This window comes from Ceratotherium simum, chromosome 3, assembly GCF_057802395.1.
Source record: "Ceratotherium simum simum isolate JZ-2026a chromosome 3, ASM5780239v1, whole genome shotgun sequence".
Lineage (NCBI taxonomy): Eukaryota > Metazoa > Chordata > Mammalia > Perissodactyla > Rhinocerotidae > Ceratotherium > Ceratotherium simum.
The window spans coordinates 1,402,321-1,517,298 of record NC_141902.1 but is presented as its reverse complement, the minus strand read 5'-3'; the positions used below and the strand labels follow the sequence as shown (position 1 = coordinate 1,517,298).

General features: G+C 43.1%; 1 protein-coding gene across 10 annotated transcripts; it reads right to left on the bottom strand.

The window, feature by feature from the left end:
* Positions 1-14,351: 14,351 nt before the first annotated feature.
* On the bottom strand, positions 14,352-109,089 carry NIN (ninein). 10 transcript variants are annotated; one of them, XM_087421749.1, is made up of 31 exons: positions 109,031-109,089; positions 99,915-100,118; positions 89,650-89,731; positions 79,480-79,569; positions 77,789-77,958; positions 65,809-65,848; positions 64,316-64,506; positions 60,338-60,484; positions 59,678-59,845; positions 59,046-59,182; positions 58,593-58,733; positions 58,172-58,346; positions 55,524-55,634; positions 55,061-55,150; positions 52,946-53,084; positions 51,018-51,139; positions 49,148-49,653; positions 46,089-48,230; positions 44,664-44,789; positions 44,494-44,563; positions 42,247-42,462; positions 39,194-39,307; positions 36,040-36,162; positions 34,917-35,030; positions 34,014-34,160; positions 32,562-32,741; positions 30,900-31,049; positions 28,624-28,725; positions 24,445-24,633; positions 20,892-21,005; positions 14,352-18,458 (listed from the first exon to the last, which is right to left on the bottom strand). In XM_087421749.1, the coding sequence occupies exons 2-31, from the start codon at positions 100,095-100,097 to the stop codon at positions 18,249-18,251; spliced, it is 6,489 nt and encodes a 2,162-aa protein (XP_087277875.1). In that variant the 5' UTR covers positions 100,098-100,118; positions 109,031-109,089; the 3' UTR covers positions 14,352-18,248. The 10 variants fall into 10 exon arrangements, with proteins under 10 accessions (XP_087277875.1, XP_087277867.1, XP_087277882.1 ...); XM_087421741.1 differs by lacking the exon at positions 109,031-109,089 and adding an exon at positions 107,755-107,861; XM_087421756.1 differs by lacking the exon at positions 109,031-109,089 and adding an exon at positions 100,499-100,682.
* Positions 109,090-114,978: the final 5,889 nt, after the last annotated feature.

Sequence of the window (114,978 nt, the reverse complement as noted above, 5' to 3'; positions counted from 1 at the left end):
CTAGAAATAACAATGTAGACAAAGAGCAGATTCATGGGAGTGAGGAAATGGGAGGGCATGGACAGGAGGCTGTGGTCAGAGGGGAATTTCAGGAGTTGTAAATGATAAGTTCCCAGGTGTGACCACATCAGCCACTAGTTGGAGTAGAGGTAGAGGGGGAAGTGATGGAATTGAGAAAGTGAAGGAATGTGAAGGCAGCATGTCAGAAGACATGGAATATGGTAAAAAAATAAACCATGAGCCATTGGAAAAGGATGAAGGGAGTGTCCTGGAAATCAGTAGAAAAGGAAGAGGAAAGGATAGTACAAATAAAAGGCACAAAAATAACAGATTTCTTCCTTATGATTCATGTATTACTCAGAGGCCTCTGAATTCGTAGAACTTCTATTCCAAGTCACTTAGTAGTAACATTCAAATATTGTGTTTCTCTGATGTGCTTCACTGTTAAATTCACAATGCTACTGGGCCTCTAAACAAATTGATGTTCAGAAATTCTGTGATAGTCTTCTCTAAATTTAGAGCATGTATAGACTTGCATGCCAGGGCCTGATTATCTCATATATGATTAGTTAATAGAACTGAATGATCATATCTGGCAACCAAGACCACTTCCTTAATTATAGTATCATCGATCTTTCAAAGTGACAACTTTGATGACATTTCTGACTTGGGATTACAATGACTGAGAATGTAGGGGAAAAAAGGAATTTCAACCTACTTTCTTTACTGTCTTCATTTCTTTCACCCCATAAATACACATCATCCCTCACATAAAACCTGCTCCCATCTAAATCCCAAAATTCATTGGATTCTAATAGTAACATTAATAATTAATATATTACACTATTGAGTGTAATATGAGGATCCATGGCCAGAACAGTCCAGATAAAGGACAATCACTATAGCTTTTGTCGTGAATATGGAGAAAATCCTTCTTCCAGGATCAAGACAGTCATTGGTCCCTCATGTGAATATCCTTAGAGTTGAATCCCTGAGCATGTTTCCTTTGGATTAAACTCTTAGAAGCAGAATCTCTGAGTGTGGCAGGCTAAATAATGGCACCCCAACGATGTCCACATCCTAATCCCCAGAACCTGTGAATATGTTAACATGGTAAAAGCGACTTTGCAGATGTGATTAGGTTAAGGATCTTGAGATGGGGAGATTAGTGTGGATTTTCCAGGTGGGCCCAATGTAATCACCAGGGTCCTTATAAGAATGGAAGTAGGCAATGTGATGGTGGAAGCAAGAAATTGGGGTGATGTGAGGAAGGAGCCATGAGCTAAGCAATGCAGGAGCCTCCAGAAACTGAAATAGCCAGAAATTAATTCTCCCCTCAGAGCCTCCAGAAGGAACCATCCCTGCCGGCACCTGGACTTTAGCCCAATGAGACTGCTTTTGAACTTCTAACCTCCAGAACCATAAGTAATAAATTTGTGTTGTTTTATGCCACTAAATTTGCGGTAATTTCTTAAAGCAGCAGTTGGAAACTAATGCAGAGTTTGCAAATAGTTTCAAGGTTTTTTTTTTTTTTTTTGTGAGGAAGATCAGCCCTGAGCTAACATTTATGCCAATCCTCCTCTTTTTGCTGTGGAAGACTGGCCCTGGGCTAACATCTGTGCCAATCTTCCTCCACTTTATACGGGACACTGCCACAGCATGGCCTGACAAGCGGTGCGTTGATGTGTACCCAGGATCCGAACCCAGGCCCCCAGCAGTGCAGTGCGCGCACTTAACCGCTACGCCATGGTGCCGGCCCCCAGTTTCAAGGTTTTAATTGCCAAATTTCCCATCAGCAGTATATGAGAGTGTCTCTCTTGAATCTCTACTTTTTTATGTTCATGTCTCTTCTTATGTAAGTGGTCTGTACACTTTTCTAGGGTATAGAGTATGTCCTTTACCTCTTTTCATCTCGCACAAGTATCCTGAAGCTGAAAGATCCACACAAGTACATGTTAACGATGTTGATGAATTTCAGTAGAGTAAGAAGGCACTGAAGAAAAACTTAACCTGAATTTTTTTTTTTAAAAGAAATGCATACATTCTGCTTTGAGCCATCTGAGTTAGGCTGAGTATCATATCACGTATTTTGTAGTTAAAAAAAGAAAAGTATCAAGTAGTAGGTGTAAATATATCAGGAATCCCTTATATCTCATGCTCAAGCTTAGCAGACCCTCTATACTATTTTGTTATCAAAATGAGAGAAGCAATCGGAAAAAAATTATAGGAAAGAAATCATATCATACAGATTCATATGCAGACACCTGAATAGAGATCAGGATTAACACGCGTTCTTCATTCTTTTTCCACCTGCGTTTAACACAAGTTTCTATCAGCTTTCCCCTTTATTTTCTTTTTCTTAATGGCTTTATTGAGGTATAATTGACATACGGTAAAGTGCACGTGTTTAAAGTACACATTTTGATAAGTTTTGACATGTGTATACAACCTGAGAAACCATCTCCATGATCAAGATAACAAACATAGCCATCACTCCAAAAAGTTTCCTTGTCCCCTTTTATATTCCCCCTTTCTGCTCCTCCCCACAGCCTCCCATCTTGTCTGCTTTATGTCACTACAGATTAGTTTGCAAGTGCTTGAAATTTATATAAATGAAATTATACAGTATGTATGATTTTATTCTTTGGTTTCTTTTACTCAAAATAATTATTTTGAAGTTTATCCATGTAGTTGTGCGTACATAACTCATTCCTTTTCATTGGTATAGTAGTTCATTGTATGGACACACCACAATTTATTTATCTATTCATCTGTTGATGGACATTTGGCTTGTTTTCAGTGTTTGACCATTATAAAGAAAGCTGCTGTGAGCATTCATGTACATGCCTTGTATGAAGATGTGCTTTCATTTCTCTTGGTTAAATACCTAGGCAAGCAATGATTGTGTAATTTGGTAGGTATATTTTTAACTGTTTAAGAAATCGCTAAACTGTTTTCCAAAGCAGTTCTACCATTTTACAGTATCACCGTCAGTGTGTGTGAGTTCCAGTGACTCCACATCCTCACCCACACTTATTTTGTTCAGTCGATTTTTGTTAGACATTCTAATAGGTATATAGCGATACCTCATTGTGGTTTTAATTAGCCTTTCCCTAATAACTAACAATGTTGAGATATTTTTCATGTGCTTATCTGCCATTCTTACATCTTATTTGGTCTCTGTTCAAATCTGTCAATTTTTATTGGGTTTATTTATTGTTGAGTTTTGAGAGTTCATACTCGGTAAAAGTCCTTTAAAAGAGAATGTATTTTGTCTTATTTGAATTCTTTAAATGTTGAGACTTGTGTTATGGCCCAGAACATGGTCTTTTTTTGGTAAATGTTCCATGTGTACTTGAAGAGAATGTGTATTTTGCTGTTGTTGGGTGAAATATTCTATAAATGTCAGTTCAAGTTTGTTGACAGCGTTCAAGTCTTCTACATCTGTGGTAGGCAGATTTAGTCCCCAAACGATGTCCGTGTCCATGTCCTGATCCCCAGAGTTTGTGAATATGTTACTTTACATGGCAAATGGGGCTCTGCAGACATGATTAGGTTAAGGATATTGAGATGGGGGGGTGTATCCTGGATTGTTCAGGTGGGTCCAGTTTAACCACATGAGTCCTTAACAGCAGAGAACTTTTCCCAGCTATAATCAGAGGGAGATGTGACTATGGAAAAAGGGTCAGAGAAATTCAACATTGCTTGCTTTGAATGTGGAAGAAGAGGGCCATGCGCCAAAAAAATGTAGGTTGACCTATAGAAGCTGGAAAAGGTAAAGAAATGTATTCTCTCCTAGAGACTCCAGAAAGGAATGCAGCCCAACTGACATCTTGATTTTAGCCCACTGAGACCTGTTTTGGACTTCTGACTTACAGAACTGTAAGATCAATTTGTACTGTTTAAACCACTAAATTTGTAGTAATTTGTTACAGCAGCAAGAGAAAAATATACATTTCCCTGTATAGTTAGCATTTCCAGTGCTCTTCATTTTTTTGTTTGGATCCAGATTTCCACATGGTATCTTTTGCTATCTATGTAAAAAATTTCCTTTAACACCTCTTGTCATGCAGGTCTACAGGTGATAAAATATTTCAGCTTGTTTATGTCTGAAAAAGTCCTTATTTTCACTTTTTGTTAACAATTTGTTTTTGTTTTTTCATTGGGTAAAGAATTCTAGTTAGCAGTTTTATTTTCTTTCAATACTTTATCGAAGTTACTCCAATATCTTCTTGCTTACATTCTTTCTGATGAAAAATCTGTCATCCTTATTTTTGTGCCTGTCTATGTAATATGTTACTTTTCCTCTGGCTGCATAAAAATGAGTGGGATATAGATTTATAAACCATAGTTTATGATACCACAAAAATGTATTCTTTGGTGAAAAATGGACCAAATAACACCAGCTTACAACCTAAATGTCCATTGATGAATGAATGGATAAAGAAAAGGTGGTATATATATACGATGGAACATTATTCAGCCATAAAAAAGGAAAAAAATCTTACCATTTGCAACAACATGGATGGATTTTCACGGCATTATGCTAAGTGAAATGTCAGACAGAAAAAGATAAATACATATGATCTCACTTGTATGTAGAATCTAAAAACCAAAAAAATCCTGAGTTCGTGAATATAGAGAATAGATTGGTGTTTGCCTGAGGCGGGGAGTGGGAGGTGGGCGAAATGGGTGAAAGTCAAAAGGTACAAATTTCCAGTTATAAAATGACTAAGGCATGGGGATTTAATGTACAGCATGGTGACTATAGTTAATAATACTGTATTGCATATTTGAAAGTAGCTAGAAGAGTGGATCTTGAAAGTTCTCATCACAAGAAAAAAAATTTATAACTATAGTATATCTATGTATGGATGTTAACTGGACTTATTGTGGTGATCATTTTACAATATATGCAAATATCGAATCATTACACTGTGTACCTGAAACTAATATAATGTTATTTCAATTATACTTCAATTAAAAAAAAACACCAGGTTGGCAAAATTAGATATGTCTGTAGGCTAACAATATATAACATAGCAATTGTTCTAAAACCTTTTGTTTTCAGGACCACTTAGCAATCTTATGAATTATTGGGGACCTCAAAGATATTTCACTTATATGGATTATATCCATCAATATTAACTATGTTAGAATTTAAAACTGAGTAAAATTTTAAAGTAGTATTTTAAAAGAATAATAATAAGCCCATTATATGTTAACATCAATAACATATTTTTGTGAAAAATAACCATATTTTCCAACGCAAAAAATATTTGGTGAGAAGAGCTGTAAAGAAATCTCTTTAGTGTCTGGCTTAATAAAGAAGAGCTGAATTATCCCATCTACTTCTGCATTCAATCTATTATATGTATTGTTTTGGTTGAGGTATATGAAGAAAACTTGGCCTCACAGAAGTAGGTAGTTGGAAGAGGGAGAAATATTTTAATCTTTTTAAATAATTGTGAATTTTATTCATTGATACTAAACCAAATTCAACAAAAAGTGGTTTCTCAAAGGTAGGTTGTAATGTGGAATCTGAAACCATACCAATGAACTTTGTATACTGTCACATTAATATATTTTGGTCTGTCTTAGACTTTGGGTCTTTTATCTATGCATGATTTTATAACATGTGTTGGTCATTTGGAAAATATTGGTTACTGGGTTATGCAGATTTATCATTGCTGATATATATCATTATTCAATGTCTTTTTTTTTCCTATTGTGGTAACATAGGTTTATAACATTATATAAGTTTCAGGTGTACATCATTATACTTCTATTTCTGTATAGATTACATTATGTTCACCACCCAAAGACTAATTACCATCCATCACCACACACATGTGCCTAATCATCCCTTTCACCCTCCTCCCCCCTGTTTCCCCTCTGGTAACCACCAATCCAATCTCTGTCTCTATGTGATTGTTTGTTGTTGTTTTTATCTTCCACTTATGAGTAAGATCATACCGTATTTGACTTTCTCCCTCCGACTTATTTCGCTTAGCATAATACCCTCAAGGTCCATCCATGTTGTCACAAATGGCTGGATTTCATCATTTCTTATGGCTGAGTAGTATTCCATTGTGTATACATACCACATCTTCTTCATCCATTCGTCCCTTGGTGGGCACTTAGGTTGCTTCCAAATCTTGGCTATTGTGAATAATGCTGCAATGGACACAGGGGTGCATGTATCTACGCATTGGTGTTTTCATGTTCTTTGGATAAATACTCAGCAGTGGAATAGTTGGATCATATGGTAGTTCTATGCTTAATTTTTTGAGGAATCTCCATACTGCTTTCCATAGTGGCTGCACCAGTTTGCACTCCCACCGGCAGTGTATGAGAATTCCTTTCTCTCCACATCCTCTTCAACACTTGTTGTTTCCTGTCTTGTTAATTATAGCCATTCTGACGGTGTGAGGTGATATCTCATTGTAGTTTTGATTTGCATTTCCCTGATAGTTAATGATGTTGAACATCTTTTCATGTGCCTGTTGGCCATCTGTATATCTTCTTTGGAGAAATGTCTATTCAGGTCTTTTGTCCATTTTTAATTGGGTTGTTAGTTTTTTTGTTGTTGAGATGCATGAGTTCTTTATATATTTTGGAGATTAACCCCTTATCAGATGTACGGTTTGCAAATATCTTCTCCCAATTGTTAGATTGTCTTTTCATTTTGTTGATGGTTTCCTTTGCTGTGCAGAAGCTTTTTAGTTTGACATAGTCCCATTTGTTTATTTTCTCTATTGTTTCTCTTGCCCAGTCAGACATGGTGCTTGAAAATATGTTGCTAAGACTGATGTTGAAGAGCGTACTGCCTATGTTTTCTTCTAGAAGTTTCATAGTTTCAGGTCTTACATTCAAGTCTTTAATCCATTTGGAGTTAATTTTTGTATATGGTGTAAGATAATGGTCTACTTTCATTTTTTTGCATGTGGCTGTCCAGTTTTCTCAACACCATTTGTTGAAGAAACTTTCCTTTATCTATTGTAGGTTCTTGGCTCCTTTGTTGAAAATTAGCTGTCCATAGATGTGTGGGTTTATTTCTGGGCTTTTGATTCTATTCCATTGATCTGTGTGTCTGTTTTTGTGCCAGTACTATGCTGTTTTGGTTACTATAGCTTTGTAGTATATTTTGAAATCAGGGAGTGTGATACCTCCAGCTTTGTTCTTTTTTCTCAGGATTCCTTTGGCTATTAGGGGTCTTTTGTTGTTCCATATAAATTTTAGGATTCTTTGTGCATGGTTTAATTCCAGCATTCTTATGTTAAGGAGTAAGGGGAGAATGGTTAATTGGAGGCAACTATTTGTCCAGCCTTTCTCTCTCTACTCAGTACACAGACACTTACAATACAGCAAGAGACAGCCTTGCTCTTTGAGAAGTTGACCAAAGTTTGGTATGGCTGAATTGCCATGGGGCATGGGGGTGGTGAGCAGGGGTGGGAGGTTAGGTTCTGAGCATGAAGAGCCTGTAAACCATGTTAAAGAACAGAGATTGTGTGGGAGGATATGGGGAGCCACTGAAAGATTACAGGATAATCAAGATAAACAGGAGCATGACATGCAATTTTGTTTTAGAAGGATTGCTTTTGGAGGCTGCGTGGACTACAGGTTGGAGAGGGGCAGCTTTAAGAGGTTCATAGTGACCTTGGCAAGTACAGATCTGGTGAAATGATGGAGACAGGCATCTGACAGGAAAGCAGCCCCAAAACTTGGCCTTTCAGATCCTGATCTCCTCGTTTCTCCTGATCTTTTCCTCTACCCCCTTTATCACCATTATGAGGACTTTCTCAGAAATCCTTTTAAACATCCCACTCTTTGACCATCATTTTTCACTTTTCTAGCTCATCTACTTTAGCACCCTCCCTTCAAAGTCTTTACTCCCAAACACTGACTGTCTCACTTTTTAGTGTATATCAATCGCTTACCCATATCCAATTCCTGTCCTCACTGCCCTCTTTACCTGGCTTAGATTCTACGCTCCTTCCCTAAATGTCTACCCTGGACATCCCTCAATTTTCTTGCCCTTTCTCCCTTTTTCATGATCACTGTGTCTGTTATTCCCTCCTTTTCCACTGGCATCCTCTCACAGTATTTAAACTCAAGTGTCTTCTCTCTAGGCCATATCCCCTCTACCACATACCCTCTCTCCTCCCTTTCACAACCCAACTTCTCAAAAGAATTGTCAATATTTGCTGCCTAAACTCTAGACTCTTGTCATTTATGTGGAAATTGAAGTCACCAAGAATAATGACAGGAATAGTTGCTGAGAAGGTAATGATCCAGGTGCTAAACTATTCAATAAATGGAGGTAAAGAGAAGGGGTAGCCTAAAGGTCGGTAGACAGGACTCTTGTACAATCTTGAGGAGGAGGAGGACCATCCAGTAATGACCAATCACTGACACCCGTGTGAGGAGCTTAAAGCCAGATTTATATCAGTTTAGGAAAATAATGTAACAATTCTTACATAGGAGAATTGTGGAGCAAACCATATGTATAGTCTTGCACCATGTAATGACGTTTCGGTCAACAACAGACCATATATACGACAGTTGTCCCTTAAGATTAGTACCATAGAGACTAGGTGTGTAGTAGGCTGTACCATCTAGGTTTACGTAAGTACACAAAGTTTAGTATGATGTTCACACGACGACAAAATCGCGTAACGACACATTTCTTGGAACATATCCTGTTGTTAAGCAATGCGTGACTCTGTGTGTATATATGTACATACACATGTATGTGTATGCTATCATCTACATAAAATTGTTTATAAGTGTGAATGTGTCTGTGTGTGTGTGTGCATATGTAAGCATAAAATTAAGCCATTAACAGTGGCTGCCACTGGGTGGTAGGATTTGGGGTAATTTTTACATTCTTTATAGCGCTTTTTTTTAAAAATCTTGAATATTCTTTTAAAATATGTATCATCTTTGAATTTAGGAGGATGCAAAGCCATTTTTCATGTTGAGAGAAAACTTTAAAGATTCTTCTGAAGTGGCTGTGATCCTTGCCTACCTCCATTTTAAACTCCCTGTCTGATGAGCAGGAGGAGAGAAACGAAGAAGAGTGGATGGAGGAGACCTACTCTTCTCATATCGTGGGCTTGTCAGGTTCAAGGAGGTGGGTGACAGTTTATTTTAGGAAGACATTTAAATCACGTCCAGGCACAAACCTAGAGACAGAGGCTCACTCCACTTCATGTAATCAGAACATGAACTAGCTTTTAAGTGTTTGCTTCCACCACAAAAATGAGAATGCTGCAATTTATTGAATAGCAAAAATTAAACAATTGCAATGTCATGTGAAATAACTTAAGCCAAGCATCTCTACCAAAAACAAAAATCCACTAGAATTTTGTCCTTTTCTTTAGAAAAAAGTGATATTTAACTTGTTACACTGTCTTTATAAATCGTTTATCTGAGTAAATGTTATGAGCTTGTACTACTTGTCAGAGTTATTAGATTGTGATTTATGGGCCCAAAAAGGAAATATACTCTTTTAACGGTTGGAATACAGCACTTCATTTTTATCATGCTGAAAGATGATTTTTCCTTAAATTACTTGGAAAATTTTCCTCAATTCTTTGCTAATATATGTTTAAAACTTTGGTCCTTTAATAAAGAATAAAGAAGACTGAGAAGAATACCATTAAACCATACACATAAAACAATAGCATACATCTTCTCCTAAGAGTGGCATTATAGGGTGATGAACTCAAAATAGAAATGCACAGTCTTCCATCCATTTAATAAATATTAATCGAGCACCCATTCTGTTTCAGGCAATGAGCTGGGAACTAGGAATACATGGTGAATAAGACACCAGTTCTTGTCTTAAAAGATCTGAGTCTAACGGAGGTCAGACGAGTCAGTGGGCAATAGCGGAGTGGTACCTGCCTCACCTGAGAAGGCACAGGGTGCTCACGGGAGCACTCAGCAGGGGCTCTTGCACCAGTCTTCCAGAGCAAGGGAAGATATCTTGAAAAAGTTCAATAGAATTCTTTTATGTATGGTCTTAATACAAAATTTAAATCTTCTTTAATTATACTTTTTAAAAGACCCATAACTTTTGCCTTCCCTGGCAATATTTTAAATAAGTTGCTACAGGATTATGCTGCTTAAGTAGGATAAGGTGGGTGTCATTTATTGTACCCACTGTGACTTGGATGGACACCCTGATGAAGCTCTGTCTGTGTTATCTGGAGAATACATGGGAATCAGGACAAAGGAGTGGGGGCGGGGACAAGGACAAAAGATAGGAATGACAAGAGAAATAGTGGGCGACGGCCTTTGTCACTAGGCAGCATTTTAAAATGGTGCTTACCTGGGCCGGCCCCGTGGCTTAGCGGTTAAGTGCTCGCGCTCCGCTACTGGTGGCTCGGGTTCGGATCCCGGGCACACACTGACGCACCATGTCCGGCCATGCTGAGGCGGCATCCCACATACAGCAACTAGAAGGATGTGCAGCTATGACATACAACTATCTACTGGGGGGCTTTGGGGAGAAAAAGGGGAAAAAAAAAAAAAGGAGGAGGATCGGCATAGATGTTGTCTCAGGGCCAGTCTTCCTCAGCAAAAAAAGGGGAGGACTGGCATGGATGTTAGCTCAGGGCTGATCTTCCTCACAAAAAAACAAAACAAAATGGTGCTTACCTTTGAATAGGCAGTACACTTCCCTAACACTGTGAGTAAATGGGACTGTCTATCTTTGAAATCCTATCTTTAAAGCTGTTTTTATCCACTGTCTACACATTGTAGCCAAATTTCCTTCACTAACGGCTCTAACGCCTAGTCTGGAGAGTGTTCTGTCTCACGCGGTGGCCTCTGCTGCTCGTACCCCAGGCCCCTGACCCTTGCTGCCCATAGCTCATTGGATTATGGAAGGACCTTGCCTGGTCAATCAGATCCTTTGAGAAATTAGAATTGTGACTTGGAAGTAATTATTGGACTCTATTTGGCATTTGAACAGGAAAGTCATATAAAGTAGGAGAAACAAACAACCCCTCTCTCTCGACAAACAAGTGCAGAGAAAGAAGCAAAAACAAGAGACCGTGTGATGAGAGAGAAGTAGAGACAGAGAAGAGGGAGCACAGGGAGAGCCCAAAGGTCTTTGTTTTAATACCTCTGAAGTCTATATTTCCTACCTTTGGGTCCATGAAACAAACATGGTATTTTTTTTTTTTTTTTTGGTGAGGAAGGTTAGCCCTGAGCTAACATCTGTTGCCAATCCTCCACTTTTGCTGAGGAAGATTGGCCCTGGGCTAACATCCGTGCCCCTCTTCCTCTGCTTTATATGCGGGACGGCTGCCACAGCATGGTTTGATAAGCAGTGCGTCAGTCCGCACCCAGGATCCGAACCCGAGAACCCCAGGCTGCCTAAGCTCGAGAACTTAACCAGTACGCCACCGGGCTGGCCCCAACATGGTATTTTACTTAAACTAGCCAGAGCAGGTTTGTTTCTTTGAGTCAAATTCTTCGTAAGGCAGCCGGAGAGTAAAAGCATTTGTAGACATGGATAGTGTCTCTCACCTCAGGAAAAATAAATACTTGTGTGCTATCAAGTGTAGAGAGAGAGGAGGGTGCACTGTTTTTAGAAATGTCCCGAGCCCCTGATGGGCCTGTATGTGTTGCTTCATGACTGTCATTTGTGTGTGGGATTCATTTCCTTAACAGCTCCTCCCATACATTGTGGACCCCTGGTGCTTCCTTCTGGCTTTTACCTCCTCTGCCAACTGTCTGTCTCAGTCTCCCCCAGGTTTTCCCATTTTCCATATTCCCAGGAAAATAAGAAAAATGTCTGATTCTGTTGAACTTTTCATAATAGACCATAACATGGGCAAGCTGCCCCAGTGGTTTCTAGTCAGTTCCCTCTTCCCTCGCATGGGAGTGCATCCATTCTTCAGAGCAGCTGTAAGGCTGAGGAAGGCTCAAGTTAAGTGCCTAGTCTCACACTTAGTAAATTTCTATCTATAACATTTTAAATGTGTTATTTGGAAATAACTTCAAACTTAAGAAGGTTGCAAGAATAAGACAAATACTGCAAATAATACTTGCATACCCTTTACCTATTTTTAACACTTTGCTTCATTGCTTTGTTGTTCTCTCTGTAATTTTGCGTTTCTGAATCATTTAATAAGATGCATACATCATGGTTCTTTATCCCTAAATATTTCAGTATTTCCTTAGAATATGCTTTAACATAAACACAGTAGTTATCAACTTCAGTAAACTTAACATTGATACAATACTGTTTCCTATTCTACTGTCCATATTCCAGTTTTTCCAATAGACCCAATAATGTTCTCATAGCATAATTTATTCTCCAATATAGAATCTGGTCTAGGATTAGGTATCGCATTTTGTTGTCATGTCTATTTCGTCTTTAATTTAGAACATTTCCACAGGTTTTTTTTTGTGATCTCTTTATAACATGGACACTTTCAAGAAATAGTCTTTTTATTGTCCACAGCATTTTAATACTGGATAACATCTTAGCACCTGGCACGGGTTTAGGGCTTATTTATTGCTTGAGATCTTGAGACAAATCTCCAAACACGAAAGAAAAACTATTGGTAAACGCTCCTCTGGGCTGTAAGGACTGTTCAGAGTTGTCTACTTTGCCTTAAATAGTAAAGCATATCTCATGTAACTATTTCTCAGAATTAAATATTTTCACATGAGGGCATCCAGCTGTATTTTACATGGTTGCCTACTCATTAGTTTACAACATTTCACCGATTCAGTTTTATGGTTCCCCTTTGTGGAGTTTTAATTTAAAAAAATATATCCATTTGTCAAAATTAGCCATTTTTTGATTTGCAAATAAGGCAAAACCAAACAATGAATAAAAAGCACTTTTTGTGACTTATGACATTTTGTCTAGATTAAGTTTTTAACTTTTCAATCAACAGATTAGACATTTTGCATAATTTAGGTAAAAATTCTGGTCTTCTGGACAAAACCTTTATTATGGGAAAATGGACATCAGGTATATATTACAGAGAAAATGACTTTTTCAATGCAAAAAGACTAGAATACAAGACAAAGAGGTTACACTAATCTCAGTGAAGTGCAGAATTACATTTAATGCCAGGTTAAGAACTTCCCCATTTTCTACCTTAAAATACCTGAGGACACTAATCTTCCTTATCTTAGTGCCCATAGCACTGAATCCTTCAATAAAACTTGATTTTCTTCTGTATAGACATATACATTTTTTGTGCATAAATCTTACTACTATACCCCAATCAGATAGTAAACAGAAAACCAGCAATGTTTTATATTTTTCTTCCAGCGCAGTACATAGGGTAGGTGTTCAATCAACACTGATTAAATGTTGTTTGCCTGAAGTAGAAATTGATACAAGTGTTTCAACATATTAATACAGACAAACCCGGGCCTCGAGTCCTGAGTTCCCTACCTAACTGGCCAAGTGGCCTTGAGTAACTCACAACTTTGCTATGTTTCAGTTTTCTAATCTGTAAAATGGTGATAATAACAGTTCCTGCCTCATAAAGGCAGTGAGAAGTTTGTATAAAAGCTTTGAAAATAAATAAAACAAGGCTCGTAAGATGGGTCTAGTTTGGCCAACATTTACATTCTACATTTCAGTATTCAGCATATTAATGTGCTTTCAGGTTAACTTTTTGTGCCTATAATTTCATATATCTCATCACTCATAAGCAGCTCAACTAAGAAAGTCTGAGTCGGGGCTGACCCCGTGGCTTAGTGGTTACTGGCGGCCTGGGTTCAGATCCCGGGCACGCACCGATGCATCGCTTGTCTGGCCATGCTGAGGCAGCATCCCACATACAGCAACTAGAAGGATGTGCAACTATGACATACAACTATCTACTGGGGGACTTTGGGGAGAAAAAGGGGGAAAAAAAAAAAAAAGGAGAAGGATTGGCATGGATGTTAGCGCAGGGCTGATCTTCCTCACAAAAAAAAAAAAGTCTGAATCACCCAGAAAGATGGTGGAGTGAAATAAAGCCACCTTTGAAGCACCGAAAGTCCCAAGCAGGGCCTTGTCTGAGGGTAAGTCAGGATTCTGGAAGTAAATCATGAATCACAACAGGGAACAGGGACCCCAAACTGGCTGGCGTGCAAGTTATCCATTCTGTGACAGACGTGGAGTTCCAGTGCTCTAAATCACACACAGATCATTTGGGAATCTGTTTAAAGTGCAGAATCTGATTGATTAGGTCTGGAGTCGGGGTGGAGATTCTGCATTTGTAGAATGTTTAGTGCAATATTTTGATGCTTTCACTCTCAAGACCAGTGATAAACACACAAACTGTTTATAAAAGTTCATGGTGTATAGAAAACAAGAGCGATGTTTGCAAAATTATTTATTTACATTTTAAGCTCATATTAAAATCTTTCTAGAATAGAATGGCTAAGAAGAAATATACAAAGTCACTATAAACACATACACAGTAATCTTTATCTGAAAAGAATCCTAGAGATGGCTTTAGATGAACTCAGGTTTTCCTTCACAAAACCCATGTTCCCTTAAATCATGCTGTGATAATGTCTTCTCACAAGAATAAATTTAACTTAAATCATTCAAAAAAGCTGAGAAACAAAAAGCTAACTTGGATTTATTATTAAACAGCTATCTGTATGCCATAAAACCAAAACCGTTTTACAGTTCAAATAGGTCCAAACACGACATCATGAATAAGTTTTAAATATGGAATGCTTTGGTTATTAGGCTCTGACTTGGTTTTGGCATTACTTGTATAATTATATCATTCCAATGAGTCATTACAGGTAATCCATTCAAAACCAGACTTGCTTAATACTGTCACAAAGCACCTAGCCTGGGCTTGACTGGGAGTACCCTGAAGATGCTGACAATAGCAACACATTTCTCTTTTCCCTTCCTCAGACAAAAAGAAAGAAATCAGAAAAATAAAAAATTCATTCTCACATGTTAAAATCTGCCATAAAGCCTTATTCATTCTTCAAAAAAAAAGTTCCCCATAATAATACCTGCCCTGGGTACTGGTACATCATTGAAATGCTAGACCTGCAAGAGCTCCTCTTACACCTTGACAGCCTACGACTTTGTGATCTATTTATGTAAAATATGCTTCAGATCGAATGCATAAGCAATGCATTGGAAGCTTCTGGGAAGGACTGATGTTTAAAATAGTTTTTAAAATCTAGATTTATTAAGAGTTTTAGAAAAAATAAATAAAATACTGTGGTGGTTCTAGCCTTCCCCTTTCTCTCCCTTCACAAATCTGAGCTTGAGAGTTCAGGCTTCTAAAAAGCAGAAGAAAGCAAAACAGAGCAATGTAGGTTTTACCATCCACATTTTCCTTTTCTTAGTGCAACTATTATTATCACAAAGGCAAACTTGATTCTCTTTCCTTGAAATGAGGATCCCATCTTCTAAAACTAATTTAAATAACTGTTCTTAATAAATCAAAATAAAGTTTAACAACCAGTGCAAACAAGCAGCTAAATAACTATAAAATAATGCATAACTTGTGATTTTAAGGAGTACTATTATAAAGTCTGAAAGCAAAATCTTAAACATTTAATTTTTAACAGCTTAATCTCTTTAAAAGGTCTTTTAAAAGCTGTAACCTATATTATAAACTAGTTAGATTCCCAATCTAAACTAGTTTACAAAAATAAACTGCTGCACAAATGTATAAATTTAAGGTAACTTTATATTTCTCATGTTGATCTTTCTTCCAATCTTATAAGTGCAGTAAAGCAAGAAATGAAGCACCTAGATGTTGGTTAAATTAGCTTTCATTTGAGTGGCATTTTGATTTTGGATAAAGGGATTCTAAATGTAGTCTAAAACTTTCCAGGAAGTCATATTTACATTAATTGTACAGCATTTTATATACACATAAATACAGATTTACAACAAATTAACCTATACTTTTCATAATGTAAAAAATAAAATACAACACATGATCACATGCTAAGACAGCTATTTGAGAAACATACTTGGTGTTCAGTTCTGATGGCAATAACCTTGAGTACCTTGAAGCATATCACAAAAGTACGCCACAGACGTTAGTTTACTTACGACCTTAGTCTAGGCCTATCCACAGTTGTAAGTGAAAAAGATTGTCTGTTAAAGCCAATGCCATACAAGTAGTCGAGTTTCCTAGCAATGCTTGCACTGGAGAAGAAAGATTAGGGAAGGCATGACAGCAAATATCAGCTATTCTGAAGTGTAATCATAGGGGGAAGGATTAAAATTAATTCTTTTTCCAGGGGAAATTGGGACTTGCTGATAAGAGCTGTCCAAACATGAAAAGGGCCGCTTCCTGAGTGTGAACTCCCAGTCCACAGACGACCCTGCCCTGTCCCAGCTCTTGTAGCAAGGACTCCTGGGTCAGCCGTGGGACTGGTAACAAGCGGTTAGGCCCCAAGGAACAGCTCAAGTCCCTTGAGGCAAGTTATTTTGTTGAGATTGAGTTTCTGACGTGTGACTTAGGCAGCTCGCTCCATCTTTCGTCCTGCCCATAAAGCAGCCTTCGATTATGCTGCTATACCTCTTGTAAATCCATGGGTTTGGCCTCCCTGGAATACATCACAGTGAATTTGTCTTATCTGATTGCTCTCCCACGCAGACGAACAGGTGGCTGCGATGACCTTTGTTAGCGTCCTGCATCTAGTAAGTCCTCCACCAACTGCTGGCTGACGTGGGCTAGAAGCAGAGATTTTACTTGGGGGGGAAAAGTTATCCAATCTAAAATGTTTACTGTTCTATAAAGTTTTGATCTTGAGACTGAATGGAAAATCCTATTTGGTACTCCTTTCCCTCAGATGGCATGCCAATGCTTATCACAGTAAGAAATTCTTATGGTCAGATTTGAGATGTAGAGGAATAGGAAGTGTGGAAATTTTGACCTATATTAAACAAGCAAACAAATAATGATAACTCTTCCATAAGTTAGAAGAGGTTTTTAACTCTAAAATCAAGGCCTTGTTTCAGAAGATTAAATTCACTAAAAATGTAGAAATAAAAATCCCACTATTGCTCTAAATATAAGACAAATAAATAAGGTCACATGGTTTATACATTTTGAATTCTTAAAGAGGCCCTACAGTATTTCAGGAAGACAGCTTAAAGTATTGTTCCCTGAGTTCTTGAGGCAACCTCAAATGTGAGTTCATGAACTCCAAGACTTGAGAGCGAGAGAACTACAAACCACATAGTTCGCTTCTCTCTCTTCTAAGAGTAGCTGTTTACTCCAAAGTGGTTTGCTCACTGCTTTCTCTACAGCTCAAATGCTGTAAGAATGTGGCTTTATCCATTTCTTAGAGGACAAGCTCCCAAATGAAACCTCTAAGAAGGAAAAAAATGCTGCGTAAAGAAAAGTTTTAACATTAGTTAATACATCATGAGTGGCGATACTATCATACAGGTGTTAGAGGGTCGAGTTCCCACCTCAGTGGTTACTGAGCACGGCTTCTGTTACCAAACAGAATGTCTACCAGTTAATTCAGAGAACCACGACTATTAGAAACAGAATGACCTTTCCATATTTAAATGTGTCAGAGGCATACATTTGGTTTTAAAATAAAGATTAAAATAACCAACTAATCAGATCTCAGACTTGAATCATCTGAAATTTACACATAGATTTGTACATAATAATGATTTTTAAAAACTCATTTAGAACTGGGGTTTTAAGGTTCTTGAATTATCATATATCTACCTTCTTGGTGGCTATTAGAATATTTTTAAAAAATTCAAAACTTGGGAATAACTTGAACAGTGAATATTTGTTTGCAATTCTCATTACAGTCTATTTAGAAAAACAAATTACAATGAATGGAGACTCCAGCTCTGTTGCTGGCAGTTTTAGGTTAGGCTTCACTTTAAGCCATTAAAGGTGGTTTTCTTTCTTTAAAAAAAAAATGTTGGGGCTGGCCCGGTGGCACAAGCGGTTAAGTGCGTGCGCTCCGCTGTGGCGGCCCGGGGTTCACCGGTTTGGATCCTGGGCACGCACCGACTCAACGCTTGTTAAGCCATGCTGTGGCAGCAGCCCATATAAAGTAGAGGAAGATGGGCACGGATGTTAGCCCAGGGCCAGTCTTCCTCAGCAAAAAAGAGGAGGATTGGCATCAGATGTTAGCTGAGGGCTGGTCTTCTTCACAAAAAACAAAATAAATAAATGTTGAGAGAAGGTAGTGAAGTGTTCCATCCATTTCAGTACAGTGCACAAATAAGAGCGTATCCTTTGGCTTTGCTATGACCTCAAGGGAGGTGTAGAAGTCAATGGTGCTGGTGTCAGATTCCTGACTATATTACTGAGGCTGGCAATCTTCTCTTCTAGGAGGTAATTTTTCTTTTCTGCTGTCTTTTGTCGCTGTTCAGTCATCTCCAGAGCTTTCAGTAACTGGGCATTTTCAACATACAAATCTTTCACCATCGCATCTGCTTTCGTATTCTTGCAGAGCTAGAAACAGAACCAGAAACATCTTGATTCCATTTCTGTGATTCTTTTAAGTTTAAGGTCTGACAACAGGACAGTTGTTTATAAAGGCAAATGGCTTCTATCAATTATACTCTTTTATTTTACAATACAGCTTTTACATCAGACCCAGCATCAGGGATACAAGTGGAGCAAATCCACTTATTCCAAGCTGTTTCTTTGCATCACATGTTTGTAGAAGTCACTAATCACAAGAACAGATTGACATTTGAGGGCTCAGAAATGAAAGTTTTTTTCCACCTAAATAAATTAGGTATTATTCTTTTATTCATTTTCTAAAAATATCAAAATACTTTTTAACTTAAATTTCTGAGGTGTAGGGTGCGAGCTGTGTTCAACTCTGTTCTTAACAAAGAAACTTGAGCTTCCCGTTCGTAACTACAACCTACTGATATTTAGGATTTGGCTCCCAGATTATAACAAACAGACAAGACTTCAGCAGTTACCATTCCTTAACTCTTCCTCTTTTGCATAAAGCCTTGTCTAGAAGATATATTCTAATCTTTACGGTTAGAAGACAGAGCCAAAGTGAGGGTGGGGAAACTTGTCAGCAGCCTTGGGATAGTTGGATTATTGCTCCTGTTAATGCCTTCCAATCCCCTTCCCTCATTATACCTCTAACTCCTCATTTGACACCCAATTTCAATCAGGGCATCTATGAGTATAGGGGTTTAAGGGAATAAGGAACAACTCTAGAGTGGCTAATTAACTTATTAGCATATCAAAGGACAGTGATAAAGGCTGTTAACAGTGGAGCCCTGAACCTAGATGGCTGGCAAGCGGAACATACTGACTACTCTCTACCTAACTGTCCTAATATAGCTTTTCCTCCCTCCCTCCCTGCCTGCCTTCCATTAAAAAACACTTTAATGGCTCTTCATTACCCACAGAATGAAATTCAAACTCCATGGCTCAGCACAGAAGGCTCTCTATGCCCGCTCCTCCCTCTCTCTCTCATTTCTTCTGCTTCTCCCAGGACAGTATGAACTGTTAATGCCAAAGAGTTTGTAGATGTCCACACTCTATAAGTTGTTATAACTCCACGATGTTCCCACGGCCTAGAATGCCCTTCTCACATTTCTTCACCTGTTCAAATCTTACTCAACCCTCAATACTCGGTTTAAGAGGCCGTCAGGAAACTTTCTTTAAACTCCCCTGCCTTGGATCAAGTATTTCTTCTGTGTCCCCTCTACTGAAAAGAGTGGACCCCATTTTCTTTATTTTTGAAACAACTACCTGGCCAAATGCTCGGTACCTTGTAGGTGAACTACACTCCATATGGGCAGGGGTTTTGTTTTGTTCACCCCTGTATCTCTAGTGCTTAGAACAGGACCTGGGACATACTTACTATATGTTGAATAAATGAATGATTAAAGGATTGAATGAATACATGCTCATCATACAGGACGTTTTCTTTCCATTCTGTGTATTAAGATATAGGGCAAAGGAAAGTTCCTGTCTACCTCTGCATTAAGACCCTCTCTTGGGATTATTCTTCTTAGGTGTTATGTATCCAGAAAACCAGGTTGGGCAATTTCTGCCCTCCACCCCCACACCCCTCCCATGCCAATCTCAATCTCTGTTTCCAAAGAAGCTATAAAACTTTCCTAGAAAGTAGTCCTTTTTGCATATCTCTTCAGTGGATGCACAAAATATTACTAAACACTGAGGCCACAGCTGCCACCAGCAGGTGAAAAGGATCAGGCTGCTTAGTGGTCCTGGATTCAGGGTCTGGATTCTAATTCAAAGCACAGCATTTTGGGGTTTGGCTATAGCCATAAGGTACTTTTTGAGGTCGTCATAGCTATTGCAGACAGGAAAGCTCAAGTTCTATCTATTATCCCCCAATTTTTTACCAATATAAGATTTCTGTTTATTTAAATAGGAATATTTCCTGTCTTGGGGGAAAAAAAACCTATAAAAATTCAATTTGAGCTGAACCTCATTAGAAATGTTTTAGGTGTGTGTGAGTCACTGTTAGCAAATTTTTAAAACTGTGGACAAACATATGTCTTAAAAGAGCTTTGGAAAAAATAATGTAGGACACAGAATTCATTTTTTTTTTTTCTGAGGAAGATTCGCCCTGAGCTAACATCTGTGCCAATCTTCCTCTATTTTGTATGTGGGTCACCAGTCCGCGCCCGGGATCCGAACCCGCGAACCCGGGCAGCTGAAGCAGAGCATGCCGAACTTAACCACTACACCACGGGACTGGCCCCCAGAATTCATATTTTTGAATTCTGGTATGGGGGAGCATGAATCCTAAATTCTTCTATACGTTTATAGAACTGCCTTCATTAGACAACAAAAGCTAACGAGTTAATAGCTCTAAAGGAAGGAAAAGCTGGAGTTACAAGTGGAACGTGAGGTGGGTAGGTAGAGACGGCTTGAGCTCACTTGCTCTTTGAGCTGATTCACTTTCTCCTGAAGAAGCCTCTTCACCAGTTTCAATTTCTGTTCAACCTCCATCATTCGTTCCTCCATGACAGTTACCAGTTGTTCCTGGTTTCCCTGAAGGGAAGAAAATGTGAATTATCATTTCCAAATAATGCCACACTGAAAAGAAAGCACTAGTAGTTGACTTCCCCATAAAAGGCCTGGAGAAAGGACAGCAGACGTCTGCCTTTGTAATAGGAAGGGTGGATTCCTGATGAAGTGGGAGTTCTGAACACTGCAGGGGTTGCACGTTAGAACAATAACTCTATCAGAGAAAGAATCAAAGATTTTAAAAAAATCTTACCTGTGTTACCATCTTCCCCTGAGATAAAGCAAAATTCATAAAACCCATAACTTAATACCTGTGTGCACTTCTGGTAAAACAGGTATCCGGAGTAAGTGAAAAGGTGGGCACCCACCTTCCATCTGCAGTTTGGGTCCCTGCAATACTGCGGGCCTCTCAGTAACAAACCAAGGCCGAGTTTGTTCAGGATCGCCTGTCCATCAGCTTGCAACATGCGTGTCTGTCTTTCCTTTGATCACTGTGAGGGTATTAGTGTTTCTTTCTCCATAATAATCAGCCTCTTCCTGCCAGTGCTTCTAGTCAGCTGTTTCCCAACTTGACTTGTCAACGTGAAGCAAACATCTGGACTGGAGGATGGGTTTACCATCAAAACAGATCTAAAATTAAGAATCTTCTCCCCACAGACAACTCCCAGATAAAACAAGAGGGCAGAAAAAGAGCCCTGGCTTCTCCTGCTCTCCTCACACAACAGCAATGGATTAGGAAATGTGGGTTCTGGAGAGCACAGGGACCTAGAGAGAGAGGGTGCAGCTGAGTGCCCCGCTCCAGTCCACCAGTGTCCACGTACAGAACTTCAGATGTGAAAGGCTCTTCAGATGTTTAAGCAAAACTCAGGTGTTCATGGCTGATGCAAACCTGCCTTTATAAGTATTCTCCAGAAGGCATCCTTTAAAAAGCACGCAGAATGACCAAACGAGTTGCAAGCCAACATTTGTTTGGATAGTAAATAATAGCATTTATTTAAACATAAAAGAAACAACTAAACCATGTGACTAATTTGAAGACAAAAATCGTAGGCAAGAAAGTCCAATGCAGAAAGTAAATTTCAAGAAATCAGACCTTGAGAACATCTTTCTTTAAAAAAAATCCTATATTTTTAAAAGATATGGCTTTTTAAAGTTCAGACATAAATGGAAAATGCCTGACTTCTACTTGCCTTGAAAAAAAACAAAGCAAAACAAAATACCATAATAACAGAATTAATTTGAAGAACGTGGAGCATAGCAAGAGTGAGGAAAGAGAAAAAACAAAGGCATTTGTAGATTTAAAATTTATTTTATTGTTTCATCAAAATTTTCCCTTTTCGTCAAAAAAGTTTATACATCTTATACAAAACCGTATAAATAGCCCTGATTTTCTTCAAATTCCATATATAAAAGTAGTACCTTTTGTTAAAAATAGTTACAACATATGGAATGAGAAAATATATAGAATACATCCTTTAAGAATCTCAAATCCACACTCTTTAAACGGTATAAATAAAATGATTTGTAACAAGCTGAAATTTGTGAATTTGATTCACAAAAATCTGCCATTTCTACGTAAATAAACAAGAGACATAATACTGCAGAAGCATAATAATAATAATAATAATAATAATAAAATTTAAAAGAACACTTGAATCCCAAACACGTCTCAGCTTATGTCTGTGTGTGTGTGTGGTGTGTGTGGGTATGTGCCTTTGAGTATCTGCCATGTAAGAAATGCCATCAGTAGCAGCCTAGTATTCACAGGTGCCCAATCCTTCTGTAGGAGTCTGCGTGCACTGCTCGCTGCTCCGGTAGCAAGGCCTAGAGAAAGAAGGCAAGTGGTACACTTCACCCTGATGTCCTGATAACGTTTTCTGGGGGAGTCTAAATTCACACATTTATGATACAAACAACTCTTAAAAGCACACACATTAACACTACAAATGCAAGCAAAGCAACACAAAGGGAGAAGAGATCACATCACTCCACACACAGAGGCAACATGCAGATTCTAATAATATTCTGTATTCTTAGAATTAGTGTCAGCTCAGTTACCAGAAACAGGAGAGCTCGCAGTAGCATTCTATTGAGAGCCATGAGCAGTCCACCCTGCTATCTGACTGGAGGAATTTTTTTTTTAGTATAAAAGTCTTAACAGTTTTTGTCTATCTAATCCTGAAATAATTGGAGTAAAAGGACGTTTTTTATTTTTAAACATTGGTGGGTGGGTTGGGAAGATCATGCTTTGAAAACAGTGTGTAAGAGAGAGCAATGAGCAGAATCATTTGGTTTAAAATGTCCATTAAAAACTGAGGTCAAGGTTTTATAATTCAAGTCTGTAATGAAGAATTGAAGCATCTGTCCAACATCCCACCATCACAATTTTAATTCAAGAATATAATTTTAATATTTGGAAATTAAAGTGGAATACAGGAAGCTTCCAAAAACATGGATATTAAAGCACAAAAGACAAAAAATTTTAAGTTTTGTTAGAAAGAAGAGACGACAGAAGTAGGTCATGACAAAGCATAGATCTATACCAGGAGAGGAAAACAGAGCTGCTCCAATGTATAACTCTACTGCTAATGGGACTTTGCAAAGCCACTGTGAGGGGATTACAGAAAAAGAGTTTGGAAATTCCTTATCAAATGTCAACTTGAAAATGGAAGAAGAGCATCCAAACGAGAAAGAATTAATTTAGAATTCTACAAACTAAGGAGTATTTTTTATTTTATTCCTAATTCTGAATAAATGAAATGGGCAAGACCAAAGAGTTAAGACACTTCTGAAAAAGGATAATTATGAATGAAGCATTAAAGAGAACTACCGGAAAACCTAGGTAATATAAGATTGTGTCTGGTAGTGACCCGGGATAATGCTAATTTAAAAGGAAGGAGAAAAAGATCTTTATTTTCTTAAAAATAGAGTTTTTCAAGCTACATCACTTTAAAAAATTATGTTTAATGAGCTGTGTCAACTGAAAAAAGTCACTGCCTACACATTCTACTTGATTAGTTGTGGAAAGTCCTCACTTGTGAACTCTGTGGACCTCGGCAGGCTGAACCCTCTGGTGCAGGAGAACCCAGGATGCTCTGTTGGTGACGCGCATCCTAGAGCTGCACTTGAATGCTGTAATATTTTTGGCACCAGACAAGAACGTTAAGTCAATTGTGCACGTGCTCAAGTGACCCTGACACTTCATCAACTACGAATGTGCACAGGAGACCCAGAACGCTTAACTAACCAGCTCAGAAGCTGAGGGCTCAAGAGCAGCAAAATACAAAAGCAAAACAAAAACAGCACCGCACTTCTGTGGATTTGCAACACAGGTAAGATGTAACTCTCTGACCGAAGATTTCGGTTCTTGACCCCCACCCATGAACTGGTGTAGCTTTCAAATAAACAGTAACATTAAATTAGGCGGTTGAGTTTACTGTCACAGGAAAAAGGAGCCGTCTACCTGTGGTGTGCTGGTTTCGGAGGCCCTGTTCTCAAGCTCCTCCTGCAGGCGCTGGTTTGTCCGTTCTGCCTGCAGCAGCTGGCGCTGAAGCTGCAGAAACTGCTCCCGGGGCACCACCGGACAGGCTTGCTGCTGGTCCCGGGCGTGAGGGCGTGGGCTAAGCATCACAGGGGCCCGCAGGTGCTGCATCTGGGGGACAAGGGCAAAGCCCCGTCAACTGCAGGACCATCAGTCCCAGAGCTGCCCTTGAAACTGTCAAGCAGGAGTAACGAAGCCATGAATTCACTAAGGGCCTCTCAGACCCACTGACCGCTTGAGACCAGGACAGCACGTGAGCCCGAGCAAGACGGAACAGGGACAAGCCATTCTGCTTAGGAGATGATATTATTAATAAACAAGCAGGCCTTCTTAAAAGTTTTAGACTTAAATTGTACTTCCTCACTCTTGAGTGACTAAAAGGGCATGAGGTACATAATATGTCTGAATTCTACTTCATTTTTTTCTTACACTAGAACATTCAATTATCCCTCTTTAAACTACCACCACTGGGGTGGGAGCAGGCAAAGGGGAGAAAGTGGTCATGCTCTAGGGTTTGGGGGAGAAAGGGTTATACTTTAGGGTTTTGCCACTCTACTTACCATTCATAATGATTCTTAAAAGCAAATATTTAATGACTACATATTTTCCAAGTTAGCGATTTTTTTCAAAGAATCTCACCTTGCATCTAAAATTATTTTAACCTATCTTAGTTATCAATGTTATCCTCCTGAATAGCACAATAAGATAGGCAATTCTGCGGCATAAAGTGATACACCAGAACATCTGAGAATTGAAGTCCATGGAATAGAAGAATTTGTTCAAGACAATGAGGAAATGGTATGTGTATCACATGCCAATCAAAAGTGCGGAGAGGAAACAGGAGACGAGGAGGCCCTGCGTTGGCCGGGGAAGCATGCACTTCACATCTGCCGGCACATTCCACAGACACAGAGCTCAGTGGATGGCATGCAACAAACATGACCGAGTCCTGGACTCAAGAAGCACCTCCAGGCTTGTGAGAGGGAAAAAGGCCCTCTAAGACACAACTATAGTTAAGTGTTATCATGAAACTTCAGAGCCACTATCCATTTCCTTAAATCTAAATTGCTGAGGTGAGCCATTACCCATTCTGAAATATTCCTAGTTGTAGATTCAGAGAACTCAACACTATTTTCAGGAATAAAGAATATGGAGAATTATGATCCCATGACTTTATATCAGCGGGATGATTCTCTCCACATATGTCTCTAAACACTGAGGAAAATCCTGATATAAATGTAAACATACATGTTCCACAGTTAAAGCAAAATGAAAATGAATATTGGCTCTTACCATAAGTACTTGTTAACTGCTATGGTCAGTAGAAATGATTACACGAACAAGGAGTTTAATGAGATGTCTCCATGCTATGAAATTCATGGAAAGAGAATGTTCTACCTTCACACACTATCTCAGGCAGAGAACTGCACCCCTCTCTGCTAGTTCCAACCACAGAGTTCTAGGCACAGGTTAGCCACAGACAAAACAAAAACAAAAGAGAATTACAGGAGTTATAAAAAGAGGAAGAAAAGTGTGAGTTACAAAAAGAGGAAGAACAGTACAAATTGGGTACATCATCTACCTGAATATGCTGCTCTAGTCAGTGAGAACTTATAAAGGACCAACATTTATCTTTCTCCGTATATAGATTTCACAGATATTAAAATGTCTTAGAACTCTAAACTTGCAGCCCCTTCCTCACCTACCTCTGGTTGGTTTGTGAGCTTGCCACCTTTTCCCCCACTCATCCCAACATAATTATTTAGAAGATTCGAGGTCCAGTGTGGAATTCATCTGATGTTAAATCCCTTGCCATTTGGCGATGCAGAATATAAACTATAAAACAACTTTGTTGTTCAGGTGTCTGAACTGTTGGCTATCAGAGGCACACAGCAGACTTGAGAACTGCTGATTATAGTCTGTAACCTTTTTTGAGTGTTCAAAATGACTTCTTTATAGAACATTGCCTCATATGGTTGAAAAAACCCTGGAGTGGAAGTCAAGCGCTTCCATGTTCTAGTCTAGTGATCTGGGATCTTTAGCTACACTGGGGTCGGGGTACGTATTATATTAGATCAGTGACTTTTAAACTGGCATATAGGGATGAGGAGAGACTCCTTCCCCCAAGGGAGTGCATACATCAGATCAGAATCACCTAGAAAGCTTTTCTTAAATTCCTTGATTCCAAAGATTCTGATGTGGGAACAGCTTCCTGGTGCTCCCTGCCCCTCACTCAAACCCGACGATAACTGCTGCCAGAGTGAAAGGAGTTACCTATCCCTCAGGAGAGCTGGGCACAAAGAATAGTGTGAAAACCACTATACATCCCCCAAATTGGCCTAATCTATAGATATCATAACATAAATAAAAATCCAATTTGGAGGGCTGGTGGGAGGGGGATGGGAGTTATTGCTTAATGTTTGGGGTGAGGAAAAAGTTTTGGAAGTGGTGGTGATGGTTGTAGAACATTATAAATGTAATTAATGCCACTGAACTGTCCACTTAAAAATGGTTAAGATGGCAAATTTTGTTATGTATATATTTACCACAATTTAAAAAATTAATGTAATATACCAAAACCCATTGAATTGTACACTTTAAATGGGTGAACTGCACAGTGTGTGAATTATATTTCAATAAAGCTGCTAAAGAATCCCATTTGTATAGGTCTATTAAGAGTTAATAGCTTGGTCTTATTGCCCAAAGGAAGTTTCATTAGAATAGACAGTGTATGAGATGTTCTTTTCAGTGGTCCCATTGAAATTTCATGCTTTTTCTTTAGTTATTCAGCTCTAGTGCCAAGAAAACTCAATTTCTCTCATCCATTAGCAAATATTCACTACTAGATCAGGAAGAAAAATAACGAGGGGACATTGCTTATGACAGCTAATAACGTAAGTGGTGCTGGGAGAGAAGGGGCTCTCGAGGGCAGGTAGAGGGGAACTGGGCCGTTGGCAGCATGTCTGGAGAGGATCTAACAGTGATTAACACTTTTCAGTTTGGTCTAGACATGTTGGGCTGGCTTCAGAGATCTTATTCATTACAGTACGTAAGTATTTCATCAGAAAAGCACATCTACATCTAAACACAGCCCACAGCTCAAGGTTTTGAACACATTTATTATATGCTGTCAGAGAAAGAAAAAATGGTTGGGATTTCACTATTTATAGTTTCACTAATCTCTCTATTAGTGGATAATCACAGAACATAAAATTGACAGAAATCTTAGTGGTTATTTAAATGTCAATGTGATATGTTTGCCCATATTTCACACTTAAAATCCAAGCATCTATTTAAAGTTACCTTTGCATGTGTCCAGCTTCATAAAAGGAAATATTTAAATCTCTCTCTTCCTTCCTATAATTCTGGCTTAAAAATATTTGTACATATACTCCTCTCTACCTTAAATAAATTTTACAGTTCACTAAATGTTGGATTAATTAATATTTTCATCTACCCAAAGCAAAGTATCTCAATGAAATTTTTACTTATTAAGGAGGGTTTGCACATAAGTTGTTTTGTATCCTATAATTGTACTCAGTAGACTGGAAACTCAATGTCCAAGCCAACAAGTTTAACAAATCCATTTTCATATTTAGCAGATGTACCTCTCACAAAGCTGTGCTGAGTTACAATAGTAATGAACAACAGCAACACTTGAAAATTAAACTTTTAAATGCTAGTGCTCTAAAATTTCCCACATGGATTTCCTAGCTGAAGAGACTGTTAGAGGGCAATCAGATCTATAAAACACTACAACATGGAAGGTCTCAGCAAACTGTTACAACCACGGCCATGGCGAGAGCTCTGGGCCTCTCAGCCAGTATCCGAGTCCCTGCCACTTGAACTTGTGGAGGCACAGGTCCTTGCATTTTAGGATAATAAACAGTATTTCTTCCTCTGTGAAGCAGTATGAATTCCTATGACTGTAATTAAGCAAAAACATCTATCACACTTGGTAAGATAGAGCAAAGAATCAGCTTGGCAGCACGCTTAGATTTTCACAATAGGAATTCAACGCTATGCTAGTCTCTCCCAACAAATGGCTCATTCATGGATTAAAATATTCTTCATAGCTAAAACCATTCACTTAAAACTTACCTCCATTAGCTGCTCATCCAGTTTTACTTGTTTCTTTTTGAGGCCTTCATTTTCCAAATGAATTGTTTCTAATTCTTGTTCAAGGGAATTCATCTGACTGACCTGTTAAAAAACAAAAAATTCCCTTAAAAAAAAAAACCAACCCCCTGAGTTGCTGTGTTTTACATGGACAAATTTATGCTAGTAAAAGATATCTCAGCTCTTGGAAGAAAGCCAAGTTCATTCAGCGAGGGAAAACAACTTTGATTACATTTAAGTAGTCTAGTTTTAGTCACCACTCCTCACAGTGAACCGATTCCTTAAGGCACTGGCTTTAAACTGCAACGCCACTCACTGTAAGAAATACTTTTTATCTTGCAACCCAGTACATACAACCATACCCACCTGTACACATATATGCATAGTTATAAGTACATATCACTGAAAGAAGACTTTCACGAAATACTACTTATCCTGACCATGATCCATGTGCTTTGATATTTTCTAGTATATTTCATTAATAAAAGTGCTAGTGTTTCACTAAATCAGTTTCATGATCCTCTACTATGGATCTGTGGTGGGAAAAACACTGTCTTTATGTAAAGTTTAAAGGTTTAAAACTGAGACTACATAAAACCTGATTTATCTAACTCCTTTCTCAATTTTAAATTTGAAGATTTTATGAGTATCCATTTTTGGAATTCTCTTTATTACAGGAAGAATCTAATGAGCTAGTGGACACTGGGATTCAGAATATTGCCACATCGAAAACAAAGGACACTATTCTAGAAGAGCTGAGGAGAAGTGTAGCAAGAATTGTTAACCGGAAGTGTCATCTTCCCAGGCACATTTTACATTCATTGTTATTTTAAAACCTGTCTTTAGACTTTTCCCTCTGTGAACAGCTGGATGAAACCCACTGTCTTTCTGAAAAGTTTACTTGAATGTACCTCAAATTAAATAACATTTCAGCGTTTGAGCACAGCCAGTCTTCTTACTGCCCATGGTCACGATAACTTTCACAAACTTATAAATTTTTCATAAGAAATTTTTTTTAACAAAAGTAAATGATTGTTTATTATTCTTCCCAGATTTTTAAACAAACAGTAATTTTCAGAAGAGGAAGGTAACAGTGAAAACTCGGAGTTTTAGTTTAGAAAAAGAAAGAAAGGAAAACAAGCCTCAACGAGAACTCCCAGAGTATCACTGGTCTAGAACACTAACTTGATGGAACAAAGCACCATCATGCACCACATAATGACATCTCAGTCAATGACAGGAGGCACATATGTCGGTGGCCCCATAAGATTAGTACTGTATAGCCTAGGTGTGAAGTAGGCTGTACCATCTAAGTCTGTGTAAGCACATTCTGTGATGTTCACACAAGGATGAAATCGCCTAACGACGCATTTCTCAGAACGTGTCCCTGTTGTTATGCGTGACTATACAGAAAGCAAACTGAGCTGTGCTACAGAGGACTAAACATGCAGTAGCCAGCCTCCAAGATGGTGTCCAATGATCCCCACCTCCTGGTATCCATACCCTTGCACAGTCCCTCCCACAATGTACCAGGGTTAGTCTGTGTGACCAACAGAATTCAGCAGAAATGAGTGTGTCAGTTCTGGGATTAGCTTATAAAAGGTACTACAGCTTCTGTCATGGTCTCTTCCGATCTCTCTCTCGTATCACTTGCTGCCACGTCCTGAGAAAAGGCCCAGGTGATGAGGAGCTAAGGCCTCCGGCACTCAGCCAGCAAGGAAAAGAAGCCTCCTAACAGTTACATGAGTGAACTGGGAAGTGGATCCTCTAGTTCCAGTGAAGCCTTCCAATGAACATGAACGCAGCCCCGGCCAATACCTGGACTGCGCCCTCATGAGAGAGCCTGAGCCAGAACCACTCAGCTAAGGGGCTTCGAATTCCTGACCCTCAGAAACTGAGACAACAAACACTTGTTTTAATTTGTACACAGCAATAGACAAACTAATACAGACCATATCAAGATGTTCCTAATATTCAGGGTATATATGTTTTACTAATTTATAAAAGCTTATAATACTAATGAAGATGATTAACCATCTTCTTTATTGAAAGCTTAAAGTTAATTACTCCTTTTCAACCATCACTCAATCAAAAAGAACTATGATACTGTTTTGATAAGATTACAAAAGAATAGATATTAGGAAGAACCAAAATACGCCATTGTAATCATTTCCTTGGAAGCAGGCAGAGAAGAAACATACACTTAGGGGCACATCATAGTCAGAACATGGACACATGGTATCAACTCTCAAACTCACCTTCCTGCTAGTAGGAGATGGTTCCTTTTGAAACTGTTCACACTCTCTCTTTAAGCTCGACTTCTCCTGCTCGTTGGGCTTCACAGTACTTGATGAGTTCAGATGTTTTTGGTGCTTGGGGGGAAGAAGGTTGGATTCCAGTTGGCGGACCTAAGAAGAACAAATGTAAGAGGAAGAAATGCTAATATAATCATCCAGCCAGGAAAAACAAACGACAAAGATGTGGAAAGTTTTTATTCAGTGCTTGGGTTTTGTTGTATTAAAAACACTTTTTTTTCAGTCAGGTCTGCCAATTCCAGAAGCATATTTTTTTGGATTTCAAAAGATCCTTTCTAGGTAAATCTATTTTTTGATTGTTTGTTTGTTTATTTTGGTGAGGAAGATTTGCCCTAAGCTAATATCCTCCTCTTTTTGCTGAGGAACATTGGCCCTGGGCTAACATCTGTGCCCATCTTCCTCTACGTTACATGTGTGATGCCTGCCAAAGCATGGCTTGATATGCGGTGCATAGGTCCATGCCCAGGATCTGAACCCGTGAACCCTGGGCCACTGAAGCAGAGAGCACGAACTTAACCACTACGCCACCCAGCCGGCCCTTAGGTAAATCTATTTTTAGTCTGGTTGGGTCTAAAAATCCAACACTGTAAGGATCAGACAGGAGGGAGGGGACTTCTGACGCTACCACCCACAGGGAGTCAATAGTGTGATGCGGCTGCAGGAAAACACAGTCCTAGGCACTTCTGCTCTAACATGAGCATAACTTTCAGGAGTGGTTGGGGTGACAGTCCCATCTACTTTGTACTGGACTGTTCACACCCGAAACAACCCATTTACATCAACTAAGTTCCATGAGGACAGTGACCATCTGTCTTGTTCAACACTGAAACCTCAGTGATAGCCAAGTTTCTGGCACCAAGCAGGTATCCTAATGAGTATCTGTGGCTCTTACGAGTTCCCCCTCGAAAGAGATGTGTAAGAGTAGGTTAAACATAGTTGGTTGACTGCTTAGCAGAGGTAAAGAATTTGAACATCAGTTTAGTGGTTGGAAAAGATGATCTTTAAAGACAATTCTAGCCTTGAAATGCTGAGTCTTCCCCCCCCCTTTTTTCTCCCCAAAGCCCCAGTAGACAGTTGTAAGTCATAGTTGCACATCCTTCCAGTTGCTGCACGTGGGACGCCGCCCCAGCATGGCCCGACAAGCGGTGCCTCAGTGCGTGCCCAAATCCGAACCCGGGCCGCCAGCAGCAGAACGCGCACACTTAACTGCTAAGCCACTGAGCCGGCCCCAAAATGCTGAGTCTTTAAAAAGGAACATCTTTTCTCTCCCATGGAGTTAGACCAACAGGATTTGAGCCTAGTTTTGCCATTTTGTACCACCAGTCCTGGTGGCTGGCCTATTTGAATGAGAAATATGTGGTTAACGTAATTTCCAGGAGTCTATATTTTGGATATGAGGATTACAATCAGATTTTAATATAGAACTGCTTATACAAAATGAAAAATATTGTATAAAGATATCAGGATAAAAATATATGCAAGTAATTGATAAATTATACATTCTTAAAATAAGCAGAATACTCAAACCCATACCCTGGAATCATTTCAATCATATCAAACATTCATTTTCATACATATGCCACCATGTGCAACATTTCAAGCTACCTTATCCCGGGAGTGTGTGAGTTCTGCTTTAGTGTTCTGCACCACCGTTTGGAATCTCTCATTCTCTTGCCAAAGCAGCTGTTGTTCCTCATTCATCAGATGATCCAGCTTGTCCCAAGGCAGCCTTTGCTGCTCCTTATGGAATCCTGATGGATAGGCGGCTATTTCTGGGGCCCAGTTCTTAAGAGAGAATTGCAGAGTTAAGCCTTAAAAACAAGCTGATTTCTATGTTGAGTGTCATATTTACCTAATGACAACAATTCTTAGTAAGCACCTTTCAACCTTCACCTTTGTCTTCTAATGGAAGTGAGTGTATGTATATACAGATGTAAATAAAACAATATTCTTGGGTTTTGATTTAAAAAAAGGTTTGGAAATTATCTGTTTAAAATGGTCTTTGGCCACATAGCCCCGTGAAGTCTAACAGCAAAGATGATTGTAGGGCAAGTCCCAGTTCCATACAGGACCCAAGTACATAGAGATTAGTGGACTTAAAAATTGCCTCATTTTCATGAAGTTATGCTTTGAACCGGATAACTACTCTTTTGGTTAATAGACGACACACAGAGAGCTCTGACCCACGTTGCTAATCTGAAAGCGTTCACCAGCTCAACTCCACTTCCATTTCCACACGTGCCGTCATATCCTTTTTTAGAATCCAAAGCACATATTGTGCATGTAATTGAGGCCTGAACTCAGGAATACACTTTAAGCTACCAAAGTGATTTTTTGGATCCTAAAAAACGCTTTAAAAAATAAAAAAGGTAACACAATTAGACAAGCCTTTTGCCTTTTAAGCCATAACATTAAAAAGAGAAAAAGATACAATCTCATTTTGAGAAAAATGTCAGCCCAGAAGTAATTTTAAAAAATGGAAAGAACTATTAAAAAAAAATCACAGTTAAAAAAAAAGTATCACTAAGAGATAAAATGACTGAATTAGTGCCTACGCTCATGGTATGACAAAGTCTTCACATCTACCCCAAGGCTGACGTCTATAACCTTGTTCTTCATTTACTTGTGCACAGATCAAGTAGCAGAGTGATACATGAAAGTGACACACTTCCTACGACATCACAATGTTTCAGTTTTATTACTACAAAACAATTCAGCCGTGGTCTTGTGACTTGCACAATACAAAAAATTACCTTGTTACTATGGTTCCATGTATATAGAGTTCAGAAACAAGCATCCCTAACACCTATGGTGGCCGAGGGTGGATAAGCAGTTCCCTTGGGGTTATCAACTGGAGGGGACACACGAGATCCTGCTGGCTGCTGAACGTGTTCTAGATTTTGAACTAGGTGGTGGTTACACAAACACAAACATACACACAAACACGTAAAATATATTTATATGTACATACACATACATGTATAAAAATAAGTCATAGACTTAAAATTTGTGCCCTTTACTGTATAAAGTTATACTTCAATAAAAAAGAAAAATTACCTTGTCACCAGCATTCTGAAGTTGCTTATGTAAAGACATCACTTCCTGTTTTAAAGCCTCCTTTTCCTGCTGAGTCACTCGTAGGTCAGATTTAATCTGGGACATTTGCAGGTTTACCTTCTGCAGCGTGTCTTCTAAACTCTGAACCTGCATCACGAGAACAATCTTACGCTGTGACAGAAATCCTCCTGGTCTCACCTACAGCATGTCCAGGTAGGAAAGAGCTAGAACAAGAGAACTCCAGGACCCTTCTGATTTTGCTTACTATATCCAGCTCTTGTCAGCAGCTCAGTGGAAACCCAGCTATTATGCATTTTTACAGGATGTTAAATTATAGTTAGGCCAATGATGAACTATACCTGGAGCAAGGTATTGCTGATGGAGTCATCTGGTATATCACCAGGTGATATCTTACAGAACCAATGAGCACCAACTGGCATCACCAAGGGTGGTTTTACTGAATTTTGTAGAAATTATATTTTAGCCTGTGGTGTTGGTTTGTAAAGGACCTCTTAGTTAAAAATAAAAATACATACTTGTATATTTCAATTTAAAAAATTTTAAATTTGTAAAAGAAATGCTGATAGAGATCTTTAACTATAATAGGACATAAATCAGCCTTAGAAATCCTATTTCTAAATTAGGAACAAGCAGTCCTTGAGAATAGTGTTATTCTCAAGCTTTCACAAATAAGTAATCTCATAATTATAATAATGAACTTTGAGGGAAATATTGTTCAAATTATTTCACTATACTGTAAACATGTGTCAAATATTAGTCAAATTGAATCATTCTCAGTGCTCTGAGGCCACTTCCACCTGGAACCTTCTTTCCACTGGGAGTTCTGTTGGAAGATGTAGGAGAATACTAATTGTGTGGATGAAACAGGAACTGTCCACGTACCTTTTCCTGTGAAGCCATTAGCTGTGACTTTAAGCTTTCACTCTGGTGTTCCCAAGACCTCTGCTCTTGCTTCATGGTAGCAATTTTGTGCTCTAAGAGTTTGGATTTTGCCAGCTGTTTTAGGAGAAGAAAGGAGGTAATGGCACTTTTGCAAACACATCTAGCCTCAATGTACCTGCCTCCACTTCTGCTGAAAAAGATCACATACCATTTGTTTACATGGGGGAGCAGGGTCGGGGGAGAGAAAGACTCTCTTTCCTGACTCCCTTTCTACCTTTAATTTTGAGGAGTCTCTTCTCATTAGCGATTTCCACTTTTCTTTCTCATTGCCTCATATTTTGTGGGTGAGAGATGGTGGGCTGGAAGGCAATTAGAAATCTCAAGGGTGCACCATAATAGGAAACTACAGAATGCCTATTAAGGCAGGTGGGACCAAGCAGCGCTTTTGGATTTGCTAAGGAAAATACAATAGAAAAAAAGTGTCTATGTAATAGATCTCAGATTATTAAATACAACAATATTTAGGGGCTGGCCCAGGGGGCGTGGGGGTTAAGTTTGCGCGCTCTGCTTCGGCAGCCCAGGGTTCACCAGTTCGGATCCTGGGCGTGGAACTACTCACTGCTCTTCAAGCCATGCTGAGGCGGCATCCCACATAGAGCAACTAGAAGGATGTACAACTATGACATACAACTATCTACTGGGGGTAGATAGTTGGATGTCTAGTGGGGCTTTGAGGAGGAAAAAAAAGGAAAAAAGGAGGAAGATTGGCAACAGATGTTAGCTCAGGGCCAATCTTCCTCAAAAAAAAAAATAGAACAATATTTATATTATTTACAACATATAAATAGAATAGTCATACATTTAAATAATATACACTAAGTAGCATGGTTACATATTAAAATGAGACAAACTTTAATACTGTATTTAGTAATATCATTAGTAAACAACTAATGTAGACTCCTGTTAAACTTGTGGCTTCAGGAGCTCTGAGGTCACATAATCCCAGCTGAAATGCTGTCCAGGAGAGTTTGGAACAATTAGGCCAACACAGGAGGCCCACGTGCCACTGTGCAGAGACATGCTTGTGGTGGTATACACTGTAAAATGAAGGCAAAAACTCTACCTTATCAACACAGCTATTTAATTCTTCACTTAGAACTTCCTTTTCTTTCAGCAGTTTTTCATTGTAGCTCAGAACACTAGAAATTTTCTGCTGCAAGTCGGAGAGATCGGGACATCTGTGCAGCTGTAAGAGAGAAACAAAGGAACCCTCCCATCACATCTTGTGGCTGTATTTATAAAGAGGTATTTATAAACAGGGCATTTTCATGGCTGCTGCTATTTCAGAGGACATATAAACTCTAGCGGACTATAATTAACTTTAACAAAATGTTCCCTGCTAGCTTCTCTCCATTCTCCAATTGACTGCGGAAATGTCTGCTCAGACAGACTCAACCAGACAGATGTTGTTGAATAATGGTCCTGGCTTTCTGTTTCACCTTCAGGGTCAAGTAAAGAACATACTGCCATTCTGTCATCAATTTAATGTGTACATATAGCACAATACGTTTTCCTCATGCTTTTTTAACTAGAAAAAATCGTTTCAAAGATCTCAGTCAAGACTATAGAATTGGCATGAACCAAGTACGATATATCAAAACAGGGCAAGTTCAAAGATAAAAGTATCTGTTTTTGAGCTTGTTGCATATACGCTTTCCTTGGGAAGACGCCTAAATTGACTTGCTTGGTAAAATGTTGCTGGTGTGGACAGTCTGGCTCCCTCCTCTCCACTTGATGGGATCAGAACAAACCAGCCTCTTTCTGTTCCTTTTCAGCATCAATCTTAGTTAGCACTGTGAACAGTTTTGGGCCAGGTAACCTTTTGTTGTGGGGGGCTGCAATGTAGGATGGTTAGAGCATCTCTGGCTTTACTGTTAGATTCCAGTAGCACTCCCCCCACGCCCCCACCAGTTGTGAAAACCAGGAATGTCCCCAGACATTGCTAAATGTCCCAGGGTGGGGGGGGGGGGCTTCTCCCCCCAACCACTGCTTAAGGAGACTGATTCTTTCTTACACTTCTTATCCCTTCCACATAGATCACACGTTTTTAATTTCCCTCTGCTTCACCTGGCTTTCAAATTTTCAGTTCTTTATCATCATTATGATTTTATGGCCATCTTCCTACTTCCTACCTTAAGTTCTTTTACATTAGCTTTAGGAATAGTATGACAAAATAGACTTTAAGGGTTGAATCCTGTCTTTAACTAGCAGCAAATCCAGCTTACCTTGCAAATCTAAACAAGTCAGAAGGATGTAGGAAAATGCATCATAAAGCACCTGGGTGCTGGTTCACTAAAGGACCTCTGTTTCTTTCCTCACTACCTTGTCTCCCCACCCCCGGACCCTTGCAAAGCCAGGTACCATTCTGGGTGTCTACAGACTGGCCTGTGACTTCTGCTGATGCTATTCGTGTTTCTTTTCACCGCGACAGATAAATACGAGTAACAGTGTTTTGTGAACGAGGAATCATTTTGTCATACAGAGCAGCACATGCTTTCTAGGTCCAAGCTATAGAGCAGCAACAGTGGGCTGACACCATCCTACTCTGTGATCCAAGAGTCCAGGTGCCATGAAGCAACTTCCTACCAAAGGCAGACAGGGCTTGCTGTTTTTCCACCTCACTATTTATATCAACACCGCTGTAAAAAACATGCAATAAAAATGTGCCACATGATGTCCTCATCACGCCGTTTTACTCCCACTCTGCTCCTTTTCTTCTGATTTCTAGCTTAGCAAAGTCACAAAGCACACATTTCCTGTGCTCTGGACTTGGAACCTGTCATTATCCTCTTAAAGGCTGAACAACAGACAAACCTTCAAAAGGTAAAGGAGAAAAGAATGCCCAAGTAAATGAGGATGAACTTGGTAATAAGAGCTTTGCAATACTTATACACCACAGAAGGGCCCTATGAGTTGTAACTTCTGGATTGTTTACATAGACAGGCAGCTTCCGTTATGGCAGAACAGATATCCTTTGCAAGCAACATCTGACTTGAAAAGGTACTTATAAAGCATACCAGTGGTTAGAGCATCTCTAGGTGTTATGAGAGACACAAGTTCCCTGAGAGTCTTATAAGCCTATTAGGAAATCAAGACTTATAGGAGTCAGTCAGAGACTAACACAAACGTAACACTCGGTGGTACAGACTCAATATTTCAGCGTTCAGAGAAGGACACCTCTATGCTCAGAGGCTGAACAGTTACAAAAGAGAATTTTATAATCTAAAAATGTCATAATATTAAAGTAATCCTTTGGTGAAGCAAATAAATAAAACAGAATAACTAAATTCTCCTATTATAAATCAGGATTGCTCAAACTGCAAGATTCCTGTACTCTTTGAAAAATTCAAAAGAATAAAATAGGACAACATTCAGGATATAACTTTAAGGTGAATCCTCTTTTTTTTTTTGTCAGGAAGATTGGCTCTGAGCTAACATCCATTGCCAATCCTCCTCTTTTTTTTTTTTTTTTTGCTGAGGAAGATTATCCCTGAGCTAACTTCTGTGCTCGTCTTCTTCTACTTTGTAGATGGGACACCAACACACATGGCTTGATGAGTGGTGTGTAGGTCCAAGCCCAGGATCCAAACCTGTGAACCCCAGGCCGCCAAAGCGGAGCACGCAAACTTAACCACTACGCCACCAGGCTGGCCCCAGGGTGAACCCTCTTTTACACTTAAAATTAAGTCTTTGTTTGAAACTTTGAAATAGGCTTCTCAAAGCCAAATTCGTAAGTGAGACTGCATCCCTGATAATGCTCTAGAATTTTCTCTTGTGCCTAACATACATGCCTCATATTTGCTATAAGAAAAAGGGATAAGAGGGGCTAGCTTCCCCTGTGTCTCATAAATCTAGGTGAATAGTTATTAAAAGTTATGAGCAAGAAAGTCACCTTCTTTTTAGACAAACTTATATTACTTTATCACCTGGCCAGGAGAAAACAGAACAACAAATTTCTTAAACTGAAGTGGTGGGATTCATTTATAGTAATAGAATTTCAGTCTACAACATATATAAGTCACATAACTAGAAGAACATGTAGAGAATTAATGCTAGGAGCCCTTATAAATAGACTTGTTCTGCAAGCTCTCAACTTCACTAAGCAATAGGCCACTTGACAGGTCTCAGTAAAAAGGACGTTGGTGGCTAGAAAAGCCAGACCATCAGGTACATACAGTTCTGTGAGCTCCCCGTCCCCAAGCAGCACACAGTCTTACTTGTCTCAGTTTCTCCAATTCATCTTTGAGAAGGAGGTTTTCCTGTTCCACAATATGAGTCTGTATTTTAACTTCAGAAAGTTCTGCTTCCAGAGAAGACACTAAAGTGGAGGACTGAGAAAAAAATGTACAAGTCAAATAGACATACTCATCTAGCCTGAGGGAACTTGCTAGGTTCCCAAAAGGCAGCATTAGGGAGACACTGGTACAAATTCAATGACACTCTGTCCTATGACATTTACCCTTATACTCAACAGAACTAAACTATCTTTTAAAAGACTTGCCACTTAAATGGCAGGAACATGATTTCTAAGGTAGTTTTTGCAGTTTTCTCCACTGTAAAGTTCCCGTCTTTCTCTTGGGGGAGACACTTTGAGACTATGCAAACCATGTTTCTCCTTAAACTTCTGCTTATTAATTTTAGTGTCTATCAGTGGATTTTGTCTTAATACAGTATTTTAATACCTCATATAATAATTTTAATAAAAAATTATTACTCTACTGTTTGCCTAGTGATGACTTTCTATTTCCTTCTTTCTTTCTACATTTATTAATTGGAATTCTACTTATGTAAGGAAGAGCTGTTGTTTCTCCCCCCTTTATTTACTTATTCAATTTTTTTTATCAGTATGGACCCATCTTTATTTATTTTATACTACACTATGATTATTTGTTGTGTTGATCTCATTGTTCCAGCTTTGGCCATTAGGAGCTCCTTCGGGTTGGGCCCTGTATCCTTTCAACACGCCCCCATCTTCTTGTGAGCACTGTTTTCTTTCTGGCACCATGAGATGTTCCAGGCTCATCTTGCGTTTTCCCTGCCCCAGCCTTGGAGTCAATCATTTTTCCAAGGAGCCCTGGCTCCTTTTGTAGGAGAACAGTATTTAGAAACCAAGACCTGGACACCCATTTGTATCCACACATCTGCATCTCTGTATCTATCTCTCTGTATCTATATTAAGAAACGTGAGTTGACACTAACATCTTGAATCCCAGTCCAGCGTCACAGGGTTCGTCTCAGCCTTCCGTATTGCCCCACTTGCACCTCCGTCTCCAACAGAGAAACTCAGTTCTTATTGTCTACAGTATATGTACTCATTTGCTCAATCCTAGCACACACAGAGTAGCTTCAGAAGTACTAACCCACACCCCCCCGAGAAACACGTTTCCTGACTAGATCACTAGAGCAGTGGGTGCCCTTCATATTGTCTGTAGCCCTACAGGATACAGTCAAGATGCTAATTTCCCATTACATAAGTTAATTCTTCTCTTCCTGTTGTGGTTATGTTATCCATTCATAATACAGTCAGGTTCATTTGTTAGTGCTGTGTTCCATCTTGGTACCCCCACATCTGGACTGGTTTTAATCGTGTGTTTATTTGGGTGTATGTGAAGAGTGTGTGTTTTAAGAGTTAGAGCCATAGGAAAAGACATACTCAGTGTCATTCCCTCCCTCATCCCTCTCCCGCATTCTCATTGGCCCCCTGCCCCACCCCAGGTAACCATCTCTTCAGTTTCTGGCCCGTCCATCCTCTGTTTCCTTTGCCCAAATGAGCAGACACCTGTGGATCTTCTAGTGTCCCCTCTTCCTTATGTGGAGCATCTTCCAGATGCTCTTTGCACCTTTTTTTTTTCACTTAACAGTATGTCCTGGAAATCATTTCATAACAATAGAGATCTTTCTCATTCTTTTTTTCTGTTTTTTTTTTTTTTTTTTTTTTTAACAGCTGCAAAGCACTACTCCGTGGTGTGGCTGTCCCCCCCACATTCATCCAACCACTCTCCTCTGTATGAGCATCCAGGTTGTTTCCAATATTTTGCAATTACAAACAATGCTGCAATGAATAACCTTGTGCATATGAATGTTCATATTTTTGGAGGTGTATCTTTAAGGTAAATTCCTAGAAGTGGGACAAAAGGTAAGTACATATGTAATCTTGTTAGGTATTGCCAAATTTCCCTCCAGAGGATAATGTCAGTTTATATGTATGAAAGTGCCTGTTTCCCCAAAGCCTTGCCGAAAGAATCTGTGGTCATATTTTTAAACTGTTGCCAATCTCATAGGTGAGAAATGATACATCAATGTTGTTTTGATTTGCATTTCTCTAATTATGAGTGATTTTGAACATTTTTTCCACAGGTTTGAGGGCCATTTTTATCTCCTTTTTGTGAACTGTTTGTCCTGTGTTCTTCCCATGTTGCTGTCAGATTTGGGTCCTAAGGCCTTTGATTTTTAGGAGTTCTTCACATGGTAGGGGTATTAGCCCTGCTCTGTGGTATAGGATGTAAATATTTTCTCCCAATTTGTGAGTAGTCTTTTGACTTTGTTTATGCTCTTTTTTTGTCATGCAAAATTTTTTTAATTCAATAATTTTTTCTTTTTTTGCCTCTGGTTTATGAGTCATAGACAGACTTTCTCTACACCAAGGTTAAAGATGAACTAACTCATGTTTTTTTCTAGTACTTGTATAGTTTTATTTCTTATGTTTAGACTCCTAATCCAATCAGAGGTTATACTCATGTATGGTGTAAAATATGGATCTAACTGTATCTAGTTCCAAATGTTTACCCAATTGTCCAGGCTCCACTTATCAAAAAGTCCATCGTTAGCCCAGCACTTTGAGAAGCTGCGTTTGTTAAATGTTAAGTTTTCCATTTGTGTTTGGGCCTAATTCTTTTTTTCTTTTAAAGATTTTATTTATTTTATTTTTTCCCCCCAAAGCCCCAGTAGATAGTTGTATGTCATAGCTGCACATCCTTCTAGTTGCTGTATGTGGGACTCGGCCTCAGGATGGACGGAGAAGTGGTGCCTCGATGCGCACCCGGGATCCGAACCCGGGCCACCAGCATTGCAGCGCGCGCACTTAACCACCAAGCCACAGGGCCGGCCCATGTTTGGGCCTAATTCTAGACGTCCTATTCCACTTCCCTGTCTTTTCACGTGCTGGTACCACAGTTTCAATTACTAAGACTCTATGTATAAGAAATTTAACACAAGCCTTTCTTTGATTTCTTGGGATTTCCTCTGGAAAGGCTGCGGCCACAGGCCATACCTGCCCTTTACAGTGCTCCAGTTCCTCTCTCAGACGAGACTTTTCCTCTTCCCACTCCTCCAGTGTACTGTGTCCTGGCTCTTTATCCTTCTGCCGCAGCCTTGCTGCCAGACGGTGATTAAGGTCCTGCAATTCTTTCTGATTTTGAGAGTTCCTTTGGCTAAGTTCTGTATTTTCCAAATCCAGCTGTTGGTTTTTGGTTTTTAATTCTGAAATCTAATTAAAATTGAAATGTTTTAAAAACTAGTTACCCTACTTTCTGCTAAAAAACAGATTTATAGAATAATTTTTTTCCCTCTATATGTAGATAATGTTATATATATACACACACACACTCAACACAAATAATACATACTCATTATTACAAATTCACTCAATTCGATGTGTGTGAAGAAGTGATGGACACTCAGTCCAGCCCCACTCCACAGAGGGGGTCGCTGTTAACACCTGGACACGTATCCCTCCAGACTGTTTTCTATGCATATACAAAGCCCATATACACAGAGATATTTTTCTTCTTTATAACAAAATCATTATCATTGTATCAAAATCACTTCAGATGTTTGGACAGCCTGCTTTTTCCACTTAAAATGTCTTACACACTCTTATCTTTCCAAGTCAGTGCATTCAGAAACCTCCACATGCTATATTTTTTAGTGGCTGTAGGGTATTCCATAAGCCATAAGCCATTCCATAAGTGTGGGCATTTATCTATACCCACACTGACAGATGTATAGATTTATCATTCTTTCTTTTATTTATTTATTTTTGTGTGTGTGAGGAAGATCAGCCCTGAGCTAACATCCGTCACCACTATTCCTCTTTTTGGAATATCCGTGCCCATCTTCTTCCACTTTATATGGGACGCTGCCACAGCATGGCTTGACAAGTGGTGTATCAGTGCGCGCCTGGGATCTGAACCCCGGGCTGCTGCAATGGAGCACGAGCACTTACCCACTATGCCACCGGGCTGGCCCCCATTCTTTGTTTCAATTATGAAGAAACAAAACAATCTTTTAGAAAAGTCATTTACACATGGTAGCATTTTGTATTTTGCATCACTTTTTGAAGATATGCATTACTGTTTTGATAGAGATCCCCAAAATGTCTTCCTCACAGTGCTACCAACTTGTGGTCCCATCAACAATGTCTGGGTACATGCATTTCCTCACCCCTTCTCAGTACCAGATGATATCAATCTTTAACTGTTGCTAATCTGACAGGTCAAAAAAAGAAACTCCTTTAATTTGCACTTCCTAATCACTAATGAGGCTGACCATCTTTCATATATTGTATTCTCTTTTTCTGTGACTTGACCATTCATATCAGTTATCCATTTTTCAACTAGGTTTTGCCATTTGTTTGTAAGAATACAGAATATATTTTATATGTTAACACTTTGTCTATTTCAAGTACTGAAAATACTCTTTTCCCAGGATGTCCTTGTCTTTTGACTGTTTCAGACAGATTCTTAAATGGCCTTCCCCTACAAAATTGCATGGTGTGAGATTATAGAAATTGGGCATTGAATAGCACAGGCTATCTGAATAAATCATAGTTCTGTGAAAAGATATACCAATTAACTGGTATTCTAGATCTGTGAAATTCTGTCCTTAACTTTCTCCTTTCAATCATGGTAAGGAAAGAGGAAGGAGCTAAGATTAATCAAAACTACATGCGAGATAGCATTAGTATTTCATAGGTTTGGTTTTAGAGGTGTCACTCTCCACTCCCACTGATTATAAGCTTGTATTAAGCACTCAGAGCCTAGAGATAATATATACATTATTTTTTATTTATTTATTTTTTTGTGAGGAAGAACAGCTCTGAGCTAACATCCATGCCAATCCTCCTCTTTTTGCTGAGGAAGACTGGCCCTGGGCTAACATCTGTGCCTATCTTCCTCTACTTTTTCACATGGGACGCCGCCACAGCATGCTCTGACAAGCAGTGCATCGGTGGGTGCCCGGGATCCAAACCCAGGCCGCCAGCAGCAGAGCTCGAGCACTTAACCGCTACGCCACAGGGCTGGCCCCAATATATACATTACTGTATTCACAAAAAATAGAAACCTAGTTTAGAGGTAACAGGAGGTGAGTTTGCATTTTGAAACTCAGGATTTACAACCTTACTATCATTAGCTACTTGTTATTCTGGTAGCATAGCCTATAAATTTGTAAATTTCAAACAAAAAAAAAGAAAGTTTCAGAATCAAGAAGCATTGGGAAATATTAAGTATCTCCTTACCTGTTTCTTTAAATTTTCAACCATCTTCTGAACTGCAGCTTTTTCCTGTTCTACAGTTTCTATTTTTTGCCTAAAGGGACAATGAAAATATAACTTAAGTTAGGCTTTAACAGTTGAAGTAAAATAGTTTTAGTCCTTGCAAAAATGCCTTAAGAAAATTTATGTCTTACCACATTTCTTCCTGAGATCCATTTAATTTCCCTAATTTCAGGTTAGAAATGCTATCCTCTTCATTTAAAGTAGTAATTTCATTTCTCAAAATAGAATTTTCCTCTTGAAGCTTCTCAGATTCATATCTGAAGTACAGAGATTTGAAAAAAATAGTTACAACAAGGCAGGCATCTGGCATCTTTGGAAATACTTTCTAGAAACTTCCAATAACACAAGTACTCCATGCCAATTAAAAAGAGAAGTGTAAATTAGTAGTGTCTTAGTACTTGGAAATCAAGCTATGACATATTGACTCATTTCTTTTGAGATGTAAGATTTTCACTAAAAGACTAAGTTAGGGAAGTGTGGCTAAAACACTCAGCATGGAGACAGGAGGGGACGCAGTGCCCACACTGGCTGCTGCTTTCTCAGTGGCGAGCACACTGTTCTGAGCAGATAACCTCATTCATCTCAGTCTCTAGTCCCCCCCAGCTCTGAATAGACAAAAGCCATATTACTAAGCTGTGTGAGCTTTAGTTTTAGGCCCAGGGGACGTAGAGAAAGAAAATTCACACATAATTAAAAGGGCCACACAGAAATATGTACACTAATGTTTACGTTGTGATTTTTTCCATCTCATTATAGTATGATTTTTAGAACTAAAAGTGGTTTGAAGTAAGACGAGGAAAAACTACATCCAGAATTAAAGTATTTTGTTTCATATCATTAAGATATTTCAGACATGGTGTTAATATTTTACGAGTGTTTTTTGAAACCAAATTTGCTAGAAGACTATAGCAATCATATTTTATAAAGTCAAGTGGGCAGTGGTTCAAATTAGTTTCACTTTTGTCTTTATTCTTCAAACACATTTATTAGAATCTGGTAGCTCCTCAATGAAATCTTATGTCCTAAGATAAATTTCCATCGTTTGCAGAATAGCAGCGCATGCTATGTGATACAAGGGAAACACGGTCAGCCAAAAAACACCTCATTTTCCTATATTAGTACAGGAGGGGAGTTCTTATCTACCAGGTGAGTTATTAATACACGAAAGACATTCATCCTCATAGAGCATGTTTCATCAAAATGAGGAGGATAACTAACATTCAGGAAAAAAAAGAAAATCTATCCAACCCAACGAAGAGCTAGAAGAGAGTTAAGGACTTGACAGACATTGACGAGGCAGGTGGTTAAGGCAGACACGCTCCACTGTGGACTTTCACACCCAAAGGAACAACGACACTTAGTTCCTAGGAGGGAGGGAATGCCTCCGAGGCAGGGCTACTCTAGGTGTTAGAGGACACAGAAGCAGAAGGAAGCCTCAAGTTCTGCTCTCCTCTTGAAGACTAATGGATTAGTTTCTCTGGGCACAGCAGGCAGCAGGAATTAGATCTGGTGAGGTGCTGGCGGGATCCGTGCCATGTGGCAGGTGCATACATTACCTCAGGAGTTCCACCTTCTGCTGCATCTCACTGCACGTGATCTGCAGGTCGTGCATCATTGCCTTCAGCTCTTCCTCCTTTTCTCCTTGAGAAGGTGCACCTTTTTGCTTAACTAAAGTGGTGACCCTCTCCCTCAACTTTCTAGTCAGCTCCTGCAGCCTCTTTTTCTCCAGTTCTAACTCTGCTATGGTGGCCTGATGCTGAAAACGTTTGTCCTGAAGGCCGAGGAGAGCAGCGTTTCCCTCCAGTCTAACTTGGTTCTGTACTCTGGGCTTTTCTCGACGTGTCTGGACGGTTCTGTGTAGCCAGGCAATTTCACGTGCTTTTCCTCCTTCCAGGAGCTGAGTATGCTCCTGCCCAAGGTACTGGCCTTCTTGGTAATGTTCTTCTACGATGTGGTGTACGCTCACGCCCTGTGGCACACCCTCCAGGGCCTGACGTAGGTCGAGTGCGTCCTCACGAGGCTCCTCCGCCACGCTGTCTGCATGGGCCTCCTGCACAGAGCAGCAGTCGCGCTGCAGCACTGCTCTGTCTTGCAGCTTCTCAATCTTGCCTTGAAGTCGCAGAACCAGGACGTGCAGCTCCTCATTCTCTCTTCTGACCACATCATAACTCTCCTCCAGGCCGAGGAACGTTGCAGTCACTTCTTCCACTTTCTTCAGCTCGTCCTGTAACCTGAAAACCTCCGAAGCGAGCTCTTTGTTATTTTCTAGTGCTTGGTCATAGCGCGTCTCCATCACTCTCAGCTCTTCCTGAAGACAGTCGTTTTCTCTGCTAGCATCCTCATACAATAGTCTGTACTTGGGAGAAGACTCGGGGATTCTCTCAAGCACCTTCAGCTTCTTTCTTAGCACAGAAACATCAAAAAGTAGGTCCTGTTTCTTTTCAGAAGCTCGATTGCAGTCTGCACGTAAGATTATTAGTTGTTCCTGAAGCTGACAAACCTCATTCTTCAGGTCCCAGGTCTCAGTCCTGGTCTCCTCACTATTTTCAAGCTCAGAAAAACTCTCCACTGTTGCTTCCGACTCCTCGACTTTGACGTCCTGTCTCTGAACAGAGCTCATCCCCGTGCTCCCCAGGTCCTGGACCTCACGGTCCTGCAGCTCACTTAGGACGCGTTGCATGCTTACACCTTCTACTTGCTTCATTTGGTTTTGTAGTAAAAATGGCTCTGTCTGTTCCACAGAATTTCCAAAAAATCCAGTAGTTGGCTCCTCTAAACAGGAAGACATTACTGACCCTGGCTCTAATTTCTGCAGCCTCTGTTGCAATCTAGAAATTTCAGTGGCCATTTTCACATTTTCCTTAACTGCTCTTTCATGAGCTCTCTGCAGGCTTAAGAGGACACCTCCGTTCTCTTCCAGCAGCTGCTCTCCTTGCTGGAGCAGGGACATGGCTCTGCTCCCTTCTGCCTCTTCCCCTCCCATTGCCTGGCCACCACTCTGAAGCCTGGAGAGAGGAGATGCCACCTGCTGCATTTCCTTAATTTTGCTCTGAAGCCTGGAGATTTCTGTGCTCATCTCAGCCTTCTCTTGCTCTGCTTTCTCACAGGTCACTTTGTGGGTGCTCTCCATGGCCAGAAGCTTGGACATCATTTCCTGCCTCTCCTGGTCATGTTCCATTTGTAGCCTTTCAAGCCGCTGGGCAGCCAGCTGCTCCGAGGCACCTGCCTGGCACAGGACCTGCTCACAGTCCTTCAGCTCTCTTTCATGACTGCTCTTCAGCTCAAGTATCTGATCGGACAGCAGGCTTTGCTGACTTGCAGAGGCATTTCTTAGATCTTCCAGGTCTTTGAGTAGCTGTTCTCTCTCAACAGCCATGCTATTCAAATGTTCTTTGTATGTTTTCTCCAGCATCTCTCTCTCTTGGCTCAGGACCAGAGAAGTTGCTTTCTCCCTCTGGAGAGTCTCTTTAAGCTGCTCCTGGGCCTCTGCACACTCCTGGGTGAGTTCGTCCTTCTCAAACTCCCACTGGGATCTCTCCTCGTGCTGTTGTTCCAGGAGCTCCTTCAGCTCCTGGCGGTAGTGCCCCTCCAGGCTTCGCAGGGCATTCTCACATCTCTGTGTGACTTTCTGACAATCAGCCTGAAACTGGGCTTCTATTTGAGAGGTTCTTCTATTACACTCGGTTTCCACTTTTTCCCTAAATGTGGTCAACATACAGCATTACTGGAACTGCCATCAACTCCAGAAGCAAACAAAACACATTTCCTGTGCATAGAAGACACTGCCAAGCAAACAATTTAAGTACTTGCTCAAATGGTCTTCACTTACTGCTGTGTGATTCATTTGTACTGAGAGGGGATCTCGTTTCTCAGAGCTAGGACTGGCAGCCATAATTAATTTAAAAGACTGACTTACCTCTCCCTGAATTTAGAAGGAAACTTTAGAAACCAAATTCTTTGACATACTCCTGGATGTACTTGTTTACGAATTTTTAACCAAAAGCTTAAACTGATATTTTACACTAGATGATCAACTGCATACTAACCTAACCCCTAACTTGGGAAATACATAAAATTCTTTCATTTTAATTGAGTATACATTGGAGGATAGAAGTCATATAAACCACACATACTAACAAATTCATTATGTTTTTGCCTCTTATTTAATAAAGCAGCACTGGGTCAACCAGAATGTGAGGCACTGAAGCCCTCAGTGCACCTGCGATTTCGCGCGGGGAAGGTGGGCACAAAGGCGTATTTCCTAACTCTGTGAGGAAAAAAACCTTCGCCCAGAATCGAGTAGCAACAGCCTTTCTCAGAAAACAATAGGACTGAACGAGGAAGGAACCACACTTGGGATAATCTTACCCTCATCTGGAACCTTAAAAGATACGAGTCTTTTAAGATACAAGAAATATTTCCCTCTTTTTTAAAAAAACAGCTTCAATAACTGGCCTACGTCTCAACAATGGTAAACAGGTTGAAAAACTAAAAGCAATCTGGTCAATGAGCGGGCTATCATGCCTTCTGATTTTCCCGTCTCCTCAACTGACTGGGACTCCTGGTGTGCCCGAGGGGCAGCGCCACAGGCTGCTCGTTTCCCCCACTTCCTTACCTTCCCTCTTGAAGTTCTCTTTGGTGTTTCTCCAAGAGCTCTTTTCGCAACTCCTCTTTCTCAAGAGTGTGCTTCTCCACCAGGCTTTCCAGCTGCTCCTGGTGGAAGTGCTCTAGCTCCTGAGTCAAGTCTCTCACCTTCTCCTCTGTCCAGGCGCCGTCATGAGCGAGTCCTTCCCTCTCCCGGGTGAAGCTTTCCTCTGCCTGCTCCAGTCGAGCCTCGAGCTCCAGCTCGTGCTCCAGCCTCAGCCTCTCCTGCAGCTGAGTCTTCTCCTCATCCCACTTCACGTGCAGTTGTTTTTTCTCCTCCTCGTGTCTGCAGGTTATTGTATGTTGTGCCTCCTTGAGGGCCGCTGCCTGGCCTTGAAGTTCTGCGATTTCTTTTTTAAGGTCACTTCTTTGCTTTTCTAAGATGTGCAGCTCATTCTCATACTTCTGCCTCATGCTCTCTTGCTCCTTTTCACAGGCGACCTTGGTTTCATCCAGCTGCTTCTCATAATGGCGCACCTAAGGTCAGAAAGAAAAACTGCCACGTGATTCAACTCAAGGCCATGGAAAGGGATGGGGCAGTAAGCACTTTTCTCCTACAAGACATTCCTCAGTTTTCCCATATTGTTTTTTTTTTTTTTAAAGATTTTTTTTATTTATTCATGTTTTTTCCCCCAAAGCCCCAGTAGATAGTTGTATGTCGTAGGTTCACATCCTTCTAGTTGCTGTACGTGGGACTCGGCCTCGCGTTGGACGGAGAAGTGGTGCCTTGGGGCGCGCCCGGGATCCGAACCCGGGCCGCCAGCATCAGAGCGCACGCACCCAACTGCTAAGCCACGGAGCCGGCCCTTTCCCATATTGTTTTAAAGCAACTTAATTCAAAAACACATGAAATAAGACATATTTAAGTCAGGCATGGTTGGCTTTCCTTTTTAACTTGGTTGAATGTTGTTAGTTTCTGAACAACTCTATTAAAACTGACTAGACCTTCACAGAGATACCATTTGTCTTCCCAGGCATCCCTTCTAACTGTAAACTTACAGTCTTAAAATACTTAATTAAATTCAATATTTGCTGAACACCTATTAAGCACTTCGCAGGCCTTGTGGGGACACGAAGTTGGGTAAGACATAGTCCATGCCATCAAGGAGAAACCAGTCCAGACATGGTTATGATAAGTACAAAGAAGTATACTACAAGGCAGAACAAAAAATATAAAAGGTATAGAAAAAGGAGTTACAGTGTAACCCAGGGAATCAAAGCAGGGAAAAATCACATTTGGTTGGGGAATTCAGGAACGGGTTCATGCAAGAGGTAGTATTTGATATAAACTCTGACAGGTAAGCAGACCTTCAAAAGGTAGAAAGAAATTATAACATAGCATGTAATAGCATGAGCAAAAGAGGGCAGTTTGATGAAGAACAGCAAACTACCTGGTTTGGCTGGAGGATGAAATAACTCAAAGGAATTGTAAAAGAGAAGACTGGAAATATGAGTTGAAGTCACATGATGAAGGGTTTTGGAGGCCAGATTCAGAGCTTGTACCTGGTTTAGGAGGTAAGGCTATATCAAAGGGCTTTTTTGGTTTTATGAAGATTTTTTTTTTTTTTTTTTTTTTACAAGTTATAGGTAATGTAATGGCCTTCAAGTTCCATGCTTGCTAGGGCTGAAGATATTACATTTTGGAGAAACTCTCTCCCAGGAGGAAAAGGCCTCACCCTCAGCCTGTGCAACCATCCTAAGGAAGTGGGTTCCTGGCAGCCACCAGACACAATAAGACATGTATGCAAAGTGCTGCTCCATGATAAAAAGGAATCGAGAATGCCCTACATGCAGAAGCTTGTCAGAGCTCACAGAGAACGGGACTGATAAGACGGCCTTACTTTATCTTCAAGCTCCAGTCTTAGGCGAGACAAGTCCCTGTGATGCTGTTCTTTCATCTGTTCGATGACCAGCTCTGCCTCGATGCTCATATTCAGTGGATTGCACTCTTCAGAACCAAACCCTGAGAACACATGAGACCCATGAGCCTGCAGCAGGTTCTTTCAATAACATAACCAGCATCCTAGAAGGGACATCCAGTTTAACTAAGGAACCATTTTCAGCCTAAATTCCCACAGATGATATCTATTAGGAAACAACAGAAGCCAGAAGTCTCTTCTGTTTTCAAGCATTAGGGAAAACAAGAAAAAACGAAGGTGAATAGATTCTTTCATGTACAGGCAGTGCACCAAACCTTAATAGAACCCATCTGTTTGCACAGTAGGTGGGGGCAGGTATGGAAATTGTTGCTTAAAGTTGACCTCCTCCTAATGAAAATGCTGCAACATGAGGTTGTTTGGTCAAACCAACCAGTCTTCTCTCCATCCAGCAAATGCTGAGTGACAAACTAGCGGAGGGGCAATGTGGCAGGAGAAAGAAAGGCCAGCATACTTGCTGCTGTGCCTTGAGGAATTAACTTCATGGGTCGGGATATCCAACCCATCACTCAACGTTGCAGAAGACTGAATATTGTAACATTAATTTCTCGTAGTGTAGATGGAACCCATCTTAAATTATCAGCTAAAATTAGGAAAAAAAAATAGGGCATAGGTTAAGAACCTGGATATAGGCAGTTTGGGGAAAAAATTCTCAACTCATCCATATGAATTCACCTCTGCAGCCACCCATGATGATGACTGAGGAGAACAGGGAAAATGTGAAGTGTAAGTTGAAGGCTGAGCTAGTACATAAACAAAATGATTATGTCTCATACTATGTAGAAATTTCTTAAGGCAGGGGACTCCAAAAAGTTTTTCATGTTGGGGTACACAGGCAGATGGGAGAAAGGGCATAAGACTAGAGTCTGGGATTAACAGTCTCGCTTTGGGCTTTCTCTTCAAATGTCATGGCATAAACCCAACTGAGATGTGATAGCTGGGCTGTACCACCCCGTGATGGCACAGCTTCACATACCCACAAGGAGAACTCCCAACACTTGGTCATCTGTGGAAAAGCCCAGAAAAGCTGCTGAGATGTATCATATCATTAGCTGGGCTCCATTCTTATGCTACAGTAAGGCTACAGAATTAGAATCAGAGGAAATGTCTTAGGGCCTCTTCCTGTCTCCTCCCCAATCCTTTATTCATTCTAGAATAAATAGGTCAGGAGAAGGATAAACAACCCTTGTAAGAACCTGTTGTCCTGTTCCAAGTAGCAATGGGGAAAACTATTTATAACAGAAGAACTTCTTCTGAGCCCTTTCTGAAATTCAAACTCAGCACACTGGAGGAAAGAGGCAGGATACCAGGAGGGAGGAAAGAGCTGAGAGTGAACGCAGGAAACCAACACTTATTTATTTTATTTGTTGTTTTGCAGAGGCAATGCAGACATTTAGCACAGCCAGCATTAAGAAACCAAATTCTGTGTTTTCTCACTGGCCCACTCTCCAAAACCATCGTCATACCAGTTGGCACTCTTGTAGAAAGGCAGAACTCAGTGATAGCTCAGTGTCTGAATTCTAACACTCCCTGGGCCTGGACTCTCAGACTGTAGCCAGTTTTTTCTTTTTTTTTTTAAACAAAGCAAATACCCTGGTGGTTTGATTTTTCCATTGCTTTGTTGATGCATATCAAAATCAGATGGAAATAGTTTCATAAAGACTTCAAGGACAAATGAAAAACCAGACCACAAGTGAAATAGCTCAAGAAAATAGTATTGCCAGTCTTTTTTGTTGTTGTTGCCAAAGTTTTGCAATTTTACACTCAACCATGGTTCTAAAAACAAAAGTCAAAGGCAGAGACTCCATAAAGATGGTGTCTGAATGGCTTACCCCGGTCAGGCTCAATGCAACCACTGTTAACATCAAGTTCTTCTGACAGCGAGTTCTTCAAGGGAAGTCTGAACACTTTGCCTTGTGTACGATATTCTTCCAGCTCAGACTGGAGCTCATCCACTTGGTCTTGTAATACCTGGAGTTTAAAAACCAACACAAGTCTTAGACATGAAACCAAAAGCACAAGCAACAAAAGAAAAAATAGATAAATAGGACTTCATCAAAATTTAAAACTTTGTGCTTCAAAGGATATCATCAAGAAAGTAAAAAACCCACAGAACGGGAGAAAAGTTTTTGCAAACTATATATCTGATAAGGGACTTGTAACTAGAATATATAAAAAACTATTACAACTAAGTAATAAAAAGATAAATAACCCATTTCAATATTAGGCAAAGGATCTGAATAGACATTTCTCCAAAGAAGATATACCAATAAGCACATGAAAAGATACTCAACATCGCTAGCATCAGAGAAATGCAAATCAAAACTACAATGAGATACCACTCTGTACCTGCTAGGATGGCTAGAATCAAAAAGACAGACAGTAACAAGTGTTGGCAGGGATGTGGAGAAATTGGGACTCTCATACTGGTGGGAATGTAAAATGGTGCAAACCCTTCGGAAAAAGTTTGGCAGTTCCTCAAAAGGTTCAACATACAGTGATCATATGACCCAGAAATTCCACTCCTAGGTACATAGCCAAGAGAATACACAAAAACTTGACACATATGTTCACAGCAGCATTATTCATAATATTCAAAACAACCCAAATGTCCATCAACTAATGAATGGATAAATAAAATGTGGTATAGCCATATAATGGAATTTGATTCAGCAATGGAAAGAAATGAAGTACTGACGCATGCTACAACACGGATGAACCTTGAGAACATTATTCTAAATGAAGAAAGCCAGTCACAAAGGACCACATATTGTATAATTCCATTTATACGAAATGTAAAGAATAGGCAAAACTAGAGTGACAGAAAGTAGATTATTAGTCACCTAGGCTGGGGGTCATGGGAGAGATTACAGCTAAGTGGAGTGGGAGCTTTTTTTTGGGTGATGAAAATGTTCTAAAATTGATTACGGTAACGGTTGCACAATTCTGTGACTATACTAAAAGACAATTGAATTGTACACTTTAAATGGGTGAATTATATGGTTATGAAAAGCTAAAACAATAAAGAAGAGGATGATTTGGGGAATTTGGGGAAGTAGAGCCAATAGATTGTACTGATGAAATAATTAACTTTAAAGACATAAAGAAAACATCTCTACTTGATTAGAGCCAAGAGCCAAAACTTAATTGTAAAAGCAGCATAAATGTTTCATTTCTTTTCTCAGAGTATACACATATATTTCCTGAGAAGGCAGGCTATGGGCACTCTCATAAGGAGGTGGTTGTTTTTCTCATCTACACACAAGTACAATTTTCATCTAAAGCAGTTAGAACTCAGTTATGCTTACCTTGTTAAAATAAACAAGTGTTTGTGGTTTAAGAAAAAAAATCCCCAAATTCCTAAGCTTAGGAGAGTTACTTTTTTCAAAAAATCAAAGATTCCTATTATGCATAAGGATGTTTCTGTCTCTTCTAGTAGGAATTCGTCATGGTTTACTAGCTAAAGACTTGAGTGCTTTCTGTTTCATTTGCATTTTGTAAATAAAGTAAGGAACGTATTCAGAAAAAAACCCGTAGGACAAAGATGAGGTTTGCAGTGATGGATCAGGAAAGGCTAATTCTGGAATAAGCAGATCAACACGACCACTTATTCCTTCATTTGGAATAAAATTGTATTTTCCTCTAAGCACCAGCAATTTCTGACCTAGATAAGGCAGACGTAAACGCAGTTTGCATGATTCCCTAATATTTCAGAATACCAACTAATAATATTGACAGCTGACACTGTGTTACCTGCTCATTACGTCCCTGTGAAGAATCTTCACAACTACCCTGCTCGCTGGGCACTTGTGTGTGCACCATCTCGCAGAGGAGGACTGGAGGCCCCCCAGGTTAAGTGACTCGCTCAGGGTCCACAGCTAGTGAACGGTGAGTGGGACCGCATCCCAGGCACTCCCCTGCGTACCAGGTCCCCCGCAGTCACTCACCCTGCACTGCCGCTCATATTCATTTCTCATCTGCGTCAGCCTTTCTTCTTGCAGAAAGAATTCAGCACTGCTGGGGTCAAGGTCGCCAAACTAGAAAGGAGAAGGGCAAAGCTGTCACTTCCCAAGTGTCCTCCTTCGACCTATGACATACCACAGGCCTGTTCTTGTGCCCACCCCATCTCCTGAGCATGAAAGGAATGTGACACTTCAGCAGAGACACCACCAGCTGGATGATGTGGAGGACGTGCTGGAGGGATGTGTTCAACTAAGGCAGGGTCCTTTCTCAGAGCCATGCAAGGATTCCCTCATGTCCAGCCTGTTAGAGTCCATCCCTGCAGAAAGGATAACTTCTTTAGCCCCTAAAGAACTCCCTACCAGGAATGTTCTGGTGGCATTGCTCCTGCTCTTTTGAGTAAATACACTTTGAGGTGCATATCAGGAAATCGAATTCAAACAGACTTACCTTTTCTGCTAACACATTTTCCAAATTTCGCTGAAGTTTGTTTGTCAGAGTCTCATACTCTGCCAACTTCTCTGCATTTTCCAGAAGCTCATTTTCTAGACGACTGTTTTCCTGGAGAAATTAAACAGGCACAGATGAAAAAATAAGCAAACTGTGGCACCATTTTATATGATGCATAAATCTGTGCTCTAGATTGAGAGAATGTGTTCATCTTGAAAGTTTCAGCAGATTACACAAAAGTAAATATAAGAAATTGATATTTATCTTATCAAAGAGGAGTCTGCCTCCTCTTTTTTTGATCCTACGGAACTGTGTGTCCAATATGATACCCACTAGCAGTCACACGTGGATACTGAGCATCTGATGTATGTGCAGTACAAACTGAAATGTGCTGTTAAGTGTGAAATACTCACCAGATTTCAGAGTTAGTACAAAAATGGAAAAACAGTGCAATAATAATTTTTGTATATTGATTACATGTCAAAATGATAATGTTTTGGAGATATAGGATTAAATAAAGTGATTTAAAATTAATTTTACCTGTTTCTTTTTACCTTTTAATGTGGCTTTTGAAAACTTGGAAATACATATATGGCTTCATTGTATTTCTATCGGACAGCATTGCAGTAGAAAATTTAATGTCATGAAAAATTTCATATCAAATGAAAGAAAACTGGTTGCAGAATACCTTTTTCATGTGACAGAAAAAGAGAACTCAGAAAAACTATGAAAAGTAGAATAACTCTAAAATCAATTTTCATTTGGTGATGATATAGTTGGGTTTATATTTAATTTACAATTTTACTTTGGTTTAAAGATGTAAAAGCTACACATACATATTTTTCATAATTGATATATGTTTAAATTGTTATAATGAAATACATCAATGGAGGTCCACACAAGGTGGGGGTTTTTTTGTACATATAATAATTGTTAGAGATTTCCACCCACATTAGCTAAAAAAATAAGTAAAACCACACAGACATGCCATTTGACATTTTCTATTCCAATGTTAAAAGCTGATTGGAAGAACATTATTTTCAAAGTACATTTTGCCAAAAGAATATAGAGCCAGTATATTTTTAATACATTCTAGTTCACACCCTCACACAGCAATATGGAGTTAAAAAGAATGTTCTTGAAGCATTAGAAAAAACTACCTTCCCCCAAAATATCAATTCTTTAACTCTAATCTTTCCAAGTATGTCTAAATTTAAATGTTAGAACAATCAGGAGCAAGCTCGGTGTGTCAGGCCTGTGCTGGTGCTCTGGAGACAGGAACCAGATTCTGTTTCTGTCCATACAGTCTGGACAGAGGGGAGGGGGACAGATGAGGACACAGTTACCTATGATGTGATGGAAAATGCACTGTCTTCTGGCAAGAAAAAAGTAAGTGTAATGGGAACGAAAAAGTCACTTGGCCTGGGGTGTTGGAGAAGGCAGTGAAGGGGCATGAAGCCCACTGAGGAATGAGAGAGCTGACAGCAGGTGCAGAGGGGCTGCGGGCACGCGCTGGTGGCTGCAGGCAGGGCCTGAGGTTGGAAAGGGATGAGGATGAGCCCCGTGCAGGGGCCTTCAGTGCTACCATGTTGCTCTTGACAAAGGGTAATGGCATAGTGTAAGTGTTCTTTAGTGAAGTGACTCTGGTGGCCACATGGAGGTTGGATAGACAGAAGAAAAGATGCACATAAGCCAGCTGAGAAATCCTGATGAGTTCTGAGCCAATCAGAGGCTGTGGAAATGGAGAGGAAAGGGATAAATCTGAGAGGCATTTCAGAGCATCAACAGGACTTAGAGGCTGATGAGTGAGGGTGGCTGAGGATTTTAGCTTCTGTGACTTACAGCACATGGTGATGATGTAGATGAGGGAGAAAATTCAGGGGAGGAAGCAGTTTGCTGGTTAGGGAGTGAGAATTAACTCAGTTTTTGATGTGTGGAGTTTCAGGAACTTTCTTAACCTCAACAAGAGTGACTATTGCCTATGTACTCACGACCTTCCAGACACTGTATATGGAGCATCTCCTTTAATCCTCATGTCAATGCTATAGCGTAGCTCTTACCAGGGTGCCCATGTTGTACATTAGGAAACCGGTTTGTGGAACTCGATTAAGGGTTTCCAGTAAGTAGTGGTATCTGGATTGGAACCAGGCAGTCTGAGTCCAGAGCTCCCTGCTTTACCTCTAGACTACATTGTACTATATTATCTGGCGTCAGAGTCCAGTGAAGTGGAGGATCACTACCTCTGAGGCAGAGGAAAGGAGAGGATGTATGAGAAAAAGGCACGTTTGGAAGCAGAGAAACAAAACTGATGGCTTTTGTGTGGCAAGAGATGAGGCCATCAGCTAAGAACAAGGGGGAAGGCAGAAGGTATCAACCAGGTTCCAAACAGCCTGAGGACCCAGTGCAACTTCAGGGAGTGAGGAGAACAAGATACACTAATCAACACCATTGGCAGACCAGAGGCCTGGATACCTCTGAAATCTAGATCCCAGCAGGACTCTGCCATGTCTGGGTCATGACCCCGGTGGGCAAACTTGCGGGAATCCTTGGCCTGAGCCCTGTGCAGACCTGCCCTCTTACGGAGCCGCGGTTGTCCATGTGTTGTCCCCGGCAGGGACCACGGACTACAGGATTAATGGGACGATTACCTTTAAAGAGAGAGCAAGGCGGTCCCGGATGTAGTTCTCTTCTGTTTTTGCTTTTTCAATTTCCTGCTCAAGTTCCAGACGCTGCTTGCCCACCTGTTGCAGGATCTGCTCTCTCTCCTTTCGGAGTTCGCTCTTTAAGGCTGCAATACGCTCCTTGTACTCTTCGTCTAGTTTCCTGTGAGGAGGACAGACCAACAAGCTGCCATCAAATCCCTCAGAGGTCCCTATGCAGATCCACCAAAAATGGAAACAGAATCACAGAGATGGGAAGCTCCTTGAGAAAGTATCTGACGTGTCCTGCTTTCCTCTAGGCCTGGCCACACCTGAGTCACTCCAGCCAGCTGTGGCCAAGAAGCAGGCCGAGCCCCACTCCCTGGGCCTGGGTGGCAAGAAAGGAGGGGCCTGGCCCTACTGGTCGCACCTGAGGTTGTATTCATTCCTGCGCTCTATGGCCGCGTGGTGATCGTCCACCTCTGAGGCCATCAGAGACTTGAGCTTCTCAGCCTTGTCCAGATCCGACCGTAGCTTCTCTTTTTCTCTGACCACTTGATCAACTCGCTCCCTAGAATCAGAAATCAACAGAGTTAAAGGGAAGCTGTTTCTAAGCAACAAGTAGACCCAAAAAGGCTCTCATCTGGCTTGCTTCAATACAAAAACAAAACCAAGACAACCCAAACCCTCCAAAACAAAAAGACATTCCACAGCGCACTTCAAAGCCCACATGTGAATCTAAGGCTGCCTCATCCACAGCAGTGAGATGACGGGAGCTCAGCACATTTGCACACAGGGGGAAGGACATGCGTCTCAGCCTCTGAGTGACCTGCTGGACACAAAGGAAAGGGAATGGAGCAGGTGAACCTTCCACTCAACTCACAGCAAATGCCGGATCTCAGCCTTAAAGCTGGCCAGAGCCGCCTGGTGAATGCCGTTCTTGGTGATCAGAAGCTCATTTTCAAGAGCCAGCGTCAATTCTGTCAGGTTGACGTTTCCATCGAGGCTGAAATCCAAGGCCTAGAAATCAGAACAAGGTCAAGACAATCACTAGTCCTATCCTCTGAAAGCAGAAGATGTGAAAGCTACACAAACTCAGAAAACTGAATTTAATGTCTAGAAGCTGGATGACTGTATTTCTTTAGCGATTGCTGAGGAACAATCTTTAATCTAGAACATAACTAAGTTCTCTCTAAGGAAACTATAGCATGGTTATTTGCATGTTTAAAAAAATACTACCTGGCACTATAAATGAACACAGTAGTTTAATCTTTACTAACCAGGGATCAGTTAAGAGCATTCCTCTTGTCAATAATTTAGGGGTTAAAGATGTGAAAAGAAATTAGCAACAGACTCCTGGTTAAAGGGGGTAGGAAAAGTTACCTCTTATCTCTGAGATCTTGTGAACAGAAGAATCATTAAGGAGAAATCAAATCAAATCACCATTTCAAAAAACACCAGAATTTTTCAACCCTTCCCCAATTTGTCATTTTTCTCCCATTTTAGCTGCCACACCTTCAGGATCTCCTGGCTGTTCTCAATGCCCTCTTCCTGCCAGGTGTCGAGAATTTTCTCCACTGACGCATAGCCCATCCCATCATCCAGGCAGGAGAAGACTCTAAAGCCAATGGTACTCGTCATTGCCAATGAGGTTGTGGCACGTCGTCCATTCTCATCGAAAGACTGGAAGAAGAGAGAGACTTGAGCAAGCTCAGGCGCTTCAACTAGATGTTGGTCAAGATGGAGACTGGTCAGTCCTGACCACGACGAGCAGAAAACACGTTTCTCTAATTGACACTGCTGGAAAAAATGTCATGAAGCCCCTTTGATCTCCTTTCCCAAGTGAGGCAAGAAAGCAAAGCTTATCAAAAACAATTGATCTGGTAGAGAGTTCCTTGACATAGATGAGATGTGTCTCTACTTAACACCAGGTTTCTTCCAACCCGAAGCTGACATTAAGGGGCATAATTAGTGGTCTTCCCACTCTGTAATTTATGGTCATTTCTCAAACCCAACTTTTCCTTCCCAATAATTTAGTCTTTCTTTCTGACTCTTCCTTTGCTTCCCTCTTTCTCATCAGTATTTTTCTTCAGACAACAGATTAATTCATTAGAAATTATTCAAATGGGTTTTAACTTCTACTCACAAAGAAACCACTTCTTCTTTATTTCTTACCTGCATGGAGAGGTGTCTTTTCAATTGTCTATATGGAGTAGATGCTGATGGTGGAAGGGATTTTCCATTTTTGAACAAGCCATAGAAAAAATCTTCTACACTCATTGTGCCATCAGGATCAAGATTATGGAAGACTTCCTCAAGCATCTAGAAAAGGGTAACCACATGTTTAAATATTTCACTCAAAATAACCCAAGGCCCAAAATACCTTTCTGGCCAATAGAAATTGGCACCACTGTTGATCCCAGGACTCCAGAAATATAATATGCATCTATATTCTCATTTCATTGAATTTATTTTCCTTTCCGGTAATATGTCCTTCTCCCTCATACAAACTAAATAAAAGTCAATTTTCAACATCTTCATAATCTTATGCAACTTAGCAATTAACTGTTTTCTCTTTTACTCACACTCTTAGAACAGGTAATCTTTAATGTTGCTAAATGTTATCCTTACAAATTAAAAAATTACTTAAAAAATATAAAGATGTAGCCTCCCAGTGCTGTAACAAAAGCAATTAGTTGGACATTCATTAAGCCATTACACTATGGTGACTCCACATATTTTGCTTATGTTGAATTTTTGAAATTGCTCTGTTAGCACAGCAGAATTTGTTCTGGGGCAGATTGCAATGATCTAAGAGTTTGGTTCTGAAACCCACGACTTGGGATTTAGAACATTACTTGGAACAACACTGTATTTGGTGGTTTTTATTTGTTTTAGTGCTTTAGCACAGGAGAAACTAAGATTGGATAAGAAGGATTTGTGTGTACCATAGGAGGGTTCCAAGAGACACAAAGGAAGGGAATTCTGCCTGGCTCTTTTGCCCCCTCTGACAGTAATCAAGTAGTGCTCCTCATACACCAGGGAAGCGGAGGCTGAACTACAGCCTCTTCTCCAGGCTTGCCCAGGAGACGGCTTGCTCCCTCGCTCAACAGAGGAACGGAAAGTGGACTGAGACAGCGTGAGTCACTGATGCCACAAATCAGGGAGGGAAGGCAAAGACCTCCTTCCTACTGGCAGTCAGATTCCTCTCTATTTTGGGGGCTAAGATTTTTCTACAGGAACATGCCTCCAACGCACAAAACAGAAATCACCTGGAGATCCTGTTAAAATGCAGACCCTGATAGTAAGTCTAGGGGTCAGGCCAGAGATTCTGTACTTCTAACAAGCTCTCAGGGGATGCCCTTGTTGCTGAGTAGCAAGGAGACAGAATAAGCAACAAATTTACTCTTGTTCTATTAGAACCTACAATCGGGTCCATTGTAATAAAGGCCTAAATTCTCTGTAATGCATTCTCAAACTTTCAACATTTGTTTCATAAATCTGGACTATTGCTAGGATTCGCGTCATCCTTTAATTGTTGATCTTATTCTTCATGTAAGTGCTTGAGGCATTTCTTTTATCTCAAATGCTTTTTTCCAATTCACATCCAATAGGAAATATCTGTTTCTATTCTTGTTTTTATACACTTCCTCTGGAGAGGACTCTGAAACAAGAAAACCATTCTAAAGAGAGGAAATCTTTGGAATAAGCAACAGTTCGTAACAGAAAATTATGATGAAACCAACAGAAAGGTATTTTGGGCACAATTCTGAGGTTGCCACAACCCTTTAGCTTCTCTGTCTTGTTGTTATCAAACAAGAGAACGCTTTCTTAGAGCACAAGGCTTTCAGGGCCATCAAAGCTGAAGTCACAGTAAAATCCAGGTGCACTGACTGAAGTTAACAAGCACATTTTGGCTCTAACCTTAGCTCCACACTGCTTGGCCTTGTGACCTTGGCCAAATCAATGCACAGCTTCCAGACTGCCTAAACACCCATCACCTGAGCCATTCAGAGTGGTGGAGCAGGTCAGTCCCACTGTTCCTGTACATGAGGGAGGGGACGTGGTACATGAGAGGATGTGGATTCAGAAGCGGGTGGGCGGGCAGGGCTGGGCTGGAAATAATGGAAGTGAACGGACAAGTGGAGCGCCCTCTGCAGCCTGTGCAGGAGCTGCGTCCAGAACCCTGAGGACACTCTCACTCCCCACCATACACCGACCAGCTCTCTGGATGGCCAGTTTCCCAATGAGGAAGTTGGGAAATAATGCAGTAGAATCGGAATCACAAACCTAAATACCCAGAGCGGCCAGGAGGGTGATGTCAACGAGGGAGGCGGGACGGGGTTGAGACATCAGAAAGTAGTGCCACGTAAAGCAGCAAACAGAACACCTGGGAGGGCAGGCCCTGTCCAAAGGAGCCAGCTGCTTCTCCCTGCCAGCAGAATGGAACCAATCTTCTGATTTTCAGAAAAATGTCCTGATTTTCAAGAGGCTAACAAAGTTCAATTTTTAAAAGTATTGGGCAGACCAAATAGAATAGCCTTAGGCCACATTTGGCATCTAGGGTGACGCTTTGCCATCCCTGACCCATAGTCGTCCTTGCTTCTGGGAAGCAGAGGACTAGTTACAGCCACACGACAGTGAAAACAGCAACAAGCAGCGATGATCTCACTTCCTTTATCTATAAAATGAGGGGGACTAAACCCACAATGGCTTCCAGTCATAAAATTCTAGGGTCCAAGTTGCATGTTGATGAGATCATCTTGGACTTTTAGCTCCTCTGTGGTCAGAGCCAGTAATACAAAGTACGATAGTGTTTCATGGGTTTTTTTGGAGGAAAAACACTAAGTAAAAGCTATATTCAATAAGCAATCCCTTATTCACCCTCAGATCAGAGGACAATAACTAATGTGCTACTTCCTCTCCCAGGTTTTGGAAACTCCATACAGAAGAAAATGCAACTCCTCGCACATGGCTACAGTTTATTCCAAGAACTGTTCTTGGATAAATAATCCAAGTTTGTGCAATATTTCTTGGCAAAAACAACCCAAGGTTCTGCACATTGCACTGGTTCATAATTTAGGAGGATGAATTTAATTTTATGACTCAACAGCCACCATGGAAAAATCAATGACTACTGAGCCATTACAAGGGTAGTCACTGGGTATGTGACAGCCACGTACACAAGGGAGAAGGGAAAAAAGGCTTTCCTGCAGGCCAGGCTACTTGGAAGTTTTTGATGATAAATGTCTTTCTGGTTTAGGAAGACAATCTCACGTATCCCCTGAGTGAGCAGACAGCATGGTTTCAAATATCATTATAATCAAAGATTCATAAGGCTATGACTGGTGCCCTAACCTCTAAGTCCCTCTGATCCTATTTTCAGCTCTTTGAAAGGCATATCTTGGAATTATTTATATTCTTGTGTTTCATGGCTCTTCATGCACCCAGTCCTGCTAGTTCTCCTCTCAATGTTTCAGAGAATATAAAGCTCAGAGTTTTAACAAGCAAGAGTCTTTTGGGGGCGCCTTCAACATTCTTCTTTGTAACTTCAAAACCACCAATCTACCCTTTTACATTTCCTCCTGACCAGAATACCATACGGCTCCTGGCCAGTCTCCTAACCAAAGGCTCTCTTTACACCAATGTGCCCTGTAAAAGTAAGTTTTTCCCAGATATTACTCAATCTGCTGAAGAACCCAGGGATGATATTGAGAGCCTTCTCTCCAAAAACCTAAACTCATCAGCCTAGCTTTTAAAATATTCCCCAACTCAGATCTACTGAACTCCCTGCTTACTCCTCCCTCCACACCTCTCCCACACGTGGCTCTGTGGCAGCCACGTCTACAGACATATCTGACGTCACGGCCACGCTGAGCCGGTGTCTGATGACAATGTGGGGTAACGTGCTTAACACAGCGAGGGCACACAGTATGGGCTCAGTCAGTGTCAGCTACTGTCAAGTTTTCTTTTCTACAACACAATGTGAGCTCCTCAAAGACAGACTCTTCGTGGCTATTTCCTAGGAAAAAAAAAGAATGGAGTCTCTGGAACATGCTGCAGGAAGCCCAAATACAGCTGTTCCTAGCCTGCGGCCAGTGTAGCTTTCATCATGATTATTATTCCTGAATAAAAATATGATGTGAGGCTTACCTCTCCATCGACACTCTGCAAACCATACTGCTCACAGATGGAGACCAACTTCTTTCGGTTCAGGTGACCATCACGGGTGATCCCCAAATCTTCACAAACCTCCTGCAGTTTCTCTTCTATCCAGTTTTGGGGAGGGGAAGACCCACTTGGTGAGGCATTCAAATCATCTGGGTTCCAAAATCTCAACTGGCCTGAAATAGAGCATACATTGTGTCGTCCCCAAAGGAATTACAAAGAGAGCCTATTCTCAACGAAAAATGTGCTTTTTGAGAGTAATATAAGAAAAAGACTATAATGTTGATTCCATTCTGATTTGATCCTGAAGTTCAAATGAAACGGAACCACTGGTACTCAGGTTGCAACTAGAGCCACCAGGCACCTTTGCTGACTGGCAGTCACACCCACGTAAGAAATATCACATCCTGCGCGTTACGTTGAGGGTCTACAACTGAAGACGGGCGCAGGCTTTGGTGTGATGGTAAGAGAAGGGTGGCTGAGAGCCATTCCACAGAGCCTCACATGCCCTGCCTCAACTAGCTACCGGACTTTGTCTCTACTTTCTTTCCAGTCTAGGCACCAGAACTGCCTTTACTGAGAAGGAAATAATTTCATGATAAATATCATAAAATAATCATAAAAATCTCAACATCAGCCTGTCCCCAAATCTTTACACATATGAGCATTCTGACCTACAATCCCACTTCAAAGAATAAATGATTGCAAGCCGCAAGTTACTAATTATCTATATATTAAGGATAAGTTCTATTTGAAGACTTAAGGATCAAACTACTTACTTAAAAATCAAAAGCTATTTATCCTTCATTAAGTTCTCACTTGTAGCTAAATTTTCCACTTATATACTGGAGATTCTGTAAAGCCATTACTTAAACATGAGATAATTATTGGTACAATTTTGTGTGCCTGGAAGAACCTTGGAGGGTTGAGAAGAGCATTTAGTGCTACTCTACTATTTCTGGAAGAAATTAGCCCACTACGGCAGTGTCTTTGCGGGTTGGAGACCCAGAGAAGACACTGTAATTACACTTCAGAACAGGTAACCGGGAGAGGCTGTGGGCGGGCTGGGTTCTGTCAGCTGAACCACAGTGCCACCTACTGGCCAGAAGATCAATGCGTTTTGATGCTTCTTAAATACATCTGAAACTTGTCAAGGAAGGCATTTTTTAATAGGTCACTAGTTTAGAACCGCTGGCAGATTAATTTCAAAGTCCATATAAGAGTAATTATCCCATACATGAAATTCTACATCTTAGTTGCCATATCTTGCATGATGTTAAAGGCTAGGATTTTCAAATTATGAGCTATCAATTGGGAATGAATTTTTTGTTGCTGCGGTTGTTATGGTCACTTCTTAGCTGGCCGCCAGCATGCAAGGCTGTCAGGAAGCAGGGTAGGAGATGCAGGAAGCGGGTGGAGAGTGCTCTGGGACTGGCAGCCTTCCTTCCCAGGCAGGCCGGCACACACTCAGCTCCTACCTTCGGCTTCGTACTCCTCGCTGTGCTGCGTCTTCCAGTGCTGGGGAAGGCAAGAGAGGACGTTAGTGTACTTTAGAACCTATTCAGTTTCTCCAAGACCAGATCTCTCTGGCTCTGAAATCGTCATCTGAGTGAGTCGCATGACCCGCCAGAGCTTCCACCCAGGTGGGCTCTCCTCAGTCAACCAGCCAATCATGAGGAGACCCCTAAGAAACACCACCCGCCTTCTGCAGTATTTCACCACGGATTTGCCTTTCACATTTGGGAGGTCACTTATTCACCAGCAAAACCTATCACAACCAGTAAAACTAAGCCAAAGCCAATATTCAGAATCTGTCAACCAACAAGCACTTGTACGCATGCATTCATGAATTTGTTCTTCAATAAATGTTTACTGGCTGCCAGCAGCTGGAGACAGCCAAGTGAGGAGAAGGGAGCAGTTACTGTCTGTGGAAGCACGGAGGCAGGAAGGAGCCCAGCGTGTCTGTGGCACCGTGAGGAGACAGAGACACAACCCCAACAGGCAGGCTAGAAAGCTCAAGTGAAATAAAACACACATCACCGGTAAATTACACTGACAGCAGTGACATTTATCTGAGCTGGACCATTCTGCCCCCTTATCGGGCTATGTTACCCCTGGGTCTCCCAGGTCACAGCACACAGCTGTGGTTTGTGTGCACACACACCCTCCAAGGGCACCAGTCAGAACCAAAACCCCGCGGCTGTTCCACTAGCTGGCAGGGCACAGGGCAGCTTCAGGCCAGCAGCAACAAGTGGGTCCGCAGTTAGAGAGCTGCCTAATCACCCCTGTCGGGAGGTTCTACAGCCATCGCAGGAAACCCTGCTGAGAAAAGGCGAGTCCCGTTTCAAAACCCGGCTGCTGTCTCAGCAAAGACCCAACTTCACGAAGAAGGCTGCCTTTGATAACACATAACCAGCCCATTCTCTGCGAGGGCTGATGGTACAAGACGACCTGACTTAGAATCCCGACATCAGGAAAACAAGCCCAGTTAACTCCTGTCTTCAGAGCTTGGCTTCCTCGTGGCAGATGGTGTGCCGCCTGAAATTCTCAGATTAAACGTTGCATTTCAGTCGCTTGTTCAGTGATGTGAGCTGAAGTCCTTTCAAGCCCTAAGCCCATCTACTTGGTCCCTCTCCACGCTGCTCATGCTAGTCCTCTCCTCGTAACTGAAGGACACCGTCTAGTAGGATTCACAGTTCCAGCGTTACTTAGAAAGATACTGAAGAGAGCACCAGTTCAGAGAGCTCACCGCATTTTGTGACACTAAACTGAAACCCCAAACTGACGATGCTGAGATGGATTATTCTTGCCACACAGAAGACACCAAAAGGCCATAACTCAAAATATACAGGTTCCCTACAACTCATTCAGATTACAACTGAAAGTCACTAAGTCACATGGAGCCTGTGGAAACGGAATCGGGGCACCGTGTGATTCCTGCTTGTCTGTTTGTGATTACAACTTTACCAGCCCGCATTTCTAAATAAAGACACATTTCAAACCTGGTGGATGTAGGAGGCGTGGTGGGGGTGGGGAGGAAGCAGTAGAAGAAACAGTCCTCCACGGATTTTCTTACATTACTGTTTCTGGGCAGAATTCAACTATTTTTATATAAAAAATTTTAAATCAATAAAGCCCCACTAATAAAAGGATCCTGTCTCTGCACATTTGTTTCCTCATCCAACAGAGCAATGATTTAAATGCTCAGATTACCGTGGCATCCAACGTTCTGAAAATTCATTATTCAGCATATATGTTGGAAATACCCTGAAATTAAATCTATTAAATCCACCTAAAACAAATAAAATAGGTTCCTATGATCTAAGAACCACTGGTCACAATAAAACCTACCAGGTAACAAGTAGGGGATGATTTTTAACAGCACAAACTGGTGGGAGAGATGGCAGGGGCATATGCTGTGCCACTGGACCCGAGCAGGGAAGAAGGCCCCCACTGGGATCTACAGTAGGAAAAATGCACACACACACACCTTCAAAAACTCTTGGTAACAATTCCTAAAGCAACAGGTGTGTATCTTGCTACATAAAAGTTTATTTCTTACATTTGCTTACTTCTCAATTCATTTAAAATAGTGAGCAATTAGTTCAGAGGAGCAAGAGGCTCCAATATCCTGTTTCCAGTGACTCATGACCTCGTCCATGGGACTGAGTGCACATATCTGATTTGCTGCCCAGGACAGGACTTCCCTGCTGCCCTCTTTCCCGACTGTCACCCCTAACTAATACGAGGATCGAGTGTGGGGCTCACAGCGCAGACCTGGGAACCCAACGGCCTGTCTCTGCAGCCAGCTTACCTACCAGGTTGGGCTTGGACAAGTTTCTTAATAACCTCTTTTGCCTCAGTTTCCCCATCTATAAAATGAGAGTAAAACAGTACATAGATCACTGAGCTGGGTAAAACGCTTAGAATTGTGCCTGGTACATAATAAGCACTATAAAAATTTATTATTATTTTTATTGGACATGTGTTTATGTAACACATATTAAATTTATATTTACAGATTATTTTTCATTACCATGTTTAAGTTTAAAGAATTAATGTGGGTGAGTCTTGGGAGGTATCAGTTATTCCTATAAACTTGTAAGAAAAATGCCAAGTCTCTAGCAGATATTCAAAGAACACAAAAAGACAATTCACCTAAGAGGCAACACAATTAAACAAATATGGGGAAAGTTTCATGTTAACAGCAATCAAAGGAGAAATATACATTAAAACCAAGCAATCATTTTGTTCCCATTAAATTAGCAAAGCACTTAAAATATGACTTTTATTACCTCAAGGTTATGATTTAACATAAGCCTCTTTATATGGTACTGGTGATAATGTAAACGTATATGATCCTTTTAGTAAAGAAAATGGCTTTATGTATCAAAAGCCACAAAAACGTTCATATTCTTTGACTCAATAACCTCACATGGTTTCCGATGGCAATAAAACGAAAGAAAAAAGGTGTGCATAAATATGTACATTATGGCACTTTTTGTAAGAGTAAAGTATTGAAAACAATCTAAATATTCAACAAACGGGCATAAAGTATAATGATACATCATAATGTAGTCATTAAAAGTATGATTATAAAATCATATAAGAAAACGGAAAAACATCTTCTGAAATGTTAAGTGAAAAACCATAACAACAATGTTATCCACACTATGACTACTGCTGGCAAAATGTTTCTACAGTTAGACAAAGACTGGAAGGAAACAGATAATAAAAATAGATACATTTGGCTGAGGGCGTTATGGGAGACAATTTTATTTTCTTTCCTGTTATAAATGTTGCTTATGTAATATAAATAGGTACAACTTCACTGTTTCTTTTGCCCACCTGCCCTCAATTCTCACTGAAGGAGTTTCCTGCGGGTAGGGAGTGGGGAGAAACAAAAAGCCCCCTCCCTTTGGTGTGGACACTGCAACCCTGCAAGTCCTCCCTCCCTGCGACCCGTGAGGGTGGAGAAGGCTTGGTGGGGCCCAGGTGCTGTTCAGGAGGGTGCCTCCGAAGCTGAGCAGAGTGTGGAAAGATCAGGGACGCTCGTCTGAGACCTGCCTTGGGGACTATGACCATGAGCATCCAAAAGAGGCCTTCTTAGGACAGCCCAACCCAATAGCATCCGGGACGGGACAGCCTTCTAAACCCCAGGCAGCAGTGGCAGCTTAAATGATTTCACACAAACTCTTAGGGCAAGTGGTGATGGGGTCAGGGCTAACTGCTTTAAAATCTCTAGGGGTAACAATTTCCCAAGCATCTCTCCCACGGCCCTGTGTAAGCAGGACCAGCCTTGCTAGAAGGAGAAGCAAACTTCCGCTAATAGCCACATTTTCATTCCAAGACTGCTCAACTGAAGATGGGGTTGACTGCCCAGATGTATGCGCAATGCTTCCCTGTCTCCATCAAGGGTCTGTTGCTTTAATAAGAGGGAGGTAAGCACATGGTGGCTAAATGGTTGTTATTAAACTGCAATTTCAGGGGACGGGGAGAGAGAGGGAAATTCAATTCATTCACAGCTCATTTATTTTCATTCTCACTGCCTGGAGCCAGCAGTTGCAATGAAAAGCAGAGAGGGAGAGGGAGGGAAGGCAGGTTAGAAGGTTGGGGGGATTAGATCATTGGCTCCTGGAATACCACCAGTGACAGGAGGCATCGTTCTGGAAAGCGATCGGTGGTTTAATAGCTGACGTTTCCCCAGTGCAGCGAAAGCCTGGCCGATGGCCTCCAGGCACAGACCAGCCTGCGCTCTAGAAAGCAGATAATCACAAGAATCTCTGGAAAATCGGGGGAGGAGGGAGGGACGATTGCTGGAGTGTGTTCTCAATACTAAATCATGAAAAAGGATTTTTAATTTCTTCCCTTGAAATCACATGTAGCCTCGCACTGGATAAAAAATAAATATTCACAAATTTTAAAAAATCATTCTGCGGGACTTCAGCTGCTCCCAACTCTGGAGGCCAAATGGTAGTGCGCGTCACAGGGTTTGGCAGCGACACTGGATTGGGCCTGGCTCTGCCGCTTTGAGAGAGCCTCAGTGCCTTCATCTGCACCATGGGGACGACCCACTGATGGGGATGTGGTGGCACCTGCCTGGCATTTAGGAAATGTTAGCTATTGCTATTATTTCAGCCGGAACGACGATGAGGTGAAGGGTTTGGAAGCCAGAGGCTGACCCCCTGGGCTCCATCTCAGCTCCACCACTTCCTGGCTGTGCAACCTCGGGCAAGTCACTTAACGCCCAGCGTGCCTCGGCATCCTCCGAGGGGTGCTCATCTCTGGAAAGCACGTAAAGCAGTGTCTGCTATAAATCAAGCGCTAAGTGTCTAAGTAAATAAATACTACAATTATTATTGTTTCTACTACCTGGCTGTTCAAAACCAGGAGGAGGGCAGAGGAAAGAAACAGCTTTACGAACAAACCCAGAAGAGACTGTAGAAACTACAGCTTCGAGCACGTGGTTGTGATGAAGAATCAACTTTTGACTCAACTTAGGGGCAGGGCCTCCCCACTGTGGACAGTGTCCCCGGGTGGACACAGCTGGCAGGGGCTGCCTGCCCTTCCACACCACATGCCAGGCACGCTGGCCAACAGCCCCTTGAGAGCGCACTGAGGGGAGAGGGTCAGAGGTTGTCTGGCCCCAGAATGGCTGCTACAGAAGGAGCCCCCACCCCCTCAGGCAGACAAAGGGAGCCCCGCTTCCGTCCTGTGGGCTCTGTGTCTGTCAGGCTGGCCATTGCAGTCAGCTCTCGGGTGTCCTACAGCTGGACGGGGATGCCCTGTCCACGTGGGGGCATGGTTTTCAGGAATGCTTTCTTTGGAGGGACACCTGCTGGCTGGACGGTGGAGCAGATGGCCCGAGCCTCTCGGATCCCGGGCATCCAGCCCCGAGGCCGGGCCAGCATCTGCAGCCTGCGGGCCTGGCGGGCCCCTGCCCACAATAGCCCAGCCGCAGCCCCCACCGGCCATCTGCTCCAGCTCAGACCTCTGTGCCCCTGAGAGCGAACGGCTAATTAAAACGATTATGGGGGCACTCGTGGGCTATTCTCTCCCAGCAGAGGGTGCTGAGCTGATCAGCAGCCTTAAGCAGATTTTGTTTTTATTGAAAGGAAAAGGCCTTGCCAGCCCAGAGAGAGGAGGAAGGAAATTTACTAGAATAACCAAGCTCCCCAAACAACCGAGTTGTCGTCTCCATTTTACAAGAGCGGCACACTGAGCTGAGCACAGGCAGTCTCGGAAGAAAAACAGAAATCAGTTTCAGAGAAGGCGTATGATGGAAACTCGAGGACTTTTCAACACACAGCATCTGCGGCGTATTTAACTAACAGTCCTACATATTTATGCAGCTGCACTCTGAGCCGGGTGCTGGAAGCTAAGGGCCCTGGCTGTTTCTGCAGGAACACGCTTCCAGGGACTTCGCTCACTTCCTGCTCTCCCGCCTCTGACAGCAAAGTGCCGGCCCATCCCTCTGTTCTGAACCCAGGACGAGCTGCTCAGTGGCAGGGCTGTCATGACTAGCATGCAAATCAGGTCCTTTCTCTTTAAAAGCAACTAAAAGCTACCAGTAAGTGCTGAGGATAATGGGAACATATGATTTTTAAAGGCACACACATTTAGATGGGTCCTGCTAGATTGCCAAAAAGTGTCAGTACTGCCAGGGGAAAGAAATGCTGAATTAAAAGAGTTTGAGCCTTAAGCCTCTCCTCCTACCAAGGTTGGGGACTCCTTTTGGTTCACTGGATTTTAAAGTCCTTAAAGGAGAGGGATTTTTTAATACATCTGCTCACGGTATCCTGTTCAGAGTTGCTCGACAGACAGTGAATATTGCTTCTCTATTTGAAAAATACTTAATGGTATAGTTGGAAAATGTTGCTATTATCATTAAAATTAAGTCGTTAATTTCTGATGTGTTGTCTGGTTTATTTCTAGTCAGGAAATAAATGTTAGAAATTGTTGATCTGGAAGGAGGTGGGGGTGGGGCAGATCCGGGGGAATTCCCTCCCGGATCAGGTCAGGAAGCCTCAGCAGAACAACAAAGCCCAGAGCCTGAAAGCTGCGTCTGTCAGGAGAGACGAGAGCCGTCTTAGGATCTCTGAAGAGCCTTCTTTACATGACTTCCAAGTGATCTGCACTTGCATCTTGAATGTGTGTTTCATCTCTGGGAATAGCCAGATGATCTAAGACTTAAGAAATAGAAAGGGAAACACTGGAATTCCATTAATAAAAAACCTATCCTCATGATGTCCTATCACTTGATGGAAATAAACGGTATCAGTAATGAAACTGTCTACCTCGTCAAAGGGTAGAACAAAAAACGTTAACAGGGAATCACGGGGAAACAGATACATTTCAACGACGAAAGCTTTCAGCAGACCACCTCTCAGTTATTAAGAAGTTTGCTCCAGAAATAAATATTTCCTCTACACAATGTAAATGAATAATTCATGATGTTTAACGGCAAAGTTACCCATACATGAAAATGAACATAAGGAGAATGTAAGTCAGTTTAACACTTCTTGAAGAAGTTTGATTTTATGGAGGGTAGTAAATCAGTTGTGGGTGTTTTATTTCAGTTTTTCAACAACCCTCACCAGCCACCTTCCGGCCCCCACAGCCCCAGCTCAGACCTGACTTGCTGGTCCATTCTCGGGCGAATGCAAGGATCGGCTCTGACTGTTCTCTCAGGTTCTCACGAACACACGGTTTCGGCTTACACTGCTATTGTCCACAGTTGAAGAAACCATTGTTTAAAGCCTCCTGCTCTTGATAAGAATCTTACTAGACCCGGTTTACTCCCTGTGGAGGGAAACAGTTAACAAAGTGCCCCCTATTTTCAACCAGGGCAGAAAGTGGAGTGGCCCGGCCCATTGTGGTGACTGCCCACCCTTTCCCACCAGGTCTGAGGAAAACTGAGATTCGTTTTGTTTTTACCTCGTCCACCTCCCCTTAGAAGAGACGAGAGTATAAAATTCAAGGTCAGTAGTCATTGTGTGACGCATATACAACTACTCTTCCAAACCTCAGAACTCTTCTGTTTCTTAACAAAATGAAGCAAAAACAATGACAACCAAAACCCTCTCACAATCACACCTCAGGTTGGAGTTGAGAATGTGTCCTTTGTTAGTCTGGATTAATTCAGAATAGAACATCCAACTGGATTGCCTCGAGTGAAAACGATCCCTCGAGAAAAGAAAAATCACCCCTTTCCTTGCAATACCACCCGAGATGAGAGGTCGGACTCCCCAGGGGTCCGTTTGCCAGATAAACACACTGAACTGGAAGGTGGAGGCTCAATTCTGCTGAACTGGCACCTACCTGTCACTGTGAATTAACACATTCTGCTTCCGAGTTTCCAAATTAAATTCTGAAACACCCATTTCAGTGCTGAAAATTTAGCAAGATCACAGTGGTCTTTCCCTGTGGAATGGCTTTCTGGCCTTGTAACTGAACCTGGGAGGGAGGCATGCTTCACAGCTGGGTTACATATTTTCTGTTTCAGCAGGGAAGAATCGAATTGCCTGAATAAAGCTGGGGGGGGGGGTAGGATGGAGACGATTAAAATCTTTACAATTTATATGTTAGGGCTTTAACATGTGAAATGAAACAAAAGTCAAACACAACCAGAAACACCTCAGAACAAGGTTTATTCTCATGTATTCTATTCAGGTGGTAGAGCACTCATCACCCCACAAGGCACCACATCACGACGAGGCACCAAGACTGGTAGAGAGAGGATTTCCGGGTCACTGTAACCAATGCAGCCTGAAGCTTCACGTGGGACGTACACTAAAAATACATTTGGTTACTTGAAAGCAACCTCTGTAACAGCATCGCTCTCAGTGGCCTGCATTTCTGTTTTCTTGGGTGGGTGGGAGAGGGTGGGGTCACGGGTGGGCTGCAGAGAAGCAGGACCCCTGAGAATTACCTATGATTTTGGTTATATGCATGAGAGAAGGCCTCCTGAGGAGGGATGCAGGAAACATGCTGTGACTCGTCCCCCAGGAGCCGAGGAAGGAACTGTCAATTCGTACCAAGTCCCCTGCCATGGAACAACCCCAGAGGGAGGCGGACGACTGGTTACCCTTCAGACAACAGATGGCTCTCGTGTCCCTACAGGACGAGCCCCTCCAGGGAAGTGAGCCACCCCATGGACAGCTTTTCCAAGGGCGGTGACACCAGTCCACTCCACTGCCCACGGCTCCCGGAGTCCTCAGGTGAGTAAAATAATAAGGTGACTCATCCTAGAGCTCAACTTAGCCTCCTTTTGGGTGGCCACAGCCAGACTTCCCTCCATTTAACTTCCCACAACAGGTTCAGGCCCTTGGTCTTCATCGAAAACCTCTGAGGTCACTTGAGGAAAAGTCAGGCATGTCTGAGAGCAGGAGAAACTGCAGTCAAAGGAGGCTAGGAGTCCCGCCTGCCCTGAGCCTGGACCCCGGAGTAGAAGGAAACCCAGAGGGCCTGTCGCCAGACCCCCAGGACGGCTCCTCAAGGGGCGGGGGGGGGGGGTGAGGGGGGGACCCGGCCCCACTCCCTCCTTCAGTAATGCCCAGCAGCACTGAGATGAAGTCTGAGCTACTGATGACACACATGCTCAAGGAGTAAATTCTTCACACCAAGGGCCTCAGGCAACCAGAAGGGAGCAGAAAGAAGCCAAGAGCACAAGAAACGACTCCTGACAGAGCCTGAGCTCCTTAGAAGTAAAGAGGAAATAAACCCCACAGGTCATCGAGACCTCCCCATATCGCCCATTTGGGGGCCACTCTAGAACAGGGAAGATTGCCTGGCACTCCGAGGAGACCTGGACAGCTCTGAGAAAGGGGTGGAGGTATTTCCAGCACAAGCCCACGCTGCCCAGAGTACGAACTTCTGTTGGCCAACCAAGTGGCCCTAAATTGCTGAGGCTGCTATGGAAACCGGCCAGGAAACAAGAACGCTTTCCTGACACGACAGTGCACAGTAAGACGGACACACCGACGAAACCAGGCCGGCAGACTGTATCCGTGGGGGCAGCGCGGGTGACCTACGACCACGTTCCGGCACAAAGCTGGGTCTGGCCCTTCTTACTGCACACAGGAACATCAAACACGTCACATGGGAAGCTATTAATTTTTTAAAGTGATGAATCGATCTGAAAACTGACAGGCTCAATTCTGCTCACAAAACACTTCATTTTTAGGCAAGAAAGCAGCTGGATGAGCTTTGGTTTGAGTCCACATTCAGCAATCTAAGAAAGACAGGGTAAAACAAGAGATAACAAGACAACAATCTGGTCCTCCTGTGAGCTTTCTGGGGCGTGTGTAGACTCTTGCAGTCGAGTTAGGAGGAGTCCTCAGGGAGACAGACATCGAGAGAAACGACCCTCTCCGCCTCTGTTTGCTGTTCTATTGGCGGTGGATAGCTGGACACTAGAAGCTTCTACCTAGAGGTCAAAGGTCTCGGCTAAGAGGTTCTGGAGGAGTCAGGGAAGCCGGAGTCCATCGGGGTGAGATGGTTCCCCCAACACAGCCCTTTACTAAGATGTAGGCAGCAAGGTTTCGCCCAGATTCAGGCCTCGACTCTTATCTTTATACATGAAACCAGGGTCTCACTTTTTGAACAGTAAATCTCTCTGGAAGTTGGTATATGATAAAACAGGAATACAAGAAACATGCTGCCAGCACAGAGCCAGCGCTGCCTATGAGCTTTCTGGGTCCCCAGGTGGTAAGGAGAAACTGTCTTACCGAAAAATAAGTAATCACTGAATTTCTTAGCACCAAATAATACTGCCTCAGGTACTGAAAAGAGCTGGAGAAAGGAGACACTAGACATGAACGCATTTTCCCAATAATAGAAGCCCACCCCCAGAGCGCTGAGACATACTTCACCATTCTCGCATGGAGAAGTGTCTCCCGTACACTCCACACTGCTCAGGGTTAGGAAACAGACTCTGTCATAAAACGATGCCTTCCTGACAGCAGGACAAATACTGCGAACGCTCCAATAACTGAAGTCTGCAAAGTGCTTGCCTCCCTGCAATTGTGTATGTGACATTTTCGTGCATGTGAGTATATGTGTTTCACGGGGAAAAGGGCCCTGTCTGCATTCTCAAAGGGCCCAGGAAAGGGTCTGAAGCTGGCTGAACCAAGATGGGAAGCAGCCTCTGCCCCAGACTGGCTGCCCCGGTGCCATGATTCTAGGCAGCGTCCTCCTCCTTGTTCTCATGGCCTTTCCTGTCCCCAGCTGTCACCTCGCCCACACGGCTCTCACACCATTTGTGTGGTTTCTCTCTCTCCTCTTCTCCAGCGGAGTTTCTTCCCCTCTCCTCGCTCACATTTCTGCACTGCTCCTTCACTTCTATTGTGAGGACAGGTAACACCTGCATTAAAACAATTGTGCCAACTTCTGATCTGCAGACCAGTCGTGCGTCTTCCAAGTTATAGTACTTATGGCCAAGCTCATTTCTGCTCAATTCTTGGGCTCTTTCCAGTTACCTTTGGGGTGGTGGGTATTCTGGAAAGTTGAAGATGCTAGATGTCTGGTTGCTGGGGACATTACTGGAGCGAGCTTCCTGTAGATGTCAGTAAGCTGAATGTGGAACCATCAGACAGCAATGAACACACACACTCCAATCCACCAACAAGCCACAGACTATTTCGAGAAAGTTGAGCCACTTTGTCTCTTTTCCAGTTTATATTAGCATCTGAAATATTTGCATCCCCAGTCTGAGCTGGGATTTGCAAGAAATATTTAGAGCTCGCTCAGCATGGCATTTTCACTCATGTTCTATAAATGGGATGCTGGTAAACGAGCCATGAAGAAAAAACACAGAACATGTTACTGCTTCTTCTTTATTGGCAGATCATGGCGCCGTGTAGAATGAAAAGAAGGGAGATGCGATGAGGGAGGCAGAAGCTCTCTGACTGCCAGAGCGAGGCGTGCCTGGGCGCGGTGGCACCGGCAGGAAGAACCTGGCAACACGGAGCACCGCCACGAGAACGAGTTTGAAAGCTACTCTACTCCACAGGAGATAAGATGCCGCCTCTCAAAGGCCCACAACCACCCTCTCATTTCCTCCCTGTCCTGGACGCTGCGGTCGAGTCTACAGGGAGGGAGTTGGTTAGCTTTCTACAAAACTAAAAATGACAGTGCCAGGGACAGACGTGTTCCCAAGGAGGGCTAGAAGCGGCAGACCCCAGGTAACATGAAGATAATGGAATTCAAAAATGTATAAACACAAAGCACGCAGAGAAATGTCAGCTCTCCAAAAGTTGAAGCAGAGATGGAAACATCCAAACAATAGAAACAGTAGCTGTCCACATCCAAACGGAAAATAATAAGATCAGCAAGTAGCCGGTAACTGAGAAAAGCCGTAAACGCCCTCAGTTCTCCTGTCTCAGCACCACAGTAATGTGGGTATCTGTTGGTATCCACACCTGTGGTCCAGATGGATGTGCCCGCCCCATTTCTTACCTCATCGTGGTCACCAGCTGGGACGTGTGAAGGCCGAGCTTCTTCATCTAGTGGCTCAATCACTGTCACCTCTGCAAACTCCTCCACGGATTCTTGGAACTCAGGTAAGGACCTTCGTCCATAACGCTTACCACCTCTAACGTATTTGGGCTGAGCTTCTAGTGAGCAGTCTGGGGAAGGAGATAAGAGTTGAGGCCACATTACATGACAATCGCAGCCCATGGCTGACACTCACAGCCTTCGGACACAGCCTCTTATACCAGCCCCAAAATAAACCACCACTGTTCACCAGCTGGGGTGGATGTGGGTGTAGACGAGCCACCAGGTCAGATGCAGAGCACAGCTTCTAATTCCGAATGATTAATAGCACCGAGCACATCCCTGCATGTGATGAGAGGGATGCAAGGCCAGCAGAGGGATTTGACTTAAAAGTACAGAATTCAGATCAGGACAAAGCAAGGGGTCATATTTGTTCTTCTGTTTATTAAGCTGGTGTTTTGCAGAAACAGGGAAAGGGAGAGATCATACTAACAAAGGAGGAAGTCTTGGAAGATGATGATAGAAAGGGCCCCATATCAGTGCTGTAAAGTCAGTCTTCACAACAATCAGTCTGAAACACACCCCTCTTGTACCTCAGTGAGCCTCTGTTAACCATCCCACTTTCTGATGCATCAGACAAGCGGGATGACAGAACAAAGAAACTGACACGTGGATCCTAATCAATGACAGCTCGTCGCTTACACGAAACCTGGCGTCAAGATCTCATTATAAAACTAAAAGCTGTGGAATAAAATAGCAAATGTGAAACTGCATTAAGAAAAATGGTACATTATGTTTTGTTCTCTTCATGAGCTTCAGTGTTGTACAAAATAAAAAGGAATGTGCATAATGGGAGAGTCATCTCTTGACTTAAAGAAGGACTTCAGCATTCTGACAACATGTCTCAGGTTCAACATCAGCCACCTTCACCATCACCACCACCTTCCTTCACCATCACCATGACCACCACCATTGTTTCAGCCACCACCACCACTAGCCCTTCTCTACAATGGAGAGCTTTAAAGCAATAAAATAAATACTTCACTCTATGCAAAGTCAGCTTAGATATAGATTTTTTTTTAGCACCTTGCACAGAATTAGAATAAAATATTCCATTAAAATACAAAAGATTGGCAATGCTTTGATTTCAGTTCTTCTCGCCCACACAGACATACCGTCTCCGTGGAGAACATAACGCGTGTTCTGTTTGAACATGATGGTCTTAACAAGATACGTCTGAACTCAGACATGTAGATATTAGATGAGGTGTGTACACACATCATCTAAATGAGGGTGGCTGATTAGATAAGAACTGAAGGGACAAAACCCTTCCTTTGTCACCACCGACAGCATGTCAGGAGCTTTCCCTGGAGGACTGGAGACCTCATTGACTAACTCTGCCCTCCACGCCCTCCCATGCCCTTCCTCCGGTATAAGCTCAGATTTCACAAGTGTGGTCAGAAGCATTCTGAAAATGCTCAGCAAAGCTCAGAGTGAAGTATTTATGCTTGCTCCAGGATTTCTAGCGATATTTATATCCAGCTTTTTAAAAGTCCCAGTCAAGTCACTTTATCAGGTCAAGCGATTCTCTTACAGGGAACGTTCAAGCATACACAATTTATATTGAAAATCGCATGCTCATTTGAAGGTACCTTTTATCAGGAGAGAGTGTGTCAGCTTGTGAGTATTCAGGAGCGGCCTGGACACCCGAGCTCCTTGTTGGCAGCTGACACCCACAGATGCTAGTCAGATAAGAGGCAATGCAGAACCATCCTTAATTTATACATACACTTACATTTTAGTGGCAGACACAAGATACACCATTAGTGACAATGGGGGCTTAGGAAAGTTTAAAAGGAAAACTTAGAAGGCCAGAAAATGGAACACAGGGTTTTCTCAGTGTGAGAACACAGTCATGGTCTGGGTGTGGAAGTGGCAAACCAGCTCTGAACGCACGCTGCGCTTTTTCAGAGGAAAAAAAGTCGTCAGACAAAGCAACCGTCTTAGAAAACCCACTGTGATTTGACCCAAAACCCACCTGTGGGTGAAGTGGTTCCCCAGTTAGTTTCCACTAAATACCCCATGTAGGGTGTGGTGGTGGGTCTGAAGCAGCTCTTTTTCTAAGCAAGGAAGATTGCAGATTGTGAACCATTAGGGGTTTGGGTTTATTTACTGACTTACTTATTTCTGCGTTGCCAAGAAGTTTTAAAATTTTTTATTTATGTTATCTTTTATTACTATAACTAATTTTGAACAAACTTTAATATCTTTCACAGAATGTACATACATCACCAAGTCAGTTTCTAGAGAAATCTGTTAAACTGTACAATCTTTTTGGAATAAAGTTATTAGCACACACAAAGGAAAATGGGGTACTTGGCTTCCCCATACTGAATTTCTCAAACCATCCACGTGACCCATAAAGAATTAGACTAATCACACCAGTTAAAAAATTACTTCTTAGACTTACACACTCACACATCCCTCTCCTGTTGGAGTATCACTTACTTACATGACAAGAGGGGAAGAGAGACAGCACCAGCGAGGAGTCCAGAGAGAACATTTCGGGTCCACAGCCATCCTTGGGTTAAGCATTTGAAACTCTGATTCTCCTGATCAATCCCAACCAGGCCTTTGGAAGTGCAGAGCCACAGCCCAAGGAGCAGAAGGCTCGCTAGGGACTTGAGGAGACTCTCTCACACACACCGAAATTAAAGAACGCCTCACCCCCTCCTCACCAGGCCCAACAAAGACATGCAAAACCGCAGCCCTGCGGTCAAGTTTATTGACTTTATAATAAGTGCATCCAGATGCAACTTACATATTTCAGGGTTTCGTCCTGGAACAATTTTATCTATGCCAGATAATATGGGGTTATTTGACTTATTAAGAAATGAAATTATTAACAGCATACAGCTTCCTTTAACGTAAGTGTTAGTAACCCTACAATCATGAGCTCTGAGGACAGATGCGAAATAGCAGTGAAACAACAAAACAGAGAGGACGGCCGTGCCTCAGGGTGTCTTGTCCTCAAACGTACACTGAGATTCCACCTGGACTCAGAGTCATTTCCCTTCTTTCCCACTTTCCATTTCCCCTATTTAGTGTCACCAGGTAAAAGTAAAAATGGGTTTTGAAGGAAAGCAGACAAGCCCAGCCTAGAGGAGTCTTGGACCCCTGGAGAGCCTGCTACAAGATGCACCAATCCCAGAAGCTGGTTTTGAGGCATCCTACCTGACCAGGTTAGATGATCTAGGTTTCATTCCATAAACCAAACACATGGTTATGAGTGGGGACAACCCCTTCAAGACTGCTGGAGAAATATAAAAGCAACTAACAGTCTCTACAGAGCAAGTGGGCAAGAAAATCTAATCAGGGTGTTCAAAAGATAAAAAAATACCGTTCCTTCCAGCCTTAGAAATTAAACACAATCTGGATGCTCAGACACCATATTCTTTACTCCATATCTCATCTGTCCCAAGAGTCACTCCAGAGCTGTGACAGTGTTCACCTTCCAGAATCAGGATGAACCACATGCACATGCATGACTTGTGCTCAGAGGTCTTGCACTTATAACAAAAGCAACACTGAGTTACCACGTGAGTGAGAATGGCTGCTCCGAGGGCACGAGCCGGCTGCAGGCAGGAAACCCACCAACAGGCACCCCTCATCCCTCTCTCATCTCCCTTCCCTCCCCAACTCTAACTGAGGGTAGAGGGCCCACTCTTCACTCTCTCCTAGGACCGACGCAGCCCCTGTGCGACACATACTGCCCTGCTGATGGCCAAAGGCACAGCAATGGGGACCAAGAGGAAGCTGCAAGTCACCCAAAAGCCTATATTCAGTCAATACTTTGCAGAAACACAAGCTTAGGGCCCGGAACGAAGCAGCATCCACTGCACATATATGGGACGTTACAGTTAAACGTGAGTCCCAGAGACGCACCCCCGTACCAGGCAGATTCACTTAGCTTGCATTTATGGAGCACCTGCCACGGGCAGAGCACTATGTTGTACCTGTTGAGGGATAAGATGGATATGTTATTTTTTGATTCAAACTTCCTTGTTCCTAAAAATGACCTGAGGATATTTCCAGAAGAAAGAATCTGAAAAAGAAAGCCCTGCCTTTGTGGTGCTGGAATTCTTATTGTGGAATTGCTCCTGCAGACTCTGGCTTTCTATTTCCCCACCCGCCTCACTCGGTCAGCCTGGGAAATCATTCCCGAGACCCCACCCCCTCCACAGGCCCTCGGCACAGGCACGGTCTGAGGCCCTCCATACCACATCCTGCTGAGCTCACAGGATTCCTGAAATCCATCTGAAAATAAGAAGCGGTCACAGAGGAAGCATGTGCAACCCTCAGGACAAGCACCAAGACACTTCCCTGGGAAAAGGCAGACATGCAGCAAATGAGCACCACCCAGCCCCAGCACACATCCCCATCTGCTCCATACTCGGACCACGCCACCACACAGGGATTACACAGTCAGAGTGAAAACCCTCACCCGATTCTAGATCAGAGAGAAGGGAATCAGAGGGCAGACTGAGACTGAGAGAGACTGACAGAGATGGAGGGAGACAGAGAGGGAGGGAGAGACAGAGACGGAGGGAGACAGAGATGGAGACAGAGAGGAAGAGAGACTGAGACAGAGAGAGAGAGAGAAAGGGAGGGAGAGAGACAGAGAGAGACACCTAGAGAGGGAGGGAGGGAGGGAAGAGGACAGAAGATGGGCAGAGACCAAGAGGCCCATAGAGGAAGGGAGAGGGGGAGCAGAAGGAACAGAGTGGGGAAAGGACCCAGAGGTGGGGCCCCAGGAGGAGAGGAGAGGAGGGTAGAGGTGAGCTGGAGTGGTGGAAAGGAGAAATGGGTGAGGAGCGGACATCCCAAGGAGGGGAGGGGAGAAGAGAAGCCCAGAGAGAATGAACCACACACAAAAGACCTCAGGAAAGCCTTCCGGCGTTATTTGTCCTTCCTTCTGCCTCCAGGGCAGGTCATCAGCAAGCAGGAGGTCACCCCATGCTCCTGTGTGCACACAGCCCTTTCCCAGGCAGCCGCTTCCTGGCCACTAGCCTGGCCTCCCCAACCACCCCTCTCCAGATACAGATGTTCAGCTGGAGCCTTGCGTCCTCCCTAGATGCAATGACAGACTTTTAGGAGCAGTCTCCACATTGGTTCTTAGCAACCTGAGTGATATTTCTTGCTGGAACACAGGGGCTTCTGGACACAAAGGTGATGGGGGTGGCACTGATTAGCTTGCCTGGGAGGGAGGCTTCAAGGGGAAGGTTAGCCCCCCACAGGGGTGCCAGGAAGGGGGATGCTATGGCTTGGTAACCCCCAGGGTTGATTGGTCTGACAAGATGGTCTGTCCAAACCCTGAGGCAGCTGAAGATCAGTCAGGAGGAAAAACTCGGGGTTGAGACTGATTATATGATTGTGCCCCAGCCTTCTCCTGGGAGGATGAGCGCTGATCCCTGTTAGGAGGCCAGGATTCTGGAGGCATTTTGGGCAAGAAGGCAGGGAGTCACTTTTCACCTAACTGAATCCTCCCCATTGTTCAAGGCTCAACTCAAAACTCATTTCTTTCACGTACTTTCTTGGCACAACTTTCATGGAACCTTTTCTTCTACGAATTTAGTGCAACTCATACTGTTAATACGACAACTCCCAGTTGGACAATGATCATGGTCACATTTTCCTAAAAGCATTTTCCACCCAGCCAGCTGGACTGTGACGCCTCCCAGGGCAGCATGGCTTCATGGCAAGAGCCTGGGCTTTGGTTCAAATGGACCTGGACCCTTGGTCCTTCTCCAGGTGAGGAGGACTCAGGTTCACTGCGGCTCAGTCTCCTCGTCTGGAGGGAGCTCCGGGGAGCAAGGTCATCGTCTGTCAGTTGTCTCCTGCCCTGGAGGCTCCAGCCACACCCTGTCCAGTCCGTCTGCCCAGGCTCCTGTGGGGCCAGCAGTGGCCCGGAGCAGCAGGCCGGGAAGGCGCCCAACATGGGGCCCTGTGGAGCAAAGTTGGGGAGAGCCTCACAGCCCCCAGTCTCACAGAGAATCCCCAACCTCACTTTTTGTAATTGGGTAAGATTAGTGTGGAAGGCATGATGACATCATCCAGTCCATCATCTCAGAAACCAGAGTGGCCACCCTCTCGTTCTAGCTCTAATTATCTCTTCCTTGTCACCTCCTGTCCCTTCATCAACAGGCTGACATGAGAGGGACACAGCAATCCTCCAAGACCCCCTGTAGACAACCATCATCTTCACGCCCCTGGTTTGGAAACCTTCTTAGACCTCCACTGGGGTTGAACAAATTTACATCGCATAACTCTGAGGCAAACTGTTTCATTACCAGAATCCTCACCAGCCTAGTTATTTAATTTTAAATAACATGAGTATTTATTTTTGCACATACACATATATTTTTTAAAAGACTGACTTCTTACCTTAGTAAAATCACTGTAAGAGTAAGTATTCGTTTACAGTTCAGTAGCTGCTCAGTCTTTGATTACCCAGATACATCACCGTTTGCCTAACCAGTACACTGTCAAATATTTATGCTTGAGGGCCGGCCCCGTGGCTTAGTGGTTAAGTGCGTGCTCTCCGCTTAGTGGTTAAGTGCGTGCTCTCCGCTGCCGGCGGCCTGGGTTCGGATCCCAGGTGCGCACCGAGGCACCGCTCCTCCGGCCATGCTGAGGCCGTGTCCCACGTGCAGCAACTAGAAGGATGTGCAGCTATGACAGACAACTATGTACTGGGGCTTTGGGGGAAAAATAAATGAATAAAATCTTAAAAAAAAAAAATATTTATGCTTGATATATATATATATATATATACATATATCTATTCCACTATTTTAAATGACTGTCCTAATACACACATCTTTGTGCACATCCATAATTACTTCCATAGCACAAAATCTGAGAGCGGCATTGATTAGCCAAAGGCATTTTTATAGTTCTTGGTGCCTATTGGTTTTGATTTTTGGTGAGGAAGATTGGCCCTGAGCTAACACCTGTTGCCAATCCTCCTCTTTTTGCTTGAGGAAGATTCACCGAGCTAACATCTGTGCCTGTCTTCCTCTGGTTTGTATGTGGGACACCTGCCACAGCATGGCTTGATGAGCAGTGAGTAGTTCCATGCCCGGGATCCCAACCTGCGAACCCTAGGCCACCAAAGCGGAGCGGATGAACTTAATCACTACGCCACTGGGTTGGCCCCCTGGTGCCTATCGTTTTATATCCTTCCAGGAAGGTCCTGTGACCACTAGTGGGCATGAGGATTTCCAATGCCCTGACCTATGACTCCTTGCACCCTCTTCCATTGGTGGAGGTAACCATGGTCGTGGTTTCATTTTGCTTTTAACTTTGGGAGAAATTTCCTGGTCCTCACCGTTAGCATCTCATGGATGCCAAGAGAACAGGGGCTAAGTTCTTACTTATCTTGCTCAGCCACAGAAAGGACCACAGAGCACGCCTGCTGGGCCATGTGTGGATAATGTCTCCTAAAAACAGGCCCCTCAGCCGGACCTCAGAGCCTGGCCCCAGGCCTCGGAACATGGTCTTCAGTCCCTGCAATCCAGGCTTCAGCCTGATGCCTGGGCACAGGACCCACTTCCATGCACGTTTGCTGAGAGAATGAAAAGACGTTTATTGTATTTATAGCTTCTTCAAAATATAAGGAAAGTGATTAAAATTAGGGCAGTTCCTGGAATTAGGAATGTTTTGACAACAACCCCAATCATCTGCATCAAAACCATGCCTAGTCTTATTTTTCTCATGATTCGGCTTTTCCAAACCTGAGTTTTCTTTCCCTCACCAGATGAACGAAGGAAAGACATTTTACATCAACCATATGAGGGAGAGAAGGAGCCTCCTGCATTACGCTAACATCCATCGCAGAACAGAAATCTAATGCAAGACGCGTCCAATGGGGATACAACCTCTGGAGAGCAGATCCAGACAGCATGCTGACACCAGGTAGCTCAGAGCCAGCACTTCTATTACGAAAACCCTAGAATCCAAAGCCATGGCAAACTGAATCAATAACTCATAATTAAGTTGTTGTCCCTCTCTTAGTCCAGGAAAATGGTTTTAAAATTAAATCGTACATGTAGATGTGAGGTAGTTACACCACAGGCGATGTGAATCAGTCTGGAATTTACACAGGGTTCTCTGAACCCCCATCCATTTTTCTGCCCTTATCTGAATTTCAGTAATTTTCATTGTGTTATTTTTCATTGTGTTATTGTTATCATTATTGCTTTTCAGGGAAAAGACTCTCCCCTAAGAGTCTTAGAATTATAAATATCAGAGTTACAACAATGCTAAAAAATAACCCAGTCCATATCCCCTAATTTTAAAAATAAAGATACTATACCGCAGAGAAGTGATACATGGCAGAGCCCAAGACTATGGAAATGATGACTGAATTTCATCTTCTCTCAAATCCTATTACAGCTTTGTTTCCATATTATTTATAAAAACTGCCTTTTATTAGAGGAATATGAAACACACTGCACATTTTTGCCTAGGAAGCAGAACCTTAAAGTGTCAGTTTATGTTGGGTAAATCTTCCAGAAACACAAAGGTAACTTTTTTCGTAAAATTAGATAATGTAATTGAGTCATTAGGAGACAGCACAATTGAGTCTTGGAGCCGGAAGGATTTTAGTATTTTCTAGTACAACCGCTTTTCCATATGGGGTGACCAAAGGCCACGGAGGGTCTGCCGTAGAAGGCCACCCAATCAGAAGGCAGAGACAGGATTTCATAACTCCTGGCTCCAGGCTCTTTCCATCACATCAAGCTGGCTTTTCTCTATGGTGGTCTGGTACAGCCTCTGGTCTTTTTAACTTATAAAAATCTCAGATGTTATAAAATATCAATTCGTGACCCATTCAACGTCGAATGTCCTATGGCCCTCCCGTGTTTCCAGTCTCTTTCCACAGTTCAAGGGTAAGCTTTTCTCTCCAAGTCTAGTAGGTCCATTGATATTGAAGGGCAAGACAATAAGACCATGGCCCTGGCCCCTTACGGCAGAAGAGGACTTAAGTCCTGAACAACCAAATAATGCTGAGGACACAGGCACCCTTGTTACTAATGATCAGGGGACATCTGCTCTTCTTTAGGCCTTCCTGCTGCCTCTGGCCACCTGTCGGAATCTTTCTGGCCAGGCCACACTGACTGAGGCCTGGGTTTGCCCCTAGCTCATCCACCTGAGGGTTAATATCCTTAAACCAAAGCCTCCTGGAGTCACGTCCCTTGGTGACACAGCATCGGCATCCTCCTTGGCCACGATCTGTGAGACTTCAGTTAAGCTGTGTTCCTCTCCGGGTCTCAATCTGCTCACGGATAAAATGGCAGAGTTCTCTCCAGCCCGACAATGATACAGCTTATGAGTTAAGGGACAGTTATTTTCCTAAAGGGGATGGAGAGGTGATCTCAGGTGGCCTCTTGATAGGCTGCATGTGGGTCCTGACCCTTCCTTCTGTCTCTCACCAGCCAGGCCAGTCAGCCTGTGGGGTGGGGCCACATAGAGAGTGGGTGGGAGAATGTCAGAGTGGAAAGAGCTGCTTCCCAGGAACAACTGGAGTGGCCAGGGGATTGGGGGGACGAGCAAAAGGCAGAGAGAGCCGAGATGCACAGGAATGGACGTGGGATGTGGGAGGAAGGGCAGACTTACTGCCTCCTAGGAGACGAAGCACCTCTAAGGCGCAGGCTCCATCCCAGATCTCACCCCGCAAGGACAAACGCCAGGGAGTCCCGTAAACTCTGGATGAGATGCCATCAGTAAGTCCTTTCCTGCTTCATTACACTGGTTTGGGGCAGCCCTTAACAACGGTCTGCGGCAGCCTACCCAAAGGAGGGAGCACACAGCGAAACCATACAAATCCCTTCTGTGTGCTGTCCTGGATGGCCTGCCGGAATTCCGGTCTCTGCCTGCACAGTGGCGAGGCACACATAACCCTGAAACCACTATCGGGGCCGGATTCACAAATGTCACTTCCTACCTGTTACCAAGCTTGGCTGGCCATTGCCTACCTCATCCCATTATTTAGGCCCCAACAATGCACAACTCTAGGGGCAGCCTTCACATTTGTGGTCACCATAAACCTGCATATTTATTAAGAAAATTTTCTGGCAGGCAACAGTATAGGTTCTGAAGAAAGGGCAGAAAAAGGATCACATGGACCAGTGGCAACACTCCATCCCAAACCCGCAGAAAAGCACATTATCAGCATACAGAACACTGAACTTACGCTCGTGTTACCGATGCTCATGTTAACTAAAACATGGTGATGTCGCCATAGCTCGATTCAGGGTCCCTAGATCCTGCACTATTGTTATCAAGACAACAACCTTAAAAAAGTAAAAATATCAATAAAATGTGAGACCCCATAAGAACAAAAGTCCATGTTCTAGCAGCAGTCACCTGCAGAAATTCTGTTATTAGTCCAGAAAGTCTTGAGAACACAACACCTCCCTCCTGGCTCACAGGGGCTTCTGGAGAGCTCAGAGGCCTCAAAGGTGACATGACCTTCCCAGGGGTGGCCACCATTAGTAAAAGGGAGAGACTCAATCCAGGATCCAAAACCCTGCTAAATGCAGTGTTAACATGTGTGACACGAATCTGGAGCATCACAGAAGGTTCGATGAAGAACTGGCTCGGCAGTGAGGGTAAGAAGTGAGTTCCCATCTGTGCTTTCTCTACACAGGTCACACTGAAGGATCCCTTGTAGCGACCAGTGTTAATAATTTCTCCTCAGTCTCAAAACCGGACTATATTTTTGATGTTCACTTTTTTAAAGTCAGGTTATTGAGGCATAATTTACATAGAGTAAATTTTTCCCTTTTAGTGCACAATACTATGGGTTGGAAAAACTCTTGAAATCTGTAACTACCATCAAGATAGAAAATGGTTTCGTCACCTCAAAAATTCCGTCATGCCTGTTTGCAATCAGACCCTAACCCTAGTCCCACTGCTCTGATAGAACTGGACTATAGTGTAAGACGGGCTTCAGACTGTTCAGACTTCCTCTTAAATATTTACCACATTTCACTGTTTCTCAGACACACACACACACACACACACTGAGATCTGAACACTCTGAGATTAGAACGTGTCCAACAATCAATGGCACTTTACCATTATAAGTGGCAACAATTTTTCTTTTTAGAGATATATGAAATAATGATGTATCTTATTATCTATGGTGCCTTTAAAAAAATCAATGAAGCATAATATTAAGTCTTTTATTTCACAACATTCACGGAATATTCACTATGTGCTAAGCATTGTACTTGGCACCAGAAATATGAAAACAAACAGCCTGGTCCTCAAGGAACCGTCACTCGAGGGGGAGATAGGTAAACAATTATAATATAATGAGATAAGGTGTATAGCAGAGGGTCAACCACGCACCAGGACTAAATACAAGTATCTCCAGATTGCCCATCCTTCTTCTTTCTGGCAAAATTCCCCCAATGCACATCCATCCATGCACATGGGAAACAGGGATGAAGGAGGGAACACTCAACTTCACTCTGCTCATTCCAGGAACCATGTCCATACCATCTGACATATCGCCCAGGAACCATCCAATTATTCCTTCCACAACCACTGTGGGGTAGGGAAATCTCATTTTAGTGCTCAACAGCTGCAAGGCTCTATGATAATATCAAAAGACAAGTCACTGCAAATAGCTGCTCAGTCTGTGAAAAACAGACGCCCCAAATCTTCCACAGACATGCTTCAAGGTCCCCACATTCCTCCTGGGACAGCTTTCAAAGGAGAACACAGAGAAGAAAAGTTGGTGCCCTTACCTGGTTCCTGAAAGTGTTCTTCATTTGATAGAGTTCTAGACAAGATAAGTATTAACGCTTCTTTAAATTGGTCAAAATGCACCTAAAAATAAACAATTAAAAATAAGTTCAAAATAGTTTCCACAGCCTTAAGGAAGCAAATCCATCTACAAGGTACCAGAACCATCTGTCAGCAGCCCAACAGCCTAGGAGTGGGTCAGAACCTCTTTTGTTCCCTGTTCTCTCTCCCATTTCTCTAAAGCTCTGAAGGGAGAGTGGGTGATCATTTTTGACACCCGGTGTCATAAACACTAATATCAATGTCAATATGTATTCAACCCAAGGGGAAAACTACATAGCCAAACCCTCTTAGTAAACTCAGAAGAAGAGATGTTTTGAACTCTCAGCTCCTTTTATTTCTCTGAACAAGAAGAAAAGAATGATGCCATATTAGATATTAGGAAAGCCTTCGCAAGTAAAAGATCCATCGTAATAACGCCCCAAAGATGCTTTCATCTGTTGAGAGATCCTAGAATACAGTACGCTGTTTTTTGAGGATGACTTGAATACAGTCCTGTCTGAGGCAGTATCTGATAGTTACCTCCCAAGACCCCTATGATTCTATAAACCAGCAGAAATCAATACAAACACAAAGGATAAAAGATCCTTGGGAAGCATTTTCCTGAACTCTTAAAAATAGAATAACCTTGACTGAAGTAGAAAAGAACCTGAGTTTTATTTAAGCAAACACTCAATTAGAATTGGGATATTACTTTGGTTGAAGGGCTGAAAAGGTTTTCTTTATGGCCCGGTATATTCTTCTATAACTTAAATTTTTATGATCTCACCACGGGGCAGAAGGGAGAGATGGTATTTCTTCTCACTACAATTCTAGTTTGATCACATGGCATCTATTTATACAGAAGCCTATACAGAAATACAAAGTTGCTAAATTTGTAATTCGTGCTGCCATGGGTCTCTTTGGACATCATTACAAAATATTGCCTAGAAGTTTAAATGTAGGTGACAGATAAAAAACCACTTCCAAATTAAATTTGGAAAAGCAGCAAACCTCATTAGTTATTTAGACAATGGAGGAAAGAAATCACATAATGTCTTATCCGTGCAAATTGATGCAAAGGAGAGGAACCCGCAGAGATTCTTATGTGCTAAAATTGTACACGCCTGCAATTTACCACTCTCCCAAAGTGTGTGTGATTTCTCTACCACGTTCGTTTTGATTACTTGAAGTTACTTTCCAAAATCATATTCCTTTAGATCATATGGACTAAAAATCAGCATAATCTATGGAGCCAGAGCAGAAGTCTGTCAAGGGAGACAGGGCACCTGCTAAAGAGCCAGGGCCATGCAGTCAAGGAGAGGGTTAAATGACAGCAGAGGGGGAAGCTGTGCTCTCAGGTGTCACAGCTGACAAACCACTGAAGAGCCTGGCAGAGGAGAAGGGCCAGGTCCTGCTGTTGTCCCAGAGTCAGGGTGGGCTTCGAGCACTGTGGCACCCCAGCTCCACTCCCAGGGGCAAGGCCATCTCCCCAGTGAGCCAGCCCACACACAGCTCTCCCAAGAGCTCCCCCACTCAGGGGCACTTCCAGGCATCGACTCCTTCCCACCAGAACCCTGCCTTCCTCTCGGGCGGGCAGTAGGCGGTTAGGAGCACAGACCTGCCCAGGAGCCAGTGGGCCCAGGACCTGACCTGGCTCAGCCACTCACTTCCTGCTGTGAATTGGCTCAACTACCAAACCTCTCTGAGCTTTAGTTTGCTCACCTGTAAAAAGGGGATCTCTAACAATGAATATTTATGATTCATTCAACAAACATTTATGGAGCATTGCTATGTGCCAGGTACCGTCCCAGGCCCTGGGCTACAGCAGTGAGCTGCAGTGACAAGGACCCCTGCTGCTCAGAGCTCACATCCTCAGGAAATGCCGCAGGGGGTCAGGCAGTGCTCTGCTAGGAACATGGCACGCATTTTATGATGTCTATACGACCACCTACCTCTCAGTGGCGTTAGGGAGATAAAATGTCAAGTTGTGTAGAGCTTGCTGGCGCTTGTGAGGGTCTCAGCCAGTGGCAACTAATAGGTACAGTGATGGGCTGTTCTCACCACTTTTACAGAGAAACAGGGCCATGTTTTCAAGCAAAGCAACTGGCCCTGAGAGTGACTGAGAGAGCCAAGGCGGGTGGGCGCGAGCAGGAGGCCCCGGAGCCGCTCCCCCAGGATCTGGGCACTGCCCAGCATCAGAGAAGGACCCAGTCTGCTGTGATTAGGGAGCCCACTGGTTCTCCTCTCTCCCAGGAGAGTAACGGAGACACCCTGAGTGAAACCTGAGTCTCTCTTTGCCACGGCTATGAGCTGAACAGAAAGAGGCTCCGGTTTCAAAAGGGGGTGCTTGCCGTGAGACTTTCAAATCCTTTATGCTTGACTCCGAGGGTCTCCTCTGGGTCTTCTAAAGATAGAAGTTTTGATAGAAGTAATCGGAAAGAGCCCTTCTGAATTTAGTGCTAACGTTTACTTCAGAGAGTATCGGCCATGAAGGTCACCCAGGGGTCTGTGTACCTCAATTTTATTCCCCCTGAAAAATGACAAAGACACCTATAATCTGCAAGTTAATTCTAATTAGTTCTAAGACTTTGTTACGTCATATTCACAGGATACTTAGGCCCCATGCAAGCACACCAACTTATCTCACAAGGTCAATGATCTAGAGACCAGCAGATGACCAGCAAACAGACAAGTGATGTCCCAGGTTGAGGAGGGCGTCATGAGCCCTCAGAGAAGGCCCCGGAGCCAACCCGGGGCTGGTTATTCCCATTGTACCTGAGTTATTGTAAGCTTCGTTATTCTGCTTCCCAACCCACTGCTGACCAGAAGCAGCAATGGAAGACAGGCACACGTGAGGACTGAGGGGAGGCATTAACCACCCTCCCTCAAACAAAAGCAAAAGTATAACTTTCTTATACTTTAAAAAACTGTTTTTAAAGACTATTAAAAAAAAGACATATGTACTCAAAACTGAATATGCTGGGGTTATTTAGTGCTGAGGCAAGGTTCCATGTGCTGCTCAATAAATCCTGAGGGCGTCGCTCTTATAATGTAAAGAACAACTGATAGACCGAGAGGATTTTTATGATCAAGAACAACCTTATGACGTTTAATATACTTTTTGATGGGGCAAAACATTTAAGTCTGCCACTAAATGGAGTAAGAGATCCAGTTATTAGAAAATTGTATGAGTGTGGGTCCTGGATAACACTGGAAGAATTGGGCATTATCGTAGGTTCATTCTTTCCTGGACATTTGGTCATCTGGATCTCACCACGTCCATGGGAGATGGTCAAGGTGGGCATCCCTCTATTGAGAATTGAGGAGACAGAGGCTCAGAGAAGGCATGTATCTTGCCCAAGGCCACACGTCTCGAAGTAATGGGGTTACGTGCAGAACCCAGGCCTTCTGACTGGGAATAACAAAGAATATAATAACGAATATAATATTATAAGCAGAATAACAAAGCTTATAATATTATAATCAGGTAGAATGGAAATAACCAGCCCGGGCTGGCTCTGGGGCCTTCTCTGAGGACTTGTCAAAGCCCAGCAGCCCTGCCTGCCCTGGATCCGCTTCACTCCTTCTCCAACCTCTAACGGAAATCCCTCTGCACCAAGTCAAATCCTCAATTCCACACAAAGCCACCAGGGGCAAAGCAGCACAGGGGGTTTCAGGGGGACCAAGATCAAGAAGGTGCTAACCTCTGCCCTGACGGAGTTTGTCAGCTACACTCCAGGCTCTAGAGGGTGGGAGGCTGGAACGGGGCGGGAGAGGGGAAAATGGATGAGTCACTACAAGGTAGGATCTGGAAAGTGCTCTGAGAGACAAAACAGCGGGCAGTGCCTCTGATAAACGAGCACGAGCAGGGAGGAAAATGGGAACAGTTTTGGGACATCTGACTTCTCCAAGGTCACAGGCAGAGCTTAAAAGTTTCTGAAATAGACCTATGATGTATTAAATCAGCTACATTTTAGAAGGAAAAGGGTCTATGAAAGACTAAACATGACTGTTAACTCACAGGTTCTTCATAATCCAGCACCGTCTATCTAGGTGACCCCTTCTGCCCTCCCCCCGCCGAGAAAACCCAAAAATCCAAAAGCAAAAACCTGGCAAGCGGATCAAAAAATTGGAAGAGGTTTAAGTCTCAAATTGATCTTTATTTTCCTTCATGCAAAGGCATGTGTACCCTGGACCCTCCGCTCTAAACAGCAGTCAATTCCACGTCTTTTAAGAGGATAGTTCTCTAGCAGAGGCAGGTGAAGCTATTTTCCACCGATGCTCACAAATACTGATGTGGCAGAAAAGCTCCTTAGGGCACAACCCAGAACCAAAAAGAAACGTTAATAAATGCCCGCTATTGTGAAGAAACGGCATCAGTGGCTCACTAAGTTCAGCAATTAGAATCTTTAAGAACCATTCTTCTCCTCCAAGGGAGCTTTACTATCGTCTTATGTTAGAATTTAGAAATCTTCACAAACATACAATGCAATTAAATCTCACAAGGTAACAAGCTTCCAGGCTGAGCTGTGTGCACTCGGGCTCGTAGCTCCTCATTTGAATAATAATTGCCGCCATTCATTTTACACGCATTCCTATATCCTGTAGGCCTCCGAGGGCAGTTTGGGGCAATGGGAAAATGACATGACTGACTAAAAACACACATGACATTTAAACTAAATTAACAGGAAGACTAGTCAAGTCTGATATTTTTTGTCATGTGTCACCACTGCTTAATAGAAATTTACCTCATCACTTTTCCTCTCCAAATTTCATATGAATGCTTTTTTAGAAACACAATTTGCCTTTCTGAAAAAAGAATTTAAGCACCACATAAGAAACGAATGCTATTTCAAACCACAAAAAACCTGCAACAGGAAGTGGAATAAGGAAGCTGACGCTGCATAAAACCCTCCCGTGCAACCTTGGAGATCAAGCGCACGGTTTCCACACGGGTGCGCAGCCCTTCCACAGACCCCGGGCAGAGGGCTCAAGCCGCGATCAGCAGAGTGAGCTTCTTCAACAAGACAAAGGCCTGGGTAACTGGGATCACGCTTACCAGGTTTCTATCTAGTAATTCAAAAGGAAATAGAGGAAGGACATTGCAAGCATTGTATTAGTTGAAATGGGAGTAGGAATATGGAGTCCTCAGAAGGTCAATGTACAGGAAAATCATGGCTACAGCATGATGCAAAGAGAAGTGAGAGATGAACAAAGAGATGTAGTTTCATGAAGAAAGACATAGTTATGAAACGTTTTATTCTAAATAAAGCATTCGGGTTACTGTAGCTTAGGAGTCACTGACTGTAGACAATGTGGAGAGGGGCAAGGCCATTTTAAAAGCAACCGTGTGCAGTCGTGCTCCAAGACTGACCGGAGGAGCCCTGCTCACGGATGGAAATAGGCGCACACCACCACACAAGGGCTTCTAGCAAATCTATTCTCCACTCTAACGAGATTTCTCAGAAAATCGTTGTTGGGAAGTCATTGTTTATCAGAGACCCGTTCTGGGTGTGGGGATATGGGCCTAGAGGGAGATACGGAGCATGGTAGGTAGTTACTATGGGCCTGGTTCCATAAGTCTTTAAAACACACAATCTAAGTCAACCCTCATCACAATCTTATAAGGAGGGTATTATTTTTCCCATTATACAGATGAAGAAACTGAGGGTCAGAGAATTTAGGACAACATGCCCATGTGGCTAAAAGGTGCCAGGAGTCAGTACCTAAGTCCAGGTCTGAACTTCAAAGACTGCGCTCCGCTAGTTTACCGTCTGGAAGTGGCGCGGGTGGGGATGGGGTCTGAGGAGGCTGTGGAGACAGGCATTCAAGCTCTGGGCCGGGGAAATCGGGGTTTCCCTTCTGGCGATGCTCCAAATGAGTTGTCTGACCTTGGACAAGTCACTGTACTTTTCTAAGTTCTGGCTTCTAGGCGACTCTGTCACACAGATGAACATTTCAGTCTGAAATCTGTGATGGACACTGAAGAACTTGAAGTCTTCTCCATCCAGACAAGAAGCTACTCATAAAAGTATCAGTGGAATATTATGTGAATCTAGTGAGCGTTCCCGACTATGCTTTCTCTGGTGAGAGATGATAGTTACTGAGATAAAGTAGGTAGAAGAAAACAGCCATTTAGGGCTTGTCTCCAAATCCTGTTAGGAGTAGAGGCCTTCCCAACAACCTCCCTCCGCCCTTGCTTCCTGTCTTCTACATACCTCTGAGAGATGCACAGATCACAGCACACAAAGCCAAGGTTAATTTGGCAATGAGTTTGACAAGAAAGTGTTAATACAGAACAGAAGTCGTGTAGCCTTTTACTCAGAATGTCTTCTTGTCTATATATGGGAACAACAGACCCCTAGGAGTTCAATTCAACCCCAAATGAGACTGTTGTAAAGGAAGGGCGTGATGGTTTACAGTCACGAGACCAAGATAGGAATCAGAAAATATCCCCCACCATTTCAGGTTAAACTTTGGTGGTTGAACAGTAAGACACAGCGAAGTTTCAGACATTAAGAGGTGCAGTGAGAAATATTTCCATTGGAGAAATGCCCTCCAATGCATTAAAAAGCCTCGGATCAATAATATGAAACAGGAGCACGAACACAGGGTAGTTATAAATAGGCTCTCCTTGACGACCAAGCAGAATGTTGTACACTGAGAACAAGTCCAAATAATCACCACCGGAAAGGACCTCTGTATTTCTGATTTACTTTTCAAATGGTTAAAATGTGTGTAAGAAAAAGAAAGCTTAAAAAGCTTAATGAATTGGAAACAAAGAAACAAGTATATCCACCAAATGAAATTAATCATGACATTTATGAAAGAGCCCCAAGCACGTGAAAACGGAAGGTGGGAAAGCCGAGATGAAGTCTATATTTGTACAGCCATCACATTTTAATACTAAAAATTCCAAAGTGCCTTTGATGACCACAGCCCACACCCTACAGGACCCTTTGGAAGCCAACGATGAGCTCTGCTGCCATAAGGCTCATTCTGATTCTGAAGAGTGCCAAGGCCCTGAGGTACTTCAGCTTCCGGATTCGTAGTCAGGAGCGTGGCTGAAGAGGAAACTTGTCAGAATCCCCGGGGGCTGCTGTGCCTCGAAGTTGGTATACGCCATAAGGAAAGGAAAATGCATTTTTAAAACTCAATATAACTAAAGGCTTCAATAAAACTAAGGTAAATGATCATCTTCATGTCCTGATTTCTAATAAAAGAGATCGAGAGGCATGTGGGAACACTTCACTTAAAGACACAAAAACAGGAAGCATCTACAACTGGTATCAATCACTTGGATGAAAACTTGGTTCAATGAAAGAGCTGACTGGTTCCCTTCCTTAAAGGTTTGTTTTACTCCCAGTACTATTCACCCACCAGGCATATTACCTGGCCAGACCGTAAGTCCTTCAGCATCTGGAGGAGTTCCTTGTCTTGGGGGCTAACCCACCTGACAGGTGCTTCACCGATGACAAAGACATGGATGGAGCTCTCTCTATAACCTAGTAGGAAACACCTACCAGCAATGACCTCTTTCCTTCAAATCAGTGATCCACCATCTTCAGGCATGTCGAACACTTATATAGTGCTCAGGGGAATAAGACTTCAAGTCATAAAGCAAGATCAGACAGATGAAGGGAAACATAATTTGGGGGTAAATGGCTTATTAGTAAAATGCATGAAAATGGCAAGTCAACTGAAGTTACTTTCCTTAACAATGGTCAAAAGAAACATTAGGCTTAAAAAAACCCAAGAAGTTATTAAAGATGAATTTTAAAATAAAAAAGACAATATTCATATTTTTAGTTGAGGGGGACAATGCTTTTTATCTTATTTCTTTTTAAAGACAAAATGATTAATTCAGCCCACTTCCAATGGAGGTAAAACTTGGAAATATTGTTTTATTTAAAAATTATACTTGTTAAGATTTAAAAGACAAAATTAAAACCACAAGCATCCAGGAAGCTGATGGATACTAATGTATCCCAAAGTCACTTTAATGGAAAACTTTAGTTTACAATAAACACAAGTTGCACCCGTACCACAGGACCACAGACTGCCTGACATGGAGGCACCGTGATACATATTTGTTGAGTTAATGAATAGATGAATATTTAGATTTGTCATATTACTATTTCTTTCTCCTTTTTTACTGAACCAAACTGCTAACTTTTATAAGTTTTTCTGTAAATACCATATAAAGAGAAGAAAGATGACTGGCATTAAAAACAAGTTAGAATTTTACCACTCATAACCTCCACTCAATATATCAAGAAGGTGAGAGCACTCAGAATTCTCCAGTGAATTCTAAGGACTTTTTTCCTTGTAACTTAAAATGATAGACCATATAGAGTATCTTAACAGCATATGGCCATGTTTATGTGATCATCTGAGGAGAATAATTTGGTTTCATAAAAAATGCAAATTTAACAGTAGTGCATTAATTCATGCCAACCCTGCTCTCAAGACAATCACCGGGGACCTCCCACATGAGATCAATATGCGAAAATCTATTTAACTTGTATCACGGGCTCACGAAGTAAATATCACACTCTAGACCACTTAGGTATTCATTATTCACAGGCAAATAGCAAACATACAAAGCGGGCTGGTAGTGTCAAGTGGTTAACAAGTCAATCGATAACTGGTCCCCCATCTCGTCCGCCCAGTGAGGGCAAAGACGTGCGTGCGACGCCTGGGAAGCAAACTTAATCCACGGCCGAGGCCGAAGTGCAGTCCGTTTCCTGTAGAGGTTCTGTGTTCACGCTGACTCTAAGATGGCCTCCCAAGGAAACTTTAAATTATACTACGTCTTCTCAGGCTTTAATCAGCATTAAAACAGATCCACTCTGACACTATTCCTTAGACACCACAAGATCTCCAAGGACCACACCGGGAAACACTCCTCTTGTAGCTCCCAAAGTGTCTGAGATTGACACAGAACTAAAAACACCTGAGTGCACTACGTGCTGAGGAGCGAATGGTTAATCTTCAAAGCTCCCATTTCTACTGCTTTCAAAACAAGATTTTTAGCATTTTTTAGTGAGCACATGTATTCACAAGCAGCTAATCCCCCAAAAGTGACCAAGAATGGTTCCAGTTTTGCAAAAAAATTCACATTTTTTATCTTCGAGTGTGAGCCGTTAACCACCACATTCATGGTGCCAAGCCCCCGAGAATATCATCCTCTGTATGTTAATTTCAGGACAATTGCTACTCCTGCCTCATGTCAGAGAGCCAATGCGTCCTACTGCATCTGAGGTCACTTACCCAGCTTGTCAGCTAAGAGACAGTGAGAACGAAATGAAGAAAAGGAAGTTCAGACGCTGCAATAGAGCTGGGTTTCATGACTGCTTCCTCAGTTTACACCACAGGATAGAAACCATCGTCTACAGTCTCAGCACTGACAGCAACAGAGTTCGAACAGTGCTGCCCGCGCTCTCCTCTCACCACCCTAAAAACCAACAGCAAGAATCAGCCCAAAGCCACACTAATGATGCTCTTAATGGTAATTATGAGAATTGAAGGCAATATCGGGTCATGACAGAGCAAACGTCCTTTCTACTAACAGCAACAAAGAGGCCCCCTTTCTGCCTGTCTCATCTCTGTGACGTTATCACTGGGGAGAATATGCTATCTGTTGTCATACGTAGAAGCTAACATCAGCCACACACACAACTCTGCTGGAAGCACGTCCTGCTGGGTTTTAAATGAACCTGCACTGTATTTACCTTCCCTCCAGTCTTATTTCCTGGGTGAAAGGTTTAATTAACACTTCACCCCAGAAACAATCCACACAAGAAATAGCTTCATTGGGAGAAGTCATAACACAACCTACTCTTCCTTCTCTTACTGCATCTTCCTTCTCTTCAGTGGAAATCTCGGCCCCCTCCCTTCGGTCCCAATGATGAACGTGGAGTCCCTCAAATGACCCACAAAGAACAAGAGTTGGAAAACATCCTCTTGTTACCCCTTCCTCCCTCCATCTGAGATGCTCAGTGCGCACCTCCATTCCAGAGAACAAATTCAAGCAGGCCCTCATCACCTGTGCAAACTGCACTGTCATGTCACACCGTCCCACGTTTTCTGTTTATCAGGGTAACAGCTAAGGGCACACACAGCCAGGATGTTAGAAGCTGCAACAGGCATGGTTTGCCCCACCCCCAGCGCTGACAGAAACCGCACCCACTTCCCTCTGCCCGGGTTCTTCCTTAGGCCTTACCCTGCCCAAGACGTTGTCCTGAAGCAGCGTCTCCTGCAGCACCGGGGCCACCTCCTCCAAGCTCAACATGTGGCAAAGATCGGTGAGTTCCTCCTGTCCCAGGGATCCAGTGCCTGTTGTGTCAAAACTGTCAAACAGCTCCTTGAGTCGGGCCTCATGCTGGTCCTGCTCGGCCTCATCCATCCCATCGCCCACAGCGCTCACCTGTGCGGGACAGAGAGAAGGATAGGTTGTGGCTGCCCCTCGAGCCCTACCATCACCTCCCCTCGGCACAATGCCCCGCCCTTGCCAGCCCCTTGGGAATGCTCCATAAGTCCTGGTCCCCTGGAGACCTTGGTGAGGGCCAGCAGGAGGGGTAACACTGCACGACCCCCAACAAGACCACGGGTCTCTCCGGGGCCCAGCCCTGACCAGTGGGGCTCCCACATGCACTCACACCAGTGGGGAGCACATCCACAAGGTTGGGTCACATTACCGGACGGAGGGAGTCTCACAGGCAGAAAGGCACCCTCCCCTCCGGCCTGGCCCTCAGGCGGGCAGCTGCTTGTCAAATTCAAGACTGAAAGCAGTTCTCTCTTTCTCACCTTATCTGGCCCAGGATTTACAGAAGGAGGAAGGCCACTTCTGACGTCCAGGCCTTTCAAATGAACTAATTGTTAGTGCTAATAGACTGCAGGGCCAGAGTTTCCATGTGGTCAGCGAGATCTGGAGGACCTGCCCAGAGGCTGCGGTCTGGGCGTGGCCAAGCTGTTTGTTTCTCTCCAACCCTGTGTAATTAGACTGGAGGATGGAGCAAAGAGGCACTGGGTGGACACCTCCCTATTTACATGAGACCAAGTGCCTTTCACATGAGTTCCTCCAAAAGCAACTCAATTAACTTCATTGGTGCAATTACATGAGGTGTGACAGGAATAGTATTCCCTGAAGCTCGCTTTAGTCCCCGGGAGTCTTAGGTAATGTTTAGTTGCCTAGAGAAAGGGGAAAACACTATTCCAACCTTGCAGACGGGGAGGTTCAAGGAGCCACAGACCGTATGTGAATCAAACAGAATCTCGAGGCACCTCTGCTATCCAGACCATCACACCTCCGCACACCTTGTTACTCTGTCTCCCATCTCTCCCACCACCCCAACCCCAGGCCTTCCGTTTTTCCACCATCCACGGGATCCGTAAAAACATGGAGTCATCAATAACCCTCAATCGTTTTTGCTAAAAATATACATCATAAAATACTAGGTTCCTCATAAAGAATCAAATCTGGTTTTTTGCTTGCACAATAATTCATTTTTAACATGTTGAGTCTTCTAATGAAAGCCTGAAACCGCATATCTGAAGGTACCTTCACCATGACGCAATGGAAACCAAACACGACATATCCCTTGAGACAGTGACCTCAGCCATGTGAAACAGGCTCTCAGAACTAGCCCCTTGTTTAAAAAAAAAAAAAAAGCTTGCCAATATAATTTTTTATTGTGATAAAAACACGTAATGTAAAATCTATCCTATTAACACAATTTTAAGAGTGCAGTGCAGTATTGTTCACTGTGTGCTCACTGCTGTCCAGCAGATCTCTCACACTTGTGCATCCCACCCGACTGAAACTCTACACCCACCGCCCAGCGGCTCCCAGTCCCTCCCCCAGCCCCTGGCAACCACCAATCTTCGTTTACCAGCAGCACCTTTAACTAAACCAAGCCCTGGGTCAGAAAACTCCCTTAGAGGTGATGTTTCACAGAGCAGGTCATTCCAACGTGGTACACATCCGAGTTAACACGGACAGAACCGAACATCAGAGCCTTCCGGAACAGACCAGTGCTGCTCGAGGTTGTGCGGCTTTCTTTCAACAGACAACTGTTCAAAACGTGACAAAGCAGCCACGACCATCCCAAAGGCTTCAGCAGAACCAGGTGGACTCAGAAGAGGGATTCAAACAGCATGGCTGCGTACCTCGGTTTTTACCGGGGCCACGCGTTACGGCAAAGTGGTACCACGTTGGTCCAGGCTCCTGGTCTGGGAAGGTCTCTTCTCCTAACTATCAGTGTTTCTGTTACTAAGGTGCTGCTGGCTCTGGCTGCCTTCCCAGGGTTGGTCGGTTGGGTTAACTAATCATGTAAATGTTTTCAAAATAAGACGCTAGTGCTACATAAACATCAAAGCCTCAGAAAAGAACGACCAAGGTGTTCAGCAAAGCCACAAAAGTTAGGAATCAAGACAAGGCTGAGGCTCGGCTAACGAGATTCACCTGGAGTAGGCCAGTTAATTGTCAACTAAGACCTGCTGGGAAGCCCCAGGGAGCTCGGGACTGTTGGGGTTGCCGCAGCTCTCAGACTCACCTCTAAGCTTTACAGTCCCCTGGGCTGTGATCTGACCAACTTCATAAAAGCCAGGCTCTTCTGCTTTTGCTTGATTTTTCATATTTTTAAAAAAGACTCAAAAGTGAAAGAATTCGAACACTTCCCCTTTTTGAAATTATTTTTAAGGGGTGGGGATTTATCCATCCAGACCAATGAAAGAGGGCCGTAAAACTCACATGCACTGAGGAGTCCTGATCTCACCCACAGCTTTGAACCTGATAGGCTCCCATGCCCCACTCGGGGAGGTCGCTGGATGCTCACTAAATCAAACTCTCATTGTACAGCAGCCTTCCTTTTTTATCCCTCTATTTCATCTCCCTCCTTCCCATGACACTGTGCTGAGGAAAACATTCTTTTGAGTGAAGGGGGAAACAGCCCCACCCTGCAGAACAAGTGATCATAGGGAATCATCCAAAAGATGTGACATACGGTGACAAGCTGTCAGTCCTCCGGCACAGAACGCGTCCTTACTGCTTGATGTTTTTCCCAAATGTTCATCAGTAATTTCATGTGCAAGAATTTTTTTCTCCCCACTTGGCAGTAATTTAAGGGCAAAGTCCACAATTTCTATTTCTCTTATATATTCCCCTAAATGCCTAGTACAGTCTGCTTTCCACCCCAGGGAGTCGGGCAACACCATGGTCGGTCTTAGGGTATGAGTTTCCTTGAGTGGACACTTACCCTGAAGGAGAGCTATAGAAATGAGAATATGAAGACTTTGAAATGCCTACTTCTTCCACAAGCACACCTCTACTTCCCCCATCCGACCCCTTTTCAAAGGCATTTTCAGTCTAAGACATCAGCAAGCAGAAGCAGAAAGCCAGCACTCACGCCAAACTGTACCCACATGGAGCCATCCGAAGTTTGATTCACTGAGTTAGCAATTAAGCCAATGGATTCACAAAGTTCTGCTGCATTTATTTGTTATGGGATACGACTTTGGAGGAGAATCTGTATTAAACCCCTTTCCCAAGTCCCTTGTTTACAGAAGGAGAATAATAATACCCACCTGGAAGGGCTGTCCCCAGGGTTAAAGATGGCAAGCAAGTGAGAATAGCTAATCCCAGAGAAAGTGGATACAAGGGGGGAATTGAGAAAACAACCAAGAAAACACCTGCCACTTACCAAGGAGGGTGAACTGCAGAGGGTAATGCACAGTCAATCAGCCACAGACCTGCCTACGAAGGAGCAAAGCAGGAGCCACAGCTCAGAGAATGAGAACGGGCAGGGGATGCATGACATAAATAAACAATATTCTATTCCTAAATGGTAACAGCAGCAGGGAATGTTCAGTGCTCCCTCCATCTTTAAAGGCAGATTATTGATAAGTTTAATGTCAAACAAAGCAGAAAGGCTGAAATATAGGTGGGAGTTCAGAAGATACTTTTTTTTTTTTTTTTTAACTTCTGAGCATTTACTGAGTCTGGCCTATGCTGCGTATTTTACATACGATCTCACTGAATCATCCTAATTATTTATAGTAGATATCATATTCCCATTTAAGAAGTAGAAATTGGGGCTTGGCAATATTACACAATTTGTCCAGGGACACGGTGCTAACATGGGGTGGAGCCAAGATCTGAACCCCGGTCTGACTGTAAATTATACTTGCTCTCAATCCCGAACATGCGCACAGAACATGAATGGGACCCCTGAAATGATATCACAGGCAAATCACTTACATGCACCTTCATGTGTTACCCAGTTGGACAGTACCAAGTACCAGAGACCACATGGGACACTGGATGGCCAAAAACTCCTCCAAATGGAACTCAGGGCAAGGAAAAAACAAAGTTTTATATAAAAATGATCATGAAGAGTCCCATGTCTTCAACAATGAGCATAGTCCAGGAATTGGTAATTGTTAAATTACTTCCCCCAACGCTCATGTATGTCTAACCTGCAATTCCACGATTTCCAGAGTTAGGGCCTCACTGACACCCGCCCGCGACAGGAATCTTACTCAGAGATGGAGAGAGCTGGGTTTGGAGTGATAAATCCTCCTTCATGAAATTCCAGTTTCATAAAGCCTGCCACAAACCTGGGCCTCTTTTCACCACCTACCTTCCCAATCAAATTGTCAGAAGCCTTCAGGAGTCCTTTGGAATAAAAGGGCCAGTGTGGGCAACATTTTGGGAGGTTAAATAAGAGGCAGATGCACAGAGCCATTAATCAAAACATTTACCACCCATAATGAGAACTATTCAGAGCATTTTCCTTCCAAATAACTCAAAACAAGGCTGCCAAAATGTGCAGACCCTGGTCCATGACAGACCTGTGTTACTGCGCTCCACTAGGCAACCGTGGCTGATGAAATCACAGCCAAGTGGGACTGGAAAAGAGAGGTGGAGGCACAGCTGTATAATGAAGTCACCAACATAAGGCCAGCATGAAGTGGGTATGTGAACTCATGAACCTTCCAGCGTCCAAGGTATAGAAAGGAGCTTGTAAGAATAGCACCCCAGCCAAAGGGGATGTCTGCTCTGGGCCAGGGCTGTGAAAGGGGAACAAAGTCTGGCAAGAGAAAAGCAAATAACAAATGAGCACAATGCCAGAGTCCCCGGCCCAGGCCTTTCATCTCCCCTCCAGATGGTCCAGCAGCTGAACAGCTCCCTGGAATGTCTGGATGCCCCTGTTGGCTCAGCCGCTCTCCTTGGGTATCATCATAGACACTTTTGGATCTGTGTTCAGACATAGCTGTTGGGGGTTCACAGACCAGGCAGTGACCACCCAGCAACTAATTTAGTTACTTTATAACTAAAGGGATGAACAGGGACAAACTCTGCTTTGGCAAACCTTTCCATTCACGCCTTTAGCTTTCTCCATTTGGCAAGTCAGAGTGAGTGATCAAATTAAAACGTTTCTTTTTCTTCTCTCTATTCTGCAAACACTTTAATTTTGCAAAGATTTCCAGGCTTACCATTCTGGACTAATTTCAGTACGAAAGGAAATAGTGACAAGCATAAATTCAAGTTTAGCAGAAGCTTAATAGAAAAAACAATTGTCCCAATTTACGTCTATATAGAATATTTCTGCCAAAAACTACTGCTGTTCATCAAACTGATCAATGCCAGAGAGCCTCCTCTCTGCTCAGATAGCACCTCACTTCTAGCTGGATATCAACAGCACAAGAGCATCACCAAGAATAAAATCGTGGCATAAAAATATAACACAAAAGCTTAAATGCCACCCCACAGGGAGAAAGTCACATCAAATAAATTTGAAAGAAAATAACCTTTGCTAACTACACTATAAAATTTAATTTAACTAAGGGTATCCTACTAGCGTTTATTCTAAAACATAAATAAGCTTTAGTATTTTACTATCCTGAATGATGTGGCAAACCCAAGCTTTAGTTAGACCTACTAGCTGGGTGGATTACCCCATCAGGTGGTTAACTCAGGGAGGCTGGAGGAATAAAATCATTAGCCTAGCACACTGTAGATTCAATAATCTGTAATCAGCTACTAAGTACAATTACAGAAGCAGAAAACAAAGTTGCATGTTTGTTACTTTCTTAACAGAGACTGCTTACAACAATGCTCACTTCTTGACCTATATTTACTCAAATTAATTTAGAATGCCTGCAGCTACAAGTAGGTTCCCTGGGGTATAAGTGAAGAGCTTCTCTTCTCACATTGATAAACAATATTTTTCCAACTTTGTTTTTTAAGTGAGCATTAGAGCATAAATACTTTGTAATTTTTCCATCCAAAAGCTCAAATAAATGGTTAATTGCTGATATAAATTGCAATAAAGCATTCTAATTTCAAATAAAGTTGCTCACTTGCACAATCCCATAATCATTTTTAAATTCTATTTTATTTGTAAACAGGATAAAAATATCTTTTTGCGAGCTTCAGTAAGCGTCTCTACCAGCCCCTGCCCAACAGATGTAAGTTCAATAGCCAGAATTCAAACCATGTAATTTATTGGCTTACAAATGAACTGGCATCTATAAAAATAAACCTCCTGAAAAGGCTTTAGGCTGTTTGAATCCCTCTAAAATGCTCTGGCTAAACTTGCCAACCCTTTATCAATGTAAGACTGATAAAAAGTATTTTCATTATCAATACAAAATGGAAGCATCAAGATTGGTGAAATGTTAGTTTAGAAAGTAATTTCCAATGACATTTAAGACAATTTAGTTGAATAACATTTGACTTATGATAAGAATATCACCTATTAAGCGAAGATTGGCTGTTCAGAATCCACTGGAGCCCCGTGCTTCCCATCTGTGAAGGTTAACATCTTTTGGTATCAGGGGTCATGACATATCTGACATGAAAAAGGAACAGAAAAAAGACGCCCACGCCATTCTGAGCAAGTGCCTATTAAAATGACTGATCCTTGACATTTTAAGGCAAAGACTGTGCCTGTGATGGCTTCCTTTCGTTGTCCCTGTGAAGCATTTTCCAGCCTTTGCTCATGCCCAACCCATTTCGAGCATCCGTTAAGTCCTACCCTTGATCTACACCTCGGTTCAGAATGCTTTGCTCCACAGAACTCCTAGAGAATAGGTGAAAAGAAACAAAGCTGCCAACGAACTCCCCAGCCATGCACCTCACCTCTCTGAGGACACTGCCCACAGCTGGAGAAACGACAGACTTGCTTCTCCGCCTTTGATGTTACTTTTACAGTCTGGGAGTCTGCACAGCCCCTTCAACCCCAGAGATCTGCCAGAATTCCAGGTCAGCCCCCAATACAGACACAGAAAACACATTTCCTCCAGATTGTCAGGCGTCAGGAAACAAATAAGCAGATATAAACGTGTGGTAGAGTGTTTACGAGTCCAGCTGAGGCTCTCCCAGGGTCTCAGGGGCCTGGCCCACATGCACCGGGTCGCTATTAGGATCCTAACCCTAAAACGCCACCGCCTCAGTCACAAAAGACAACCATGCAATCTATTTTGATTTCATAAATTCAGGACTCGAGTTCTAGGGCCCGGCCACCTCGGGAATTCCTCCACACGACGAGGGTCCTGTCCCAGACCCCACAGCAGCGAAGTCTCCTCGACAAGGCTCTGGCGGGACAATCCCCGGAGCTCCCGTTCCTCTGCGCCTCCCCCCGTGCGTCAGGGCCGAGGCCAGGACGTCGCCTCTCCCATCTCTGTCCCCTTCGACCTCACAGGACGAGCCTGGGCAGGAGACGTTCCCACCGGCTTTGTCCTCGTCGCCGGTCCGGGGCTGCAGGAGTCCGGCCTGCCTCCATCCACACCGCCCTCGCGGTCCTCCAGCGACAGCCGAGTGTCACTGTGTCCTCTTCCTGTTCCTATAACTGCACGGGGCAGCCTTCCTGCACGCACGGATCCCACACCCTCTAAAACCCCGCTTTAGGGCTCGAAACGGCTCTCCGCCCCTCAGTCACCCGGTGTCACTCGGTCACCAGGCCTCCGGGGCAGCCACCTCCCGCTCCCGGGGCTCGGGTCCGCTCGCCCATCGCCCCCGACCCCCCGCCTGCGGTGTGGACGCCCGCGGCCTCGCCTACCTCGTGGGCCCCGCGCCCGCCGCCTCGGCCGAGCGGGGAGGGCGCTGGGTGGGCGCCGGGCCGGACTCTTCCCGCCCGAGCGGGTGCGGGGGGCGCGCGTCCTTCCGGAGGCCGCGCACGGGCGGGGGCGCCGGTCCCTCTGCGCGCGCCGCTCCGGCCCCCGCGCCGTCCGGGCCTCGCCCCGCCCCGGGCCCGCCCACTGCCCGGCCCCGCCTCGGCCCCGCCTCGGCCCGCCCCGCCCCGCCCCGCGGGTCCGCGCGCCCGGGCCTCGCTCTCCGCCAACCTGCTCCGGCGCTGCCGCGGGGACCCTGGCCGCGGGCTCGGGGCCCAGGGGGCGGGTCAGGGGCTCGGGGCTCGGGACCGGCGGGTCGGGGGCGGGATGGGATCCGGGGCACCCAGCGCGCTCTCCTGGCTGGCGGCGCCCGGAGCCTGGGCCGCGGGGAGGAGCCGGGACGCCGGGGCCCCTCCTTCTCCTCCTCCTCCCTCGCCCGCCCGGCTCTGTGGCTCGGCCCCCTCGGCGTGGCTGTCCCGGCCCTGGGCTGCGGGACCGGGAAGCGGGGGCGCTGGGGCGGGTGCAGGGAGGAGCTCCACTGCCTCTCCGTGCCCACGCGCTGCACACTCGTGCGCCCGCCGCACCGGCCACGTCTGCAGCCCGCGGGGCCTAGAAGCCGCTGCCTTGCCCCGGGGCGCCCACTGGCCGTCACTGGAAGAGGGTCCAGCAGGCGGAAGAGCTCTAGACCTGACTCTGAACCCTCTGGAGCGAGGAAGACCCTCCTGCTAGGTCTACACTGGCTTCCGCACCTGCCCCCCGTGTCCTCACAGGTCCCCACTCCCCTCTAGCCTCTGCGGGTCCATCCAGGCCTGGTCACCAGCCGCCCAGCTGGAGCTGGTAGTTCTCGGCCCACGACTGCTCGGTGTTTAAGGCCTCCCCACTCCTCCCCCCTCCTCTCTACCCCCTCACCCCTCCTCTGTCCCCCACAGGCTCCCTGGTCTCAGCTTTCGCTCTTCTCCATCCCTGCGCTTGTGATCTGGATGCACACAGGACCCCTAGTCGGGCCCAGAGCACTGTGGGCCGGAGGGGCACCCACGGCTCTCTCTCTGAGAGGCAGTGTCCGTGTGTTCCCTTGAAGAAGGAGCCGCCGGATCTACCACAACCCACAAGTCTGTATTTCAGCGAGAAGCTGGGGACGCTCCCTTGCTCCTGAAGGAAGAAGGGGTAGACAGGAAGGGAACTATCGTTTGTTGAGAACGCAGCGTGCTGGAAACTCGACCTTACCCCATCCTCACACAGCCTGTGGGCGGCAGACGTCTTTATACCCGTTTTGCAGTTGAGGAAACTTGGCCTCAGAGAAGTTAAGGGGCTTGCTCAGGATCCCTCAGCTGATACTTGGCAGAGCCGCGACTCAAAAGCAGAGAACACATGTGACAAAATTGCATAGAACTCAATGACTCACACAAATGAGAGAGTGTAAGACTGGTGACGTTTGAATAAGGCCCCAGGGTTGTGTTAGTGTCATTCCTGGTTGTGATACTGTACTGCAGTTATGCAAAACGTTACCATTGGGGAAAATCGGGTAAAAGGTCTCCAAGGAATCTCTCTGTATTATTTCGTACAACTTAATGTGAAGCGACAGTTATCTCAAAATAAAAAGTATTTTTTGTAAAGCAGATCAGTCTTATTTTAGGACGCAAACGCTCTTCCTGCAGCAGTGTGCCTGGAGAATAGGAAAGAGGTTCGTGTTCCTCCCTCCCCCTTTGTGAGAAGCTTGGGTAAACGCACACGCACACTCATGGACTTGATGCAGAGTTGTTCAGTCCAGGAATAATTACACAGCATATATGCACACTGTTCAGCGAATAGCTGACCTGTTACCAGAGTACACACATAGGTGTCATGTTATAAGTAAGGGAATAATGTCCACTGGAGACTATGACAGCCAACAGTCTTAGAAGGTGAGAACAACGAGATGCTTCCTTGTTTCACCCAGTCTCTGCCATGGGAGCCTCATCCCACTGGTTCTCTCCCTGAGCATCCCTTCTTAACCTGCAAGCATCCGGATGGGATTGCTCACTAGTTTAAAGCAGAGACTCTTGGGGGCCAGGAGATGCTGGAAGTGGCCTCACTCCCTGTGGAGGAAGATCAGAATTGGTGGGGGTTGTGTAATTTGAAAAACACAAGATACTCTTTCATGAGGGGAATGAATGGGGTGGTTAATGCTGGGACTAGGAACTGGAAATTACATACAACCTCCAGCCTCACTGCAAAGGAGAGGATAGCGTGGAGCATGGCGACTCATGGCGCAGCTTTGCGAGAACAATCCCACCAAGGCAGATAATCTAACACAATGTGCCTGCAATTTAGGTCACACAGGGTGAAAGGTTAGTCTTAGTCCAGACTAGAGTCACTGGAAGAAAGCAGCGACTTATCTTAGAACCTGTTGCTTGAGTTTTTCGCAGTTAAATAAAAATGAAGATAACAGCAGAAACAGTAGCCAAGCTCCAATTCTACGTTGTATGCAATATAAGGCAAAATGAAAAGCAATGTAAACATTTACCCAGTATTAATACCCTTTACAAACCACATTTCTCTCTTACCTGTTGCCGTATTTCTGCCTCTGATATTAACTCTCGCCTTACAAAGAGTGTGTTCAGGGATCCAGGATCATTAAGGTATTTGTAGATGACATTTTCTAATGGCTTTCTGCTACATTGTTCAGTATCGGACTGGCTCTCTCAGACGGTTAAAAGCTCTAAAAAGTTAACTAAAGAACAATCCAGGGAGGAGAAAGTTATTCTTTGTTTCTTCCTGAAGTAACTTTGTAATGATTAATTAAGAGTTAGGGTGACAAAAATGAATTTAAAAAAAGGGAGGGAGAAAGAAAGAGAAAATTCAGGCTTTGTACCTTTCCTGGGGTCTGCAGAGTTATCTTTTTTCTGGTCACATCTCAATTGAGACCAGCCACGTGCTGCCAGTGGCTACTGTATCAGGCAGTGCAGTGGGAGAACAAGAAGAGGATTCTGCTTCATCTCACCCAGTTCCCGTGGCTCCAGGGAACCGGGGTTCAGCAGGACTTGGTGCCTCGCTCTAGATCACACAGTGGCTGCATCAGGCCCCTAGGCTGGGCTGTCCACCCCAGGGCTTGCCCCCTGGGCAGGTTCATGGGTGATGCAAACAGCCTTCTTGGAATGAAACACAGAGTTTAAAAAATGTTTTTAAAAATCACCACCCTCTAAAACATTTGGACCTCCAAAGTATTTTAAGAAATACAATTTCAGAAGAAAATAGCCCAATATATACTATTTTAATGCTTTGAAATGACTACCCTGTTGGCCATTTGTTCATGCCTGCCCCACAGCCACCTGTTTCCTACTCGGCTGTATCCACATCTGCAGGGGACCCGGGGGGTGGGGGGGTGCGGCGGAGGCCGGGACAGCAGTGGAGCAGATGCCTGTCCTCTGGGATGGGTGGGAGTGGTGCTTCTCCCTCTTCCATCCTTCATCCCACCCACATCAGCTCCTGCCGGCATCCTGAGGACCCATGTTTTTTCCATGATTAATCTCAAAGGCCTTGAAATGACTGAGGGAGCTTTTGTCTTCGCTCGGCACATTCCACAGTGCTTTATATTCTGAACCAAGCCAAACCTGAATGCAGAGAAAATGGCCATTTCAAAAACAGAAAATGAGACCAATCGGAAAAGAGCATTGTTTCCAATAATGACAACATTTGGGAATAAACTGAATAATGAGAGCACCTTTGCACCTGGATTGATGAGAAAGCAATTAGATACATCATTACAAAAGCAACATAAATCTTTGAAGTGCATTTTGTTTTCAATTGGGAGAGAATGGGAATGGTTCTCTAAGGATATAATTTAGACCACTTTGCCCCAAAATACTGAGGCCAAAGTGATGAAAAATCTTATGGCAGTGAGCTCTGCGAGTCCTATTTCAATCCATAAAAAATGCCATCTTAGAGGCTGAGGTTTGGGGGCTAATGCCGAGATGCCCGGATGACATACTCAGACTTTCATAAAAATGTATTTTGTCTGATTCTTGATTATTGAGGTCCCTTTCCCCACATCATGCAGCCTATCTCTGGGTCCCCAGAAGTACAGACAAGACAAAATAAGATCAGCAGAGAGAAAAAATAGTGCCTATTTATATGTATCTGGTCACAGGTCAAAGTCAAGAACAGGCCAAACTCTGTGTGTGTGTGTGTGTGTGTGTGTGTGTGTGTGTGTGTGCGCGTGCGCGCACACGCGCGCGCATGTTTGTGTGTGCGCGTGTTTGTGTGTGTGTATGTGTGTTTGTGTTTGTGTGTGTGTGTGAAAACAGGTAGATGTGCTGGATAGCTTCTGTTTGTCCCTCTAGATGCCCTCTCTGCTCTTCTCCACCTGCTCTCTGCCCCAAGGCCATCCCAATGTATCGGATTAAGGGGCTCCCTTGTGCCCGGGAGTCCCATTAAATTCAGCTGATAAGGTCACTGGCAAAAGATTGGAGGGAGGAAGGAGTGTGAGGTCAGTGTTAGTCCACCCAGTTTGCTCCCTGCGGGGTCTCTGTCAGCTGGCTGCATCCTCTGGAAACACAGCTCCTGTCGCACAGCCCTCTCCACACCGCTGTCACCAGCCCTCCTCGTGCTCACGAGGCCTAGGGGAGGCGATAGCCCCCTGATATCAGCTTCCAGGCAGACACTCTCCTTTTTTCTCTGCACCTAGTCCACGCTTTTGTAATTAGTCCCTTTATTAACCATTCTCCAAATACCTAATTTCGAGTTTATCCACTATTTTCTTCTGAGATCTTGATTGATAAAGTAGGCATGCATACATTCCTTGCTTCAGAAACAATGGCCCCTCTCTCTATTAGCATAAAATACCTTGAATTTTTCCATTGCCCAGAATTTTAGGTCAGTTCCCCTAAAGCAGTACCTGAGATGAGGACTTGTGTGCAAGAGTTTTATTAAAGAGATGCTCCCCAGAGAAACCTGCCAGGGAGTGTGATGGAGGAGCAGGAGGGAGAGGAGCAAGACAGGGAGAGCAGATGTGGAGAAACCCACAAGGGTACAGTGTCAGGCAAAGCCCAGCCTCAGCCCAGTCCTGAGTGGAGCTCTGGAGCCTAGACCACAGCACAGAGTTTGCCCTGACGGGGACCCAAGGGCACCCAGGCGGAGCACCATCATTCATACTTCACATACATCCCCTGTAAATTGAAAGTATTTAGGGAGGGGAAGCATGCTGATTATTATTTGGCTTAACCATGGAGTTGTTGGTGGAGAGGAAAGAGAGTTACCCCCCAGATACCAAAAAAGCTTACAGCTGATGCTAAGGGAACACATCCTTTGAAACAACACTGCACGTAATCAAATAGTATTTGCTTTCAACGGACTCAGTTAATATACTTTTAATATTAGTAAGGATCAAACCAGGGCCGATAGTCTTCTTAAAAAGCAAAGGCGTGTTTGTGGGAATCTGAGCTGCCAGATGCAGGTAGCAGCTCTCTGGTGTGTGTGCATGTGAGTGGGTGGGAATCAACACGTGCCATTTCCCTCTGAAGCTTCTAACACTTGGAAATTTGTCATAGGAGCTTTTTCTCATCTGCAGTTCAAACACTTTTTCCAGCAGGAATTTAGCTGAAGTTGAAATCACCATCTGGCATCTCATATTGCACCAGGTTCTTTGTGTGCCAGGAACGTCTTCTTTTGGCAATGATGTTGACTGTGATCTTTCGAAAATGTTTCTTGGGTTGGCAGTCTTGACTGAACAGAGCAAGCAGCTTGTCTTGGAATTTAGAAAGAGATGTGCTGAGCAAGTTGTTGCCCCAGGAAGAAAAGTGCGAGGTGAAAAGTTGAACCTTAGGTTTTGAAACCCCAGAAGCCATATCTTTTATTATTGAGCTAAAACCAGCTAGGAAAAAAATCTCAGCAATATGATTATACCAGCAAAATGTTGCACAAGACCTAGGAAAGGAGAATTCAATTCAAACCAATAAATGGTATTTAAACACTTTCCAGGTGTGAAGTGATACCTTTGTGCTGGAGGGACGTAAGGATGACTAAGAAGGGGTCTTGCTCCCCAGTGGTTGACCATCCAGCGGCTGGGGTGAGGGCACAGCTGCGCATGCTTAGGTGCACACAGGCACACTCTGATGAGGAGTGTAGCTGATACCGTCTGCCTCCTCCCAGATGCTTGGGACCTCTGCATTAGCTCTAATATGCTTTGGCTTCCAATGACCTGTGCCTATGAGCTATGGCTTCTCTTGGGTACCTTGTACATATGCAGAGGCAGGAAGTACTGGGGAGCTTAGTTCCTGGCCGGCGAGTGCTCAGTGTGGGAGTAAGAAAGCCCAGCTCCCTTGTCTTAGAGCGGGACATATATTAGTGCCCAGGCTCTCCCTGCGGAATCAGGCCAAGCTACTCCCTCCAGGACTTTGCCTAAACTCCCCCTTGCTCAGTCTCTTTCCCTCCCCGGTCCCACTTCTCTCATTCACTTGCTGGTCTCTTCTGGGAGCATTTCCTTAATAAAACACTTCCCTACAATCCTCCTCTCAGGATCAGCTTCTGGGAAACTGAGCTAAGACCAGGGGCTCAATAAGAATGTAAACAAATCCTGTGAGGGCACCGAAGGAGTGATTCATTCCTCCTGGAGTAAAGGGAGTTCCCATAAAGGGAGGGTATTTGAACTGGGCCTTGAAGGGTAACTTGGATTTTGCCAGGCAGATGGAATTGAGGAACTGTCACAATAAGTCTGGGGAAAGTACATACACATGCAGGGATGGTGAAGGTAATGGTGGGGAATGCCAGGAGATGAGGCTGCTAAGTAGGCTGGGACTAACTGAAGAAGAGTTTTGAATGTTAAAGAGTTTGGGCTTTTTAAAAATTGGCAATAGTGAGCCACTGTAGGTTTCTGAGCAGGGGAGAAACATGATACATCTCTCTTTTAGAAAATAATTGAGTGGAAATATAAAGGATGGATTGGAGAGATAAGAGATAAACAATGGAAGCCAGTTAGAGGGTCATCGAAATATTCCAGATGAAGATGATGAGGCACTGACTTAGGGTACCGGGCATGAGAATGAAAAGGAAAGGATGGATCTAAAGATTGAACGATGAGACTTGCAAGTCACTGGGTGTAAGTGTGAAAAAGAGCAATCGAAAGTGGCTGAGCTGTTGGGTTGGATCAGAGAGTGGATGATGGTGCCATCAACCAAGACAGAGAATCCAGGAGGAGA

Coding starts and splice junctions, on each gene's coding strand:
- NIN (XM_087421749.1), bottom strand. CDS start 100,097: ATGGATGAGGCCGAGCAGGACCAGCATGAGGCCCGACTCAAGGAGCTG. Junction 36,163..39,193: donor AATTGGAGAAACTGAGACAA/GTAAGACTGTGT, acceptor TCTCTCTTACAG/CTGCACAGATGTCCCGATCT. Junction 28,726..30,899: donor CATCTCCTACTAGCAGGAAG/GTGAGTTTGAGA, acceptor GTTTTTTAACAG/GTCAGTCAGATGAATTCCCT.